Source organism: Drosophila simulans, chromosome 3L, assembly GCF_016746395.2.
Source record: "Drosophila simulans strain w501 chromosome 3L, Prin_Dsim_3.1, whole genome shotgun sequence".
Classification (NCBI taxonomy): domain Eukaryota; kingdom Metazoa; phylum Arthropoda; class Insecta; order Diptera; family Drosophilidae; genus Drosophila; species Drosophila simulans.
In genome coordinates, this window is record NC_052522.2 from 23,198,050 (window position 1) to 23,302,610 (window position 104,561).

Below are 104,561 nucleotides of genomic sequence, written 5' to 3' on the forward strand. Positions count from 1 at the left end.
GGTATGAGCATGTTGCATGGCCGCCTTTCAACAGCCTTGGGATGCAGCTGTCTTCTTTTTGCTCGAGCATATACATCTCCTGACAGACTATCGTGTTACCAATGGACAGACAGTTACCTAGTACTACATAGGTCTCTGGCTTACGGCCAGCTTGTGGCGCGGGTATAACTGCATAAGACGGTAAGGCTTTTCCTCGACCTTGGGGAACGCCAGTATGTATAGCAGCAAGGTGCCGTTCGACATGATTGAAGGGCGGGAGAATTGAATTGTCTTCCAATATGTTCTCAACCAGTAAATCCGGTCAATCCCCTCGGTCGCGTCTTTGAGATAATATTCGACCAGGGTCTCAATCCTCCTGTCCTCTAGGGTAATGGCTTCCTGAGCGATTTTCTCTGCAAGTTGTCTCATTTTGGCCAAGTCCACGACGTGGACTAGCTTAAAAACGCCGTTGATCCTCCAAATGTTTCCCTGTTGTAGGGGCACTACGGGACCACCGTACTTGTAGATGTTAATGGCACTTACTGCGCAAGCAAAAAACCAGTTATTGTCTATAACTATTGCTATTATTCTCTTAACTTATTTTAATTTCACCTTGACTTGCTATTAGAGTGCAATTTTTTTTTTAATGTTTGATTTAAAAATAGTGTGTCCGTTTTTAAGGTTTTTTTTTTTTGTTTGACTTATTACTAGTGTTTAATTATGAAAATGATGGGTGTTTTGGTGTGCTCGTGTTCTTATTAATATGTCATTTGTTACAAAATAGGAGTGGATGAAACGCATTTGCCAGTTACTTCTCCAAAAGGATTATTAAATTCGGTTACTCTCTTAGATCAGACTTATGCAAAATCTTGCCCGATCTAGTTTTGACTGTCACCGTGTTATCCTCTGCCACCTCCTCGACCCAAAGTCGTGGTTTTTCTTTCGTCTTGATTTGCTTATTGGCCATATGCACCTTGTCCCCCTGATCATAATTAACAGGTTTCTGTCTAGTTTTATTTGAATGTAAGTTATTTGAATGTAAGTTCGTGGGGCCGGCACGCCAGTAGGTATCACAAGGGGATCAACGCGCCACCAACGGTGGTACGCGCCGTATTTGTGACACACTACTGGAAGTGCAACTACACTCTCCGCGCGAGGGCTGCTGGAAACATGCTCTTAGTTAGGTCATGTCTGTGCTAAGAGTGCTGGCTAATCGTAGTTGGTCTGGAGCTGGTAACTCTCAAAAATTTCCACACCTACTGGCATCTAGGCGAGCCATGGCCACTATAGGAGGACAGTCGTCCACAGTATCTACCACAAGGGGTTGCCCCCAAGGGGGCGTCCTCTCGCCTCTCTTGTGGAGCTTGGTGGTAGACGAGTTGCTGGACAGACTGACCCGCAGAGGTATACTTTGCCAGGGCTATGCTGACGATATTGTCATTATAGCCAGAGGTAAATATGAGGAAACACTCTGCGATATCATTCAACTGAGCCTCAATATGACCAGCAAATGGTGCAAGTAAGTAGGCCGGCGCCTAAATCCTAGCAAAACTGTTATTGTTCCTTTCACAAATAGGCGCAAGCTACAGAGAATGAAGGCAATAACCCTGTCAGAATGTCGCATAGAGGCCAGCAAAGAAGTTAAGCATCTTGGGATAACCCTCGACTCCAAACTTAGCTTCAAAACTCATGTCGATAACACAATTGATAAGTGCACCAGAGCACTTTTCACGTGTAGGAAAATTGCTGGAAAATCGTGGGGAACCTCACCACGCATAATAAGATGGCTGTACCTCATGGTAGTCAGACCCATACTAACATATGGGGTAATAGCCTGGGGTGATAGAGCACGCCTTAGCACCACTAAGGTGAAACTTCATAAGCTCCAAAGAATGGCCTGCATATGCATGACAGGAGCAATGCGTACCTGTCCCACTGCAGCCCTAGAAGCACTAATGGAGGTAACGCCGCTTCATATCGTCATTGAAATGAAACGGAAAGCCACCCTAATAAGAATTGAGGGAGCAGGAAATGACTGCAACCTCACATGAAAGCCTAAAAAGGGATATCCCTGTGCTGAAGGGATTTGATGCCAGCTGAGCACAGGTTCGCTCAGAACTTCAGCACTCATCTCAGTAATAAAAACAGTTGGACAACCCTGGGGAAAGTACACCCTATGAAACCACAAGCAATAAAGTGGTATACAGACGGATCTCTCACCGACGAGGGAAGTGGGCTGGGGGTTGTAGGCCCCAGGTTAAAATACCACGAATCAATGGGCAGATACACCAGCATTTTTCAAGCTGAAGTCTGTGCTGAAGCTGTGCTATTGGAAGCTGTGCGGAGTTTAATCTGCAAAGTAACTATTGTGCCAAGGACATTGCTATACTGTCTGATAGTCAAGCAGCCATAAAGGCGCTCAGCAAAGCTAAGATAACATCTAAGCTAGTAAATGAAGTGAGGACAGCCCTAGACAAACTGGGAGCTGTCAACAAACTCACAATAAGGTGGGTCCCGGGACACAACAACATCCCGGGAAATGAGCTAGCGGACAACCTAGCCAGGAAAGGGGCAGAGAACCCTCTAATTGGGTCCGAACCATTCTGTGATGTTGGTCACCACAGAGTACTGGGCTTACTTAAGTCAATAGAGGAAGAAAAACGTCTGTCCTTCTGGGAAAACCTACCAGGACTTAGGCAGTCTAAGATTCTCCTTCGTAAATATAACCACAAAATATTCCAGACCTTAATGGCACACAGGAAAAACACCGTGCGCATTTTGAGTGGCCTTCTTACGGGGCACTGCCGACTTCGCAGTCATTTGCATAAGATTGGCATTGCAGACAGTGAACTCTGTCGCTTCTGTTGCATGGAGTAGGAGATTTCTGCACATATTATATGTGACTGCACGGCGCTTTCCATCAGGAGGAACAGACTCCTGGGCATGTATCTAGTCCCAGGGGAAACAATTGCAGCCCTGAACCCCAATAAAATTCTGGCATTTATACAGTGCATTGGACTTTAGGGAGATCTCTGAGTCATGAAGGGGTAGTACAATAGATCAGAATGGGTCGCAGTACACATAGAAACCCACTTAATAATAATAATAATAATAAGTTCGACAAGGTCTGTTTTAGTTGGATTAGCCCTCTAACATCTTCCAGCGGTTGTTTCCTGAAATCCACTAAGCACTGATAGTTTATTTTGTTAGATCTATGTAAAAAAAAATATCGACAGGTTTTCTATTTGTCACTGAGTAAACAGAGTTATTGTATCTGTCCACCTCAATAGGAACCAATTCGACGTCTTTAAAAGTTGACTGACCATTTTTAAGACATCTGTAGATCTCTAAGAAGGTAGAATGAAAGCTTTCGATCTGACCTTTTACCGATTTTTCGTGTTGGTGTATGATATAGCTCTATCTCCAATGTCCGCATGTAGTTTAAAACCGTAGGACACAAGAGTCCCCTCTCGTTATCAGACACTATCATTCTTGGCACAGTGAAGTAATGTACAACTTCTACTAATTTTTCGCGAAAATTAACCGAAGATTTTGACTCCAAAGAAAAAAGCTCGGCAAATTTCGTGAATTTGTCTATACAATTCAGGTATATATTTTCTTTTCCAGTGTGAATATGTCAATGTGGAGTATCTGTTGGTGGTCTTAGGTATTTTCCCAAATCATCTTTCATCTTGGATATGGCTAGATTGTTAATTGGGATCAAGTGACGCTAGTATCTTGAATGAGGACGTTCACAAGAGAATTCTTTCTGCTTTGGGTCGAACACTAATTCATTCCTAAATACATTGATTGGCTACTCAACGTGTGGGATCAAATGTGACGCGTCACTAAGCGCGCTATGGATGGTAGGCACTGAATCGGCATCGCCTTCAGACGCCATGGCCACAACCGAGTCGGCCAGCAAGTGGTTTAATTGTAACGGCAGTCTGGCTTATAGATTAACAAACAATTGTATTCCTCGATACGAGGCTACAAGCGCTTCAGCTTCAATGCGTAAGTGAGAGGCGTTCGTGCATCCCTTTCCTCTGTGCAAGCAATTGCTGCATTCGAATTTTCCTCCATTGTCTGATTTTGAAGAGCCTCACCAGCATCCTCAATAGCTTCACACTCCCGTCTGTAGTACAGATCCGATGAGGTATTATTGTTCTCAATTATTGCCGAATTTACGGAAGCCGATTCCAAGTAATACAGCCTTTGCGCCTTTCGAAAAGGGTTGGGGCCTTCTGAGGGTCTCTTAGAACCGAAGCCATCCCCCTGACGAACAATATAACGTGACCGATGGGATTAACCCGATCGGTTAGTTCTCATTTTAATGGCCGGTCTTGGACCTTCGAACCTTGGCGAGTTCTGGTATGCTCTATTAGGACCCGGGTTGTAAGAGGGTCTAATCGACGGCCTTTCTTGAGGCTGGAACGGAGCAGTGAATGAATCCGGAGTTCCAGCTAACCATTTCCAAACCTTGCCTAACTCATGTATTTCCCTTTTTGATCTAGTTGATATCAGCTGTAACAAAATTAATTCGATTAATTGTAGTTCGTAAGTAATTTCACATTGGGACCTTTTATTTGTATCCTTTTTTATATATCCTGATTCTAGATCAATCGTTGAGAAATATTTTGACTTTCCGAAGTCAGATAATATTACCTATTTCCTTAACAAGGAATAGGTAGAGCCTGTTGTTACGAAAGGCCATATAGTATGTGGTTGTTCCTATAAATGAATGAATAGAGGACGAAGATACGCCCTTATGCCAGCTATAACTGTTTGATTCACTCGCTCAGAAGCAGTGGCTGGAGGCGTGTGCGATATTTCGTAATGTAGCATTCATTTTTGAAACGCTTCAGAACGAAATTAAGACCCATTATCTGACCGGCTCATTCGTAGACTTGGGCGACTAACCGACTTGGGATGACTGGAAATGAGCTTGTTGCAAAGTTTTATCTCCGGCCGAAGAGCAGTGATCCGAAGCAGTTCCGGTACTGTGTAAGTGGTTGAACTGTGGATGTACCGGTAAATAGAGGTTGTCCGCAGGGGTCAATCATCGGTCCGTTTATCTGGAACATACTGATGGATGTACTGCTTCAGCGCCTCCAGCCGTATTGCCAGCTGAGTGCATACGCGGATGACTTGCAGCTTTTCGTCGAGGGAAATTTTTCCATTCCTAAATCCATAATACCTAATGGCAAATTGGGCTCGAAAGTTGTTAGACTCTAGTTCCTGACACTTTGCCAGAGCATTTGGCAAGTCTGTTGGGTTTAAGGAAAAGAGTGTTTCTGACTGAGATTGAACCGTTCAATCCAGAAATAAAAATTCGAAGAGCGTTGCTCTCAATTGTTTTATTAGTTTCTTTGGTTATTTCACTGTCCTTTCCATATGTCATTATAATTTTATTTATGAGTAATGTCATTTTATTATTGACTTCGTTATAGAACTCTGTAATCCTTAAACGTCCCTGTCTAAGGAAGCTTAATTCTGATTCGAGAATATGGATTGGTCTTTTATCGTTATAAATAAAAACCAATCTGGAAAGCATTGCTTGAAAGTTTAAAACTGTACCATAGTAAGTTAGAGCATCATGTGCTGTTCCCATGAATTTATTACGTAGAATTACGTAGATATTGTTCGCTTTGAATAGACTCATGGCAAATTCTTCAGCTTCTCTCCAGCCTACATATTGGATTATTTCTCCTGTAAGCTTTGGTAAGGATTTAACTACTTATGGGGTAGTTTCGCAATTTATAGTTGAGTCAATTGTTTGTATTTTATAATCCTCCACTACATTTCTGCTACCGTTTAACTGCCCTTCAGTTTTTCTGGTCACTTCACCAAATTGTACATTTATTATTCTGTTAATTAATTCCATTGACAGATTAGTGGCCCTGGATATCCCGCCCGCAGAAATGTTGCTGATGAACCTCCGGTTACCATTGTTAAATTTACATTTTCAAATCTATTTATTCTAGATTGTTTTCTTTAATTGATTTTTTTGGTTATTTATAAATATAATTGTGAAATAAAGTTATTAAATATTGTCAGACTAGCATGAAATAAATAGGCACGTGGTTGTTTTCTTTTTTATGACTCTTTATTGTAAGAACAACTGCACACTCTCGCTTTCATAAATCGACTGACGCTGCGTAGATCATAGGCACACATGCGAGGACACATACCACAAAGCTACAAATAGAATGTAGCTTAGCTGCAAATGAGCGACTCATCCTCTCTGCTATGCAGGAGTATATGCAGGCCATGTGACTTTTGCATACATGTGTACATACTTTCCACCAATTTTAAATTTTCAACTTAATAGTATTCCCTATATCTGCTCTTATTGTATTAAATATAGACTTAATATTATTTTCTGCTCACGATACTTTCCGTTGGAGTCTTCCGTTTAGTTGTGATGATTACTTTCTGTTGGGGTCTTCTTTTAGGTGTTGATTTTTTTCAATATTTTTGAATATTTTTTTGGTTATAGATTTTGGTTTGGTTTTGTTTTTGTTTCTTGTTGAGTCTGATTTAAAGTGTCTTGTATTTTGCGTTAAGTATTCAGTCCACGTTTTTTAAATATTAAATTCTTAATTGGATTATTGCATTTATTATTTTCCGATTAAGTTTTTCCAAAATCACTGTTACAGTAGTTAAATGTCGTAGAATTGATGTGGATTTTTCCACTAAAAATGTGAGTGGTTGGCGGCGCGAGTTCCGTTTTATATTTAACTTATCATCGTTAATATTGTTTTTTAGAACTTGTGAAGTACACCGCCCCACGTTGGGCGCCAATTAAAACTGTTACTATTTAATTATTTAAAAAAATAGTTTTATTTCTTATTATTTACTATTTATTCGGTGATAGGCCTTTTCACTTATAATATTACAAGACACTTCATTACTAGCTTGTCTTTGGTGTGAAACTGTTCACGATCTCGGCGCGATTCAGACTGATCTTCTAAGTCTTAATCCTGATCCAATCAACCTCGGTCAGAAGCTTTTTATTCGAACTTTCAGGTATGTTTAGGATTAAAGCTTTATGCTGAAGCTATTTCACAGCATTGTAAAATGGTAATTTGCTGACTGGTGCAATTTGATTAAAGCTTGACCTCTAAGTGGAGACCAAAACAAGGGTAAAGGTAGGTAAGGTTCAATCGAAAGCTGCAACTTGCAGTATTATCATTGGCGGTCTGAATTTTATTAAGTTTCAATTAAAATGTGTGATAGCTTTAAGAAATTTGATTTGTGCTAATAAACCTTTTTTATAATGTTTTGAAAACCTTACTTGTTTGCCTATGACTACGATGTATTCCCTGTGAGCCGTGGTTAGTGACCAAGAGGGGCCATTCAGGATGACAACTGTTTGTGATTTTTGGTAATAAATGGCCAAGGTAGGGCGGGCATTACACGATCCTCCATCACATCTGAGGATCGAGCGAAAGCTTGTAGGGTAAAATAATCTTTCTGTCCGTTGTCTGTGTTGTGGATGGTGATTTGCCGATCTTTTCTTTATTGTCGTAGCACGCACTTACATTGATAATCAGTAGAATAAAATTAGGCTGAGGTTCCAGGACAAGACCACCACCCCACATAACCGACAAGGAGCAGCTGGACCTTTGCGCGTGCGTCGTGGAACATCTCATATCTTAGCCTTATGAATCGTTACAATATCTGCTTGAAAAGTAGGCCTCAACGGCAAAGGCACGCTTCTCACTATTCCAACGCAGGATGGTGATTGAACCGTGTCGGGACAGATATTTTCAGTAGCCCCTCTTGAACGAGACCACTAGCGCTCTGCTATGACATCAACTAACTGAATGGCGCGCATATTAAAAAAGTGAGTTATGCAGCCGCACCCTGTATTTTAAATATTCTTATTTGTGCAACTAAATTATTTTACTACTCGGACGAAAATGTGACTGGGCCCATAAACCTTTTGAATTTAATATAATAAAATATTTTAAAGTATATTATAAGCCAGCCCGTCAACCAAATAGTGAAGCACTTCTATTGTTCCTAGTGTTCAATAATTATTTAATTAAAAAAAGTGAATAAAAACGAATACTTAATAACATTTATGGGAGTGCCAACATTGACAGAGTACCAAGAGAACAATAATAGAGCGCGTTCTCCCTCTCCACGATCCTCTTAATTTAATCACTCTCACATACATACAACTTTGCACAAGTGTGACGTTTGTATTTTCAACACTTTTGATATTAAAAAGTTTAAAAAGTTATTAAAACAGCACAGTTCGATCTTGATTATTTAACTGTTGCAATTCTAGTTAATGGTTTTAGATTGTTTTATATTTATTATAGTTAACTTGTTATCTTGTGATAGCATCGAGAATTTCCATAAGTGTTTACAATTCTTAACATTTTGTTGTTCGTCCCTTGTTCTGTGTCGTGCAGTTTCTTACTGACTGACAGTGCTCTTCACTGACATCTACTCGCGTTCTAACTCGCTGTCCGTCTCCTTCTTCGCGCGTTCTAGTTTACGCCCCCGCCTTTAGACACCGTTCCGACTGCGCTGCCGAAATTGGACTGACTCCCCAAATGAAAGAGAATTATTAGCCATCGTTTGGGCGTTGGCCAAACTGCGACACTATTTATATGGTGAAAGATAAGCCCCTAAACTGCTTCCAGAACCAACTAATTCTCGAAGAGGCCCGCTTTCCGCTAAAACGCTCATTCGTTCTCTTCAAATATAAGAAACGACACGAAATCAACTTCACCGACAAGGAGTCATTACTCAATGACCTTGCGGACGTAATATTCCCAAGGGCGTAAACGTCCTCCATTGCGATTTGCACACGTTAGCAACGGTGCAGGACGCCTTAGTGCGGAGATTCCCGACTACAAAATTCTGGCACTGCAAAAACCGTGTTACATACATTTTTGGGGTCGAGGAAAGGAGGGAAGTCATATTAGCAGAACACAATAGGGCCCACCGGTCAGCCCAAGGTAATTTGCTGCGACAACGAGCCATCGTTAAAATCGCACACGATCACGGTCATGCTAGACAACCATTTTGGCGTCAGCATCACGAATGCGCCACCCCTTCACAGTGTCTCAAACGGGAAAGTGGAACGTTTTCACAGCACTCTACTAGAGCTCGCCAGGTGCCTGAAAATTGAAGGGCATAAATGATACTGTGTAGATAATCTTGTTAGCCACTACAAATTATAACAAATTCATTCGGTCATCGATAAGAGGCCGGTCGACGCAATACAAGAATCCACGGACGACACACAAGAACGGATTGCTGAAAAAATTAAGAGTGCCCAAGACGCGCTAAGGTCTAGAGAGAATGCATCTCGACAAAACAGAGTCTTCGAAGTGGGCAAAAAGGTTTTGGTCAAAACTAATAGAAGGCTTGGCAATAAACTCACTCCCTTGTGTGAGGAAAAAACCATACAAGCAGACCTGGGGACCACGGTCCTCATTGAAGGGAGGGTGGTCCACATAGACAACTTAAAATGACACTCTCGCTTCATTTTAAGCTTTTTATTATTACTACCTATCGTCAGCCGTTTGCAAACTTCCATTTAATAGACTTTGAGTCCGTTGCCAATGGCACGATGTTTTAGTTTTAGGATAAAAGTAATTGGTGATGGGATAAACCTCAGCGAACAAGAAAAAGCGACTAAAAAATACATTTCCACAGGCGCAGAATTTTCGTCCTCCTCTCACTGTCATTAGTGTCAGCGCACATTACCAACTATTCACAAGCAAGGTACATCCCCATCATAGATGGAGAGATCCTGGTGTGGGAGGAGCTCGCGTGCGTGACCCACTCAGCAAATCTTTCGGAATACATGCGCGTAATAGAAGAAACAAGCAGCATGAACGAGATGTTTCCACAGTCTCACATGTTGCTAGAAGTTGATACCTCACACCTGCGGGACACGCTGGATTCGTAAAGAGTCCACCACAGAATCGCAAGGAGTTTAGCTTTTCTGGGCTCAATGCTAAAGGTGGTAGCAGGGACGCCGGATGCCGGCGATCTAGAAAGAGTTAGGTTCACGGAGTGGCAGTTGACACAGTCAAACCAAAATTAATACTAGAATACAAAGTCGAATCGACCAATTAACAACCACTGTAAATCAAATCTTGCAAACACATAAAAATACCCAAATTGACACCGGCCTTTTATATGAGACACTGCTGGCTAGGAATAGAATACTAATGATGGAGTTACAAAATTTAATATTGGCTGTAACACTGGCGAAAACAATATTGTCAGTCCAAATAGATCATGCAGATCATGCAGACTTAAAATCAGACTGGCTGAAAGAACCCACAGATACCCCCATAGGGGATCTTATGTCCGCATCGTCTGTAAAAATATTACAATCCTCTAAAATAATACACTTCATTATCAAATTCCCCAAAATAAAATTATCTTGTAAGAAGGTCACTTGCAAAGGGGTTATGCTGCGAATAACCGACAATATAGCAATATAGCACCAACAATGTAGCAAAGTGTGGAGAAGAAGTCCATACAATCAAAAACTGCACCCACACACCGGGGGCTACCTTTTGCCAACTATCAACGGAAAGCTCATGCGCCAGGGAACTGCACGCAGGCGTTCTAGGGCATTGCGAGTCACAACCAAGCGACCTTCACCCGCTTACCCGCGTGGATGAGGGAATCATCATCATCAATGACCGGCCAGCTAGGGTCACGGTGGACAACGGAACAGAAGTCTATCTACGTGGCACCATCTCATTACCTTCAACGATCGCGTCGTGATCAATGACACCACCTTTATAAATCTCGACAAAGCCCAAATACGAGCTCCAGTTGTAGCTAGTTCCCCATCATTGAATATCACCGCCAACAAAAATATTCTGAGTCTCCCCTATCTTCACCAGCTGAGTGAACGTAACTTGGAGTTCATCAAAGAGTTCGGGAGAGAAATTGATACCAATCATTCACATCGCATAATATTTATCCCAGCAGCTATTGGTTGCGCATTGATTTTTATTGGCATCACCTGTATACGGTTCATCGGAGCGCGGAGATCTGCAATCCAATTAAACGGGATGGTCGCCGAATTAGGACCAGCCGAGGACGGCCGTAATCTTGAAGGGGGAGTAGTTATCAGTTGGCTCAGTGTATGAAACATAATATTAAAGTGCTGACCCAGCATTGGGCCGGGAACCCGTGTGCAGCCGGCAAACACAGCATACTTGCGTGGCCGCTGCGAGTCTTTCTTAGCTTTAAGAATCATTTTAAGTTTCAGTTTGAATTTGCATTTACCAGAATAAAGGGCGGCAGCTCGTCAACTCCAACTAAGCGCCGTAAAACATATTTTTATTACCTACTCTGGCAGACCACAAGGCTGGCAGTTAAAAGAGGAAAGTTCCTCTCAACGTAAATAATCATCTTCTGCTCCCCGGACTCCCCGGAGTAGCGAGCGAAGGAAGCCCTTCACCTCTGGAGGATTCCTGACGACAACAGCATCGCGAGGCGGTGCAATCAATCTTTAAATACTTTATACTAAATGCACCAAAATAAAAGACAAAAAATATATCAAAGTTATGTGCATAGACCAATAATTTATTTCAGTTTTCAGAACTTATAAATTTTTGTTTTTAACATTCATTAGAGGGATTTAGTAACATTTTAAAGTGAGCAAAAAATGTTAATAAACCCTGACTTCAGTATTACGTAAGATAACAATTTATGTATGTAGAGGTATGTTTGAATTTGTAACAACTTCTTCGTCTAAAAGGTTTTAAAATAAAATTTTAATTATAGGACATTCTTGTGCTTTTTCATGAACATAACTTATGAGTTATGTAGCGTTAATGTAGCAAACAACATTTTTGCAATCCATAGCCATTTACTAAGCGTTATAATTTTAATAAATACTTTTATGTAACAACTTGTCGATATAGCCATGAACAGTTTGCGTCAATTACAAAAAATTTAATTTTTGATATAAAATTACTTTCAATTTATGATGATGTGTATTCAATTTGATAAAAATACTTTTAGACTGGTACTGTAAACACCAGATACCTAAAACTAAGTCATACCTTTAAATAAGAGAAAAGTACCTATTTTTTAAATATTGTTTTATTTATATTCTATATAGTGTTAACGGATTTTTATACTCTTTTACTCGAAGTCTATACAATTTTATGCGAGTTAAGCTTAAAACCATTAGAACCGTTTGCAAGGTTATATTAACGTTGACTTGCGATGCTACTATCCCTTTAAATTTAATGTATTTACATATTTTTATTATATACTACAAATCGTGTGCATAGAGGTGTTTCTAATACAAAGCCACAAATAACATTTATTGTTCTTTATAAATATTTGATAGGCAAAATAAAATTTAAGCAAAATTTAAATACTCTAACAATTGAAAATACTCGGAATTTGAGACATCAGCCGATATGGCAAGAATTTTTAAATTATAATATGTTATTATCCAAACTTTATTATGGACGATAAGCAACCCGAAGCAACCCGTTTGTATGAAAAAAGTTTAACGATGATTGTACAGGTTTTAACAATAGCCTTAAACAAAAAACGCCATCAGTACATATAAAAAGTGAAGAAAATGACTAATATCGACTTGTCAAGCAATGTAAACGATTACTAAATATTAAATCCCTTGGAGATGCGAAATAAAATGCTAGTTTTATGAATAGATTATGACTATTGAATACTGTGGATTAAAACATAAAGTATTGGTTCTTTTATTGGTTCTATAATTACCCTTCGTTTTTATTTATGCTTATGTAGTTAAGATCGACATTAATATGATTTTACCTTTAAAATGAACAGTGACATCTCGAAAAAAAAATATACAGTTCCTACGTCACATTTCAGAACAACAGAGGGGTAAGTTAAGCACTTTTAAAATGTTTTGAACATACTGTGTTTGTTTTGTTTTTTTAGATGTGTTCAGTTTTATATAACTTTTTGGAGCACATAGATGGGCTTAAATCATAGACAGAAAGGGCTAGCTTGCACACTTATGAATCAGAATCTCTCTTGTTGAAATGTTTATGTATATCCTAGTCGCCCTTTTTTTATCTTTTTACTTTAATAGTTGATGTGCCCTTTGATTAGCAACTGCTATCCGCGCTTCATTAGATTCGCCCTGCAAAGAAAAAAAGAAGCATTTCAGAAAATATACGTAATTAACTTTGTATATATATTTTTACGAAAGAGTAGAGTAACAGTTCAAGCTATATCCCAAAGAATCGTCGGCTAAACTGCTATTTCTTTTAAATGATCCTGTTTCTATGTGAAAATAGTTAGTTTTTGACAATCAGAAAACTGATTTTAAAAACTGAACTGAAACTTCTCGCATTGCTTTGGTCATTACATTTATTGCGTAAAATGCATACCGATCGCTTTGGGATTATGCTCCTCAAAACAAGATTTCCCAAAGCGATCGATATGCATTTCACGCATTAAATGTACTGACCAAGGACATGCGGGAAGTTTCAGTTCAGTTTTTAGAATTGTCGCACAAATTTAGTTTTTAGCCAAGAGACAACGAATTATACTATATCAAACGATCGAGTGCTAGGACAAATTTTCTAAATTTGATTACAAATTGAAAGAAAAAGAAAGTAAAGTTGATAATGGAACTAATTTAGTCGCCGCCGCCAGAAAATTGTATGCAAATTTACAGAAAGCACTCAAAGAAAACTCTAAAACAAGAGAGAATGCTATAGTCGAGTTCCTCCACTATCAGATCGTCGTTACTCAGCTAGTAGAAGTGAGAACACGAAATTTCTTAATTTTTCTGGCATATCGTTAGATGTTGGAGATTATAGTGTCAAAGAATGGGCGGTTAGTTGGCGTTATAGTGGTCATGGCCCAAAGTATTTTAAAAAAAAAAACGAAAAAATTTACAAGACTAATAACAATTTTAAAAAATATCAAAACATTTCCGTCCATCCGTATCGCCAATTAATGGTTGACGAAGATGACAATCACGCTCAGCTCATGGTGTGTAATAGAATCCATCAAGCTGCTAAACACTTTAGCTTATGAAACATCCCGAACACCTTTTTTGGCGACTTGACTCGAAAGATGCGCCAGCCACTTACATATGTTAATGTTTAGAATCAAATGTTTGTTTTAAATAAATGTCAACATACCTTCCGGTTTATTCTATCAATTTGACGATTTTGATTTTCCAGCTCAGAGCCCATATCCAATGCCATGTTTCGGAGATTGCCTATCATTGTGTTTACCTGGCCCATATTTTCTTCCATTTCATCTTCTCTAGCGTCATTCGTTATCCTAAATAAAATAATGTGTTGTTTGTCAATTCATTTTATTATTGTTGTATGTAAGTATTATAATATAGAATTAATTTCAAAAGTTCAAAAGCATGGGTTCGGTGAAAGAGGGTGTGGGGAAAGTTTGAAGAAGGAGAGTTTGGAGAAAGATAAAGTGCATAGAAAAATGTAAGAGACACCGAAGAGAGAGACGCCACGAGTAATGACAAGGCTTTCGACAATTGGCACTAGACAAACGGTAAAGCCAAAGACACTAGAATAACAAGATGCGTAACGGCCATACATTCTTTTGGCACTATGCAGCCAATTTTTTTGGTGAAGGCAAAATTTGCTCTCTTTCCGCTCGCTTACGTTGAGAGCATAAGAAATCTAAAAATAGAATTTGCTTGCTTGTGTGAGTAAAAGCAAGAGACGAGAACGCGTATATGTTTGCGTGTTGTGCTAGAAGACGATTTTCGGGCCGAAATCAATTCTGATCGAAGAAACGAATTTACATATTTGAAGTTTTGGCCCTTTTCGTAGCAATATGATGAAATAAAATAAAAATTCACGCCCTGACTATTATAATTTAAAAATTTTTTTAAAATTCGTTTGTTAAGATCGCCGCTCGAATTAGCTACCTTTTACATATTTATATTTATGTTGATAATTAATTATGTGTAATATATATACACTACTTTTATTTGTGCACTAATGCTCAACAATACATTTTTTTATACACATTTGTTTTTTATTATTTTTAAAAATATTTCAAAAACTTTAATGTGTATTTTACAAATATTTATAAAAAGATCAGATGGTGCCTTTAGTTTCCTGAAGTATTAAAAATTTAAGTAATAAAAATTAATAAACTAAATAAAAATATGAAAACTGCTTATTGAAAAAGTCATATCTGGAGGCACGAAGTGCGGACACAAGCACTCAACAATCACTGCCTTATTAATTTTTCTCACGTCGCAAGCTGAATACCCTAATGACAAGTATTCTAATATAAAGTCATTTTCGAAATTTATTTTGTGATGTACATAGATTCGTCTATTTCTATTTCTAAGCTTTATTTAAATAATAATAACGTTAAGACAATGCAAAACAAGAATTTTTCGCTTGGTGCCAATTGATAAAAAATAATATAGATTTAAAGTCAACGAACTTCTAAGGTGAAGGGCATATTTTGTCAAATTTACACACATACTGTTGTCTGCTATCACTGTATGCGTAGAAAAGAGCTGTTTGCTGTAGCGCTCTCCGCTCTTTCTTTCTCGAACAAAAACTCGAGAGAGCCTGGGGCCACGGAAAAAAAATCGTGTGCCATAAAATCGTATGGCGTTACGCATCTTGTTATTCTAGTGTATTTGGTACAACACATTCGAGGACCTTATGATTCTAAAGGACGAGGTTATTGGGCTCTTGGCTAAAGGTAAATGGAGTTCCCATAGTGGGCGTCTTCTGAGATCATTGCTGATGAAGATAGATGTGTTGAGCCCATCCAGCTCCTCAAGAACTCAGCCGGGGATTCACAGTTCTGCTCAACCTCATCTTCCCCAAAAGCTGGACAAGTTTTCTGCAATGGGACGATCCGATTCCTGAAACTCTACGCACGCGCTGGAGAGCCTTGGTAGAGGATGTATATTGCGTACCATTTCGAGACACGCCTAGGGGGCGGTAGTCTATGCTCGAGTTACAGACGGATGTAGTTTTCGAGTCACACTTGTTGCCGCCAAAACTCGCGTGGCCCCGATCAAGCCTGTCTCCATTCCACGTTTGGAGGTAAACGCTGCCTTACTTCTCTCTCGATTATTTATGATCCGCTTGGACTGGTAGCGCCGGTCACGGTTCTACTCAAGCTAATCTTCCAAGAAAGCTGGACAAGTGTCCTGCAGTGGGACGACCCCATTCCTGAAAGTCTACGTACGCGCTGGAGAGCCTTAGTAGAGGATTTGCCAGCACTTACGCAATGCCAAGTACCACGGTATATTGCGTCACCATTTCGAGATGTTCAACTACACGGATTCGCCGACGCATCCTCGCACGCCTACGGTGCGGTAGTTTACGCTCGAGTTGCAGTTGGATGCAGCTTTCAAGTAACTCTGGTTGCCGCCAAAACACGGGTGGCCGCGATCAAGCCCGTATCAATTCCACGTTTGGAGCTAAACGCTGCGTTACTTCTATCTCGATTGCTTTCTATTGTCAAAACGTCACTAACAATTCTTCTTTTCAGCACGAGCGGCTGGACAGATTCAGAAATTGTGCTACACTGGCTTTTAGATCCCCCACGACGTTGGAACACCTTCATCCGTCAAAGCTTCTGGATCATCGACTGTGTTGGAAAAGCCCTTCTTGGCTGGCCACACCGACCTCTGAGTGGCCACATTTTACAAACAAGTTCAGCGTATCTCCAAGTTTCGATGTCAACACGGAGGCAAAAATAAGGTGCGACTTGAGGTCTTGTCATATAAATTTGATAAGCACTCTGAAAAGTGATGTTTCTTAAATTATGTTCACCACTTTACTGAATACTGAAAAAAAGAAAATACTGAAAAAAAAATAGGACAACTTAGAGAATTAAGCTACAACTGCAGCTATTGCTTTTAAACGTATGAGCATGGTAAGGAGTACTCCTCGAATAAAAAAGGAAAAATTACTGGAAAGGTAAGTAATCTAAGCTCAGAACTAAGCTCTTATGTTCTATTTGCGGCGATAAGTATCTGGAATCAAGGGAGCGACAAAATATGTTCACGAATAAATATTAAAATGCATCAGACAGAGAAGTCAAAAATAATGCTAATATTATTATGCTTTAATAGCAGAGCACAAAGCTCCCGTTCAAATCATATCATAGACTTACAAGATCTTGATCAACATTTCCAACACATTATATTTCTAATTATAAGGGATTGCATGATAGAATACGGAGTATTTCTAAATGGAGACACTATTAAAAACATATTTGAAATTGTGAACGAGATATTTCAATTTTTGGAACACGGAACACAGAAATTATGAAAAAAATTTAATAAAATTAAATCTTGTAGTGCTCGGAATTAAAAATTTGGATAGTTCAAACTCTTCAATATTTTTTTTTTAATTAATTCATTTGCGAGCATAACTGTGGCGCATATGTTGAAGAGAGGCCCCTTTAAATAACACTAGTGTCATCGACGTGCAAAACTGGAATAGCCATCATCCATTGGTCACTGCTCTGCAGTGACGGATTCGATTTGCAAAACATATTAGCAATAAGCCGGTGCTAAGCTGTGTGGCTTTTACCCCTCGCTCTGCGCGCTACGGAAGCAGGAGGCTGTTACAAATTTCCTTGCAGACTTCGGATAGAAAACATCAATTGATTACAGTATAATTTGATACATTGGAGGAATAATTTTGTCAATCGAGACCCGGCAATAGACTTGTGAATTTGAAGAAATAAGGAAAGGAGCTGGTGCAGACCCAAAAGAAATCTCTGCCAGCCAGTCTGGTAAGAATGCCAACAGAACTTGCAGTCCCCAGTTCAGTTTCAACTGTACTCCTAAATACAACGGCTGTACAACCGCGGCTGTTACCAATTGCTTAACTGCGCCATATTTCAATGTCCTGCCAACAACACTGTAATCTCTGGCCAATAAAACACCGAAAGCGAAATGCCCATTACAAGCACATGATCGCAGTGCTTACAGGAAACGAAAAGTTGAGTTACAGCCCTCATTACCTATCCTCACACCTTTCCCAAGGCGTAAGCCTTCATAAGGCTGCAGAAAATGCACGGAGATTGGGTGCCACCGTGTGAATGGAGAGTTGATCACTGATTGGGGTGACTGTACACGAGTGCTCCTCTGCAATTTCTTCCCAGTTGCGGAATCCGAAGCACCGACTGCCATCGCGGAGGAAGTCCTACCGGCCCTCGAAGTATTCGAGGTTGATGTATGTGTTGCCCGGTTGAAGAGCAGGCGCTCTCCCGGCTTGGACGGCATCAATGGCACTATCTGCAAGGCAGTCTGGCGCGCCATACCTGAGCACCTATCTTCGTTGTTTTCCCGATGCATCCGATTGGGATACTTTCCCGCCGAGTGGAAGTGCCCACGAGTTGTCTCGCTGCTCAAAGGACCAGAGAAGGACAAGTGTAAGCCCTCCTCATTTAAAAGAATATGCTTGCTACCAGTCTTTGGTAAGGTGCTCGAGGCCATCATGGTGAATCGTGTGAGAGGAGTTCTTCCGGAAGGCTGCAGATGGCAGTTTGGATTTCGCCAAGGACGATGACCGGAGTCGTTGGACCATGTGCGCGTGTGCTTTGAGCCGACTGGGGCTTCAGTCCTCGAGTCAGGCGGACCATATATGACGGACTTATGGCACCTTGTGTGCTGTTTGGTGCCCCGGTATGGTATGACACAGCGGAAGAAGTAGATGCCCAGAGGCGACTAGCCTCCTGCCAGAGGCTAATCCTGGTTGAATGCCTTTCGGTATGCCGAACAGTGTTCACAGTGGCACTGCAGGTACTTGGTGGAGCTCCCCCGCTTGACTGGGCTGCTAAGTTATTAGCGGTAAAATACAAGCTAAAGCGTCGTACCCGCTGGAGAGGAACGACCACAGTCCGCTGTTGCTTGTAGTAAGAGGCGACTAATACAGCAATAGGTTCCTCTAACCATGCTTGTGGGACCAAATCCAAGACCACTCATTGAGGTAAGCCCCCTGATGCGAGTAGTTGGTGCCCATATCGGGTAGAGCCTTCGTGCTCGAGCTTTGAGTTACGGTACTGGTTGCGCAAAACTCTGGTGCTGTGACCCAGAGATCAGTAGAGATTTTAGGTAGATCTCGCTCCTCAGCAAGGGGGAGTGCTTGCTCGGCAAGCAAGTACTCGAATTGCTACCGGGATGGTCGCTATGTACATAGCTATATTCAATATTCAACAGTATTCTTGTTTTGGGATACATTCTGAAATCTGGGAAATCGAAGAGCATAATAATGATTCGTAAGCCCGAAAGACCACCGATAGACGTTGACTCTAAAAGGCCCAACAGTCTACTCCCTGGAAAAATTATGGAGAGGCTGATCCTTAACACTATCTAAAATATTACCAAATGGATCCCGAAATCCCAGTGATTGGCAACCATCAACGAGAGGCCAGTACTGGAATTTCTCCGAAGAGTTTTGCTTGAAAAATCATCGTACGAAGGATCTTATAGCAGCAGGACCGACGAAGCAAACTGTTGAAGATGCTGTTGAAAGCTACGCTTCCAAAGGGAGGATAATATACGATCTCGCAGCAGTTCTTAAAATCATTTGTTTATGTGCTGCCAAGTCTCTCGCGGTCTCTATATTTTCTACTCCAGAGCATGCACAATTGGCTTAGCGTTCCGCTTACTCGCGCTTAGGCATTCACAAGTAAACTTACCTTCCAATATAACCCGCTTGCGCCATCATGCCATTTCTATCATCCATCACTCTCTGTGGCTGATTATTTACAACTTTTCCATCATCATTGCCTTTCCAGGTCCCATCATCTTCTTTGAATGATTGACTTCTAAAAGTATAAAACATTTATTTTTGGTTAAAATATTTCTTTTGTTAAACTTATAAATTATGTGAAATTCTTGCTTTGACAAATGAAATTCTAATCGAAAGATTTCGCAGAAATTTAAATAAAAACTCCAAAGTAAGTAGCCGTCATAAAAACGATCGGGATTTTTAAAAATATACATATATATATCAACAAAGAAGTATTTGAGTTCTTTGAACTTAAATATGATCCGTTTCGACTTAATTATGGTACCCTTAAAACTGACATAAGCTTACAGTTAGAAGCCTAACCAAAGCTATGGATGCCCGGCAGAACGCTGACCATGCCACTCGTGCCGTGCGTGCCTTCTTCGCCGGCTGCTTTACTCCGTTACTCCGCCGTTGTGTGTCGCATCTTTGATGCCCGAGTTTCCAAATCTGCTATACAGGGTATATACAATTCGGTACCACCCGCCAAGTCGACAAGAGGTTCATTGCCCCCACGAAACTAACTCTGTGGTAATACTTTGTTGCAATGCTAATGGCACTACTTAGACACCGCGTTTAGACAGAATGTCGATTGCGACAGATCTCGTAAAAGAAACCAGAACGGCCGACACAGCACTTTCGCAGATACATGTCGTCAACAGAACTCTTGTAAACATTTAACTCAACAGAATCTTTCAATTCATCTAGCAATCCGATTTAGACAGAAGACAGACACGGTCGTGTTCCGATCAAACAGCTCAAAAACCTAAAGGAAAAATACTGGAAATCTCAGCCTGGAACCGAGATCGAGGCCAACAACTGGTAACTCACGCGCATTCGGCTGACCCGATTCAGCTTAGCTTGTGTTAACTTCTCTCCTAGCGAAGTGAAGTGCGTTCTCTGTTTTCCTAGCGTTTGATTGTAGGTTCTTGATGATCTTGCTTCGTTCCCGGAGTTTCGTGCGTTATTGGATTTTTCGTACCTGTACCAGGCAAATCATGACGGCTGTCAATGTGACTCCACAGATTCATATGGGTCTGTAGGTCAACATGGATTAGAAAGTATTTTTGATCTGTAGAAAATACATTAATGTGTAAACGCTCTCCGGCTTATGTGGGGATTGGCGTCTCGCCCAACATCTGTTTTCTCTGATGTCGGGCATACTTAGCCCTCGAGCCGACTCCACAATTTGCAACGATTTCTGCTGTTAATTTGGAAACGTTAGGAAAAAATAGTTACGCATTATTTGCTTAACATTATTCTGTGCCGCTCGGTGGGCGCGGTTATGTTCTGCCGTTATTATTTTCCTTTTTTCCGATTCCGAGTGCTCCGATCAGAGATTCCAATAAGATGTCTTGTTCTACTCTGAAATAGCACGAAGATTCTAACAGATGGGGAATCAGATTCCTCAATAATTATCTGATTCCTGAAGCAGTTTACTGATTTGTCAGTATATAGTATATACTGTAGGTCAGGGTTTCTTCTCTATGGACTGTAGCAATGTCGGAATATTGCGAATCAGCTTCTAAGGCATTCACGTTTTGACGTGACAATGTATCGGTTACATAATACTCCTTACCAGGTTTGTAAATTATGTTCGCATTATGGTCGTCAATAAAGGCTTTCCAGCGTTTTATTTTCTTATCGGACACATCATATGTCAGCGGCTGATGATCTGTATAGATGTTGTGGTTTCTCACACCATACAGGTAATTTCTTAAATTTTTTAAAGCCCAAACAATGGATAGGAGCTCTCGCGAATTTGTAACTCAGTTGGGCCCTAGAAATAAATGTAATGTAACGATGTAACGACTTTTTTGGTCAAAGGGTTTTTTAATCTGGATATCTCAAAACGACATCTTCAGAGGCTAATATATCCTTCAATTTTCAATCGCTTCAATGTGTTTCTGCTTTAGTTCAATAATCACTTTCCTTGAGTGATTAGAACATATTTTGCCATTTTAGCCTTTTAAGACGTCCGTTAGGGGTCTGGCGAATGCCTTGATAAAATACCTATAATAATTGGCTAACTCTAGAAATGATCTAAGTGAAAAAAGGGTTTTCGGGATTTGGAAATTTTGCAAGGCTTGTACCTTTTTTGGCGAAGTTTGAATTCCACCTCTGGACACAGCAAATCCCAGATACTTCACTTATTTTTGGAGAACTTTGATTTTTCCTGAGAAACTTTCATGTTAGCTTCTTCAACTTTTTTAGAAACCCAGTTAATATGCTTTACGTGGTACCCTTTGATTTTGGAAAAAATGTTGACGTCGTCAACATAGACATGACAGGTGTTTCCGACCTCCTCACAGAGGACATCATCAATAGCCCTTTGAAATATGCTCGGAGCATTTTTACAACCGAACGGAAGCCTGCAAAACTCATACTTCCCATTTTTTATAGAAAAACCGTTTTTTCTCTATCCCTTTCCTCCAATTCTATTTGGTAGAAGCCTGACTTAAGGTCCAGTGTGGTAAAATATTGAGCATCACCCATGTTTGCCAACATTGAAGAAATATTAGGTATTGGGTATTTATGACTCACGGTTTTTTGATTCAGTTTCCTGAAATCTATAACCACTCTTTTCTATTTATTACCGAATTCATCGCCACCTTTTTTTATGAACAAACCGAATAGGCTTATTGTGGGGCGAATGATGTCGTTTTCTAAAAGTTGTTTAACTTCTGAATTGACAAAGTCAGCTACGCCCATAGGGTATGGGTATAACCCAGAGTATACTGGCTCATCATCTGTTCGTATGGTAGCCAAAGTGTTTATAATGTAGGGTTAGCGACTCGTTTGGATTTGAAACTGCATTTGATCTTGATATTGAAGGATTTTTTTATAGACAAAGGTCATCGACCTGAGTGAAATTTACATTGGGCCACGATTTAAAGTTAAGCAACCGGGTGCCGCCTTTAAACATAATGATACCGTTACTTAGATCAAGTTGTGATAACTTGCATAAGCAGGTCAAGTCCCACTATACTGTCATGTGAAGAAATATGTGGTTTTATTGAACACTTTGATAGGACATTATTTTGTAGTCTGCGTGCGCACATTGAAAGAGTTAACCTGGAAAGTCGTTTCAACGGGTAAGATATTCTTGATATCATTTTTGAGGCACCGGTATCGATTAGTAACTTAAGAATTAGCCTCTTCCTACATCCTGTTCGAAAATACAAGATCATTGCTCAGATTATATTCCTCAGCTAGGGACCGGTAATCAATATCAACAGTGTCCTGCTCCTTAGCGGAATAACTACCATTCCAACAGCTCTGGGATGAGATAGCTTTCTTGTAAAAATTAGTTGGTTGTCGAATACGTAATATCGACTAGTCAACCTCCATTGGTTCCGACCTTTGATGTTGTGGATCTTGACTTTGGAACCGTTGTCTTGAGAAATTAGAGTGTGAGTTTCCGCGAGAGTTTTTTCTGTTGGTTTGACCTCTCTTTATGGTTATTACTGTGCACTTTAGTATATTCATGAGTAATTTTAAAGTTTTTTCTACCTCGTCATAGTATTCTAACAAGGATAGCTATCATTGTCTAATAGTACCGAGCTTCTGTAAAATAACGCGTACTGACAGTTTGTCAGCATAAATAAAGTATAGTCTGGCTTTGAAATTATTAAAAGATGATAAAGTTGCACTGGCCGTGCCATTGACCTTATTTCTTATAATACCAAGGGCGTTGAAGTGTCTTGAACTCTCATCATAATCAAAGACTTCGTAAGGGAATGTTGGAATCAGAAAACTTAGTGGTATTGCTGTTTCTTAATAAATTAATTTAATTTAATAATTTAATTAATTAATCTGTCACCGTATCGGGTATTTGATTATCAAAACAGAAAGCAAACTTTGCAAATCACAGGCTTTTGAAGGTACAAATTTTTCACTTTAAATTCGAAATTACTTGATCAACTCAACAATATTATTTTCATTTATATCATTATTATTAGATGGAGTAATAATATTTAGAATTCCACTTACATCAATCACATTATACCAGTTACTCGAAAGAGACTAAAATATCGCACGCCTAAAAATAGTCATCATAAGCCATAAATACTCGATCATCTCAATCGACCTGGCTGCTTAGCCTAGTACGTCGGTGGTGTGGCTTTACGTTTTAAGGTCAGTTCCCCTATTCCTCTGTTCCTGATCGGCAAGTAAACTATAAATCCGCACAGCTAAATACGTTAGCATTACATCCGAGTCCTTGCCTTTTTTTGGTCCGAACTGGCTATTTGGCCTAGTACGTCGGCGGCGACGGCCAAAAAGCACATACGAGTTATGTTTATGTTAAATTAAAAAAGTTGGTCTACAACAGATTGAAATTTTAACAAGGAAGTCTCACATATTTATACCCGGTACTCGTAGAGTAAACGGGTATACAGATCCGTTGGAAAGTATGTAACAGGCAGAATAAAGCGCTCCCGGCCATATTAATATTCTTGGTCACCATCAATAGCCAAGTCGATCTGGCCGTCTGTCCGTTCGAATGAACGTCGAGATCCCAAAAACTATAAAAGATAGAAGGGTGACATTAAGCATACAGATTCAAGGGACATAGACACATCGCAAGTTTGTTGACTCATATAATGCAACGCAGAATGATATACAACATTTTTCGTCTTTTCTTTTTTTTTTGTGAAAAGCAATCAATTTCCATTTCCATTTCACATTAGGAAATTAAATAGTTTTGCAGCGAAAAGGCACAGTACCATTTTATGTTTATAGGGCGTGGCGTGGTAGCTTTGTGCGGTTTGTGGGCGTTAGAGTGGGCGCGGCAACATGGGGCAACAAACTTGCGCTGCGTGTTTGTTTCTAGAATCTGTGTGCTGAATTTCATCCTTCTAGCTTTAATAGGTAATGAGATCTCGTTCTTACGGACGGACAGACGGACATGGCTAGGTCGATTCGGCTTTTGATCCTGATCAACGCTTCCTTCTCCCTGTTACATACTTTTCAACGAATCTAGTATATTGCAGTATTACAGTTAAGGAATGTTGGAAAGATAGTTCGAACCTCATCCTAAGATCTTAGTATCTAAAAATTTGATCCATTAATATTGACAAATTTGTACTGCCTTTTTGCCTTTTTTTCTTTTACTGCTGCTTACTGCTGCATCCACGATAATTTCAGATTGGGGCCATAGATTTCTTTGAGATTGTTTGTCGTAACTATTTTGGTCCTGATTCATATTATATATATAAATATATATAAATATATATAAATATATATAAATATAGGGTCGGAAACGTTTCCTTCTAGCAGTAACATACGTTTTATACTCTACGAGTAAAATGTGTAAATGGAGCCCATTGCAGTAAAACATTTTAAAATTATTAAATATGTTAATTATTGATATAAATTGGCAGGAAAAGAAGTAAAAGTATAATAATATTCAAAATATTATATTAAGGTGAAAGCGAGAGAAAAGTTTTTAACTCATCAATCTATTAAGAGGGAAACCATATGTAGGTAAAACAAAATAATTTGTTTACTCGTGACTCCTACAGTAAACGGGAATTTTTATGTATGTATTTACGCCAATTGGAACATAGAACCTTTGTACGAACGATATAAATAAAATACGTTAACATTTGCTGAGTTAGAATTTGAATTTGTATAAGTCCTACCTTAGGTAGCTAACATGAAATTCGGAAAACTACTCATCTACAGACTTTGGGTGCTCTGAAGTTATGGGCGTTTGAAATTGAGCTATTTGTTGCTGTTTTCCCGCAAAACTAGTGGGTTTTACAAAATATTATAGAACTGAAGTTTCTCATACTGCGCTGCTTAGAAGAAACATAACATTTTAGGATTTTAAAATATCGTTTTGTAGCAGAAACAGACAAACCGACCAAAATTTTTATTTTAAAAGTTAACCAAAATCTTGTCTTACAAATATCTTTGACTTTAACTAACAAGGTGGTTTGTTGGTGACATTTTATACACTTTTCTTCTCCATATATATATATATATATATATATATCATATATATATCACTATATTCAATAGATATAAATATAAAATATACATACTTATTGCACGGGAGAACGCAAATGCCGCAACATTTTTCCATTCCACTTAAATTTTTTTCTGCTTCCCTCATATCGGCATTAATTTGATCCATTCCTTCTTCAATACGATCCAGTTGTTCTAAAAAAAAAAAAATAAATATATAATTATTTATAAGATAAATAGATTGCGAAATATTTTATTTTTCAAAGTACTTAGGCATGCTCCGGTTATCGTATTTTTTCGAAATCGATTTGATTTTGTATTTAGGTGCTCTGGTTCTTGCAACATTGATACTATCGTTTTGCCATCGGAATGTTTCGTTTCATGCTGCTCAAACAGTTGACTTATTTTTTAAGCAAAACCAATAAACGTGATAAAATGCATTTTATATTTGCAATTACTTGTTTTGAATTCAGGAGAAAGCAGAAATAGCTGCTTGCAATCAACAGTAAACAGCTAATAAACCTGTTTTCAAGACAACAGAACTAACACTTTTTTCACTAATTGCTGGAATAGTTTGCGTATCGTTTGACATGTTTTTCCAACAATTATATTTTATGCCAACGACTATTTTTCAAGTTATGATATTTTGAAAATTTTCGAAAATCAACAAGTTAACCTTTTCCACGTTTGCCTACTCTTTGATTTTTCAAAACAGCTATACTTCAGAAAATATTAGATATTTAAGATAATCTCTGTGTACTCAGATAATGAATCATTTGTCCATCATTTAAAAACATACACATCTCCTAAAAAAAGTTATCGATGAAAGCCATTAAAAAAATTTAATTTAAAAAACCTGTGTCCACGCTTTAAGAAAGGTCACACTTGAACTGCGTCACTATATGTCCAGATGGTATTCGACACAATAAAGAGAAATTAAAAGCTATTGAAACATTTCCCATTCCAAGAGCCCCTAAAGAAATTAAATCATTCTTAGGCTTATGCGGATATTACCGCAACTTTATTCCAAATTTTGCAAAAATAGCAAAACCTCTTACTTTAGAAATAAAAAGGACCAAAAATTAATATATATATTATATAATAATTATATTATTATATAAATTATATTCTACATTAATTTTTTTTTTTCGCATGGGTCCCACGGCCACACCTCCCGCCCAACCGACCGAGGGGCGCTGCCGTGTATCTAACGGCTCGATTCGCGAGAAGATAGACGCGATATAGAAAAGAGAACAGAGACGAGGAAACGAACATAATGTAAAGTATTTCTAATAAATATTAGTACATAATTTATGTACTAAAAAAGTTAAAATTGATTGCTTTAAAAGCGGCAGAGAGTCAAGATTACAGATAATAGGATAAAGTCTATTATAGTCAGAACATAAAACTCTGTAAAGGTCATGCAACTCATAATTAGATCTTAATGATTTAAGATAAGGGGTATATAGTTTCTAGTGAATCTACTTGGAACCAAAAAGTAAAGCCGACTAATCAAGTCGGGACTCTCAACATCACCACGAATAAGCTTACAAATAAAGACTGTTCCAAGCATAGTTCTACGGTTAGCTAGGGATGGTAAATTAATTAAAAGTAGTCTACTGGAATAAGGAGGTAATATATGGTTTGCATCCCAATTTAGGCTCCGCAAGGCAAAAAGTAAAAAGTTTTTTTGAACAGGTTCAATGCGGTCCGAGTGGACTACGTATTGTGGACTCCAAACAGATCATCCATACTCAAGAATCGGACGGACTAACGAAATAAATAAGGTTTTAAAAATGTAAGGATCATCAAATTTTGTAGATCACCTTTTTATAAAAACAAGCACACCCCTGGCCTTATTGACAATCGACGAAATATGGTCAGAAAATTTTAGTTTAGGGTCCAGAAGAACCCCAAGATCATCAACCCGTGTTATTCTGTCCAAAGGGCACCCACTTAGAGTGTAAGTCGTGCGTATTGGGTTGACACGACAAAAGGTCATAACTTTACACTTGGAGCCATTTAAGTTTAATACGGTATCACGGCACCATATTTGAAACCTGTCTATATCGGATTGTAAGTCCAAATGGCGCGGAATGTCCTTGTGCTGAAGGCATAATTTAACATCTTCAAATGGCTCTGAGTTCTCAATAATGGGGTCAGTCATCATCAGATACATTAACGAACGGATACAGATTAATGGTATCGATTACGACGGTACGGCTTACACGTTTCCTGAACAGATGGATTTTGGCCTTCCCCCTATACGAGAAGTAACTAGAAATACCACTATTACGGTATTAAGCCTAGGAAAACTTCACCTCGAAGCCCCCCAAACAATGGATAAAATCCTGGCCGTCCATCACAATACCACACGGCACACCTGGACACTCTCTGCTCGGACTGGTAGCGTCCCTAGCAGTCATCTTATGGTTGCACCGACGAACGAAACACGTCGGCCACCGGCTGCCAATCTACGCGCCACCCATACCTTCGCTATGGCCGTCACTTCGAACTGGGGATGTTCAAAATAACATCATCAAGTTCAACCAACTCGTCCCTGTACACTTTCTCGCTAAGTGGCAATGTATGTTCTACTTCTGTCAGCACGACTCACAGCGGCTCTTTTGTCAGCTCAGCAGCGGATTCCAAACCTATGCATGATGGCAAGAGGTCTCCTTTAAAAAAGGGGAAAGGAAGAAACAACAAGAGAGCAGGCACAGCCCTCCACTCAAAGAAGGCAACATCAGCCTTCAATCAACTCCACAAATCGCTTCCAGCCCCTAAGCAATGAAGAAGATTTCGATATGGTCGTGGTATCCTCGAGTGACGATAATGAGCCTTGTTCATCGAAAAAAGCCCTTATTCGTGCCTCAAGGAAAACAACACGCAACAACCAGCGGGTTAGTGTTAACCAAGCTGACCCCCCCACCCTGAAGCCCTCACTAAGGTACCCAGAATGATGTTTCCCAATGGAACTGGACGCCCTTGTATAAGATTCCTACACCATCTAGGCACTGAATTCAGGAACCTGCGCTGTTCAGTGCAACACCTCGGATACCTATAGGTAGGTGGCTCGGCATTTTATCATCACCAGCTCCCCGCGGACCGACCATACAAAATTGTATTGCGTAACAAACACCATGGAGTTTCATCGGAGGACATCATCGCATGCCTACAGAATGAAGGCTACCGCTTCTGGTCCTATAAACGGATCCCCTGCCCATGGCGCTGGAAGGCCGTCTTTTGCGACCGTTGTCAGATGCAACCAGCCTGCTGTTCATCCAATTCATTCGCCTGCCGCTACAACTCCTAATGTAACTACCAACCTGGGCTCCAAACTGGAACTGCTTTTTTCTAGGCTTGACAGAATAATCTCGTTAGTTGAAACTACTTCTCCAAATCCGCCCTTCGCCCTCTGCATTTAAAAATGGGTCCTCCTCGAAGACCAACGAGATCATCGCTTTTGTCAGAGACCCACTTCTCGCCCCGGTCCAACTTCAGGGGGCTTTACCCTACAAACTGTCATCCATCCGGATGACAGACAACACGGATGTGCGGCGATCCTTGTTAGATCAAATATCTCTCATCCCACATATATATACTTTATATAGAAACGATTCCTTCTGCCTGTTACATACTTTTCAACGAATCTAGTATACCCCTTTACTCTACGAGTAACGGGTATGATAAAAAGTGTACGGCGTTATTCAGTATGGACAGTAAGATCAATATTATACGGGAATATTTTTATTGTGATATTGGCAAGCTGAAGCTGGAAAGCTGCAATGTCGTTCTAATTGGATTCGGAAGTAACCGCGACTCCAATATAATAAAACCACTTGGACAATTTAAACAAAAATTCTGATTGATGAAGAGGATTATATGTTAGATTTTTCAGTACAATCAATATGAAAAATGCATTTTCCACGTACCAGTTGCTGAATCCAGGAATAAATATACGTCGTTTGTGATACACCGAGGACAATATCAGTTTTTCGAAATACCCTTTGGATTTTCAAATTCGCCAGGCGAGAATATTTTACCACGTCATTGCAATATTTCGGGATCTGTCACGCAGAGGAATTGCATTCCCCTATGTAGATGATATTATTTTCACCGCTTAGACTGAAAAAGACGCTGTACAAAACTTGAAGGAAGTTATTGCCACGTGCAAAGAATATGGCATACAACTCAACTTGAAGAAATGTAATTTTTTGAAGACGCGGGTTCAATTTCTGGGCCACGTTATAGAAAATCGCTTTACTTACTCTCTCCCGAGAAAATCGAAGCTGTATCCAAGGTCAAGATGTTCTTCAAAAAGAACGTTCTTTTGGCCTGACGGGCTATTTCAGAAAGTTTATACCAAATTACGCAGGAATAGCTAGTCCTATAACTGAGTTGACAATGAAAATCGCAAAATTTAGATTTGGTTTGGACGAAGAAAATACAGTTAATATTTAAAAAAAGTTACTAACTGAGAACCCTAATATTTTTAATCCGACTTTCGAGACGGAAGTGCATACAGAGGCGTCAATTGATGGGTTCTATTATAGAAGAACGTCGACGATGGTCAACTGCATCCTGTGTATTTTATGTCAGAAAAGACCACAGATGCACAGCGGAAATACAGCAGCTATGTGTTAGAAATATTGACAATCATCTAAGTTTAGGGTGTTTTTGTTAGGCATTCATTTTAAACTCGTAACAGACTGCGACGCATTTATTCACCAGAGTGGTTCGCTGGATTCTTTTTCAGCAAGAATACATATTTTTCAACAGTTGAACATCGATCTGGCGTGAGAATGAAGCATGTCGATGCTCTTAGCCGATATCCAGTGATGCTTATAAAAGAAGATAGAATAAGTACTGCTTTGAAAGATGCGCCAGCACGCGACGAGAAGATGAGAGAAAGAAGTTCTAAGCGATGCAAATAAGGTATGCGATGACAGCATACGTACAAACTTTTAGTTGACGATGAGCTCGTAGTTGTGCTCAACGAAATGCAAAAGCGAATCATAAGCAGTGCCCATGACAGACGTCATTTACGAGTAAAGGCAAATATACTGAAGCTCCAGAACGAGAACGTGCAACGTGCGCGGAAAACATGAAGCTATGGCCGATTAACAAGCGGTGATGAAAGCGATGACGATCCAGCATTCGGGTCGAAAGCTAAGTTAGAATGGCCGAATGTGGGATTTGTTTTTGGCTGTTTACCCAAATCCCACTAGTATGAAACAGCTGATTCATAGACAACGACGGTAAGAAGAAAAGCAACGACTACAAATGAAGAAGGTGGCGAATTAGCGAGGTGGCGATTTCCCAAATACGACGATCAACGAGGAGTGCAACGCTACGAGAGCGAAGTGCTGAACGATGGAGGCTAAAGAGCTGTTGTCGGAGTTAACATGACCGATCCAACAACAATAAATTTAGAGCTGAGCAAATTCTCCCTCCGGACACAGAGAACCAAGCAAAAAATCAACGAAGATGGCCAATGCGAACTCGGACGAATAAGCATTTGGCAGAAGCATACAACTTTTGTAATAAAGAGGATCATTCTCATTTCATACCCCAAGCTGCTGAGTTGTTTTTTTTTTAAAGCTTTCCTCCCTCGGCCACAGGATTGTAACTGGCGCAGCCGGACTACGGACAAGGGGTTAACGCTGTCCACTGCGCTTATCGTTCTAATTCTAAAGAAGGGATGTACATGTGACGGCAGTGATTGTGGGGATTTTAGTAGTGAGTGGTGAAATAATACATAAAATAAAAAGTTATTGAAACATAATGACATGCAAGTGCAAATAAATGAAAAGAAACTGACAAAAATCAAGTTCAAATTGCTTCACAGGCGACCGTGTATGTGTACATCAACCGCTGATAAGGCACCGGGATCGCTTGTGCGGGTCAACTTACAACAATTATACCAACAAGTTGCTGTGTGTGATGACCGTAAATTAATCAGAAACAAAAAATCTGCTGTGTGTGACCGTTTGTGTGTGTCGGAGAGCACTTGGTGTGCGTATTTGGGAGAGTATTGGTATGCTTTTTGGTTATTTTATAAGAATAGTAATTTCAATATTATGGTAATATTACATAAGCCTATATTTGCAATACGAATGGTTCTATAATTCTGAGAACAACCGTTTTGCCGCATAGATAGACTGGCGACGCTGTCGCTGAATGTGGGTTGGTATGCACAAAAAATGAAATGGTAAAGAGCTAGATCAGTCGTTATAAATGTAACAATCGCTGTTAAGGCACCGGGATCGTTTTTACTTATCAATTTACATGAACGCAAATTAATTTTTGACATAAATACATAAAAAAAAATAATTTTTAAAAAAAAATTAAAATTTGTACACAGTGATACGGTTTGCTTCGGCAAAATCATGTAAGCATAGCTATATATATATATATATATATATATATATATATATAACACTTAGCCTGCCTTTGCCCTTGTTCTTGTCACCAACACTTAGCCACCCTATAAATAAAGTAAGCACAACCTCCACTTGGAGACCAAGCCATGATCAACCTATTGCGCTTCAATCAAACTGCATCAGTCAGCAAATTTCAATCTCACAATGCTGTGAAAGCTTTTATACTAAACATAACTGAAAGATCAGAAAGTACGAATTAAAAGCTTCTGGCAGAGGCTGATTGGATCAGCTTTAAGAATTAGAAAATCAGTCTGAATCGGGACGAGATCGTGAACAGTTTCAAACTAAAGACAAGCTAGTAATAAAGTGTCTTGTAATATTATAAGTGAAAAAGTCTATCACCGAATAAATATTAAACAATAACAAAGTAAAAACTATTTTTTTTATATAATTAAATGTTAATTATTTTAATTGGCGCCCAAAGTGGGGCGGTGTACTTCAAAAGTTATAAAATAAAATATTAACGATAATAAGATAAATATAAAACGGAACTCGAGCCGCCAACAACTCATATTTTTAGTGGAAAAATCCGCATCAATTCTACGACATCAAACTACTGTGACAGTGGTCGTGGAAAAACTTAGTTCGAAATTAATTAATGCAATAATCCAATTAAGAATTTAATATTTAAAAAAGGTGGACTGAATACTTAATACAAATTAAACGACACTCTTAATCAAAACCAAAAAATCTAAAATCAAAAAATATTCAAAAATATTGAAAATAAAATCAACACCAAATAGGAAGGAAGAGCTGAGGGCAATCCTTCGCTACAACTAAATACAAAAAATTGAAGGAAGACCCAAATAGATAATAATCAGGACAATTAAACTGAAGGAAGACTCCAACAGAAAGTAATCAGCACAACTAAACGGAAGGAAGACTGCAACGGAAAATGTCGTGAGCAGAAAATAATATTAAGTCTTTAAAGAAAAATTAAAAAAAAAAAAAAAAAAATAAGAGCAGATATAGGGAATACTATAAAGTTGAAAATTTAAAATCAATTAAAGAAAACAATCTGGAAAAGTTAATAAATAGTTCTGACAATTTAAATTTAACAATGGTAACCAGAGGTTCAGCACCAACGTTTTTCTGCAGCCGGGATATCTAGCGCCTCTAATCTGACAATGGAATTAATTAACTCATTAATAAATGGATAATTGGGTGAAGTGACCAGAAAAATTTAAGGGATAGAAGGCAGTTAAACGCTAGCAGAACTGTAGTGGAGGATTATAAAATACAAAGAACTGACCCAACTATAAAATGCGAAACTACCCTAGAAGTAGTTAAATCCTTACCAAAGTTCACAGGTGAAAAAACCCAATATGTAGGCTGGAGAGAAGCGGCAGAAACTGCCATGAGTCTATATAAAATTCAAAGCGAACAATATTTTATCGCTTTAACAATTCTTCGTAATAAAATCATGGGAGCAGCACATGATGCTCTAACTAACCATGGTACCGTTTTAAACTTTTAAGCAATTCTTTCCAGATGGGATTTTATTTACAACTATAAAAGACCAATCCACATTCTCGAATCAGAATTAAGCATCCTTAGACAGGGACGCTTTGTATTACAGAATTCTACAACGAAATAAATAAAAAAATGGCATTACTCATAAATATGGAAAGGAGAGTAAAATAACCAAAGAAACAAAAAAAAAATTAGAAGCAACGCTCTCAGAATTTTTATTTCCGGATTGAACGGTTCAATCTCAAAAACACTCTTTTCCCTGAACCCAACAGACTTGCCAAATGCTCTGGCAAAGTGTCAAAAAGTAGAGTCTAACAACTTTCGAGCCCAATTTGCAAATAGGTATTATGGATTTAGGAATGAAAGGAAATAAGGAAAACAACTTAAGATTTAATCCAGTAGATTCCAGGCATCATAATAATATATGAAATAGATTGAATAATAAGTGGAATAGTAATCAGAACAACATTCAGAATAATAATTGGCAGACAAACGGGAACTTTGGACAAAATAATAATTGGAATTTGAATAACAATTCTAAGGCACAACCCCCACCAGAACCAATGCAAGTAGATAGTCCCATAAGGTAAGAAAATCGTCCTAATAATAACTACAGTCGTGAGAGTAACGATCATCTCGTTCGCAACCACAAGGCAAGCATCACAACAGTAATTTAGATTTTTACCCTTTGCTAGGTCATCACTTGTACGGCCATTAAAACCAGCGCACTTAGTATGCACCATTCTATCACATAGCCGACAAGTCATTTTTGGCTGCTCAGGTTTTATAACCTGGCAATAATTTTTATAAAAGCAGACAACATTTACTGTTTCCATATTTATCTGAAATCAGACCACTGTGCACGAAAACACAAGATCAAAAACTTTCAAGCGAGCTGTTAAAATAACCGCACTAAAGCAGTCTGCACGCTGAGAAGTTTAGATTTTGTGTGGGAGAGCGAAAGAGAGAGAGAGTGCAGTTTATGTGCATGCAGAGAGTAAACAAAACACAAAGACGAAAAATGCAAAATACTTTGTATATTTGTTTAAACTACTGCACAAATCACAAAAGAATCACTCGCGAAGCGAACGTATCATTAATAATTATGTTTAAATACATGAACATTAAAGAAGATTATCAAAAACCACGGCTGGTTTGACAAACACAAAATAAAAATCGGGGCGCAAAAAAAACACGACCGTTCGCTTTGAAAGCTAATAGACGATCAATACCCAGCACAAAAAACAGAACCTCAAACCGCATTAAAAAGAGAAGCAACTGGGACCGTAAGGCAACCACCCTAGAAATAAATGAGAATGAATAACAATGATGAGGATCATTTTTAGATCAGAACCCGACAGAGGAATGCCTCATATAACCAGAATAGACAGAAAAACAAAAAAAAAAAAACAACTAAAAATATTAATTGGGAACTTATGAAAATAAAAAAGAATTGCCAACTTACAAGAGAGTATCTACAGTTCATGGATACTCAATTATAAAATATTACCATATATGTAGCTAAAATAGATGCAGAAAAGAGTATTATGGAATATAATTAAATAACGAACTGCTCGAATACAATGAGGAAATAAATATTTGTGTTTAATTGAGGAAAAAATGACAAATGAATTAAAAGAATATATTATAAAAAATACATTGATGAGCAAAAAGCATTTAAATCCAAAACGGTAATGAGCGATAGAAAGTTATAGCTTAGGATCAAAGAATCCTGAGCACGCCAACGTTGAATTTTCCGACAAAGAAAAAAAATTAAACAATATTCCAAATCAAATAAAAGATTTCGAAAATAAGATTATTAATAAAATTTAAAAGGAGCGTTCTAAAACAAATATGCAACTCCCTTTTCGAACATATATTCGAGGAGAAATAAATACTGACAATGATAGGGTAATTTAGAGCAAGAAATATCCTTATGCTCTGTCAGTCTAAGATTTCGTTAATAATGAAATCGATAGAATGCTAAAGAAACAAATTAAAAGACCAAAAAGAAGCCCTTATAATTCACCAGTCTTCGTGGTGCCCAAAAAGGGTCAAAATTAAGATGGAACGCTAAAACATCGACTAGTAATTGATTATAAAAAACTAAACGAAAACACAATACCGCACAGCAAAGTCAAAATATTTTTCAATAATTGATTTGGAATCAGGAATCCTAATGAAAGAGTCAGATATAAAAAAAAAACAGACTTTTCTATTATCAATGGGATATTGGAATTCTTACGTATGCCATTTGGGTTAACAAACGCATCTAGAATATTTCAAAGAGCAATGGACGATATATTACGACAACAAGTAGGAAAAACTTTCCATATCTATATAGATGATATAATAATCTTCTCAAATACAACTGAACAACATTATACCGATCTAATTCAAAAAATTAATATTTTATAACAAGCTAATATGAAAATATCTCTTGAAAAATCTAAATTCTTTTTTATTATCAGAAACAGCATTTTTTGGTTATATTGTTTCTCACAATGTAATTAAAACAGATCCGGTAAAAAATTTCTACAATTATGAAGTATCCGACTCCACAAAACATTAGAGAGAGACGCATCAGATGTACATACCTATCGAAGCGGTTTTATTTTTATTAATAAGCCAATTACTTAAATGTCTAAAACTTTAAATAAAACCGAACAACTTTATGCCACGAATAAAAAAGAATTCTTAGCCATTGTTTGGCCTCTTAAAAATATCAGAAATTATTTATATGGAGTAATCGCTATAGAAATAATTAAAAAAAAAATAATTAATACAAATAGCGGTATAGAACAATCAAGCTCAGATCAAAATACACAGCATTCTTCTGAAAGTAGTTTTGAAAATGTTATACATGAGACCCGCAAACCATTAAATCAGTTTCACCAACAACTGTTATTAAGAACGGGGAGGTATACAATGAGTAATTGAGATTTTTTGATAAAACACGACATGTAATCGAATATGACACACCAGAAAATTTAGTAGGAATATTAGAGAATATCTGACACCAAACATAACGGTAGGAATTCATTGCACATTAGAAGATCTTTATCATATTCATTCATTCATATTCATAAAATTCCTATTGGGAAGCTCACTTCAACTAAAGAAGAAGAAAAATAACTCGATATTTATTACGCGCAAAATCCTATTTTCTTAACTTGCATTGACGCGTATTCAAAGGTCCTAGTAGTAAAAGAAATACGAAATAAACTAAACATCGAGAATAAAGTAATGGAATTACTTCAACAATTTCCTCACGCCAAAGTAATTATGACTGATAATGAACCAAGCTTCACCTCTGCTCAATTTAAGTCCTTTGCACCAAGGTTTGGTTTAACTCTGTATTTCGCGGACCGCAGACACAGTACCTCGAACGGACAAGTTGAAAGAGCACATTCAACATTAACAGAATTAGCTCATTGCATAAAGGAAGCATTTAATCTCATTGACTATTTAGAAATAATTATTAGAGCCGCAAAAGAATTCAATCAGAGCATTCATCTACAACAAATCAATAAAATATAATAAAATTGAACACAAAAACATTTCAAAAATATTAAAGAACACTCAACAAAAAAGGTTAGAAACACATTATAAAGTAAGTGTTCACGCCAGAAGGGCGCAAACAGTTGAGCGGCAGTGTAAGCGGCCAATGCTTGTACTCGAAGCTCCTCCACGGCTCGCAAGCACCGCTGCTCGCGCTCTCCTTCTCTTCTCTCGCTCTCCTCCCTTCCCGCAAGGTATTCACCACTCCGCGGTCCCGCGTTATTTCTACTGTTAGTGTTAAGGTAGTTGTAATTTACCAGTGCGTGAATAAAGAACGAAAGGTTGAAGTCAACCCCGCGCGTTTTTAATTTCGGGAAAAATTTCAGCAGCCGCCGCAGCAACCACAACCAAAGGAATCTTTCCGCCCACTGCATTTCATGGTCCTTCGAGCCGGATGAGCTCTGATCCTGCCAGCGCTCCTTGCGGAAAATTCAAGATAAGTACGGCTTTAAATCCTATTCCGTCCGTGGTCGCCATTTTCGTTTTTTCCAACGGCGTTTATTCTTTCCGTCCATCCGTATCAAGTGAAAAGTGAAAATATATAAGTACATGCGCCCAGCCACCGTGATTACTTTTTTTAAGTGCATAAACAAACACTTTGCCAATACCGGCCCCCTAATTCGTCTCACGGTGCTCCGCTGATATCCAAGCGCATGTACACATATATATATACACACTGTCCAAAATTCACTGCTATCGTCCGCTGCTAAACTGCTGTTTTTTTTGTGCCTCAATAAAATATACAATACAATACAATATACAAATTTAATTAAATTCAATAAAATATACAATACAATACAATATACAAATTTAATTAAATTCAATTAAATATACACATACATATAATCACCAAAAATTTCACATACCCACAAATATACATAGCCATATACATACATTACGACATATCCATTGCCACTGTGGTCCAGAATTCGATTTTTTTGGCATAAAGTCTAAAAATTGAGCTACAGACTTGAAACTTTGTACATTTTGTTGTTAAATCACAAATAGTTTGCACAGAAAATTTGAAGTCTGTGCGACCACGCCCTCTCTTGCCTCCCATATTAACTACTGGTATGACTCAGGAGTCAACGAAATATAATTTTTTTTTTTTTTTTTTAAAGTCGTGTATATTGTTGTTTTAAAAATAATCGCCCTCTTCTTTTTCTAGTTCTACATTTTAAATTTCCGAATCTGAACTCGAATCAGAATCAGATTGTGAATCCAATATTTTGTCTCATGGATCAGGTTTAAAATTAGACTGTATTTCCAAAAGACTTATTACTGCCTTCGGAAGTGGTTTTTCCTATTTTTTCTCTCTCTTTCTTTTAAACTAATTGTTGATAATAGTGGGCCCGAGTTATCAATCGCTCTGTGGAAAATATCACTCATCCTATTGATCCGACTATCTTTCCTTGCATGTGATAGTCGGTCCCTTTTGTAAAGCTTATTCCGGGCTTCACTCGTATTTTCAGTTTCCTTTTTAATCTTTCTCCTGCATTTTGGTAAGATAAGTTTCGGCGTCCCATTTGCTTCGGTGTCTTGGAGTTTTCAAAATCTTTAACAAGAATTGTTATCTTTGACGCCATCCACTTGGTATGTTTGGAAATAAATGGGTCTAGTCTGTTACACTCGGGCAGTTTTTTTTTAATAAATAGTTTAAAATTTACTATTTTTTTTGTCAATATCTTCTGTCTGTTTCGATTCCTGATTATTGTTGTTGATTGCGGAATAAACGTTATCTGAAACATAACTTATTTGCCTATTTTTACGCCTCCAACTGTCCAGGAGGTCGCTATGTCTGAACTCGAACTTGCCTATATAAAATCAAATTTTTAAGAAAACGAGCAAAAATGAGCAAAAGATATTACTTTACCGTGAAAGACAATAGTTAAAGGTACAAACTGACGTTTTTAACTTTTGTCAGAAATTGTCAGAAAATTAGTTATACTCCACGAAACACAGGGGACACGTTAGAATTTTCTGTAAAAATACACATAAATTGGATGTCACACAACATAAAAACAGTACAACTTCACATATATTACCTACATACGTTAAAAACATAATACCTTGGCATTTATTTTCCATATTTTACTATAATTTATGGATGCGTATTAACGATCATACCACATGCAAAAGTAAGCAAGTAATTTTTCGGAAATTGCATTCTCTCAATCAGCTTTTTAACACTTCAACTTTAAAAGCTCATAAAACGATTTAGTGAAGCTTTCGGTCAATTTTGTTTTTGGTTTTTATTTATATGATCAATTTTCTATTAGAAAATAATTGCTAGAGGACGATATATTGACATAAAAATTTAGACTTTATGCCAAAAATAACGAATTCTGGACCATAGTGCATTGTCATCCAACGATATTCACATACACACAGTCGCGACGTACACAGACTTGCCAAGTGCAAGTTCTTTCGTCTCCTCTTTGTTCGTTATTGCCCTGACAAAAAAAAACCAGCGCATAGCGACGAGAGAATACCCTATTGTCGAGACATAAAACAAAATAAATAAGTCCGACGATAAAATTTAAAAATAAATTTTAAAATATTTTATTTATTTATTTTTATTATTTAATAAATAATTTAATAAAAAAAAGGGAGAGAAACGATTGTTTTAATTATTATTATTATTGATTATTATTTAATAATTATTTAACCCAAATAATAATTTTTTTTTACAAGCTATTTCTGGCTCCCATTTCTGGTTCCTAAATTACAATAATAAAATTGTGGTCCTAAATCCGGTAGCTATTTTTATAAATTTAAACTTGAATTTTCTAGCTATTTTCCATATATTAGCTATTGTTTTTCGGGATTTCCAGTCGATAGCGATTTTTTTATAAATCCTTGGCTATTTTCCAGACTCCAGCCGGTAGCTATTTTTTTTTTTTGCTTTTCGGGATTTTCAGTCGGTAGCGATTTTTTATAAATCCTTGGCTATTATCCAGACTCCAGCTGGTAGCTATTTTTTAGCTATTTTTCCAGAAATTGCAATTTATAGTCTTTTTATAAATTTGAGCTACTGTTTTTTCTAGACTCCAATATAGCTATATCTTCTCGTGGACTTCACTCTAGCTGTTGCTTTTTGTGAATCCTCCTAGCTATTTGTCACACTGAATTTTAGCTACATGAAATCCGGTAGCTATTTTTTATAAATTCAAGTTTATAGCTATTTTCTATATTAGCTATTCTTTTTCGGAATTTCCAGTCGGTAGCGATTTTTATAAATCCTTGGCTATTATCCAGACTCCAGCTGGTAGCTATTTTTTAGCTATTTTTTCAGAAATTGCAATAAACTGAATTTTAGCTATATTGTGCTTCAATCTCCAGATCCCAATTGCAACTTTCTCAATTTAAGTTTTTTTTCCAGTTGATTTAAGATCTATTGGGGCCTTATTTCACAAAAATTGGGATTTTTTTTTTTTTCCTTCGTGCTCCAATCTCCTTCTTGACTTCCTTCTCCGAGGGCATAGCTGAGCATGCCCCTAGAGGGAGACAAGAAAAAGACACCCGCACCTGGAAAAGAACAAAAGTTCAACCCGCAATCTCCGATATCCACTCGCGGTAGGCCAGCACCCAAGTCCGTTAGTCCCAGGGTCAAAACCGCGACTTTCACTCCGAAACCAAAGGTTTTGCCATCGACCAGTTCGAAGACAACTCCTAGGTTGGTCATTTCCCGACCAGTGACGCGAGCGTCTAGTGAGTCTTCTCTATCGAGAAAATCCGAGAGTCCCTCCGCTGTCGGGACTGATTTCCTCCGCGTCACACGCTCTACCACAAAGAGAATGGCATCCTCTGAACAGCCGACGCCCGCAAACGCAGCGTTGCATAAATTCATCGCCGTCAGCGATCGCGTAAGCCTTTTCGAAGCGAAGATCAACACTCCAGATCAAGCCTCTCCGTCCCTACACACGTTACAAGTCCGTCTGCAACAGGTGCGAGCCTTATGGGACAAAGTGGAAAGAGAGTACGAAACATGCTCTGACCTAATGGCCCAAGAAGGATCCCTAGACACAGTGCCTATTCTCCAGGCCAAATATGACTACTGCTACTCAGTATACGAGTCATGTGCAGCACAAATTGGCGAAACAATCGACAGAGCAACGCCTCAAGTCGCGCAAGCACCCTCTCAGCCGCTAATTTCGTCCGGCTGCCGCTTACCTCCATGCGACACGGAAGTCTTCGATGGCGACTACCTCCGATGGCCCACTTTCCGGGACCTATTCACGGCAATTTACGTAAACAACCCCAGGCTGACTCCGGTCGAGAAGCTATTCCACCTCCTTACCAAAACAAGTGGCGAAGCAAAAGCCATCGTGGCGAAATCTCCTCTCACGAATGATGGTTTTGCTTCGGCTTGGGAGGCGCTTCGAGATCGGTTCCAAAATAAGCGACTTTTAGTCAACAGCCAGCTCAAGCTTCTTTTTAACTTGAGCTCAATTTCGCAAGAATCTGGTCATGCTCTAAAAGAGCTACAATCCACGATTCAGGGGTGTTTAACAGCACTAGAGCATTCCCAGGTATCCACAGAAAACTGGGATTGTATCTTGGTTTTCCTTTGCGCGAGCAAACTGCCCAAGCAGACCCTGTCCTTATGGGAACAGTCGCTAACTGCCAAATCCGAGATCCCAGCTTGGGAAGAAATGAATGCCTTCCTGAGCGAAAGGTATCGGACATTGGAAGCCATCGAAGATATGAAACCGACTCAGGCGGTTCCAAAAAGGCTTCAATCCTTCGAGACAAAGGTCAGCACCAAACAGAAAGGGTGTGACATATGTTCTAAGGAGAACCATCCGGTACGATTGTGCCCGCGCTTTCTTCAAATGTCTGTTGACTCGCGCTCCGGATATATAAAAAAGAAGCAGCTATGTCTGAATTGTTTTGCCAGAGGTCATCAGCTACGTGACTGCACAAGCATGCACAGCTGCTTTACATGTAAGGGCAGGCACCATACGCTGCTGCATCGCAGCCCCCCAAATTCCGAAAATGCGAGTTCCTCAACCTCGCCCCCTACACAGCAACTTCCGAGACCCTCTAGCAGAAATGCATCGGCAAGCACCTCAGCGGTGCAAAATTTCTTCGCGTCCGGCACTTCAGCCGTCCTACTGAGCACAGCGATGATAGACGTGTGCCATTTGGGGACGAACTACCGAGCCCGAGCCTTAATCGACTCGGGATCCGAGGCGACGTTCATTTCAGAACGCCTGTTCAACCTTATCAAGTTGCCATTCCGCAACACCCGGACCCAAGTCTCCGGGTTAAATCATTCGGTCTCCGCGAAATCCTCGAAGCTGTGTCACTTCGGGATTCGCTCTCCGACTAAGCCAGGTCTACAGTTAGACACTGAAGCGTACGTCCTTCCGGAGCTCTCAGGCAAACTGCCCTCCTATCCGATCCCTCGGAATTCTTTGAAGGACCTGCCCGCACTCCGCTGGGCAGATCCTACCTTTTTTGAGAGCTCTCAAATTGATGTACTGATCGGGGCTGACATTCTACCATCCATAATGATGGATGGCACCCGACAAAATATTTGCGGCTCGCTCCTGGGCCAAGAAACTATTTTCGGGTGGGTGCTAACGGGGCCGATTTCCAAGGGTGAGCCGAAACGGGTCGCATCCTTCACGACCCAGGTGCACCAAACAGGCGACCCTGATTCGCTCGACACGCTTCTCAGCAAGTTCTGGGAGGTGGAGGATCTACCAGTAAAGATGGTAAAAGAGTCGGACTCCTATTGTGAAAGGAACTTCCTCCAAACGACAACAAAAGACGCAAGCGGGAGGTACGTGGTGACGCTCCCGTTCCGGGATCCCGAGAATACCGGATCCGATTTAGGATATTCAAGGTCCATTGCGCTAGCTCAGTTTCTTAGAAACGAAAATCGTTTAAAAAGAGACTTTCCATTAAAAGAGCAATATGACAGCGTGATCCAGGAGTACCTGGATCTGGGTCATATGAAAGAAGTTCCGCCGACTCACAATTCTCCCTCGTATCATCTTCCTCATCACGCGGTAGTTAAGCCCGAAAGCACCACTACAAAGCTTCGCGTTGTATTCAACGCTTCAAGTCCGTCGGCAAATGGGACCAGCTTAAATGATATTCTTCATGCTGGTCCAGTCCTACAATCCGATCTAACGATCCAGGTCCTGAAATGGCGTTATTTTCAATACGTCTTCAGTGCAGACATTACGAAAATGTATCGTCAGATCTGGGTCGATCCAAAACACACCCCGTTTCAAAGAATTCTGTTCCGAAACAAGGAAGGAGATATCCGAGACTTCGAATTAAAAACAGTTACCTTCGGGGTCAACTGCGCCCCCTTCCTCGCCATTCGAGTCTTGCAACAGCTGGCAGAGGATATCCAAGTGCCATTTCCAAATGCCAGCCGCATCATCCAGCAGCACATGTACGTCGACGACGTTCTGGCAGGGGCGAATTCCGTAAACGAAGCCCAAAGTTCAATTCGAGAGTTGCAAGCAGCCCTAAGTGCCTCCGGGTTTCCGCTACGAAAGTGGACCTCAAACAACAAAAGCGTCCTTAAAGACGTCCCGGCCGAACACCTCCTTCATAGCGAGTTCCTCGACATCGATGCCGAAAGCACGGCCAAGACGCTCGGTATTCGGTGGAGGGCAAAGTCCGACGAATTCTATTTCGTTCCTCCAGACATAGTTGTGGAGGCCTCCTATACAAAGCGAGAAGTTTTGTCCCAAATCGCTAGGTTGTTCGATCCTGCCGGGTGGCTCGCGCCGTTCATAATCCGGTCAAAAATATTCATGCAGGAGATTTGGTTGCAAAACTTAGGCTGGGACGATAAGCTTCCCACTGAAATGAGTCAGCGGTGGCAATCGTTTTTAGAGGAGTATTCCGACCTCAACCAGATCCGGGTTCCGAGATGGATCTGGTACCAGCCTGAGGTAGTCATAGAGCACCACGGTTTCTGTGACGCGTCTCAGAGAGCCTATGGAGCGGCTATATACGTCCGCGTCGAGATGGGGCAAAAGATCCTGACTCGCCTGCTTACAGCCAAAACACGAGTAGCCCCAGTCAAAACCGTCTCCCTTCCTCGGCTAGAGCTCTGTGGTGCCGTGCTGTTAACCGAAATGGTGACAGCAATCCTTCCGCACATGCCCTCCGCCAGTTCAGATATCCGCTGCTGGACAGATTCCACAATCGTCTTAGCCTGGCTACGAAAGCCTGCGTGCAACTGGACCACATTTGTGGCCAACAGAGTTGCCAAGATCACGCAGGCGACGCCAGTCGACTGTTGGGCGCACGTTCGCTCAGAACAAAACTCCGCCGATCTAGCCAGTCGAGGCGTATCCCTTCATGAATTGGCAGAAAACCATCTCTGGTGGCATGGACCAGAGTGGCTGCAAGGGCCACGAGAGCTATGGCCAGCACAAAGCGACACTCTTCCAGTGACAGAGCTAGAGCAGCGCGCGGTCAAAGTGCATTTTGTCAAGGGCCCGTCCATCGACTTTCTCGAACGTTTCTCCAAATTGGACAAGGCCCTGCGAGTTCTGGTCTATGTTCAACGCTTCTTTAAACGCTGCCGCAAAGGTTCGTTCTTGCCCAGTTCACGACCTACGAGTGAAGAGATCCGAGAGGCAGAACGAACTCTGACCTCCATTGCGCAGCGCAGAGCATATGGCCAAGAGCTTCAGCATCTGACCGAGAAAAGGCCTCTTCCAGTGTCAAGTCCTTTGGTGACTTTGTTCCCGTTCATTGACCAACACGGCCTTTTAAGAGCGTGCGGCCGTCTCACTGCATCCAAAACCCTGCAATATGATGAACGTCATCCGATTCTTCTCCCCTATGACTGTAGACTGTCGCGCCTCATCGTCCAATTTACTCACCAGATTACTCTTCATGGCGGTAGTCAATTGATCGTACGCCTGATCCGAACCAAGTATTGGATTCCTAAAATCAAGAATCTGGTGAAGGCTGTGGTCAATCCGTGTAAGATTTGCACGATTTACAAGAAGAGACTCCAAACACAGCTGATGGGCGACTTCCCGACAGATAGAGTCTCCTTCTCGAGGGCGTTCACCTACACGGGTATCGACTATGCCGGCCCTTTCGAAATAAAAAATTATACAGGGAGAGCGTGTCTCATAACGAAGGGATATGTCTGTGTGTTTGTGTGCTTTTCCACGAAGGCTATCCATTTGGAACCCACTTCCGATCTAACAACCGAGAAATTTCTAGCGGCCTTTGCTCGTTTCGTAGCGAGGCGCGGTTGTCCTCAGCGGGTCCATTCGGATAATGGTAAAACCTTTGTGGGGGCGGCAGCTTTGATTTCCAGGGACTTTCTCCAAGCCATCCAAGAGTCCGTGACTGATGCATATAGCCACCAGGGACTCGTATGGCGGTTCATCCCACCAGGGGCTCCACATATGGGGGGTTTGTGGGAAGCAGGGGTGAAAAGCTTCAAAACCCTGTTCCTTAAATCGACGTCAGTCCGCAAATATACATTTGAGGAGCTGGCGACGCTTCTCGCTAAGATTGAGGCTTGCCTCAACTCTAGACCCCTCTCCCCTATGTCCGAAGATCCCTCAGATTTGCTGGCCCTCACACCAGGCCATTTCCTTATTGGAGGGCCGTTGCTTTCCACGGCGGAACCCGAGATAAAGGGCGAAGCCAAGTCGATAATAAATCGATGGCAACACCTCAAGGCACAACATCAGCAGTTTAGTGCACGGTGGAAAGAGGAGTATCTTAAGGAACTCCATAAACGAAGCAAATGGCAATTTCCGACCAGGAATCTCCAAGCCGACGATATGGTAGTTGTCAAAGAGGACAATCTACCACCGAACGAATGGCGGCTCGGCAGAATCGTTTCTGCCTTTCCAGGAGCCGACGAGCGCATTCGAGTCGTCGAGATCCGTACGTCTCGCGGCACCATAAAACGCCCTGTCCACAAAGTTATTCTGCTACCGATGGAGGACAAAGAGTCCTCCGTTCCTAGGGATTAGGGCACTTCCCCCATTCCGGGGCCAAAATAGTAGTCGGCTCATACTAAGCTTCTTCATTTCTTTTATTGGCAGACTTACTCACTTCCTCCAATAATGGCTCCTCGTCCTCGTGCCACCCAGTCGTTGGAGAGCAGACGTACTCGAGGTATTAAATCCTACCGCTGCCGAGTCTGCTCTGGAATCCATCCTCTTCGAAAGTGCACGAGGTTCCACAAACTGAGCGTTGAAAAGCGCCTTCGGGCAGTACTTATTAATAAGTACTGCTCGAACTGCCTCGCCCATCAGCACTCAGGAGGAGACTGTCGCAGCCAAGAGGGATGCAAGAAGTGTGGAGGAGACCACCACACCCTACTCCACATGCACGAGGTCCTCCCCGCTCCGAACCCGGCAGCGCTACCAGCTCCGACGCGCAGAGAGCGCCATCCCGCTGCACCTCGTCCGGTCCGGATTTCCCGCACTCCGCCACCAGCCCCAGTCGCCAACAATCGCCCGCGTCAGCAGCAGCAGAAGGCTGTCCCCATACTGCCTACAGCCATCGTCGTGCTGGACACGGGCTCGAAGACCTTCGAGACCGGGGCCATGATCGACCCATGCATGCCGGTGAGCAGCATCGACCGGTCGTTAGCGGCTGCGTTCCGGCTGCCCATCACTCGGCTGGGAAGCAACGAGATCTGCTCGGTGACACTCCGGTCCCGAACCAGCACCTTCCGACTCACCGTCGTCCTGAAGATCGAACCCAGCCTAAGGATCCGGACACCCATCCGAGCTCTGAGCGACGCCGCCAGGGCCAAGTTTGACGGTGTTCGTCTCGCGGACGAGCGCTTCCACCGGCCGGCCTCCATCTCCCTCGTGTTGGGATCAGATGTATATGCCAATTTGATCCAACCGGGGTTCCTAAAAATTGAGGATGGGTTGCCCGTCGCGCAGAACACGGTGTTCGGATGGACCGTTTCTGGAACGTGCGCGAAATGAAGAGGACGATCCTGATGTCTAGCCGGCCAGGGATACCTTTGCCTACGCAAGGGGGGGGAGAATGTTCACGCCAGAAGGGCGCAAACAGTTGAGCGGCAGTGTAAGCGGCCAATGCTTGTACTCGAAGCTCCTCCACGGCTCGCAAGCACCGCTGCTCGCGCTCTCCTTCTCTTCTCTCGCTCTCCTCCCTTCCCGCAAGGTATTCACCACTCCGCGGTCCCGCGTTATTTCTACTGTTAGTGTTAAGGTAGTTGTAATTTACCAGTGCGTGAATAAAGAACGAAAGGTTGAAGTCAACCCCGCGCGTTTTTAATTTCGGGAAAAATTTCAGCAGCCGCCGCAGCAACCACAACCAAAGGAATCTTTCCGCCCACTGCATTTCAGTAAGGAAAAGGAATATCATGTAGGGCAAGTAGTTTATGAAAAGAAATAATAAAAAAAAGAAATAAACTAAAAAGTAGATATAAGAAACAGGTTGTTAAGGGAAACTTACCTTACAAAATAATAATCAAAAGTAGAAACAGAATTATTCACAAAGACAATATTAAGTTTTAACAAATATTATATTTCTTTTAAAATTACAGAAAATAAATGACTCAATTGAAAACAATAACCAACAATTTATTATCAATTCCAAATTGTTTAACGAGATAAAATCACTTTCCGATCAAGAATTGTTAACATTTGACTTGCAAAACATAATTCATACTATTACACTGGCAAAAATTGATGTATTTAACACAAAAATGTTAAATAATGAAGACATTAAAGAAATATTAAATCTCCAACAAAATTATTGCAGATCTAATGGATATCTCCGTATTCAAAATTGTACTAAATAAATAACTTTTAATTATTTATATCTACTACTCTGTAATAACAAATAAATGCCAAATTTATTATGCCAGATCCATTTCACATAATGTAGAAAATTCTAATAAGTAATTATGTCGCAAAATGCGAAAATACTTTCTATGAAATATCCAATATTCAGAACGAACTTATTAATAACTATAGTGCTTTAAGTAGAGATAAAAACTGTTGTCTCGCTTACTAAATGAAGAAAAATCAATTAGCACTATAATACGAGAAAAAAACAAGAATATAGATATTATTCAAGAAGGTGCCATTCTAATAAATGTAAATAATATTGTAAACAATTCGCATTTAATCTTCATATGATTATGCCATTCCTGTATTCATATATGTGGTTGTACCTGGGCCTTCAGAAATCGAGTATCGTATAAAACTTGGATTGAAGTCCAGCGATTATATGCCCATTAGTGTTACAATGTTTTGGCTGCTATTCTTTATAGCCGTACTGGAGTACAGTGGTCATTATGCACTTACCCATCATCATTGGATGTCATGCAAATGCACATCACGTGCTATGGGGCTGCAGCGACGTGAACCAAAGAGGTGATCACTCTTAGTGTTGGGTCATGCAGCCGCCAAAACTGTGCAGTAGACTAATCACATTCTTTAATATTATAAGTCAAATTAATCAGTGGTAGCAGTTGCGATGCCCATAGTGCAAACCGCTGCTCTCGCACGCATTTATCTGTACGGCGCTCATTCCTTGTTTGTTGTTGTTAGCCACCTACGTTAAGCTTGGGCGCTGCATTTCGGCTGCCTGCCCGCCAGTTGCCAATTCTTCGTGTTTCGGAAAAGACTAAACTTACGCATTCGATTATCGCTCTCGTAAAATAATAACTATTCGCAAAATAAAAACTGTCGTTATAAAAGCAAACTTTCTTCGGTTTTATTATTCGCAACAGCTATTGAAAAAGCTCAATAGCTAAACATTTGGTGACCCCGACGTGATTTTGTTAATTTGCATGCATTAATTAATGCACTTATCCCGTTAATAAATAAATATAAATATATTAAATCGCAATCGGTTGGACAAGTGAGTGGAGATTTCGGTGATAGTGGCTGTGTTTAAGCGAGCTAGAATTGCATATATACATACATTGCTACATATATCGTTGCGTGCATTGACCCCGCTTGCATTTTCGGCATCTATTTTGTGCTCATCTTCCCGCTGAACCGAATCAAAGGCGATTTGTTGCTATGCCCGCTGAAGGTGAAAAAAACAGGGTGACCTTTTTAAAGCGCAAAGCCAATGCGCTGTTCAGCAGGTTGCAGAGGCTACAAACGTCGCTGTCTAATGAGACGCTTAGCGGATACGACGAACCCACTCTTACGGTGAGGCTGGAGCAGATTGATGAGCTGCAAAGTGCCTTCAATGTTCTGCATACAGAACTGGAGGAATTGGATTTCGACGAAATTGGCAGTGAAATGAGCGAGTCTTTTGATGAATTCATCGTTGAATTCAAGGCTAGTGTGCGCGCGGAAATAGCCAAACGCAATGTGCATTTCGCGCCGCACTCAACGCTTGCGGAAGGTGTTGTGCCCCACCAGTGTAGCGGTCCTCAAACGCAGCCGCGGCCGAGGCCGATGCCGTTGCCGCCTGTGCAGCTGCCAACGTTTGGCGGAGGCTACGCAAACTGGGCGGATTTTTACTCCGTGTTCACGAGCATAATCGACAGCCATCCGGACCTCTCCAACATTGAGAAATTTTAACATCTGCGGTCATGTTTGAGGGATTCAGCGCTGGAAACTATCCGATCGTTGGAGATTTCAAACAGCAATTACGAAGCGGCTTTAGAGTTGCTTCAAAAAAGGTTTGATAATCGGCGTCTCGTTTTTCAGGCGCACATCACCGAGATTCTGGGTTTAAGGGTAGTACGGAATGGTTCAGTGGCATCGCTTCGGGAATTGTCGGACAAATTTAACGCTCACATTCGCGCGTTGAAGGGTTTGGGCACCACTGAGCAAATCGCTGGCTGCATCATAGTTCAAGTGCTGCTGCAAAAGCTGGATGCGGCGAGCCAAGCTAAGTGGGAGGAGCGCTTGGAGGATCCGGTCATTGCCAACCTTATTCCGTCGTGGGAATCGATGGCTGCATTCCTGGAACAGCGATGTAGGACTTTGGAGGCCGTGGATTGCGCCATGGCAACCTATGCGCCAGGCGTTCAGGTGGACAGAAATCGTTCGACGCTAGTTGCTACCACCCAAAATTCTCTTGGTTGCATGCTGTGCCATAGTGCAGAGCATGCCATATATCATTGCCAGCAATTTAGAGACTTAGCGCCAGTAGATCGTCTGCGCGAGGCAAAGAGACTAGCACTATGCCTAAATTGCCTAAAGGCTGGTCATCAGCTACGGCAATGCAGCTCGAGCCGCTGCCGCACCTGTGGAATCAGGCATCATACGCTGCTCCATCTGGATGGTCGGCCTTCCTCGCAGCCACGTGTTCCGGTGTCTTCAAGCTACCACACTGAGCCTTCTGCCCCGCTTTCGAATTCGTCTACTCTAATTGCCCAGGATCTCGGTAGTGACCTTGTGCTGCTAGCCACTGCAACCGTTCTAGTGCAGAATCGATCGGGACTGTTCGTTCCCTGCAGGGCCTTGCAAGATTCTGGCTCTCAACTGCACTTGGTCACCTCTCGGTTTGCAAATCAATTGCAACTTAAGAGGTCGAGGTCGTCCGGCTCCGTCACTGGAATCGGGCATTCCAATTTCGCGACTGATGGATTCTCGGTAGAAATTGCGGTTCGGTCTGTCACTTCGGACTTCTCAACGAGCATAACAGCAGTTATCGCTCCCAATATCACGGATCGCCAGCCAAGTGCTAATGTGGACATTGGGGACTGGAAGATTCCAGAAAACCTGCAGCTCGCCGACCCGGAATTTCATAAAGCTCAGCGTGTTGACATGTTAATAGGAGCTAGCCTGTTTTATGAGCTGCTGTGCGTGGGTCAGATAAAGTTGTTGCCAGGACTGCCCCTGCTTCAAAAAACTCGTCTGGGCTGGGTTGTGTCTGGAGGCTGCGCGCGCCCTTGCGGTAGCGCCTTAATAGCTTCACGCGTTCCTTCTTCAGCCAGCAAGGAAAACATATTTGTGGAAAATAGGGTTGCTGCCATTCAGGAGCTGACAGATGTCACGGCTTGGCGTTACGTTCCAACAGCTTTAAATCCTTTAAATCGGCTGACATCTTATCCAGAGGATCCCTGCCGTCTGAGCCTAGCTAATCGTCATTCTGGGCGCATGGACCCGCCTATCTTACGGAGCCTGCAAGAGATTGGCCAACAGCTGTTTGTCCTGACAAAACAATTATTTCGCATTACCATGAAAGCGATCTTCATGCCGAACCTCGAGCGCTTCTGGATGCAAGTCGATCCCAATATTGGCCTATTGGGGGGAGGAAGACGGTTACCAAGGCAGAGAACTAGCTGTGTCTGCTTCCCCTTGAGGACTCTGTTGGAAGCCAAGCTTCCAATGGGGGGAGGATGTTGGGTCATGCAGCCGCCAAAACTGTGCAGTAGACTAATCACATTCTTTAATATTATAAGTCAAATTAATCAGTGGTAGCAGTTGCGATGCCCATAGTGCAAACCGCTGCTCTCGCACGCATTTATCTGTACGGCGCTCATTCCTTGTTTGTTGTTGTTAGCCACCTACGTTAAGCTTGGGCGCTGCATTTCGGCTGCCTGCCCGCCAGTTGCCAATTCTTCGTGTTTCGGAAAAGACTAAACTTACGCATTCGATTATCGCTCTCGTAAAATAATAACTATTCGCAAAATAAAAACTGTCGTTATAAAAGCAAACTTTCTTCGGTTTTATTATTCGCAACAGCTATTGAAAAAGCTCAATAGCTAAACACTTAGAATTTATCTTCAGTAATAATCTAGAAATCCTAATGTTCCGACATTTGTTACTAGGGTTAGATCTGAGGTTCTGAACATTACACTTTCCAGCAGATCAGTGGCTTCGCGTATAAGCGAGTGGCACGTATCTCCTAAGGAGTCACTGTCAGATCACAAAATTATAATCTAGATGTTGCGAGCGTAAGCGAAATCCCAGGAATACGAACTGGGAAGGGTTCAATGCCTCCTTACAGCGAGATCCAGTTACTGGGGTAACCGGGACACTCCGTACCACTCTAGAACTGGAGGCCGCCGTAGAAGACATTAACTCGTGTCTTACCAAACGCGTTCAGAGAAAACAGCTCCCTTGGCCGAGCCAAGACGGATAAAGATGGTCCATAATGGAACGACCAATTGGAGAAATTGCGGGAAGCGACCAGGCGTCTCTTTAACAAAGCAAAAAGAGAAGAACTGGGATGCCTACCTGAATAATCTGACCATGTATAACCATGAGATCATGAAAGCCAAACGAAGGAATTTTAAATGAAAGCCAAACGAAGGAATTTTAAAACATTCTGTGAGGCAATAGTATACACATGTGAAGGCGCTAGACTTCACAGAACAATCTCCAAAGGGGTGCCAGAATCAAATCTGGCACTGCGAAAGGAGGATAACTCCTATACTATAGGAAGTAAGGAGAAACTTGAGCTTTCCGGGAAGCACGCTTCAAACGGATGGGAATTCCCTAGTAACGGCACAAAGTAGACCGCGTGCTACCGACTGGGCCAAAGCAAAATCAATAGTAACAACGGAGAGATTAAGATGGGCAATTGGTACATTCCAGCCCTACAAATCTCCGGGTCCAGATGGCATTCAGCCAATCCTGCTACAACGAGCGCTAAATCAGCTCGCAGTGCCGATCAGGAAAATACTGATCAACATTAGGACACATACATACTGCCTGGAGTAAAGCAAATGTGGTCTTCATTCCGAAAGCTGGAAAGACATCACTGATCCGAAGTCGTTCAGACCCATCAGCTTGACATCGTTTTTGCTAAAAACGTTGGAAAAGCTAGTGGATGTCAGCATCCGCTCCAACGGACGCAACATGCCTACAGGGCGGGCATTAAGGATTCACTGACTCATAAGGAAGTGGCGTTATGTGCCTTCTTAGACATACAGGGTGCTTTCGACAATACCTCCCATGCGGCTGTCAACGCATCCCTGGCAAAAAGAGGACTAGATGCTGCAACCAACAGATGGATAAAGGCACTACTGGCATCAATGCGTGACATGGCCACTATAGGAGGACAGTCGTCCACAGTATCTACCACAAGGGGTTGCCCTAAAAGGGGTATCCTCTCGTCTCTCTTGTGGAGGGGTATACTTTGGCGGGGTATACAAGGCTATGCTGACGATATTGTCATTATAGCCAGAGGTAAATATGAGGAAACACTCTGCGATATCATACAACTGGGCTTCTATATGACCAGCGAATGGTGCAAGGGAGTAGGCCTGAGCCTAAATCCTAGCAAAACTGTTATTGTTCCTTTCACAAATAGGTACAAGCTACAGAGAATGAAGGCAATAACACTGTCATTGTCGCCAGAAATGAAGTAAAGTATCTTGGGATAACCCTTGACTCCAAACTTAGCTTTAAAACTCATATCGATAAGTGCACAAGAGCACTTTTTACGTATAGAAACATTGCTGTTAAGTCGTGGGAAACCTCACCACGCATAATAAGATGGCTGTACCTCATGGTAGTCAGACCCATACTAACCTTTGGGGCAATAGCCTGGGGTGATAGAGCACGCCTTAGAACCACTTAGGCAAAACTCCATAAGCTGCAAAGAATGGCCTGCATATGCATGACAGGAGCAATGCGTACCTGTCCCACTGCAGCCCTAGAAGAACTAATGGAGGTGAGGCCGCTTCATATCGTCATTGAAATGAAACGGAAAGCCACCCTTATACGAATTAAGGGATACACACGGATCCCTCACCGACGAGGGAATTGGGCTGGGGGTTGTAGGCCTCAGGTTACAATACCACAAATCAATGGGCAGACACATCAGCATTTTTTCTGTGCTATTGGACGCTGTGCGGTGTTTAATCTGCAAAGGAACTATGGTGGCAAGGACATTGCTATACTGTCTGATAGTCAAGCAGCCATAAAGGCGCTCAGAAAAGCTAAGATAACATCTAAGCTAGTAAATGAAGTGAGGACAGCCCTAGACAAACTAGGAGCTGACAACAAACTCACAACAAGGCGGGTCCCGGGACACAACAACATCCCGGGAAATGAGCTAGCGGACAACCTAGCCAGGAAAGGGGCAGAGAACCCACTAATTGGGCCCGAACCCTTCTGTGGTGTTGGACACCACAGAGTGCGAGGCTTACTGAAGTCACTAGAGGAAGAAAAACGTCAGTCCTTCTGGGAACACCTACCAGGACTTAGGCAGTCTAAGATTCTCCGTCAGGAACATAACCATAAAAGACCTTAATGACACATGGGAAAAACACCGTGCGCATTTTGAGTGGCCTTCTTACGGGGCCGGCTTCAAAGCCATTTGTACAAAATTGGCATTACAGACAGTAAACTCTGTCGCTTCTGCTGCATGGAGAAGGAGAACTCTACACATATTTAATGTGAAAAATTTCTGTAGTCTATCCTTATGAACTTTTGTTTCTTGTTCTTATCATTCTTTATTTTTATATTATCATTTCCTATAACTTCTATGACCTCAAATGGTCCTATTTAAGACTTATGGCCTGTTTCAATAAATACGTGCTGTAGATCGTCTCATGTTAAAACAGTAAACGAAATATGGAAGCCAAACGTTCCAATCTGTTTTGGGTCACCATCCAGACCTAGTCTATCGATCGACCCTTCAGCAACGTAGCCAGAAACTTTGTACAACAAAGTTGCACTTCTGCAATACGGAGAGCCGGAGTCAGTGGAATCGTCGCTGCAATATGAAAGCACATGGGGCCGACGCATGATCGACGGAGGCTACTTGGGACCAGCAAGCAACCACAACATGTACAACCAAATATTGTTTAAGTAAAGCTATTTCATTCTCACAATAACGAAACAATAAAGTTATTTAAACCAAACCAAACCTTCTGGTATTCTAATAGAACTTTTCCTCAGGTAGTCCCTCGGAACGGATGTATTCGTTAAAGGTTTTATGGCTTCTTTTTACTGTTCCCGTTATCTGGTAGCGTTGTGATGTAGAAGTTATATTGTCTATCTTCAACAATTTAGAAAAAATATTTCATTTAAAATAGAGTTTTTATATTCTGTTCACATGGGTGTAATGAACGTCCTTATTGGACCGTACTTCAGAATAAAAGATTCAAATAAAGCTTTTGCCATAGTTGCGTTTATATTTGCAATTGGCCACAAAATATTTTGTAAGATCACATATTAAAGTTCCAACGTAATTGTTGCCATTTTCTGATAACGGAGCAATTGTGTACTATCACTCTATCGAAATCTGAATTGCTGCCAATTCTTGCTCTGTGGGGCTCTTATTACTTTCACCTTTTATGAATGTGAAGTTGGAGTATGCTACGGTTTTGAGTTAATACTGCTCCACACTCTTGTTTGCTTGCATCTGTCGTTATACTAACTTCTTTGGTAAAATCAGCATATTGTAATAATGTGGGTTCTATTAGTTTTGTTTTTAAGTATAAGATTGTGTTTTGGCATTTAACTGTCCATTCGAAAGGGACATTCTCTTCAAATATTCTTATTGTGTGCCGGGAATAGACGGCAAAATGTTTGATAAAACTTCTATGATAGTTGCAAAATGCAACGAAACGTCTAGCACTGTCCGCATCATGGGCCACTGGGTAGTTTGCAATGACATCATATTTTTTTTCATCCGGAAGTATTCCCATATCTGCGCATATGTGAATTTAACGTGATGCCTCTCGGCCTAACCAACGCTCCAGCTACCTTTGAGTGCCTAATGTATGTTCTCTTCTCCGGTGCTGCTTGGAATCCACACTGGTTTTCAGAAGCTAAACGAGCCTTCGCATGGTCACCAACGGTTCACGATACCTTCGAAACGCTAAAAGTCAAACTCACGTCACCACCTGTTCTAACATTCCCGCCCCGGAGGGGTTAGGCAACCATGGTGCAAGCGCTGTGCTGAGTCAACATCTTCTCGACCAAAAGCATGTATAATCACAGCAAATCGTTTAGTGCGGCGAAACGCAACTACTGTGTCACTCGGCGAGAACTGCTAGCCGTGGTCCTACCCACTAACCATTACCCAATTTGTCGAAAATTCACAATACGCACTGATCACTGGTGCCTCCGATGGCTGTCTAACTTTCGAGAGCTGGGAGGACAATCAGCTTGATGGATGGACCGATTCCAGCAGTACGACGCGGACATCCAGCACCGCACCCCTTTCTCGCCACCCTTTCGGTAAATGTTGCATACGTACCGAAGCGGAACAAATTGACTGTCAGAAGGTCATGTTCTTAAAAGTCCTATTGCCTATTGCCTTTGCCTACTACTGTGCTCGGGAACCGCTATATGGCGCTATACCGCCTTACCCAACACAACAGCGCCATAGCGTGCGTTCCTTTCCTCCTCCACTCGGATCAAGGTCGCAACTATGATTCAGAGGGATTTCAAGCCTGTCTTCGTCTGTTGAACCTATAAAAGACTACTGCCTCAATCGGACGGAATGGTTGACAGGTATATGCCGACCCAACTGGACTACTTACTGGGACGAGAATTCTGTCTCCCAGCGAGTTGTTGTACTGTCGACCAACCCCAGGCCCGGAAAACTACCCGGCTTACGTGGAGCAACTGCGGAATCGCTCCGGCTGGTAATAAACAAGTTTCGCTGTGACCTGCGATTCTACCCGGTAGAATTCGCAGTGGGAGAAGGGGTTTTTCTGTACTCTAACGAAAACCGCCCAGCCTAGCGCCACCCTTCCGGTGGACTTTCAATACTAGCCCGGTGGAAATAAGTGACGGAATACTAAGACTCTCTTGTAAATGTTTTCTTTCTCTTCGCTCTTTTCGTTGCCTACAATAAAGTTGAGATATAACCCGAAAACGACCGTGTGGCCGATTCAAGTTCTGGCGAGGGTTGGGGTAGGGGTAAGTTCCGCTCGGCTTTCCTTAGCGCAGGTACTTCCTACGCCGAAAAAGCGTTACAATATTTTATTATCCCATGCTGATCAAGTTCAATTTACTGAAAGATAACTCAAAGGCCGCAATGTATGTATGTACATATAATCTATAAACGATCATAGTATATATGTAAAACTGATTCTGTGTCAAAAATTCAATTATTGTTTATAGCATTACAAATGCAAATCTTCATATCCAAGATTATCTTACCTCCTTGCTCATCCAACATAACAATACTTCGCATTCCAACTTCCGCGCTCTAAATAGAAATACATTTGCATTTTGAAATCATTAGAATTTCAAACATAAAATAAAAACATGAGAGAATTCTATAGTCGAGTTTCCCGACTATGAAATACCCGTTACTCATCCAGCGCGAGCGCACACGAGAAAATTCAACATTCTTGTAGACATATTTGACAAGTTGACAAAAAAAATAGTCAAATTAAAAAACTTTGAGAGTTTTGGGCAGTTTGAAAGCGGGAACAATATTATTGTTAGCATATCAATATAGTTAGTGTCAAAAAAATTGCTAGCATATAGATAGAAATTGGAAAGACAAAAATTTAAATGAACAAAATTCAAAACACTTTTCAGAAGTGTTACTTGGCAGTTTTGGACGATAACGTGGACGTGGTAAATAAATTTCTTGCATACACATTGAATTGGGCAACACTAATAAAATGAAAAAAAAAAATTCTCAAAATGTGGGCGATTTCTGAGCGTTAAAGTTGCAAATCTTTAAAAATTTACAAGGCTTATCAAAATAACAAATCATTTTTCAAAAGTATGGTTTTGGGCGGCTTGTGGGCGTTAGAGTGGGCGAGACAAAATAAAATGTACAAGACTAAAAATAAAATGAAAATCTACCAAAACGTATTCCAAAACTGTATGAGCGGCGGACGTTACCAGATCGACTCGGCTATTGGCAAGTGGGAAGCGCTTCCTCCTACATATTACATACTTTTCAAAAATTACAGTATACCGTTATATTCTTCGAGTAACGGATATAAACAACGGTGCCATTTTAAATAATATTAAAATAAATAAAATGTACATGCGTACTCACAAAAATAAAGCCGAAATTGAGAATCATGGCTTAATGTGAGTTAAGGTCATTTGCGTTAGGCTATTTTTATTTTAATTCCTTTATACTAATTAACTACTAGAAGCTTATAATTGTTAATAAAGTACTTATACTTTATTTTAAAATGATAACTTCTTATATTAAAACTGAAAATTTTCATATTGTATAATGAAATAGTACATGGCTTAGTTTCAGTTGGTATTAGAACAAGCCCCACCGACTCATTGCTTTGTTTGGTGGTAAATTGTTAAGGATGCACATTTTTTATTGCCGAGGTAGTAATGAAGAAGGAATGGACCTTTAAAAAAAACTGAAAAATTAAAGGCAAACTTATCAAAGTGAAGTGACTGAGAATATCATCAAAGAAAAGGAGAAAGAAATACAACAATACAATCATGTCAGTCAAATGTAATCAGTAAGTTATACCTAAAGTTTTAATATAAAAAAATAACGATTGACCAAATTTAAGTCCAAAGGGTCAAAAGTCCAAAAATAATACCCTGATGAACACCCGAAATATAAAAAAAAAGGTTTACCGCTTCAATTAACTATATGCTAGTCCCGTCTTTTACATATAATGGTAGAGCGATAAAGATATAAGATATAAGAAAATGATTTCTATTTTTTCCGAGTTAAAAATTTAGTAATTTATTAAATGGATAAAAGCACACCTTCTAGTCCACCGGTCTCGGAAGAGCTGAACCGATTCGAGAAGATGAAGAAAATCGCTGGACATACTCAAGCAGAGATACGAGCCATGATTGCCTCAAGGCAATACGATTCTTTTGGCCTTTCACAAGGAAGTCTTGGTAAAACCAGCTCTGCTTCAACAGTAACTTGTACAGTTACCACTTCTCTTGCTTGTTCAACAACAACAACGTACACTGTGGGAGCTTCGACAGGTACTGCTCGGACAAGTACTGTTTCGACAAGAACTGCTTCAGTTATGTCCACAGGTTATACTACTTCACCAGACGTTGCAACGTCATTCAGAAGTATGGTTCGTAACTTGACTGCCCTGAAATGCCAGTTTTGGCATCATCAACTGCGTGAGGAAAAACCATATAGGCTGGTGGTGAAAAACATACACTCAACTGTCCCAAGAGAAGAAATAGAGCGATGCTTCACAGACAAAGGCTTCGTTGAACTGAACATCTACTCCCCAAGGAAGCCTGGCTGGAATAAAATCTTGGCTGATGGAAATGACGAAAAAGAAGCCATTATCGCACAAACTCTTTTTAAATTAGTCATGGAAACAATTGAGTCCAACAAAGCTTTTCGTGATCTAGTTCACGTTCTGATTTCTAAAAAATTATAGTCTTAAACTTAAAAATCGGATTATGGAACGCAAGAGGATTAGTACAGAAGAATGAAGACCTTCGACTTTTTCTTATTGCCCACTCTATAGACATCATGCTAATTACTGAAACTTATATGCGCCCTGGACTAAAGGTATACAGTCCTGGCTATGAACAATATTATGCCAATCATCCAAGTATCACCGCAAAAGACGGTTCTGCAATCTTCATCAAAGCCAATATTCGCCACAGTCAAAATAAATCAATAATGCGCACTGATTTACAAGTCACAAATCTCGATGTACCAACGAGTGGTGGTATTATCAAAATAGCTTCTCTGTATCTTCCTCCAAATAAGCGTTGGACTAAAAACGACTTTGATCAGCTACTGATCACATTGGGCCCCAAGTGTATAGCAGGAGGGGATTACAATGCTAAGCACCAATGGTGGGGCAACCTAAGGGCATGCAGTCGAGGAAAACGACTACAAGAGGCCATCAGAACTAGTTCTAGCGAAGTTCTAGCTACAGGTGAACCTACCTTTTACTCATCTAACACTAGACTGACGCCAACAGCTTTGGACTTTTTTATCGTAAATGGGGTGGGGAAAATAAATAAACTTTCAATTGAAACAGAAAACGATCTATCTTCTGATCACCTAATTATAGTAGCAACATTAAGCCACACTCCCCAATATAAATCCAGAAAGAAATCCTTACTAGCTTCAGTTCTCATACATCTCAAACGAAGAGCTAGACGAGAATTTTCCAGAACAGGAGACGCACGCGCCCACAACATTTACAAAAGGTTATCAAATCGTCTTAACAAAGTTCTGGTGACAACCAAACAAACAAGACCACTTTGACCAAATGCTGGAAAATGCAAGTCCTGATGCATCGACTAACTACTCGCTGTGGAAACTCACGAATAACTTTAAAAGACAAGTTATTCCAAAGGCTCCCATCAGAAATCCGTCTGGTGGTTGGTGCGGCTCCAGTCAGGAGAAGGCCGAAATCTTCGCAAGCAGCTAAAAGGATAGATTTAAGCCACTCCGGCAGAACAACGAGACTGGGTGCAAACACTCTTGGACCAACCTTTTCAAATGGCCCTTCCCACAAACCCTGTTACTTTGGAAGAGGTAGTAACGCAAATCAAAAAGCTCAAACGTAAAAAATCGCCTGGTGAGGACCTCCTAGATAACAGGACGCTCAAACTACTTCCCATCAAAGTTGTACTTTTCTTAGTCCTACTGTTCAATAGCGCTCTAAGGCTGGGACACTTTCCAAGCAAATGGAAATCAGCAATCATAACGATGATTAAGAAGCCTGGAAAGCAACCCACTGAAGTAGATGCATATAGACCCATTAGTCTTCTACCCGCGCTAGGGAAAATGTTGGAAAGGGTAATATTAGAACGCATCCTCAAACTTCCAAGCGTGAGCCAAGCTATTCCAAAGTGGCAGTTCGGTTTCCGAAAAAGTCAGTCCAGAACAGCTACACGGAATGGGAAACTTTGCTTTGGAGGCAATGGAGGACAAGATGTATACAACAGCTGTATTCATGGATATACAACAAGCCTTTGATAGAGTTTGGCATGATGGTCTTCTAAGTAAGCTTAAGACCATTTTGACGCCACAGCTATTTCTTCTCATCAAAAGCTTTCTATCGAACAGACAGTTCAGTGTGGTTGTCGATGGCGACAAATCGCCTACGCGTACAATCTCAGCAGGCGTGTGCTTGCGTCACATTCACAAAAAGGCCTTTGAACTGCTCTGGAATTTCCATGCTTGGCTCCACACTTCGACACGAGACCTTCTACAAATACCTCGGGGCGATTTTGGACAGAGGACTAACGTTTCAAAGGCATACGACTATGATCAAGCAAGCAGTACTTTCAAAGGCTGCAAAAATGTGGTGGCTCTTATCGCCGAGAAACAAACTCTCATTGGCAAATAAAGTTCGCCTGTATAAATCCATCCTGACCCCAATTTGGAAGTATGCGTTGCGAATATACGGAATTACGGCCGGAACTAATCTGAATAAAATAAGAGTTGCACAAAGTAAAGTAGTTAGATCACTATGTAACTATCCCTGGTATATGAGAACCAGAGATATAGAAAGAGATCTTAATATTCCAAAGATAGGCGATGTATTGAGGATCCATGCGGAAAGTTATATGCGGCGACTAGGTTCCCACCACAACACCCTGGCGAGAAGGCTCTTTCATCCCCCGAAAAAAAGAAGGCTAAAAAGAATCCACCCACATGATCTCCCATCGAGATTATTATAATTATTTGTTCATGGAAAAGAAATCAATTAAATATTGTTAGAATAACTTAATTTATAAAGTAATGTATAAGTTATTTATATATTGGTATGCCTATGCTGTAAAATTTTATGTAAAACCTGGTCAAGCTGCCACATAGGGGGAAGTAAACTTGTTTAATTCCAATTAATAAAATTTACAAAAAAAAAAAAATAAATAAATAAATATATTTAAATGATAGATTTTTTTTTATTTATTATCACTAACAACAGCAACGGAAATAGCATTTTTATTTCTTTGCATGTGTAAATGACTCATTAAAGACAACTCCACTTTTTTGATTAAGGAGTTCATGATTATGAATGAAATAATTATATGGTCGGTAACGTTTACTTCAACTTATTACATACAAACATTTCAACAATGTATGCTGCGAAACAATATAATTATCCCTTCGGTTTGGAGTTCTAAGAACGATAGATAAGGCTCTGGTCACGGTTAATCTCCCTATTTATGTAAATGAAGTATTCCAGTTCAGCAGTGGAAGTGTGATCGCATATATATTTTTCTGTGATATCGATAGTTATCGGTAAATAAAATGAGAAAACATTTAACAACAGAAAATGCTATAGTCGAGTTCCACGACTATTAGATACCCTTACTCTGCTAGTGTGAATGCGAACACAACATTTTTCTGGGATATTGGGGGATAAATTGGGAAATAATTTAAAAGTTGTTCAAAAATGTGGACGTGACAGGTTTGGAGGCTTTAGAGCGTTAGAGTTGGAGTGGCAAAATTTTTTTTTTTGGAAAATCGATAGAAATTTAAACGACTAATAAAATTATTGAATCTGTGTGCTGAATCTCAACCTTCTAGCTTTTATAGTTTCTAAGATCTCGACGTTCATACGGACAGACGGACATGGCCAGATCGAATCGGCTTTGATCCTGATCAAGAATATATATACTCTACATAGTCGGAAACGCTTCCTTTTGCCTATTATACCCTTCTGGCAAAAACACTAGAATAAATATATTAGCTTTTGGTGGTGGGTTTCCTCCGCATAAGATACAAAAATATCAATAAAATTTTCACACACAGGACCGGATTCTTCCTTTCCTATCTTTGTCCCTGGTCTCGGCACACATATACGCGCGCCAAATACATTCCCATTGTCGATGGACAGATATTGGTATTCAAGGAGTTTGCCTACGTGACGCACACCGCAAACAAAGACACTAGAATAATTTAATTTAATTTAGTGGAAATCTGGGATATCGATAGATATATAAAATTTTTTTAATGTGTAGGCGTGACCGTTTTGGAGCGTGGCCACCAAAAAAAATTAAAAAGTTTGGTCGTGGCACTTTCGGGCGGTATGTGGGCGTAAGAGCGGGCGTGACAACATGGGTCAACAAACGTTCGCTGCGCTTATGTATCTAGAAACTGTATGCTTAATTTTAAGATTCCAGCTATTATAGTTCCTGAGATCGAGACGTTCATACGTACAGACCGACATGGCCAAATCGACTTGGCTTTTGATCCTGATCAAGAATATATATACTTTATATAGTCGGAATCGTTTCGTGTTGCTTTTCAACGAAATTATTATAGCTTGTTACCAAAGACACTAGAATAACAAGATGCGTAACGGCCATACATTGGTTTGGCACTATGCAGCCACTTTTTTGGTGAAGGCCAAATTTGCTCTCTTTCCGCTCGCTTACGCTGAGAGCGTAAGAAATCTAAAATTAAAGTTTGCTTGCTTGTGTAAGTAAAAACAATAGACGAGAACGTGTGTATGTGTGCGTACTTGTAAGATTTTCGGGCCGAAATCAATTCTGATCGAAGAAACGAGTTTACATGTTTGGAGTTTTGTCCAATTTCGTAGCAATATAATGAACTAAAATAATAATTAAAAATTCACGCCCTGACTATTATAATTTTAAAGTTTTTTAAATTCTTTTGTTAAAATCGCCGCTCGAATCAGTTACCGTTTAAATATTTATATTTATTTATTTTTATTTTATTTATAATATGTTATGTTAATTAATTATGTGTAATATATGTAATAATCGGTACACAGGGAAAACCTCGGGGAGGCCATTACAATTGTAATGGGGTCCTATATTTATTAGACCTTTTTCTTCCCACCCACTTTTGGGTGGCTTTTTAAAAATATCAAATTGGAATAGACCAAAAAAAAATTTAACTGAAAGCTGAAGTGATTCTTTTGTGATTTGTGCAGTAGTTTAAACAAATATACAAAGTAGTTTGCATTTTTCGTCTCTGTGTTTTGTTTACTCTCCCTTTTTGTGCGTTGTTCGCAGTGGGGTTTGTTGTTTTTGCATGCACATAAACTGCTCTTTTCGCTCTCACTCTCTCTCTCTCTTTCGCTCTCCCACACAAAATCTAAATTTCTCAGCGTGCAGACTGCTCTCGTGCGGTTCTTTTAACAGGTCGCTTGAAAGTTTTGGTCTTGTGTTTTCGTGCACAGTGGTTTGATTTCAGTTAAACATGGAAACCGTAAATGTTGTCTTCTTTTATAAAAATTGTTGCCAGGTTATAAAACCTGAGCGGCCAAAAATGACTTGTTGGCTATGTGATAGAATGGTGCATACTAAGTGCGCTGGTTTTAATGGCCGTACAAGTGATGACCTAGCAAAGGGTAAAAATCTAAATTACTGTTGTGATGCTTGCCTTGTGGTTGCGAACGAGATGAAATCGTTTATGCGCCAAACTAAAGGTGGCTTGAAAGAACTGATCAACAGTTTTGGCGTAACTAGAGATAGTTTTCGTCGAGCCGATGATCTTCTTTCCGAGCTTAATTCACAGTTTAATGGCCTTAAGCTATTAGATGAATCTCCAAAGCGCAAAAAAGCCGCTGGTGGTAGGCTGCCTAAGGCTTCGCAACCACGGGCAAATGATCAACAGGACTCAACAACTGATCAGCTGTCAATCGCAGCAAATCCACATATGCTGCTAAGATCGGCAGCTAAAAAAGATTCGGAGCAATCCGATCAATCAGCTGTGGATGAACCCCACCCTGAGATTGCTAAAAATTCCGAATTGTCTGCACTGGTTTCTCAACCAGTGATTTCACCTGTCTCGATTAGTTTACCACCACAAGGGAACATTGAGTCCGGACTACCGGCACAAGTTGGCACTTCAGAAATACAATCTGCAGGGCCAAAACCCCTCGCGTTGGTTCCACTAAAGAAACAAATTTTTGATTTCCCCTGATCAAACATCGTCGGATGAATTGTCTTATATACAAGACAAAACAAAAGCCGATAATATAAAAGTGGAAAAATTTAACTTCTCTTACGCTAGGGACATATCATCTTTCAAGATAACTGTCCCAAACGAGCTCTTTTCGACCATATGCTCGGGTGATTTTTGGCCGGTATGTATGGTGGTAAAAGAGTTTGAAGCTAAGATCAAAAATAAGAAAAAGGTGCCCGTGGGAATTAAACTTCCCTCACGTGGCCAGACCACTGCACCATCCGCCTCTTCATCTTCTTCCTCTTCAAAAAACTAACTACAAAACTTACTATCTCCTATCAAAATGTTAGAGGCTTGCGTAGCAAATTAATCAAATTGTATTGTGATAGTCTTTCATTCGCATCCCATATTATAGTGCTCACAGAGACTTGGTTAAAGCCGGAGATACTTAACTCCGAAGTCTTCCCAGGTATGTACACTATATATAGGTTTGACCAAAGACACTAGAATATTTATTCTAGTGTCTTTGGTTTGACCGTCCCTCCAGACGGGGAGGTGGAGCCCTAATTGCAGTTTGATCTACCCTCGCGTCGGAGGAGTTACTTTTGGACGATTACCGTAACTCGGAATTCTTATGTGTAAAGCTGTCTTTTTCCGACAGATCAGTTTATATTACGTGCTCCTATTTTCCGCCATCTTCTGAATTCCCAGAATATCAGAATCATCTGTCCGCTATCCAGTCGATCTTGAATAAACTGTCTGACAGGGACCAATTGGTAGTTCTACGTGATTTTAATATACCTGGCACAACGTGGTCCCCAGAAAAACAATCGAATATCCTTCTCCCTTTAGCACAACATGACTTTATTGACGGCTTGCTCGACTTATCGCTGTTGCAAGTTAATTATATTCCAAATTCTCTTGGTCGACTTTTGGATCTATGTTTTGTAACAAGTCCTGAAAGTGTGTTTCTGTCCAGGGTAGTACCTCTTACTCAACCTGAAGATCTATATCATCCTACTTTCGAGGTGGAAATCGACTTAGGTACGGTATTAAAAGTAAATTCAGAGAAGACAACAAAGCGAATTCCTTGTTTTCGCAAGGCAAATTTTCGGAGGCTAAACAATTTTATAGCTGGCTTTAATTGGTCCGATCTTTTAATAAACTTAATAAAGAGTTGACACACCTAAGAAATGTAAAGTCCAGACTCTATATGAAATTTAAAAATACCGGTTCTCAGTCCATCCTTTGTAATTATTTAAGCGCTCGGTTAAACTTTACCGTGCTTAATGGTCATTGCTACAAAAATTATTTAAACGGTTGTAAGTTCCAGTTTGCACAGGATCCGAAACAGTTTTATAATTTCGTTAGCTATAAGCGAAAAACAAGTTCTTACCCTTCCTCGCTATTTTTTGAAAACACTACGGTTACATCGGATCAGGCAATAGCCGATCTATTCGCCAAGTTTTTTCAAACAACATATTCTACGTTACCTCATTCCGAACAGCCAAACTCTTATGCGGTATCTAAGTCGAATCTAATATTTTGCCCCACTTTAAACGAAAGCTCACTGCTTAACGATCTTCAGCGTGTTAAACCGGTCTATTCGCCAGGTCCCGATGGAATCCCTGACTGTATGCCCAGATTCTGTGCGGTGCCTTGTGCAAGCCTTTACTGAAACTGTTAACCTTATCTGTGTCCTTTGTCCTTTGTGATTCGTATTCATAAAAAAGGTAGCAAACTGGATGCAAGCAATTACAGAGGAATCTCTAAATTGTCGGCTATCCCAAAACTTTTTCAAAATGTTATCACTCCTCATTTGCAGCACCTTTGCAGATCAATCATATCACCGTGTCAGCACGATTTCATAAAACGCAGATCTACAACCACTAACCTCTTGGAGCTAACTTCTTTCGTAATAGAGGGCTTCAAAAATAATCTTCAAACAGATGTCATCTGCACTGACTTTAGTAAAGCATTTGACTCTGTTAATCATTACCTTCTAGTGAGGAAACTTGATCTATTAGGTTTCCCTGTTGATCTTCTAAATTGGATTTCAAGCTATCTGAACGGCAGGACGAAAAAAGTCACATCCGGTGTCCCACAAGGGAGCCATCTTGGTCCGCTTCTTTTTACCTTATTCATTAACGACCTCCCCTTAATAATAAAACATTCGCGTGTACTTATGTACGCATACGATGTTAAATTATTCCTCCAGTACAAGGACACTTCTTGCCATTTTGACTTACAATCCGATCTAGACAGATTTCAAATATGGTGCCGTGATAACATATTAGACTTAAATGGCTCCAAGTGTAAAGTTATGACATTTTGTCGTGCCAACCCAATACGCACGACTTAGACTCTAAGTGGGTGCTCTCTGGACAGAATAACATGAGTTGATGATCTTTGTGTTCATCTGGACCCAAAATTAAAATTTTCTGACCATATTTCGTCGGATGTCAATAAGGCCAGGGGTATGCTTGGTTTTATAAAAAGGTGGTCTAAGGAATTTGATGATCCTTTCTTGACTAAAACCTTATTTATTTCGTTAGTCCGTCCGCTTCTCGAGTACGGATCACCTGTTTGGAGTCCACAATACGCAGTCCACTCGGACCGCATTGAATCGGTCCAAAAAAACTTCTTACTTTTTTCCTTGCGGCGCCTAAATTGGGATGCAAACCGTATATAACCTCCTCATTCCACTAGACTATTTTAATTAATTTACCATCCCTAGCTAACCGTAGAACTATGCTTGGAACAGTCTTTATTTGTAAGCTTATTCGTGGGGATGTTGAGAGTCCCGACTTGATTAGTCGGCTTAAATTCTCGGTACCAAGTAGATTCACTAGAAACTATATACCCCTTATCATAAATCATTGTAGATCTAATTATGAGTTGCATGACCCTTACAAAGTTTTATGTTCTGACTATAATAGACTTTATCCTATTATCTGTAATCTTGACTCTCTGCCGCTATTAGAGCAATCGATTTTATCTTTTCTATTACATAATTTAGGATCTAATTATGTAATAGAAAATTATATTATATTCACATTATATTCATTTCCTCGTTCCTGTTCTCTTTTTATATCGCGTCTATATCTTCTCGCGAATCGAGCCGTACGATACACGGCAGCGCCCCTCGGTCGGTTGGGCGGGAAGTGTGGCCGTGGGACCCGTGCAATTTAAAAAAAAAAAATAAATAAATAACGCGCATTTTAAATAATAAAAATGGTTCATTTACATACATCATATTAAGTCAAATGACTTAATAAGTACACTAAATAATTAAAGCAAATACAAAGGAAATTATTATAACTACTGTAATTTGAAACATAAATTTTCCAAAAAGAAGACATTACATTGAAAAATAAATATTTCATAAAAATAATAATTATTTTTTAATTTCATAAAAAAATAATAATTTTATTAATATATAATAAAAATAATAATATTTCCTAATAATAATAAAATTCATAAAAAATAATAATACGCTCTTCTCTCTCGAACAAAAACTCGAGAGAGCCTGGAGCCACCTCTAATGTCGTTACGCATCTTGTTATTCTAGTGTCTTTGATCGAACGCTATAGTCGAGTTCCACGACTATCAGATACCCGTTACCCGGATACTAGGAGTGAAAACGAGAGAATTCAAAAATTGTTTGTCATCAACTGTCAAGAAAAAAACCAGTAAACAAATTTAAAAAGTGTGAACATTTTATGGGCGTGGCCCCTTTTAAAGAAATCTGCTTTAAGGTTCGGCAACAACTTTTTTAGCAGGTAGTATATTAGTCAAATCAGGTCACCTGGGACTACCATATCGCGTAGGAGCTTAATTTAGATGCCATTGAAACAGTTGAAGATAATATGTGACCGTGATCGACTAGAAATCAATTGCGTCTTGTCCTTCAGATATCATATAGGCACTCGACGCACGACGTTGATTGTGCTTGTTTCTCACGCAAAATTGTATATAATACATATAAACATGGATAGGCATTAATGAAGTCGGTGCAAGATTTCGAGTGCAAACAACTAACTCCAGCACAATTTTTCTGTTTCCCAATTTTACATGTAACAGTTCAAGTAGTACGAAAAAGAGAATTGATTATTACCGAACTATTGGTTTTTTGGATCTTAAGAAGAAAGTAAAAGATTTTCTTCCTAACAACAAATTTTAAAACCCTAGCATCTCAGCGGCCTTTCTATTATGCCAAATCTCGCTTAAAACAGTCAGAAGACAAATTAATATAAACTTCAGAGTGTCTGAACAATTTGCATATGAATGCGATATACTACTTAATATTCTACCGACTGTCTTATGTCTGCATTATGTAATTTTTACAAGCACACCACACACGTAAGAAAGCTGCAAGATACGTCTCAACACAAAAATTCAAATTGGAATGCATTACTGCAGCAAAGATTAAAATTATATAATTGATAAGCTCTAAAGAAAAGCTTTCTTCAAAATAAATTCGGTTCGCATGAATTCTGCCAACCAACAGAAGACTTTTGGTAATAAACTTCGGAGCTCAAGTCTGGTGTTAGAGATAGCCTAAAGGAATATTTCTAACGCTGGTCAACCATGTGGAGAAAGAGTCTAAGCAATAACCACCGATTAACTAATTGAGCTTTAGTCGTGGGGGCTCTAGCTTTTCAAGGGAAACTGCAAACCCAATTCAGACACACGACACCGAACACCAAATACCATTTTGATTTGGGAATACATATAATGGAGAATTTAACGAAGATTTGCCGTCATCGTGTTTACTTCAATTGAGCCTTATATTTTTTAATTAGATAAAATTGTAAATTTAATTTTATCAACTATCATTTTGGCGTATAGTTGGATTTCGGTATCAGGTCTTAACAGAAGAATGTTCTATCGCTGCAACCAGATGTAAAATAGATTGTTTCGTGTAATGTCATACCTAAGTAGTAATATATAATAATTGGAAATAATGCAGTTGTATGTTATAAACTGTGATACATTGTTCTGTTAGTTGTGGACTCACCTCCTTGATCATCAAGGGCTACAAGTGTTCGAATCCCTGCCTCCTTGCTCTGATGTGCAGCAAATGGAAATGTAAATAAGTTTTAAAAGTGTATAAGTTGAGATATATGTGTTAATATTGTTTATATATGTTAAAAAAATAATTTACAAGGTAAATATATATATATGTGTAAATGGATTTTTATTTTGTTGATATGCATGGAACACCAAACTCAAAAGCGGTTAAAGCGACATTCCAGCATTCAGGGGTTATATAATTCTAAACATAAAATATAATCGCCTTATAATTGTAAACATTTTCTTGAGGTTCGCCATTTTCGGAATAGTCATTTCAAAACTATTACTCCGTTTTACAACGTATAAAAACGAAAACATATGGAGTAAATATTTTAATAGACGACGTGCTTTGTGACCTAAATACCAATATGACCTTACATCAAAAAATCCTTATGTTATACTTTTATCATTGATTGGCTTTCCACCTTTGTTTTTTATCAGATCAATAGAAATTTAAAAAGACTAATATAAATATAAAAGAGAGAGAGTGCTATAGTCGCCTTCCCCGACTATCCCGGCATAGATATACCATTTTTTGGGATATCGATAGATATTGGCGTGACCGGTTTGGCGATTTAAGGGCGTGAAAGTGGTTTTGGCAACATGGGTCAACAGACTTGAGTATATATTTCTAGAATCTGTATGCCGAATCTCACCTTCTAGCTTTTATAGTTTCTGAGATCTCGACGTTCATTCGGACAGAAGGACAGACGGACATGGTTAGATCGACTCGCCTATTGATCCTGATCAAGAATATATACGCTTTATATAGACGGATTCCTTCAATTCCTTCTGCCTGTTACATACTTTTCAACGAATCTAGTATACCCTCTTACTCTACAAGTAACGGATATAATAAAAAAAAACATTTTTTAAAAACGAGTGTTGACCGCTTATGGACTTTTTAGTGGTCGTGTCAATCGTCTGAAACACGCTTCCACTAATCTGCGTCATCTTTTTTAGCCCACTCTAAAAACCGTCCAAAACTGCCACAATCAGGCATGCTCAGGTAATCGTAATTTTGTGCAATTTCGATTTGGGCAAAATCTTTCGATTTTGTTTTTAGGTGCTCCGGTTTTCGCTATTTTGATATTAAACAGTAAACAGCTGTTTAACCTATTTTCCAGACAACCGAGCGGCCAACTTACTACTCATGCTCGTAATTACTTTTTTACTCCACTTGGACCATTTAAGAAATTAAATTAGATAACATTATTTACTAACAACACTTTTGGGTTCCTTTAAATTAATTAATATTAATATTAATATTATATTCTATAAGCATTTATACCTGCATGTTTCGTTTTACCAACAGTATGGCAGTCTTCCCGATAACTTTTGTCGACGTACGTTGCCCCTTTCCAAATCAAAATTTTTTGTTGCCGACGGAACTTTTTTTTTTGTGCAATAAACATCAATAGACCACTTAGTATAAAATTTTTCCCCCTAACAAATTGACGGCTTGACGACTTGCTCGAATTATATTCGAAACCCTTTTGGTCGATTCGTGGAGCTATGTCTTATAACATCGTCATGTCATGTCAAGAGTTTTCGGCATGTGGTATGTGTCTGCAATGGTGAAGGCATTTAAGCGCTTGAGTTCGACTGCTTTTCTCCGTTCGGTTACGGTATTATAGGAACTACCCAAACCAGGGACTTATATGAGTTTTTTGCTGGCCTTATTTTCCATCCTGCAAAAGTAATTTAATTTTTTGTATATACTTTTCCTCTCATGTTGGTTCTGAGGTGCAATTGCCCGGGAAGCACAAAGAAGAAAAGAAAAATGGTCCCTTCAGACGGAGTGTGATTTTTGTCATCTTGATGTTGGTTCAGCAGAATTTCTGGGGCTTATAAAATTTTATTCTATGAAATTTTAGATTAACCCCTTATTTTGACGCATACAATATATATGGTACGTTGGACATCTAACTTAACATTTGGCTCCACAGCAATAGAGGTAAAATGTTCTTGGTGATACTTGCCTGCGGCACAGTTCGATACCGTTAAGGTTTGTTCTCAGTGGTATAATTCTCATGGATAAAGCATGTTCCTCCTCTACAGAGAAGTTCATGGTTATAATGAGGTTTATAATGAAAGAGACATGTTTCCGTAATAATTATTTTATGTTTCTGACATTAAATTTGAATTAGTTTTTGTTGCTAAGATTGTTACATTAAAATTTTAATTTGTAAGAGTGTTGTGCGCGTTACACTGTTTTTGTTCCTTTTCGTGTTCATGAATGGAAATGTACATTTCGAAATTAATGTAGGGTTTTATTATAATATTATTAATTTTATTCGTATTTTGAAGCAAATAATATGGGATATTGTAATTATTGATCGTCGTTGTCTTCTGGTTAGGTCTTCACCCTCTTCTATGTCGCCGTATTTTTGTCGCTCTCGTAGCCACAGAGGCAGACTCCCACAACTCAGTTTTTTCACGCGCCGGCAGCAATTCTTTAGACGCCGTCGTTCAGCACTTCGCTCTCGTAGCGTCGAGTTCCTCGTAGATCGTCGTTCTTGCAAATCGGTACCTCTCTTATTCGCCACTTTCATTATCTGTAGTCGTTGCTTTTCTTCTTACCGTCGTTGTCGTTGTCTATGAATCAGCTGTTTCATACTAGTGCGATTTGGGTAAACAGCCAAAAACCAATCCCACATTCGGCCATTCTAACTTAGCTTTCGACCCGAATGCTGCATCGTCATCGCTTTCATCGCCGCATGCTAATCGGCAATGGCTTCATGTATTCCGCGCACGTTGCACGTTCTCGTTCTGGAGCTTCAGTATCTTTGCCTTTACCCGTAAATGACCTCTGTCATGGGCACTGCTTATGATTCGCTTTTGCATTTCGTTGGGCACAACTACGAGCTCATCGCCAACTACAAGTTTGTACGTATGCTGTCATCGCATACCTTATTTGCATCGCTTAGAACTTCTTTCTCTCATCTCCTCGTCGCGTGCTGGCACATCTTTGAAAGCAGTACTTATTCTATCTTCTTTTATAAACATCACTGGATACCGGCTGAGAGCATCGACATGCTTCATTCTCACGCCAGATCGATGTTCAACTGTTGAAAAATATGTATTCTTGCTGAAAAAGAATCCAGCGAACCACTCTGGTGAATAAATGCGTCGCAGTCTGTTACGAGTTTAAAATGAATGCCTAACAAAAACACCCTAAACTTAGATGATTGTCAATATTTCTAACACATAGCTGCTGTATTTCCGCTGTGCATCTGTGGTCTTTTCTGACATAAAATACACAGGATGCAGTTGACCATCGTCGACGTTCTTCTATAATAGAACCCATCAATTGACGCCTCTGTATGCACTTCCGTCTCGAAAGTCTTATTGAAAATATTAGGGTTCTCAGTTAGTAACTTTTTTAAATATTAACTGTATTTTCTTCGTCCAAATCAAATCTAAATTTTGCGCTTTTCCTTGTCAACTCAGTTATAGGTCTAGCTATTCCTGCGTAATTTGGTATAAACTTTCTGAAATAGCCCGTCAGACCAAAAAAACGTTCTTTTTAAAGAACGTCTTGACCTTGGATACAGCTTCGATTTTCTCGGGAGGGGGTAAGTAAAGCGATTTTCTATAACGCGGCCCAGAAAATAATATCATCTACATAGGGGAATGCAATTCCTCTGCGTGACAGATCCCGAAATATTGCAATGACGTGGCAAAATATTCTCGCCTGGCGAATTTGAAAATCCAAAGGGTATTTCGAAAAACTGATATTGTCCTCGGTGTATCACAAACGACGTATATTTATTCCTGGATTCAGCAACTGGTACGTGGATTGTACTGAAAAATCTAACATATAATAATCTAACATCAATCAGAATTTTTTGTTTAAATTGTCCAAGTGGTTTTATTATATTGGAGTCGCGGTTACTTCCGAATCCAATTAGAACGACATTGCAGCTTTCCAGCTTCAGCTTGCCAATATCACAATAAATATCTTCCCGTATAATATTGATCTTACTGTCCATACTGAATAACGCCGTACACTTTTTATCATACCCGTTACTCGTAGAGTAAAGGGGTATACTAGATTCGTTGAAAAGTATGTAACAGGCAGAAGGAATCGTTTCTATATAAAGTATATATATGTGGGATGAGAGATATTTGATCTAACAAGGATCGCCGCACATCCGTGTTGTCTGTCATCCGGATGGATGACAGTTTGTAGGGTAAAGCCCCCTGAAGTTGGACCGGGGCGAGAAGTCGGTCTCTGACAACAGCGATGATCTCATTGGTCTTCGAGGAGGACCCATTTTTAAATGCAGAGGTCGAAGGGCGGATTTGGAGAAGTAGTTTCAACTAACGAGATCATTCTGTCAAGCATAGAAAAAAGCTGTTCCAGTTTGGAGTCCAGGTTGGTAGTTACAATAGAAGCTGTAGCGGCAGGCGAATGAATTGGATGAACAGCAGGCTGGTTGCATCTGACAACGGTCGCAAAAGACGGCCTTCCAGCGCCATGGTCAAGGGATCCGTTTATAGGACCAGAAGCGGTAGCCTTCATTCTGTAGGCATGCGATGATGTCCTCCGATGAAACTCCAGGGTGTTTGTTACGCAATACGATTTTGTATGGTCGGTCCTCGGGGAGCTGGTGATGATAAAATGCCGTGCCACCTACCTATAGGTATCCGAGGAGTTGCACTGAACAGCGCAGGTTCCTGAATTCAGTGCCTAGATGGTGTAGGAATCTTATACAAGGGCGTCCAGTTCCATTGGGAAACATCATTCTGGGTACCTTAGTGAGGGCTTCAGGGTGGGGGGGTCAGCTTGGTTAACACTAACCCGCTGGTTGTTGCGTGTTGTTTTCCTTGAGGCACGAATAAGGGCTTCTTTCGATGAACAAGGCTCATCATCGTCACTCGAGGATACCACGACCATATCGAAATCTTCTTCATTGCTTAGGGGCTGGAAGCGATTTGTGGAGTTGATTGAAGGCTGATCAGATGTTGCCTTCTTTGAGTGGAAGGCTGTGCCTGCTCTCTTGTTGTTTCTTCCCTTCCCCTTTTTTAAAGCAGACATCTTGCCATCATGCATAGGTTTGGAATCCGCTGCTGAGCTGACAAAAGAGCCGCTGTGAGTCGTGCTGACAGAAGTATACATTGCCACTTAGCGAGAAAGTGTACAGGGACGAGATGGTTGAACTTGATGATGTTATTTTGAACTTCCCCAGTTCGAAGTGACGGCCATAGCGACGGTATGGGTGGCGCGTAGATTGGCAGCCGGTGGACGACGTGTTTCGTTCGTCGGTGCAACCATAAGATGACTGCTAGGGACGCTACCAGTCCGAGTAGACAGTGTCCAGGTGTGCCGTGTGGTATTGTAATGGACGGCCAGGATTTTATCCATTGTTTGGGGGCTTTGAGGTGAAGTTTTCCTAGGCTTAATACCGTAATAGTGGTATTTCTAGTTACTTCTCGTATAGGGGGAAGGCCAAAATCCATCTGTTCCTGAAACGTGTAAGCCGTACCGACGTAATCGATACCATTAATCTGTATCCGTTCGTTAATGTATCTGATGATGACTGACCCCATTATTGAGAACTCAGAGCCATTTGTTAGAGATACCTCCTTCACATTTAACGCGAAGATGTAACCTCTTTCTGCCTCGAACACGTTCTTGATGGGGCCGGTTTACCGTACATTGCAGGAACTGTTTTCTCCGTTCAAAAGGTGTTCCAGGCATCTGTTATTCTGCGGTGTGTCAGTGTAAAAGTCCTCGTCGCACAAGAATGTATCATCCAGTTTGGTGAATTTGCGGGTCATATGATATTTCTTATTATTAATATTATAAGCTAGGTAATTTGGTGTTATTACAAAATATGTGCTATTAATTGGCAATGCAACTAGTCTGGCGAGGGTACAGGTTGTTTAAAAATTGGGACTTTGATATTAAAAATTATTTTTTTTTAATCCTGTTTAAATATTGTATTTCTTCCAGAAGGGTATCTTGCAAGTTTAATTGTTTGTAAATTCAAAAGGTATAAAAAAAAAAAAATTTGCTCATTATTTATATGGTCCATGATATTTTCGAACCGGATAAGTATTTTATTGTTAAACATTTCTTGTCTTTGGAGACTGTCATTAATGACTTCAGAATTTATTCTTTATATTGTCTAGGTCTTCATATATTTCTTTATCGTCGTTGGCATCCATATTGCCGGTAACAACCTTTACTAGACTATCCAATCCGTTAGCCAAACCACGTATGTTTTAATTTAATGGTGTAAGAGCTATGAGCTTTACTTGGGCTTGGGAGTCCGTCAAAGTGGAGTCGGGGTCAAATTTATTAATGGTCAGATGAAAGTGTTCCATACATTGTAAGTTAATTACATAGCTAGTTATTTTGTATCTCTCAATTAGTAAGGCTTTTCCTAATTCTATCCTGGTTATAGGGGTGTTATCATTTAAGTAATGAACAGTGAGTTGGCCCAAGGGTGAACCTGAAATGGTATGTTAAGGGGTAGTGGGGTCAATTATTATCAGTGTTAGTAGTTATCGATGTACGGCCTTTGTCGTGTTTGACTTGGTGAATCGAGAACCTGGGTGTAATCTTATTACGTCTCGTACAACTTCTCGGGAAATTCATTTAATTTCGTCAAGTTGTCGTTTTCATTATTGAACTTGGTTGATTATATGGGTACGTCCGTTAAATAGCTCAAAGGGGGTATATTTAGTCGCAGAATGAATAGCGTCATCATATATAATTAAGGCTTCGGACATTGTCTCGTCATGTTCGCAACTTAGTTTCTGTTGTTTTCTGGCGTCAAGTATTATTTTGTAAATCTCAGTTAATGTCGAGTGAAGCCGTTCAACGGGAGAGTTACTAGAAGATTGTTGAAAGGACGTAGGGTCAATGCAGTTCAATGTTTAATTGAGTACGGAACTTGTTGAACATATCGCTTCCGAATTCTGCTCCCTGATCATAGATCAGTTTTTAGGAATACCAAATTGGGAAATGAAATGTTTAAAGGCTTTAACTACGTTAATAAAATTCCTATTAGCTATAGGATGAGCAGCCGCAAACTTATAAAATTATCGATAATAGTAAGGTTATAATTTTTGTAAATGGTATAAATATCTATATGTAGAATGTCCAATAGTTTTGAAGCTAGTTCGGGTATTTGGTAGGTGACCTTTTGAGGTTGTCTTGTGTATTTAAATTTTAAAAATGTTTCGCATTATTTAATGAACTTAACTAACTTATTTATTCTCTCTTTCATATGTGGGAAGAACTTTTGTCGTTTTATGTCGATCCCTCGATAGTTACTATTACAGTGATGTCGGTTATAAATTTTTCGATCTCCGTACTATCAGTTATTTCGGGGAGGAGGGTCAAACATCTAATAAGTTTAAGTGTACTGTTAGCTGAGAAGTTAGTTTGGTAGGCTTATTCCACCATTTGGAAAACGTGGTCGGGGGCAAATGCCGCACATGGCTTGTTCGGTTTTAACGACTGCCTAAGAATGCTAACTACGTCGTCATTCTTAAAATTGGGTTTACAGAATTCCCTCCTTAGTTTGTATTTGGTGTTATTTTGAACAGGAGCTGAAGTAAGGTTTTACAAGATTCGAAGGCCTCTTTGAATTCGTCATCTATTATAATCGATTTATTGTTGCCCTGTTTGGAATCCACTGGTAGTGGCATAATAGTTTTCGTATGTCCACAGATAGTAAATATGTTCGAAGTTGAGTTACTGTGGGTGCATAAAGGTATAGTGGTAGTTGGGGTTTTTAGTTTTAGGTTGGGTAAATCTATTTCGGTTTTTAAGTAGGATAATGAGTCTATTCCTAGCAAGCCATCAAAATAAAAGTGAAATTTGAAAGGAAGACGGGTCGTTTTACCCGTGATTCGGAATTCGTGTGGAAATAGTATAGATACGTGTTGATAGATTGTAAAACTGTTCAGCGCCGTTTTAAGTGTTATAGGCGTTTCTAAGGTCACACAGTGTTTAGGGTCGACATATTTTGTTATTTTTGTTCGTATGCCTGTTCAAGTGTAGAAGGGGACTTTATCCTGACGAAAGTCTTGAGAGGTTCCTTCAGACCTGGCATTGAGACAAACCTCGTTGAAATGTGTTTAGTTCGCTTAACAAGTTGGCCTCACTTTTCTTGCTCGAGTAAAGGCGGATGAGGTTGCTTTTAATCTCATCCCAAACCAAGGCAGTATTCGCAAGCTCCAAGACCCTATCAATGATTTCGTTCCTGATGGTTCTCAGAGTAAGCAGACCATACGGTGTTTGGTCCGCTACTCTGATGAGCATCAGAATTTCTTCAACGCTAGTGATAAACCTTTCTCATTGACGAGGTGTATCGTTAAAGGTTGGCAAATGCTCAATAAATGCCAAGACATTTTTAAGTTTGAACGTAGTTGAGATTACTGAGCTAAAACCATTGACAGTTGCCCCTAAAGGGGATGGAGTAAACCAACTTTTTTGACATTAAGTTTACCTACTATATCATGTATGATTGCAAAATAATGAAAAATTTTCTTATTTAAGAGAGTGTATGGGTATGTATATGGTGTATTTTAAAGTTGGTGTGTGTACTTATTTCTGCGTATGGGTATATATCTTAAGTTTTATGTGTGTTCTTATTTCCGTGTGTGGGTATATATATATAGTGCATTTTAAATGTAGTGCGTGTATTTATTTCTGTATATATTCTGAACAGCCATCTAGGTCGAATCTAACCGCATACCATCCTATGCGGTATCTAGGTCGAATCTAATATTCTGCCCCACTATAAACGAAAGCTCACTGCTTGCTTAACGATCTTCAGCGTGTTAAACCGGTCTATTCGCCCGGTCCCGATGGAATCCCTGGCTGTGTGCTCAGATTCTGTGCGGAAGCCTTGTGCAAGCCTCTACTGAAACTGTTTACCTTGTCTTTGGAATCTTCACAGTTTCCTCCTATATGGAAGGACTCCTTTGTGATTCCTCTTCATAAAAAAGGTAGCAAACTGGATGCAAGCAATTACAGAGGAATCTCTAAATTGTTGGCTATCCCAAAACTTTTTCACCTTTGCAGATCATATCACCGTGTCATCACGATTTCATGAAACAGATCAACAACCACTAACCTCTTGGAGCTAACTTCTTTCGTAATGCAGGCCTTCAAAAATAATCTTCAAACAGATGTCATCTGAACTGACTTTAGTAAAGCGTTTGACTCTGTTAATCATTACCTTCTAGTGAGGAAACTTGATCTATTAGGTTTCCCTGTTGATTTTCTAAATTGGATTTCAAGCTATCTGAATGGCAGGACGAAAAAAGTCCTCTTTAAAAATTTTCTATCGTGTATTCTCCGAGGCACATCCGGTGTCCCACAAGGGAGCCACCTTGGTCCGCTTCTTTTTACCTTATTTATGAACGACCTCCCCTTAGTAATAAAACATTCGCGTGTACTTATGTACTACTTACGTGTACTACTTATGTAAGCAGAAGATGTTAAATTATGCCTTCAGCACAAGGACATTCCGCGCCATTTGGACTTACAATCCGATATAGACAGGTTTCAAATATGGTGCCGTGATAGTACCGTATTAAACTTAGATGGCTCCGAGTGCAAAGTTATGACCTTTTGTCATGTCAACCCAATACGCACGACTTACACTCTAAGTGGGTGCCCTTTGGACAGAATAACACGGGTTGATGATCTTGGGGTTCTTCTGGACCCTAAACTAAAATTTTCTGACCATATTTCGACTATTGTCAATAAGGCCAGAGGTGTGCTTGGTTTTATAAAAAGGTGGTCTGAGGAATTTAATGATCCTTACATGACTAAAACCTTATTTATTTCGTTTGGAGCCCACAATACGTAGTCCACTCGGACCGTATTGAATCGGTCCAAAAAAACTTTTTACTTTTTGCCTTGCGGCGCCTAAATTGGATGCAAACCGTATATTACCTCCTTATTCCACTAGACTATTTTAATTAATTTACCTTCACTAGCTAACCGTAGAACTATGCTTGGAACAGTCTTTATTTGTAAGCTTATTCGTGGTGATGTTGAGAGTCCCGACTTGATTAGTCGGCCTAACTTTTTGGTTCCAAGTAGATTCACTAGAAACTATATACCCCTTATCTTAAATCATTAAGATCTAACTATGAGTTGCATGACCCTTACAGAGTATTATGTTCTGACTATAATAGACTTTATCTTATTATCTGTAATCTTGACTCTCTGCCGCTTTTAAAGCAATCAATTTTAACTTTTTTAGTACATAATTGATGTACTAATATTTATTAGAAATAATTTTCATTATGTTCATTTCCTCGTCTCTGTTCTCTTTTCTATATCGCGTCTATCTTCTCGCGAATCGAGCCGTACGATACACGGCAGCGCCCCTCAATCCGTTTGACTTTGGTGTGGTTTTGATTTTTCGACGACGTATGAAGGTGTACGTTTGAGTGTAGAATGTATTAAAGAAGCTTTGGTACTTCGTTTGTTTATACCACAGTGGCATGACGATCAGCGTTTGATTTCATACCTCTGTGGCCATATTGTATGACGTTGTATATAAACAAGTACGATAGAGTATTTTGGATGTATGTGTACTCGCCGTTAGCGTGATGATCAGCGTTTGATTCCATGCCAACGTGGCGGTACAGTACGCGAATGTATTGTATTGTATTTGATATTGTATGTTTGAATATGTAAGTATATAAAGAGGCTTTGGTGATTCGTTTGCCAGCGTATGTACGTACCGATGACGTGATTCGTAGATTCTACGTCAGCGCGGCAGTACGGTACACTTGCACTTTTTAATGAAAATTATGATCAGCGGTAAATTCCACGTCAGCTCGGCTGTACGGTACACTTGCGAATGCTAGGCTTATACTTCATTTTATAAGAATTTGTTTCTAATCACTTTCAGTCGACATTTAAATAGAACTTGTTTCATTTCTTACATGTTTATTTACAGGTAAGTGATTATGATAAGGAAGGGCATCCTACTGGCTGCACCAGTGTATTCGAGGGGGGAGCTAAATTCTTTGGTGCAGGGGGATCGTTGGTGAGGTTGTGCATATATATGTGATTGTCGTTGGTAAGTTTGAGCAGAAATATATGTATAAATTAACCAGTTTCCTAGTATGTTATGTTTATAGTATTTTACGCCGGTTTCCGCGAGCCGGTGGCTTCACAATAAATACACGACGGAGTAACTTTTAAGAACTCTTTATTGAGCAGAGCAAGTGAACAGAAAGAAAAGAACTGAATACACAAATGCAAGAATTCAATTTAAGAGCTAGAATGAAAGCGAAACACATTGTTGCAGTTTCATATTCGTAGCGGTCTAATGCCTACGTTGCAGAATGCCGTTGTTGCCGTATTTCACAATCTCGCCGTGGCGGCGTTAACTTAAGTTAACTTACACAATATACGGGTTAATTGCGGTCGGTATCCTTCTCCTACATGACTTTATTGACGGCTTGCTCGACTTTTCGTTGTCGCAAGTTAATTATTTTTTTTTTTAACTTTTTTTCAAAATATTATAATTTTTCAAACTCTCTTGGTCGATTATTGGATTATTATCTTGTAACTATCCATCAATCTTTAACAAATAATAAATGGGCTACTAAAAGTAAACAAGCATAAGAAATGTAAGGTACAGACTTTATAAAAATTTAAAAATACCTATTCTCAGTCTATCCTTTGTAAATATTAAATTATTATTACTTACTAAATATTATTATTCGCTTTAATTTTAGCGACCTGATGATCATTGTTACAAGAGGTTTTTAAACCGTTTTAAGTTCCATTTCGCACAGGATTTAAAACAGTCTTATCATTTCTCGCTATTTTTTGAAAATACTACGGTAACATCGGATCGGATCAGGCAATAGGCGATCAATTTGCCAAGTTTTTTCAAGCATCATACTCCACGTTATCTCATTCCGAACAGCCATACTCTTACGCGGTATGGAAGTCGAATTTTATATTTTTTCCCTTTCTAACCGAAAGCTCACTGCTCTACGATCTTGACCGTGTTAAGCCTGTCTATTGCTCAGATTCTGCGAAAAAGCCTTGTGCAATCCTCTACTGAAACTGTTTACGTTATCTCTGTAATTTTCACAGTTCCCCCATATATGAAAGGAGTCCTTTATGATTCCCCTTCATACAAAAGTTAGCAAATTGGATGCAACCTTTTACAGAGAAATTTCTGAATCGAATCCCTAATCTTTTTGAAAATGTGATCACTCATCATTTGCAGCACCTTTGTAGATCAATCATATCACCGTGTCAGCACGGTTTTATGAAACGCAGATCAACAACCACTAACCTCTTGGAGCTAACTTCTTTCGTAATACAGGGCTTCAAAAATATTCTTCAAACATGTCATCTGCACTGACTTTAGTAAAGCATTTGACTCTGTTAATCATTACCTTCTAGTGAGGAAACTTGATCTATTAGGTTTCCCACAAGAAGCCACCTTTCTACCTCATTTAATTATACAAAATTCGCGTGTATTTATGTATGCAGGCGGCGTTACATTATGCCTCCAGTATAAGGGCATTTAGACTAAAAATTCGATCTAGATAGCTTCAAAATATGGTACAGTGATAACGTACTAAGCTTAAATGGCTCCAATTCTAAAGTTATGACGTTTAATCGTTTCAACCCAATACACGCGGCTTTCATTCTAAGTGGGTGCCAGTCAGACCATATTGCGACTATCGGCCAGGGGTGTGCTTGGTTTTGTAAAAAGGTGGTCAATAGAATTTGATGATCCTTGCATGACCAAAACACCTTATTCATTTCGCTAGCCGGTCCGTTTCTTGAGTATGGATCATCTGTTTGGAGTCTACAATACGTTGTTCAGTCGAAACGGAATACATAGTTCACTAGGTTCAAAAATAACCTCCTTACTGTTTGCCTTGCGGCGCCTAAATTATCTCCTTATTCCAGTAGACTAATGTTAATTAATTTACCTCCCCTCTTACTGTCTGCCGCTCCTAGAGCAATCAGTTCTAACTGTTTTAACACAATTAGATCTTACTAATCGAGGTCGAGAGGTGTGGCTGTTAGACTCGTGCCCATAAAATTTTTTGTTTTTACTTTCTTAATCATTATGTGCTACGAGTTACATATCTTCATTTATATCGTTGTATAATAGTTTAAAAAACTGACCTTATAGACTCATCAAATGATGCTGATCAAGAATAGACATTCCTTGTTAGATGTTAGATATCTTTAAACTCCCCACAAATCCGGGTGTAGGGGCGCGGCATTGCAACAGCGAAGAGGAGGGCGGTCAGGTAGAACGGGAATTAATGGACCTTGGACACCTTCAAAGCGAACAGACACTGAACTAATGGTACCGCGCTAGTCCTTGGACTTGAGCCGGGCAAGGGCGTGGAGGTCGAACGTACCGTACCGTAGAAGACGTACCGTGAAATAAAGGGACGTTAGTTTGACCTTGTACCCGAGCGGGCCGTACGCAAAAGAAGAAATTACGGTGTCCCCGCGGCCTATAATGGTACTGCGCAAGTGCAGCTCGAGGCAGTCAGTCACAACACGCGAGGAGCCATACGTACGCGAGGATAGTCGAGGAGAGTACGGGCGCGAGTCGCGCGGTCAGGACGTGTCCGCGCAGTCGGGCATTCGTAACGGAGTCCGAAGACAGGCAGTGAGTTAGAACGCGCAGAGGTCACGAAGCGAGGACGCACGGATTATTTGACGGTCAGCGAAAACCAACTGTGAATGTGTCGGGCAGTGAGAAACGCGCAGTACAGAGAACAAAGGACGAGCACTATAAGTTGAGATTGATACTTGGAGTGGAGATAAAAGGACCTAGCGATGTTGAAAGGGTCAGGGGAGTCAGTTTTCGGCTAAGGTGGTCCCAGGCCGAGCGTTGAGGCCGAGATACACCTTGCCCCCATAACATCTTAAACCCATTCGAGCCGGCACGTGGTCCGTTGTCGCAGGAGCAACGCCGTGCAACAGGCGGCGATCATCGGAGGAATCCGCTGTAAAATACTCCACTACTCTACTACTTAAGTCTGAAACTCTGTCTTCTCCTTGGTATGGCAATCACACAAATCATAAATTTGGTGGGACGAACACACAAACTCTCTAAACTAGCTGCTACAACTCGTAGAGAGCAGAACCAAGAAAAATAGTTCGTTACAAAGCATGAAACATATTCTTCACCATTTTTACTTAAATTATATCATTCTTTATCAAGAATTAGGACGGTACTATTGTCGTTTTATCCCACATGATAATCTTGAGAAACCGTAAGGCCTTTAGCCCCCGGAACAACAATGTTTAGAAAGAAAAATATATCAAAAAAAAGGGATTGATATTAAATTATAATTAAATGTACTTATCAAGCGATTTATGAATTCATAGACATATTAATATAATAAGATGTAGATTGCAAAAGTAGGCATTGAAAACTATCCACAATGGCCTTAACCATCAGGTATAACGAATACATAATATTTTAAAGAAATTCAAAATTAGGCAAATACGGTAACTCAGGAATACAAATATAAGTATTTTTGTGTAATTCTTTCTTAATCCTACTGTTTTAATATAACGTATTATATATATTATGATGTTTTCTTACCTCCTCACACAGAGCAAGCATACGTCGCGTACTTTCCAGGGACTGAAATGAAAAATAAGTTGTTAGCAGTTTTAAGAAAATATTCTATACGTAAAGGACGATAAACTATTTTAGAATGTGCACAAATTATCTAAACACACAGAATGATAGATAGGCATACGAGGGGACAGACAGACGACTGATATGATATATTGATATAATATATTCTGGCTATTATTGGAATTAAAGAGAAATGATATTCGGAAAATAAATTAATGAAATAAATTAAATCCCGTTATACCCCGTTAAGTTTAGTGGGGAATCTGAAACTAAGAACGAAGTTTTAATATTGGCCTACCCATGCATAACATTTTTATATCATTTTTTTCTTTGGGATATATTCTATTTTTTGATATCCAACCACTGGAAATATTTAACTAAAATAATTTGCGAACATTTTATAAATAAATCAAGTGAATTTCAAACTGAAATAATATTGCTTATAGAATCAAACTCTTAATAAAAGCAAATTATAGCATGTGAAAAAGGATAAGTAATTGACCCAAAGTATCAAAGTATGCCTAGTAATGCTTAGTTATCTCAAATTACAAAAACATATGCCCATGTTATGTTAAACAAAAAACCCCTAGTAATTGAGTTTCACCGCATACCCCAAACAAGGTAGACATTCTATTGCATGCGATACATATCGATATCGATATTACCGGTAGCTGAGTGGCAAAAAGGACCAACATATTCTTATATGTTATAGTTCAATTAGACGCGTTAACTACGATGTTTATTAATACCACACCATAAATATTTATAGATGCTGTAAAGTCAGCAATATCAATATTTGTTTTTATTCCTTCGCGAATCATTGCAGATCAGGGTAGATCTTTCGCTGGATGAAATATTTAGGATTCTTGTTCCATGCTAAAAATACAATTACACTTAATAACAACAAGCGCAATTCGTTAAAGTTAATATTAGTTTTGCACTAAAAAGGGCGAAAAAAATATGAGAAGGAATGCTTTATATGAAAATAACGATTTGACAAAGCTAAATTTAGTCGATTTAAAGTTGGGGATTATGTTTTTCTGAGAAACGAGGAAAGGCATCAAACAAAGTTGATCAAAAGCTTAAGGCTCTATTTCTAGTGACACAGATGCTAGAAGAAGTTCGATTTATAGTGAAATCTTAGCAAATAAACGAACTTTTAACTCGCATGAGTCTCTAAGGAGTATGCCGAAAGAAGAGATTCCCACAGAACTAGACATGTATGATGAAAGTGGCGATATTGAAAGGGACGCTAGAGATTCATTCGTGGATTCCAATGTGATTGAAATCGTTGAAAGGGCGCTAGAGATACATTGGGGAATTACAATGTGAACAAATTGCAGACCAAATATGCAGAAATCCTCCCAGATGGGTTGGTGGATTCTACCTAGAAAAAAGCATTGATGGACTTCAATTGACTTGTTTGACGCCTGGTGATCCAATTTTGGTGAGTGTTCTGGATACGGTAAAACATTAGTGTTTTTATTCTTTGTCTATGGCTATTTAAAGAATGATATAACCTTCTTTTTAATTTTGAACATTATTAAAGGATTCTTTTCCTTCTTATCCTAAGAGAGAATCGGAGTCAGTCAGCTGGTGGGCGTCCTTACAGGCATTTGACTTTAGTGTAGAATATCGCAGGGGTAGCCAAATGGCTCACGTGGATTTTTTATCCCGAAATCCGATTCCCACAGTTTCTCAAGTGCCATTAGCAAAGTAGATGAAGTTCGTGTTGATCTGGCGACAATAACAGATAATTGGCCATTAGCCGAACAGCAACGAGATGAGGTCATAAACAGAATTTTGGCTCAATTGAATAACGAAGACAAGGATATAACCAAATATGTAAGAAAATTTGTGGAAAATTTCCATGACATGCAAATTGTCCAAGCCTTCATCAGGCAAAATACAAATGGAAATGCACCCAATTCCCAAAATGGACATACCGTGGCATACCGTTCACGTGGATATAAGTGGAAAGCTTAGTGGAAAGAACGATCTAAAGGAATATATCATAGTTCGGATAGATGCGTTTACTAAGTTTGTTCACTTGTATCATACTCTAAATCTTGACTCGGAAAATTGTATTAAAGCTATAAAGTCAAGTATGTCTTTTTTTGGAGCTCAAGTTCCGTGAGTTTTGATCAACAAACAGGATTGAGTTGCACTTAAAGCACCAAAGCAAGTGCTTTGGAATTGCTGATAGGAAGAGAAGAAGAAGAAGAACCTTTTGGGTTGTTGCCAGTCGATGTGGACGAAAGTGTAATCGAAAGAGAACAAATGAGGGTACAAGCCAAAGAAAACATGCAAAAGAATGCACAGTACGATAAACAAAGGTTTGATAAAAACAAAGCAAAAGTAGTTCGGTATAAGGTAGGTGATTATGTGTTATTGAAAAGCGAGGAGCTTCATCAAACGAAGCTGGACCCCAAATTTAAGGGCCCATTTCAGGTAATTAATGTCCAAGATGGTGATAGATACGAGTTGAAGTCGTTAGCTAATAAGCGAACATATTCGCATGAATGGCTAAGAGTGCTACCAGACAGACAATTGACAGCAGAATGTAATGGTGACTACCAAGAGGGAAAAGAGTTGAAAGATGGCACTAGTGATTGTGTCCCAAGGGGGGAAAGATTCGGCAAACGGCACGAATGAAATGGCGTGTGTTAAGAAAAAAGAGTAATGACCGCACTACAACAGCGATCTCGCAGAGACGAGAAGTGTTATGGCGGGGGTCAAGAGATTGGGGGTTACAGAAGACACGCCAATGTTGATATGCGAAATTAAAGTTATGAAAAATGTGAATAGTATGAAGTTTTAATATGTAATTTTGAGATGTCATTGTAATTAAGTCTGTAAAAGAAAAATCAATCATGAGATGAATTGTCAATTAATGTTTGTGTAAGTGTCTCTACAAGATAATAAATGTAAGAGAGGAAGATATTGAAATTTTTTTTAAAAAGATTGAAATTAAGTTGATGAAATTGTGTGACTTGGACTTGATTGGTGGATTAGACACACGAGGACGTGTGAAAGGTCAGGAAGGCCGTGTCAGCGCGCTACTCTTCGAATTCTGGGAATTGTTTCTATGATTTCCCATTCTGATGAAATTTTAGCATTGTGGTGAAATTCTGACAAGCACTGCAGCAGAGGCACAGAAAGCCTCTAAGATAAGAAAAACCTAGTATTGGTAAAAACTAAATAAAATCGAAGTGTGCACCCTACGACTGCTGAGAGGCACGAGATGCCTTTAAAAGAAAAGATTCTATTAAGGAGGCTGTAGTGGCCAGTTGGATAGATTGTGTGATAGTTCCACGAGGCTGTAGTCCCGGCCCGCGATCTACATTAAAAAGCCACAGCCAATGATTGTCAACTCATTTATCTATAAGAACAATATTCCTCGTGTGAGGTTGGACCTGATCGACGAGCTACTAGAACTTGATTTCGGCGTAATTAAAAGTAATTTGGTTGAAAAATGTAATGATGTTCTCGTAACGCTCATTATTTTAATTCCCACTCCATCTTTGCAGACGGCATTTCTCCGTGTGATTGCGGCCCTTAGCAGCGTTCACTCCGACAAAAGGCCATCCTGACCTCACAAACATGGAAAAGATAGAGGCATCTCCAAAGCGCAAGAAAGCCACTGGTTGGTGGTGGTGGTGGCTGCCTAAGGGGAATGCCCCGCAACCATTGGCAAATAATCTATAGGATCTCCACAGCTGTCAATCGCAGGATGTCCTCAAATGTTGCTAAGATCAGCAGCTAAAAAATATTCTGGGCAATCCAATCAATCCGTTGTGGAGGGAGTGCAGCTTGGGATTGCTAAAGATTCCGATTTTTCTGCACTGCAGTGCACTGGTTCGTTTCTCAACTAGTAAATCACTGTCCCGATCAGTTTACCACCACAAGTGAATATTGAGTCCGGATTACCGGCACAAATTGACCCTTTAGAAATACATTCCGCAGAGCCAAAACCCTTCACTTTGGTTCCACTAAATAAACTATAACAAGAAACAATCATCTGTTGTATTGTCTTATATACAAGACAAAACAAAAGCCGATAATATTAAAGTTGAAAAATTTAAATTTTCTAACGCTAGAGACATATCATTCTTGAAGATAAGTGTCCCTAATGAGCTATTTTCGACCATATGTTCTGGTGATTTTCGATCGGATAGTATGATGGTAAAAGAGTTCAAAGCTTATATTAACAAGCTATAGTCGAGTTCCCGGACTATCTGATACCCCTTATTTAGCTTGTGTGAATGCGAACGCGATATTTCCTATTTTTTCTGGGATATCGATAGAAACTCTTCCATCGGTCTGTTACATACTTTTCAACGAATCTAGAATACCCTTTTATTCTTCGAGCAACGGATACAAAAGTAGGAAAAAGGGGAATAAGGCTTCCATCACGTGGCCACCCAGTGCACCATTCGCCTCTTCATATCTTTTTCCTCTTTTTCAAGAAACTAACATCTAGTCTTAACATTTCCTATCAAAATACTAAAGACTTGCGTTGGAAACTAACTGAATTGTATTCTATTAGCCTTTCCTTTGCTTCCCATGTCATTGTGTTTACAGAGACTTGGTTAAAGTCGGAGATACAGGAGATACACAATATACAGGTTAATCAGCTGTCATTTTCTGATATATCTGAATATATTACGTGCTCTTACAAGACGGCAGGTCTTCTGAATTCCCAGAATATCTAAATCATTTGCCCGCTATCTAATTCATCTCAAATAGACTGTCTGATAGGGACCAATTCGTAGTTCTAGGTAATTTTTTTTTTTTTTAACAATGTGCGTTTCTGTCCAGAGTAGGACCACGTACTCAACCTGAAGTTTCATATCATCCTACTTTCGAAGTGGCAATCGACTTAGGTATCGTATTAAAAGTAAAATCGTCAACCAAGCGAATTCATTGCTTACGCAAGGCAAACTTTCTGAGGCTAAACAATTCTATTGTGTACTATCCGTCAATCTCTAACAAATAATAAATGGTTTAATAAAGAGTTAACAAGCATAAGAAATGTAAGGTACAGACTTTATAAAAATTTAAAAATACCTATTCTCAGTCTATCCTTTGTAAATATTAAATTATTATTACTTACTAAATATTATTACTTGCTTTAATTTTACCGACTTTAATGCATAGTTCACTAGGTTCAAAAATAACCTCCTTACTGTTTGCCTTGCGGCGCCTAATTGGGACGCAAACCTTATATTATCTCCTTATTTTGGGCTGTAAGCCTTATATCTTATATATATCCTTATATATATCCAGTAGACTTCATTAATTTGATTTACCTTTCCAAGCTAACCGAAGAACGATTTTCGTGGTGATCGTCCCGACTTAGTAAGGCTAAACAGCTTTGTTCCAAGTACATGTACATTCACTAGAAACTGCTTAGAGGTACTGTATCATTGTAGATCTATCTATGAGTTGCATGACCAGATGTTCTGACTATAATAGACTTTATCTTATTATCTGTTATATTGACTCTCTGTCACACCTAAGGCAATCAATTCTTTGCCACACATTTGGGGTAATCAATTCTCGATCTTTAGTATAAATTTAAGAAAGCTCTGCAGATCTTGATATTTTTTTGAATGGGTAGCCCGCCTTCATCGTTTAGCCAGATGTGACCAACTTAAACATGAATCGCTGGAAGAGCTGGCCGCGCATTGCCAACCTGCAGCAGATCTTCTGGTCCCGATAAAAGAAAAAGTATTTAACCTTTCTGCACCACTGTTCGAAATGGCGCACTCCCAAGCCTGTCTAGGTGTGAATGCTCCTAAAGTATCAAATAGCGAGAGTGTTGGCGGCTTTATGGCGTAAGTGGGGGCGGGCAATAAGTTTTTTGGCAAATCGATAGAAATTTACACGACTAATAAAATTATGAAAATATATAAAACAATTTTTCAAAAATGTCATATTTTACAAAATTGTGTGCGTGGCATTTCTGTGCGGTATTAGGGTGTTAGAGAGGGCGTTGCAAAAAGTTTTTTGCAAATCGATAGAAACTTAATATTAAATCATTTTTTTAAACGAGTGGGCGAGGCAGTTTTGATCCGCGTCTATGCCTCTAGAATCTGTATGCATTATGTCGACCTTCTAGCTTTTATAGTTCCTGAGATCGAGAAGCTTATACGTATAGTTGGACATGGCCAGATCGACTCTGCTATTGATCCTGATCAGCAATATATATACTTTATATGGTCGGAAACACTTACTTCTGTTACATACTTTTCAAAGAATCAAATGAAGTTGCTTCAAATTCAAGCAGTCTTATCGCAAGATACCACCCTATATTATATTTCTCTAGAACGTTTTCTAAAGCCGCAGAAAACTAACGAGAAAGACATGCTATCCAAAATTTGGGCACTCAAAGCCCACAAAAACTATTTATACGGAAAAGCCAAGGTTAAGATCTTTATAGATCATCAACCGTTAACACATTCTCTGAGTAGTCGCAATGGAAATGCCAGAATTATGAGATGTAAGCCTTTTCTAGGGGAATATGATTACGAGATATTCTATAAACCAGGAAAAAATAAAAAGCAATATCAAAATATTAAATTTTTTCAGGATTTTACTATGGCTTCAAATGATGTCTGTACACATACTGACAACAACCAAGTGGATTGGAAAAGTCTCAAAGATAGCCATACATTGAAAAGGATTCCAGTATCCCGCACTCTCAAAAATATACACAGTGAAAGGCGCAGCTCGCGTATGTGAAATGAGTATTGCAAACAGCAAATTAAACTCGCATAGCAAGTAAACAAAACTATTGAACTCCAAATAAGTGCTGGACTCAAGTAATTAATTAATTAATGCAGGGGGAAACATATGTACCACTTACACTTATATATGTGAATATAATACTGAGAAATGTCTATCATAAAAAATTGAAATATTTTTCATCTAGAATTGTCTGATTCGGAAATAGAAAAATCTTGGTTATGATATTATTCTTCGTTGGTTCGTTAAATGGATAAAAAATAACGTTGCTTACAAGAACTATTGGAAATTTTTTAACCAATTTAATTGATTTGATAAAACAAATAAAATAAAATTCAATAAAAAATTGAATGATAAAACATATATATAATTAAATACTCGCAATATTCATAAGTAAAAAAAATATAATTTTATTTTACTGAATGATTACAAATATATTTTTAGTTGAAGAACACCGACCGATTACAATTAGGTCTCAAACTGAACTCATCTACTTATTCTGATTTGGTTGACGTTCAAGCCTCGGTATCGAGCTTTTCTAATGTGGACTTTGGACTTAAGGGATATGATCAAGTGAAGAGAAAAAGCTTCTGACTTTAATTGTTTTATGCTTCTCTTGGATCAAGTGCATTTGCTCTTGGATACAAGTGCTTTGGCTTATAATTTGACACTTTTGTTTTTCGGGACTGCGAGTCCGAAGTTTGAACGTGGGGACGTGATGTTTAGTCTACTTGTGGGTGATTATTGGAGTTGGGATTTTTCCATTCAACCTTGGTTTTGAGGATCTTATGACAGTCCATTATGATTTGGGGTTTTTTCCATTCAACCTTGGTTTTGAGGATCTTATGACAATTTGTTCTTATATGATATTTGTTGGGTACATAGGGGGTGTATTTGGGTGTACATATTGTGTGTGTATGTGTGTGTATTGGTGTGTAGGCATATGCTTAAGTCTTAGGGACTTATGGATATGTCACTATATATATAAAGAATTTATGGCAAGATAATGTTATATACAACCTCAACTCATACGGGACTACCCCCTGAGTTTAAGCATATTAATTAGGGGAGGAAAAGAAACTAACAAGGATTTTCTTAGTAGCGGCGAGCGAAAAGAAAGAAAGAAAAGTTCAGCGCTAAGTCACTTTGTCTATATGGCAAATGTGAGATGCGGTGTATGGAGCGTCATGTGTCACCCTTATCATGCGATAAGAAAAAAATTGTTAATATGAGCAATCTTTAATTTAACCAACCTTTAATTTAATAAAGGTAAATCAGGAAATAAAGCGCTGTGTAGCTTTACTAATGCCGACCACGTATAAACTAAAAAGAAATACTTGTGGTTCTATTTATCGAAGCACTGGAAGCGTTGCATATAAATAACACTGGACAGCTGTGTCACATAAATAACACTGGACAGCTGTGGCACATAAAAGCTCAACAGCAATACCCTGCTACCGCTCTATGTTATTATTGTGATAGTCATCAAATCTATAGTCAAAGGCAGAGGAGCATAAACTTGAAACTAAGCAATTCCTGTATTTGCATTGGCTCACTTGATGCCCAGTCTTGAGGCATTTTAAACAAAGGGCCAGTCTCTTTCCTTATTGCAATCGATTGGCTGGGTACAGGTTCTTAAAGCTTTGGCAGTGATGAATGGAGTGCCCAGAAGCATTGTAGACGGCTTGTGGCAAGAGGAGCGGACCTACGGAAAACAGATGTTCTATTACATCCCACCTGACTGCCTGTTGCAAAGCTTGCCATGGCGAACTCCATGTTCTCCAGCGACCTGCATCGCTGCTTCAGAAACGATGCCATGAATTCCCACGTCGGATTTGCATTTTTGAACACTGGGTCCTCCCAATGCTCCTCCCATTTCGCCTGCCTCGCCGGATCCAGCTTTTGGACAAGTACTTGGGCGATAATGCATCCAGCGATTTGTTCCGTTGAGCCCATTCCATTTAGCGCACCAATATGAGCGTTGAATTTATCCGACAGCTCACGAAGCATTGAAACGGAACCAATCTGCATTGCCCTTAGCCCCAGAATCTCAGTAACGTGTGCTTGGAATATGGCATAGTTGCCATCAGAAATGTTCAGTGAGCGGCGAATGGTTACCAGCGCAGTGTCCATCAGACATGATGCTGCAGACAGATGCTGCCGCTTTTTATTGCTTATGAGGTCAGGATGGATATAAATTATCGTCGTAAACATAGAATAGAAGTCTAGCCAGTTAGCATAGCCTCCAGTTGGCATAGCCTCCAGGGAATTTCGGAAGGTAAATAGGAGACAGGGGAGGTGCCCTATGACGAAGTGAACGCTGCTGATGGCCACAATCACATGAAGAAATAGCCTCAGCAAAAGTTGAGTGGGCTTGGAAGCGTTACGAGAACATCATCAAATTTCTCACTCAAATCGCTTTCAATTTCATCCAAATCAATCTATTCAAGTTCGTTCAGAATTTTTCGAAATGTTGGTTTTAGTTCATCGATTAGCTTCAAACTTACATGATGAATGGAATCGTCAAATGATGTTATCGAATAACTTGATAAAGAAACTGCTAATCGTTCCACTCTATTATATATTGCAGTCGCTTTGCGCTTCAAAAATGTCCCCCTGAATCAGAATTTCCAGAATTTTTAGCAGCCATGGCAACAACATCTCAAAATTCAGTTCATTAGCTGCAGCTTTCGTTATTCGTATATGCAATCTTGGGTAACCAACGGAGTTATTTTCAATGTTCACTGTATTTAATTTGTCTGAATAATGCAATAGCGAATTAATTGATGGGTTAAAGTTGGCAGGATTTGCACTATTTATTGTTTATGCATAAATCGCGACCAACGGTCACCAAATGTTGAGCTAATAATAGCTGTTTTTGAGCAATTAAAAGACGAGGTTACTTTACAGCGAATATCAACGATATTCGTAGCGAACGAGAAAGCAAATGGTAATGAGCGACTTTATTGCAGAGAGATCAGCAGAACGCTAAGCCAAAGGTGTTGGTGCGAAAGGGAGTACAACGGAGAGCTCGCGAGAGAGGGGAAAGCTCAGATGCTCACGCTGCTGTGCATGTAAACAAATAACCCAACAATAATACTATAGTATTATTTAAATATGTGTTTGAGAAGAAACAGCATTAGGGGGTTCTGTTTCGAATACATTTATCAGAGTAAAAATAATTGTCGTACTTACCTCATCGGCTACTCCTTGCGCACTAATTTGCAGCTCTTCTAGCTCGGTCTTTGGGACCTGAGGAGCCACTTCTTCAGACGGATCCGCTGGCATTCTAAAAATACACATAATCTCAGTTAGTTAAATAAATTCAAGTTAAGTAACAAATCTAAAAGCTAAACCTTAATCGGTAAAGCCACAATATAATTACAAGAACAACTATAAGAACCGATCAGGTCGCGGAAAAATATTAATCCCTTTAGGTTCTTTTTTTTTCAAATCTATTTGCGTCGGAATCTCAGTGCCTTTTGAACACAACCAGGCGAAGAAGATGGAAAGTTTAAGTATGGTACGAAGAGTCTTGTCCAGATTACATTATTTGAAAGTTATTTATGAACATTTAAACGCTCAAGAAATAATACCGTTAGGGAGATCAATGGGGTAGATTCATTTCAGACGTCGGACGGAAAGAGGACTGGCGAGACTACTCGCCATGCTTTTTGGTGTGTGCCAGCCTATCTGCGTATCGGCTGCTGTGAAGGTTGATCTGATCACCAATCAGAGTTATCTATAGATCCCTTAGGATAACGTAATTGGAGACGTGCTAAGGAAGCCCGAACGCACGCCGAGCTGCACTTGTCTGAATAGTTCTCAGCCTCTCCAGTTGGTGTTTGGAGGCTGTTCTCCATATTTGGATGGTATAGGTCCATATTGGATTTATTATCGCCTTGATGAGTAGGACTTTAGTTGAGAGCTGAAGTTCTGTAGCACTTTCCCTTTATTGCTATGATATGGGCCCTTCAAATGAGATTTTGATCCTTCGACCAGGGTGTCGAGGTATTCCTGGCGCTTTTTGTCAAGCATCCGATGGAGTCTGTTTGTGACAGTTGAAAAGGACTGTTTAGTTGCATGATTACTGGTGCTATAAACTGCCTCCTGAGGTGCCTTTTGGGGCTAAAAATATCTCTTGCCTCAGAATTTAGTAGGAGTCTCCTAATAGTTTTTGGGCCGCCTTGGAGCGGTGGTGGCGTAGCTCGTCGTCCAGCCTCAACGACAATAGCAGTGAAGCAGTCAACATACACTTCATCGCTAGTGTTGATAGGCGTGTTCAGCATGACGGCATCCTCGACATGTGTCCTAAAAAGCGTTCTAAGGGTACCCTGAAACTATTAAGCCTCCTCATCCAAATCAAAGAGCAGCGGAAGACAGTCAGACAAAAGCTTAGTCAGGACTCTTACTTGCTGCCCTTTGAGATGCCAAAGTGCTGGTAACTTCACCGGTAACTATAATGCCAATGCCCTCGCACGCTAGAGCAAAAACCAAAATCCTTCCTCTGGCACACGTTTTCTGGTTGTCCCACCACCTATGCTGGGCGTTCCAATCACCTCCAGCTAGGTATTTTCTGCCGAGTTCAGAGAGAAGTGTCAAAATGTGTGCCTCAACCCACCTGTACGCTGGTGGTACCGAGACAACATTGAACGATCCTCTGCTGCAGGCAGCTTGATCGAAGTGCAATACAAAATATAACGCAGCAAGCCAACATACGTCCGCCCTCGCTGGTATCTCGAATACCACCTTGTCACACTTCCTACTTAAGAAACACATTTGCCTCAGTGGTGGCTTGACATTACGTTATAATAGCGTCGTTGAGTGGCAGTGTGGTCTGGCAAATCTTCAACAGTATAGCGATCGTTTTTCAGGACCTTATTACGGTATTTCATACGGTCCTTTATACGCAGCATCAAAATTATGTGACTCCTGTAGCCGTTGGTAAATCATTTACATCGTATTTTGTTGGTTGTGCGTGTATTATTTCCATTTTCCATTTCTTCTGCTCGTTTGTGATATTTGCTGCTTGTGGTCTTTTCATTTCAATATCTCTATCTCAATATCCTCTATTAAACGGTTGTTCGTCACGTCTCTTGGGTGAAAGTTGAAGACTAAATCGTTTGGGGAAAATTTAGTGGTGGCATTTATCTGTGAACTAATGCCCCACTGTATCATGAATAACTGCGGGTCCAATTCTTAAGTCTTTTCTGTCATGGTCTTTAAAGCATTTAATAAAGTTTTTTACGTTCTTTCCTTTATAAAATTCTCAAATTCGGCTCACCAAATACAGCAAACAGTGCTTTAATTACCGACGTTGTCTTCGCTGTTCGTGTTGCCACTTTTGCTCCTTGTGATCCAAATTTGTTGTACGGAATGGTGTAGGTACCGAGTCGTATACATGCAGTGACCATTTATGCTTGCCTCATATTACTTTGTATATACAGCACTCTGCACACGAAGATGTACGACTTGCCATACCTCCTCATGCGTGGGAACAATAAGTTCCATTGAATACGTTGGATTGTCTTATCCGTGCCGTAATGTCCTGTGCCGTCGTGGTTTGCTTTTGTTATCCTCCAGCGGAAGGATTCTGAAGATTAATGTAATTTCCAGCTTACTTTTGTTTCATTACATGGCCTTTGATATTCGTTGATGCATTCAGTCGCCTTCTTGTTGCCTGGCAGAATTCCGTAGCCCATGATAACGTGACCCCAACGAAGTCACCTTCGTTTTTATAAAAGCGCATTTGGAAGGGCGCAGGATTAAGCCCGCGCTTTACAGCATCTAGAAATGCCTTTAATATATTTAGTCCGTCTTAGCTGCAATTATGACTTCGTCCACATAATTGATAATACTCCATTGGTGTTTCAGTTCTCGTATGATCTCCGTAATGACTTCTTGGAAAACCATATGTGCGTTCACTAGACCAAAGGGCATGACATTAAATTAACACAGTCCACTTGGTGTGGTAAATGCCGTTAAATGCTTCCTTTTCTCGTCGTGAAGTATACGCTTCCGGATAGCAGGGCCAATTGCTCCTCTACGTTTGGCATCGGATGGCGCTTTCTTATGGTAACTGTGTTTTGAGCTCGATAGTCCACGCATAGTCTCTGATGCTGCATGAGTTGACTTGCTTTCTTCAATTATCCCGTACTTCAGTAAGTCACCAAATATCGTGTTCATCGTCTCCGCAAACGGCACTTGATATCGCCGCCCACGATACCTCTATAACCATCGTCGTCGTTTTGCACCTGCCAATTTTTTACCAATCTTTTTCAAAACATTCTTCTTAGGATTTGAACAGATTGTTCACCTGTACCTGGTGGTCGGGGTCAATGTTCGTATTAACATTGAGTATGTTATCGCTGACCGTGTGGATGAAAGCTTTAAACTTATGACCTCCAATCAAAACTGTTTTTATTATCGGCGGATACTCCTTATGTTTTGACTCATGCACTTGAGCATTCTTTGCATAATTGTGCTTCAGTTTTGTTTCAATATTTCGTAGTCGTCAGTATCCAATTCATCAATTCGTTGACCTTTGCCGTTCTGTTTCCTTTGATTTGAATATCATGAGACCGCGGAATCACGTCCAAATCACTAAGCTTTAACTCGTTTAACTTTACATGCGCTGGGAGTAGGTGTATTCATTATTGCAGCCTTCAGTTTGGCACGATCGATCGCGGCTTGCGTGGTAAAAGGTGGAGGGCACCCTTATCTGCAGGGCGATAACCGCACAAATCGTTTCCAAGCCTTGAGCGACTGCGAAGGCGGTTTCCATGTGTTATTCTGGGGGAAAGAATGGAGGCGCTTTTGTGGGGTACTTATTGCCATCCTCTAGGGAGATCCGGGGAGATCGGTAAAGTGGATATGTAGTGGATATGCTTGATGTGTTCGTACTTGTTGTGTTGTTAGTATTGATTTCTCACGGAGATCGCAGGGTATTCGCCATTGACTAGTTGGGTTTGCAGTTCTGATGATCCTACACTTCCGAATGCCTTGATTTCGTCGAAGTGAATTGATTTCCTTCCATGATATGCCAAAAGACTTTTTGCCACGCATAGTCAAACCATAAGCCGCCTACACTTTTAAAAAATATTTTGATATGTTTTCTTATTTTTATTAGGATTGCATTTTTGTATCGATTTACCACGCCTAACGCCCAAAAACGGCAAAAAACTGCCACGCCCACAGTTTTGAATTTTTTTTAAATTTTTCTTCGTGTTATTGCTTTGATTGCCAATTTCTATCGGTCTACCAAAAACATTGGGCACACCCCTAATTTCACCAACCAAGTTCCCACACTTTTAAAAAATTGTTAAGTTTTGTCATATTGTATTTCCCAATTTCTTTCGATATCCCACAAAAATGATGAAATTTCACACTTCCTCTAGCTAAGTAAAGGGTATATGATGGTCGGGGAACTCGACTATAGCATTCTGTCTTGTTTAAATTTAGGATTGTCACGATCGTTAATGTTTTCTGGTATCTTAGATATTTAGTAAAGGCTTTCCTATGAGAAATTGCATTAGCAATTTTTTTTAAAATTTATAAATATTTTTCGTGTCTTTTCTATTTTATTTTCACCAATACTTAAGCTTTACAGCATTGTAATTTTACTGTAATTAATTTGCATTTAAGATTTGTTTTTAATATTTTCTAGAGCTTGTAAATTATAAACTCATTTTTATCTAACTAAAACTCCTTAAATATGATAAGATACCCAAAAATATCTACAAGGCAACTGAAATAAATACAGATTTATCGTAGTAAAAAAAAAACAAGAGAGAATGCTATAGTTGAGTACACCCCGAAAATCAGATACCCGTTACTCAGCTCGTGTCTAGGTTTTATATAGTTCCTGAAATCTCGACGGTCATACGGACAGACGGACACGGCTAGATCGACTTGGCTATTAATCCTTCAACATATCTAGTATACCCTTTTACTCTACAGATACAGACTCCAGCATACAGATTCTAGAGACAAAGACGCAGAGCAAGTTTGTTGACCCATGTTGCCACGCCCACTCTAACGCCCACAAGCCGCACAAAACTGCTAAGCCCACACCTTTAAAAAATGTGTTGATACTATTTGATGTTTTTATTAGTTTTGTAAACTTCTATCGATTTGCAATAAAACTTTTTGCCGCGCCCACTCTAACGCTTTAAGCCGCCAAGCCGCCCACACTTTTGAAAAATTTTTAATTTTTTTGTAATTTTATTCCCCAATATCTATCGATATCCCAGAATAAATGTTAAATTTCGCATTCGCATTGACACTAGCTGAGTAACGGGTATCTGATAGTCGGGGAACTCAACTATAGCATACTCTCTTGTTTTTGATTATTACTGTAAGCTTATATTCTTGGCAATATTCAATAATAAAGTATTAAACTATATTTCCATTTAACATGCCACAAATCGATGTATTTTCTTGCAAAAGATTTCAAAAATAAGGAAAGCCATTGAAATCACATGAGTACATATTATTTTCATAAATGGTTTTGACATGCTTAATGTATGCCTGGCCATTTTTAGGACGTGTTTTTATTGCGATGTACACAAAAAAATATATGCAATTACTTTTGTAGTACCTGACTTTCTAAATAGCTGTTAGAAGAATAAAAAGGATTTTTTTACGTATCTTTTGATACCAAAATACACCAAACTGTATAAATATTAAACACCAAATTGAAACAAAATCAGGTGGTTCACGTATGACACTTTTAGCCTTAAACACGTGCGCGCGCAGGGCTTATACGAATGTTTAAGTGTATTCATTATATTGTTTTCACCAGGAGAAAACGCAATAGTCCACTTCATCGACTATTAAATAACGACTACTTCCGTGACTCGTATATCAGCTACTCTTGATGATATTCCGCATTCGAATAAACCGATGTAATAGTCTGTAAATTTTACAAGAGAGAATACTATAGTCAAGTTCGCCGACTATCAGATACCTGTTACTCAGCTAGTGTGAATGCGAACGCGAAATTTCATCATTTTTCAGGGATGCCAAAAGATATTGGGGAATAAAATGAAAAAAATTCAAAAATTGTTCCAAAGTATGGGCGTGAGCGCTTCGGCGGTTTATATACATTTCAAAGAATCTAGTATACTCTTTTACTCTACGAGTAACGCTATAAATATTTGGCCTTATCTCGTGTTAAAATTTGAGATACTATGAAATTCTTCGTTTATCAAAAGCAGCAAAAATGCACAGTGCATTAGAAAGTAGCGAAAATTGTATTCAAATCACTGAAAAGCCTATTTATCATTATAATAGACAAATTAAATTTATAAAAGATTCCAAAATATTTAACTAAGACTCTCATAAAATACACTGAAATTACTCTGTAAATTTTTTAATAAGTAAATTACAAAGATAATGACAGTCACTTTTCCATTTTTCAAAATGCGTATCGTGAAACTATAAGCCCAAACAGCAACGTAACAATTAAAAAAAAATTAAACTAAAGGACATTAACTCTTGCGCTGAATTCAAGTTATTCATTAATGATACGACTTTTTAAAGTCGTAAGAAAACTTTACTTTAAAATACACTGCGGCCCCGGCCCAACTTTTAACCACAAAACGCCCACCATTTGAAAAAATTTTTAAATATCTTCTAATTTTTAAAACTTTTATTTTTCTAGTAAATTTCCTCACAAAACTGTCACGCCCACACTTTAGATAAATGTGTATGTTTTTTCAAATTTTTATTAGTCCTGTAAATTTCTATCGATTTGCTGAAAAAAACTTTTTTGCCACGCCCACTCTTACTCCCTAAAACCGCACAAAACTGCCACGCCCACAGTTTTGCAAAATGTTTTGATATTTCTTCATATTATTATTAGTCGTGTAAATTTCTATCGATTTGCCAAAAAACTTTTTGCCATTCCCACTCTAACGGCCTAAAGACGCGAAAAGCTGCCACGCCCACATTATTGAACAATTTTTGAATTTTTTCTCAATTTATTCTCCTAATATCTATGAACTTTGTGAACGCGTCGATAATCACTAATATGTTTTTGTTTGACCATAATGGTCTTTGTGTAATGGAAAATATACTTTGGGAATGTTCTGAAGGAATCCCTCTTCTTTTCCAGACTTTTTAGAATAAGCTATACATGTTAGACAATTGATAATATGTTTCTTGCATTTTCCTCCTATTTTGGGAAACCAGTAGCTCTTTGAAATCACTTCTACCATTTCGTCTATGCCAACGTGTCCTAATTGATCATAACAATTAAAGAAAACATATCTTAACATTTCACTCTTATATAAAGTAAAATAGGATAACTTTCTAATCTTATGTTCTCATCTCTGCTTTAACAAATAATTAAATTATCACCAAATGAAGTAACATTAATCGTTAGTATGTGCGCATCCAAATTAAAATTGTTATTGTTTAATTATTTGAACAAATAATTTTTATTTTAATATCATTTATATTTTTTGATGATTAAGTTTTCAACTAAAACTATTACAAGCCACTGGCTTTTTGCTTATCCTTAATTGGAAACCGTTCTCGATCTTGTTCCGAATCAGACTGATCTTATAATTCTTAATCCTAATCCAATCAACTTCTTTAGAAACTTCTTGAACTTTCTATTATGTTTAGAATTAAAGCTTTATGCTGAAATTATGTTCCCATCGCGTGTTCTGCAAAAGACTACTTAAAGCTTTGGTTTGATTGCGATAAATCTTTACATTTCCATGTCGACATTTTAAAGGAAAGAATTTCCTAGAGCTATAAAAAAAGGGAGTTCGATATTTTAATAAATTGTTCTTATATTGACTTTAAAATAAAATACACTCTTACTGTTATGGTAGTATGGTTATTTATTTTTTGCCTTCACAGGTAAATTCGCAAGACAAAACACCGAGAGCTTCTAATACATTTTTACACTACTAGATATAAAATTTTGCACTTATAGTACCTAAGTAAAGTGTATTTAATGCCTAACATAAGTAAAGTGAAGGACCTAATTAAGACCGCTTAAATTAACACTAGAGCAGTTTGCTAAGAAAAAGATTGTTAGCGAAAAACAAGCACAGGGTAGTTCGGTGTCCTTAAGATCGCGAGTCCCATCCGCAAACTCAAATATGGATTCGAGCAGTATCTCATTACCGCCTCTGCTCAACAATATACCTATAAATCCGGTGGAATTGGTGGAATCAATGAAAATCCCAGATATAATTCATTTCTTACCGACTTATTCTGGGCATCCATTGACACTAAACGAATTTATTAGCAATGTAGTGGAGGTCATATTGATGATTAGAGGTACTGATCAGACCCCGTATGGCCAAATGCTGTTGAGAGCAGTTAGACAGAAGATCGAAGGGAAGGCTAATGAGGCAGTAATCGCAGCAGGAGCAAGTTAAAATTGGGATGAAATCGAGGAGGCCCTGATTAGACACTGTAGGGACAGAAGAGATGAGGAGACATTAATGACGGAGCTGTTTAATTTAAAGCAAAGACAGTTGTCCGTACAGATACTCTACGACCAGGTCACGAAAATAAAATTAGCGCTCTTCAGACTAATCGAAGCAGAAGAGACCGAACCGCTAACAATTAGAGTTAGGCAGAAGGTCGTCTCGCAGACAGTCCTCGCGACATTCATAGGGGGACTACGGGGAAACCTGGGAGGAATAGTTAGAGCTTGGAAGCCACAGGACCTGGAAGAAGCTTATGACATAGCCATCAAGGAGAGAAATTTGTACTTCGTTGAAACTTCGACATATAGTCATCAAAACAGAAAACCAATGAGACAGAACGATCGATTACAATCAGTACTGGAATAGAGACAGCGACCAATCGCATAAAAGGTTCTACAACCAGTCGCCGAATAGGGATCGTTATCAATACCAGAATAGGGACTATAACCGTTTCAATCGCAATAGTGTTGATAACAACAACCGAAACTCGAGATATGCTGCCATTGTGCCAAGCACAAACAGGCCTATTACAAACGGACAGAGATTGTTTAATTTCGAGACAACCAACAAGACAAAGGATACAGAAGCTGAGCATAATTTCGATGAAGGAGGAAATTTTCGGTCAGAAGCCTCGAAAAACAAACAGGATTCATGAGTAAATTCCCGTTGGACGCGAACTTGCCTTACATAATTCTATCATTTCAAGACAATAGAAATTTAAAATTTCTGAGCTGAAGGCTCTTTTATCACCCCTAAAATTGTACGGGATAATGAAAGGATTTCCATTATTCCGATTCTGCAGAAACACCCAATCTTACAAAGAGAATTAAAAGAGAATTTCCTTTTCCGATATTCAATTTCCACCAATTTTTCGGCGGACTAAAGGGCATGAACATTCTGACCCAGTTGCCAGTCACCGCGACAGTTTTCATATTAAATCTGTTGTATTTTGCTTCAACATCAGTCGTTCTTTTTAAAAAGTGAACTACCGGATGAAACTTACTGTCCTTCAGCAATCAAGTGGAGGCGTCAGCAGCGTCGCAGCGGAGAAGTGCTGATGATCGCAGTTTAGCCGTTCGTTGACGTTGATGGCAGCGGAAACTATGCAGACTTCTGGTCAGCATTTTGGGCGCTTGTGTTTACCCAGAAACACTGTTGAAACACAAGATGTGGGGCGATGACTTGTAGGGCAATAACTTGTCTATTGGTGTGTCGGTTGCTGATCTTAATACTAGAGTAAGCGGGACGCGTACATTGTTTTTTTTTATTATTATTCGATTTACGGTAGGAAAATTTAAATCTTCTAAAGATACCACCTACCGTCCGTAGGTGGCATGCACGATTCATAAACCCTATTGGGACTATGCCTACGCTTTTCAGTCCTACACACTTTTCCCTGTTCCAATCCGCTTTGTCCAGCGGGTGGCGAGACCTCATCCATCTTTTGCGTAAACGCCTCTTCTCAGCTATAAGGAGCAGAATCTCTCTGGTGATCGGGATTTTAGATGCTGTGGGCCAAGTAAACCAAAACGGTTTGAGTTGCAGCCATATCTAGGTTGTGTTGACGAAGGGTTTTCACTTTGTTTGCCAATATTCGACTTCGATTTCTTCCTGTCAGTCTCTGGAGAAACACGAGGCTTTCGCTTGATTTTTTGAAAGCGCTGCGGGGCAGCACATTGGGGGCTCGAGAGAACCGCAGTAGCCAATGATTCATCAAACGCAGCAGTTTCACTT

At 39.6% G+C, this 104,561-nt stretch overlaps 3 protein-coding genes across 6 annotated transcripts; 1 reads left to right on the forward strand and 2 right to left on the reverse strand.

Annotated features, from left to right (window-relative positions):
- Positions 1 to 11,538: 11,538 nt before the first annotated feature.
- LOC27207615 (synaptosomal-associated protein 25) lies at positions 11,539 to 100,129 on the reverse strand. 4 transcript variants are annotated; one of them, XM_039294199.2, is made up of 8 exons: positions 99,974 to 100,129; positions 94,570 to 94,663; positions 84,586 to 84,627; positions 57,247 to 57,295; positions 25,802 to 25,919; positions 19,660 to 19,788; positions 14,133 to 14,277; positions 11,539 to 13,120 (listed from the first exon to the last, which is right to left on the reverse strand). In XM_039294199.2, the coding sequence occupies exons 2-8, from the start codon at positions 94,660 to 94,662 to the stop codon at positions 13,058 to 13,060; spliced, it is 639 nt and encodes a 212-aa protein (XP_039150133.1). In that variant the 5' UTR covers position 94,663; positions 99,974 to 100,129; the 3' UTR covers positions 11,539 to 13,057. The 4 variants fall into 4 exon arrangements, with proteins under 4 accessions (XP_039150133.1, XP_039150132.1, XP_039150135.1 ...); XM_039294198.2 differs by lacking the exon at positions 57,247 to 57,295 and adding an exon at positions 69,933 to 69,981; XM_039294201.2 differs by lacking the exon at positions 99,974 to 100,129 and adding an exon at positions 69,933 to 69,981.
- LOC120284821 lies at positions 37,332 to 47,457 on the forward strand. The gene is made up of 2 exons (XM_039294197.2): positions 37,332 to 37,644; positions 46,261 to 47,457. The coding sequence occupies exon 2, from the start codon at positions 46,282 to 46,284 to the stop codon at positions 47,158 to 47,160; it is 879 nt and encodes a 292-aa protein (XP_039150131.1). The 5' UTR covers positions 37,332 to 37,644; positions 46,261 to 46,281; the 3' UTR covers positions 47,161 to 47,457.
- LOC123327229 lies at positions 92,519 to 94,562 on the reverse strand. The gene has a single exon (XM_044923074.1). The coding sequence runs from the start codon at positions 93,628 to 93,630 to the stop codon at positions 93,010 to 93,012; it is 621 nt and encodes a 206-aa protein (XP_044779009.1). The 5' UTR covers positions 93,631 to 94,562; the 3' UTR covers positions 92,519 to 93,009.
- Positions 100,130 to 104,561: the final 4,432 nt, after the last annotated feature.

Excerpts from the sequence above, each read along its gene's own strand:
- LOC120284821 (XM_039294197.2), top strand. The coding sequence starts at position 46,282 with ATGGCTCCTCGTCCTCGTGCCACCCAGTCGTTGGAGAGCAGACGTACT.
- LOC123327229 (XM_044923074.1), bottom strand. The coding sequence starts at position 93,630 with ATGCCAACTGGAGGCTATGCTAACTGGCTAGACTTCTATTCTATGTTT.
- LOC27207615 (XM_039294199.2), bottom strand. The coding sequence starts at position 94,662 with ATGCCAGCGGATCCGTCTGAAGAAGTGGCTCCTCAGGTCCCAAAGACC. Across the intron at positions 57,296-84,585 it reads TGCTTGCTCTGTGTGAGGAG|AGCGCGGAAGTTGGAATGCG; the intron begins GTAAGAAAACAT and ends ATTTCTATTTAG. Across the intron at positions 14,278-19,659 it reads CAAGCGGGTTATATTGGAAG|GATAACGAATGACGCTAGAG; the intron begins GTAAGTTTACTT and ends TATTTTATTTAG.